This window comes from Scaptodrosophila lebanonensis, unplaced genomic scaffold (genome assembly GCF_003285725.1).
Source record: "Scaptodrosophila lebanonensis strain 11010-0011.00,11010-0021.00 unplaced genomic scaffold, SlebRS2 tig00001410-arrow-pilon, whole genome shotgun sequence".
Lineage (NCBI taxonomy): Eukaryota > Metazoa > Arthropoda > Insecta > Diptera > Drosophilidae > Scaptodrosophila > Scaptodrosophila lebanonensis.
In genome coordinates, this window is record NW_022060738.1 from 2,222,731 (window position 1) to 2,365,219 (window position 142,489).

General features: G+C 37.8%; 16 protein-coding genes across 18 annotated transcripts; 9 read left to right on the forward strand and 7 right to left on the reverse strand.

Annotated features, from left to right (window-relative positions):
• Positions 1-3,443: 3,443 nt before the first annotated feature.
• Positions 3,444-5,436, reverse strand: LOC115630632 (leucine-rich repeat protein 1). The gene is made up of 2 exons (XM_030527268.1): positions 4,823-5,436; positions 3,444-4,768 (listed from the first exon to the last, which is right to left on the reverse strand). Exons 1-2 carry the CDS (start codon positions 5,393-5,395, stop codon positions 4,055-4,057), a joined length of 1,287 nt encoding a protein of 428 aa, XP_030383128.1. The 5' UTR covers positions 5,396-5,436; the 3' UTR covers positions 3,444-4,054.
• A 365-nt stretch (positions 5,437-5,801) lies between these two features.
• LOC115630711 (peroxiredoxin 1-like) lies at positions 5,802-6,422 on the forward strand. Its single transcript, XM_030527363.1, has one exon. It carries the CDS (start codon positions 5,824-5,826, stop codon positions 6,367-6,369), a length of 546 nt encoding a protein of 181 aa, XP_030383223.1. The 5' UTR covers positions 5,802-5,823; the 3' UTR covers positions 6,370-6,422.
• A 1,305-nt stretch (positions 6,423-7,727) lies between these two features.
• Positions 7,728-14,760, forward strand: LOC115630624 (long-chain fatty acid transport protein 4). The gene is made up of 4 exons (XM_030527259.1): positions 7,728-7,986; positions 10,979-11,614; positions 11,677-11,878; positions 12,873-14,760. The coding sequence occupies exons 1-4, from the start codon at positions 7,766-7,768 to the stop codon at positions 13,812-13,814; spliced, it is 2,001 nt and encodes a 666-aa protein (XP_030383119.1). The 5' UTR covers positions 7,728-7,765; the 3' UTR covers positions 13,815-14,760.
• Positions 14,761-17,601: 2,841 nt separating this feature from the next.
• LOC115630745 lies at positions 17,602-18,918 on the forward strand. The gene has a single exon (XM_030527399.1). The coding sequence runs from the start codon at positions 17,602-17,604 to the stop codon at positions 18,916-18,918; it is 1,317 nt and encodes a 438-aa protein (XP_030383259.1).
• Positions 18,919-21,146: 2,228 nt separating this feature from the next.
• Positions 21,147-22,840, reverse strand: LOC115630486 (malectin-A). 2 transcript variants are annotated; one of them, XM_030527070.1, is made up of 2 exons: positions 21,505-22,840; positions 21,147-21,444 (listed from the first exon to the last, which is right to left on the reverse strand). In XM_030527070.1, exon 1 carries the CDS (start codon positions 22,642-22,644, stop codon positions 21,586-21,588), a length of 1,059 nt encoding a protein of 352 aa, XP_030382930.1. In that variant the 5' UTR covers positions 22,645-22,840; the 3' UTR covers positions 21,147-21,444; positions 21,505-21,585. The 2 variants fall into 2 exon arrangements, with proteins under 2 accessions (XP_030382930.1, XP_030382931.1); XM_030527071.1 differs by having other exon boundaries at positions 21,501-22,840.
• Positions 22,841-22,985: 145 nt separating this feature from the next.
• On the forward strand, positions 22,986-35,846 carry LOC115630652 (WD repeat-containing protein 75). Its single transcript, XM_030527294.1, has 7 exons — positions 22,986-23,209; positions 23,271-23,660; positions 23,723-24,377; positions 24,443-24,621; positions 24,757-25,904; positions 25,985-26,358; positions 35,203-35,846. Exons 1-7 carry the CDS (start codon positions 23,118-23,120, stop codon positions 35,572-35,574), a joined length of 3,210 nt encoding a protein of 1,069 aa, XP_030383154.1. The 5' UTR covers positions 22,986-23,117; the 3' UTR covers positions 35,575-35,846.
• Positions 27,443-31,591, reverse strand: LOC115630653. The gene is made up of 2 exons (XM_030527295.1): positions 31,206-31,591; positions 27,443-27,827 (listed from the first exon to the last, which is right to left on the reverse strand). Exons 1-2 carry the CDS (start codon positions 31,293-31,295, stop codon positions 27,684-27,686), a joined length of 234 nt encoding a protein of 77 aa, XP_030383155.1. The 5' UTR covers positions 31,296-31,591; the 3' UTR covers positions 27,443-27,683.
• A 955-nt stretch (positions 35,847-36,801) lies between the features above and the next one.
• Positions 36,802-45,111, reverse strand: LOC115630511. Its single transcript, XM_030527111.1, has 3 exons — positions 45,053-45,111; positions 36,999-37,233; positions 36,802-36,940 (listed from the first exon to the last, which is right to left on the reverse strand). Coding segments are annotated over exons 1-3 (330 nt in total). The 5' UTR covers positions 45,055-45,111; the 3' UTR covers positions 36,802-36,847.
• Positions 45,112-45,353: 242 nt separating this feature from the next.
• LOC115630512 lies at positions 45,354-46,689 on the reverse strand. The gene has a single exon (XM_030527113.1). The coding sequence runs from the start codon at positions 46,686-46,688 to the stop codon at positions 45,417-45,419; it is 1,272 nt and encodes a 423-aa protein (XP_030382973.1). The 5' UTR covers position 46,689; the 3' UTR covers positions 45,354-45,416.
• A 2,005-nt stretch (positions 46,690-48,694) lies between these two features.
• LOC115630746 (sodium channel protein Nach) lies at positions 48,695-51,000 on the forward strand. The gene is made up of 7 exons (XM_030527400.1): positions 48,695-48,857; positions 48,920-49,046; positions 49,099-49,383; positions 49,786-49,873; positions 50,061-50,146; positions 50,199-50,674; positions 50,739-51,000. Exons 1-7 carry the CDS (start codon positions 48,695-48,697, stop codon positions 50,894-50,896), a joined length of 1,383 nt encoding a protein of 460 aa, XP_030383260.1. The 3' UTR covers positions 50,897-51,000.
• Positions 51,001-51,060: 60 nt separating this feature from the next.
• LOC115630695 lies at positions 51,061-52,946 on the forward strand. The gene is made up of 3 exons (XM_030527347.1): positions 51,061-51,344; positions 51,763-51,901; positions 51,964-52,946. Exons 1-3 carry the CDS (start codon positions 51,192-51,194, stop codon positions 52,842-52,844), a joined length of 1,173 nt encoding a protein of 390 aa, XP_030383207.1. The 5' UTR covers positions 51,061-51,191; the 3' UTR covers positions 52,845-52,946.
• Positions 52,947-54,075: 1,129 nt separating this feature from the next.
• LOC115630747 lies at positions 54,076-55,498 on the forward strand. Its single transcript, XM_030527401.1, has 3 exons — positions 54,076-54,433; positions 54,489-54,763; positions 54,816-55,498. The coding sequence occupies exons 1-3, from the start codon at positions 54,076-54,078 to the stop codon at positions 55,470-55,472; spliced, it is 1,290 nt and encodes a 429-aa protein (XP_030383261.1). The 3' UTR covers positions 55,473-55,498.
• Positions 55,499-56,641: 1,143 nt separating this feature from the next.
• LOC115630503 lies at positions 56,642-58,916 on the forward strand. Its single transcript, XM_030527095.1, has 3 exons — positions 56,642-57,058; positions 57,837-58,105; positions 58,164-58,916. The coding sequence occupies exons 1-3, from the start codon at positions 56,722-56,724 to the stop codon at positions 58,824-58,826; spliced, it is 1,269 nt and encodes a 422-aa protein (XP_030382955.1). The 5' UTR covers positions 56,642-56,721; the 3' UTR covers positions 58,827-58,916.
• Positions 58,912-68,722, reverse strand: LOC115630502. Its single transcript, XM_030527094.1, has 9 exons — positions 68,290-68,722; positions 64,819-64,964; positions 62,831-63,025; positions 62,673-62,764; positions 62,471-62,605; positions 60,798-60,958; positions 60,069-60,729; positions 59,835-59,933; positions 58,912-59,775 (listed from the first exon to the last, which is right to left on the reverse strand). The coding sequence occupies exons 1-9, from the start codon at positions 68,301-68,303 to the stop codon at positions 59,248-59,250; spliced, it is 2,031 nt and encodes a 676-aa protein (XP_030382954.1). The 5' UTR covers positions 68,304-68,722; the 3' UTR covers positions 58,912-59,247.
• Positions 68,723-75,545: 6,823 nt separating this feature from the next.
• Positions 75,546-104,006, forward strand: LOC115630584 (estradiol 17-beta-dehydrogenase 11). 2 transcript variants are annotated; one of them, XM_030527202.1, is made up of 9 exons: positions 75,546-75,641; positions 78,640-79,481; positions 93,978-94,131; positions 94,195-94,319; positions 99,187-99,297; positions 99,368-99,493; positions 99,574-99,695; positions 99,760-99,876; positions 102,781-104,006. In XM_030527202.1, exons 2-9 carry the CDS (start codon positions 79,029-79,031, stop codon positions 103,118-103,120), a joined length of 1,548 nt encoding a protein of 515 aa, XP_030383062.1. In that variant the 5' UTR covers positions 75,546-75,641; positions 78,640-79,028; the 3' UTR covers positions 103,121-104,006. The 2 variants fall into 2 exon arrangements, with proteins under 2 accessions (XP_030383062.1, XP_030383063.1); XM_030527203.1 differs by having other exon boundaries at positions 75,572-75,641; positions 79,124-79,481.
• Positions 104,007-104,997: 991 nt separating this feature from the next.
• LOC115630583 (integrin beta-nu) lies at positions 104,998-113,930 on the reverse strand. Its single transcript, XM_030527201.1, has 6 exons — positions 113,808-113,930; positions 113,612-113,688; positions 113,239-113,428; positions 108,216-108,960; positions 106,220-106,415; positions 104,998-106,161 (listed from the first exon to the last, which is right to left on the reverse strand). Exons 1-6 carry the CDS (start codon positions 113,869-113,871, stop codon positions 105,040-105,042), a joined length of 2,394 nt encoding a protein of 797 aa, XP_030383061.1. The 5' UTR covers positions 113,872-113,930; the 3' UTR covers positions 104,998-105,039.
• Between the last annotated feature and the right edge of the window lie 28,559 nt (positions 113,931-142,489).

The following is a 142,489-nucleotide window of genomic DNA, read 5'->3' on the forward strand; positions in this document are numbered from 1 at the left end:
TATATATTATATATATAATATTACAAATATTCTACAAATTTCGTTTCAGTTACAGGCTGAAAATTTCTTTGCAAAGACGTTTTAAAATCCACACGTCTGCGAGTTTTTGGAATAGAAAGGCATTGAAAATTTTGTGTTGCATGCTTTCAGGCGCACATTTAAAAATCATCTGCAAATCAGTCCGGAATGCTTGGCGGCATGTAAAATCAAGTCAAATATTTGCCAACACGACAAAGTCACCAGGCATGACAAGCAAAAAGGACAACGCTTATGTAAACACACAAAGGCACACACACACACACGCGCGCACATCTTCATAGTAAACAAAAATGGAAGGAACTTTTGGCTCGGCCTCTCTTGTTGGCACAGGAAGCAACTCAGACACTTAAATGCTGCTCAAAATTGGATTTGAACAGCTTAGGCCGCATAGGCAAGCAAACACACTCACACAAATACATTTCTTTTTCAAGAATAGAGAGAGAGAGAGAGACACACACACACGCATGAACGTGCATGCTGATAAACATTTTTATAGTTAGGCAGCTACACTTGCCACAAGTCATGGCTCATCCTTTTTTTAGCGCTCTCTACGCCCTCAGAATTCCCCAGCTGCACATTAAACTTTTGCCAAATGTGTGTTTTTGTGTGTGAAGAGGGATGGGGGTGGCAGTGTCACTTTTATGCTTATTTAAAAAAGTGGCAGCGCTTCGAAGTTTTGATTTGATAAGGAAAGCAAAGCAAAAGAAATGCAAAAGAATATGATAGCAGAAAATGGTTTGCTACTCCATATCGGGTTGTGTGGCGCATAAGGGATGTCGGTTGGGGCTAACTGATAATATAGAAAGCGAACGAGCAAGCAAATACATACATTTATGCAAGTCACATACACACGAGCTTTTTTTTTTTTTTTTTTTTTTTTTTTTTTTTTTTTTTTTTTTTTACATATATACAATTTATTAAACTAGTTTTCTACTACCAATATGGCAGCTTAAGCTAGTTGAAAGTTAGGGAATACAAAAGTTGTCTATAGTAAGCATCTATAGGACGCACTTATATCTATGTACATATATACAATATTTACAATGTTTTACATGAAAAATGATTATATTTTATGATATATACTATGTATTTTATACAAGGGCTCTTGTGGGGAGATCCTTTGGATGGCACTTCTTCACACGAGCTTTTAATAATAAAAACAAGGAGCGTGTTTAATATGAAAACAAAGTAAACGCGAACGTCATCTGTGTGTGTTTCCCCATAAATGTGTGTGTGTGAGAGAGAGAGTGTTCTGAATGTCTTCATGCGTTCAAGGAAAGTAGAAAAAACCTGTTCCTGCAATGCAACAATCACAGCTGAAAAGTATGCTACTGTTTTGTTAACAGCTTCAGCATTGACTCCCCCTGTTTAATGCAAATAACAAGTCCAACAGAAAAGAATTCTCGTATTTGCTTTCAGTTCTTCACATAATGAAATGCAAACAAGGCATTAAAAATAATCATGCATTAGAGAAGCTTTTATAAAAACATGATTGTATTCCTTAATGGCTGCAACATGGCGTATGCGTAACCAGAAACTAATAGACCAATTATGCTTCGCACTTTGCAATTGCAAGGAAATTTTACTTTTAGCTCAAAGCACTAATATTTTCAAAAACCAACATAAATTTATTTATTTATTTGTATAGGCTAGGCTACTACAAAAGGTAAGTCCCTATACAATAATAGCGAATTTGTTGTTGCACCAGACAATGCCCCGCTTCTTAGAAATAACAGTAGAGGCGAGAATAGTTCAATAATAAATCGATCCATTGTTCTTTAAATGTGTATCATCGATTTTTCGGGCCTGGGAATCGATTTTTTGTAGGTCAAATTGAATCTTTTGAATGTTAAGAATAGGAATTCAGTATTGAGATTAGATTTCTTGTAGCTCAAATTAAAACCTTAAGATTCAAGGCTAGCATGATTTCTTAATGGAAGTAAAGTTGAATATCTGGGTATGGATAAGTAATATAAAAGCAATTAGAAAACCGTTTAAGAGAACGAAAAATTAATGTGGAAATACCATAAAACGGAAATTTACTGTCTGTCGAGTTTAGTTATTATGTGTCCGTATTCCAAGTTTCACTATGATAGATCGATTTAACAAAAAGTTATAGCCATAAATATATTTGGTGTTCAAGCGCTGCCCCCGGCTGTTCATGTTGCTGTTTGGTTGACTGCTAACATGTTTACACAGACACGAATAGATGCGCATAGGCATTCATACACTCACATAGACGCAATTGCTATGTATGAGTTCGAATACCGAGAGAGGTAAAATCGATCCAATTTTTTTTTTTTTAATTTTCTTAATTTTTTTTTTTTCTATAATTATTGTAAACATATGTACGGGGTATTTCACAGTCGGGACCCCCTACTTTAGCTTTTTTACTTGTTTTTAATAAAAAAGACATAAACTAAGCTTTAAATATCAGACTAATCGATTTGTTTTTGGTTCAAATATCGAAAAAAGGGCTTTAAAAAATAGAAACGAATCCAGCTCTAACTAATAATTTCTTGAAGCCGTTTGCGATGGCAAAAACGTTTCATTTAAAGAAAATGTAATTTTTTGTGGGCAATTTTCTTGTTGTCTCTGTATTTTACTTTTGCTTTTAAATTAATTAAAATATTTAATGCCTCATTATAAAGTGAAGTATGTATTACTAAAGTCGACTCGCAACAAAGTTCCTGTAGCGGGGAAAAGGATGGGCAGATTATTCAATAGTCATGTCTAATTTAAAAAGCATTTTGACACTTCTTGTTTATTTTACATTTTACAAGTGAATTTATTAAATGAAATGAAAAGTTTATATTGACTTACTTTCGTTAAGCAAAAACTATACCTCGCGCTTCTTACGAGATGAAGTAACATTTATTTTAAACTAATATTAAAAGTGATTTCGTAAACGAAATAGCTACTCGACTTTATTTTCTTTCTTTAAATATTCCAAGAGTTCTCTATTCTCTAGTTTATTTCATGTGACGTTTTCTTGAGGATTTTCTCAGCTGAATTGCTTACCGTAAAGATTAATAAATTAATTTTGTGTAAGTAGGTTTTTGCTTGGCAGTTCTTTTGTTGGAATAAAGTCTAACTATATTGGAAATTTTTTTCAGCAGTGTTTTTTTTAAAACTGTCCATCGTGGACAACCATTAAATTTGTTAATATATTGGAAATGAACTCAGTCCTTGTTATGGTGCTTACACATACTATATTAATGAATGCTTTAAATGCTGACAGATATCATTTAAAAATTAATCCTTTTTCACATGAAATAATACAAGAAACAAGAAAAATTAACGGTGGTGAAAACTAAAATAAAAGCCCCATACACAATGATTTATTTAAAAAAAAAAAAAATTTCTTCTTTCATAAATTCTAAGTTTTTATTTTCAGTATTTTGTTGATCAGTGCTTAACTTTGCGCCTATGACATATTAATTGTTTTTCAGATATTCACCTTCCTGTTCCTGAGACAAATCGGCAAAAATAAATATATTATTTATTTGTAAAGCCTTCTTCACTGTAAGATGAGAGTCTATATTGTTTTTGGCATGAAAGCGGTCTGTTTCAACCTTTTTGTAATTTACTGAGACGCAAAATCTGTGAGTAAAATATTGCTATTAATTGATTTGTGGTGGAAGATTGGGCGGTTGGGAAGGGTATATGGCTTCGGCACAGCCGAAAACAACGTAAAACAGTTGCGGCCCTTATCTTCACTAACATAAGAGTTCAAATTAAACACTTCATGTTCTTAAATTATCTAAAAGAAATACTTATTTTTACAAACTATAATCCAAAAATTTCATAAATTCAAAAATATAACTTAATAATAGAATGTTGCCTTCATAAAATAAATAAAAGAACAAAATTAAAAAAATAAAATAAAATCAAATAAAATAAAGACAAAATAAGACAAGAAATAAGAAAACCAATTAAATAAACCAATAAAAAATGAGTAATATAGTGTTGTCGAAAAAACGATGCCGGCCACTGTCTTGACGTGCTAACACCTTCAAGGAAACATGATATTAAATAAGGAGCGCAGCTGCTGATAGGCACAGCACTTGGGACCACATAGCACCACATCTGAATAGATTTGATGCTCTCGACTATAAGTAAGATTCTTGATATTGGTAAACTTCGGCTGAATGACGCGCTGCAGTAAATCCTCTGGACTGAGCGCATAGCACAGCTTGCCACACAGACATTTTGGGGATTCCGAGATGAGTTGAATGAGCACCGCTGGCAGTGTTGTGGCGGAGTAGGATATCTTATAGGAAGAAACGGCACGTGCAGCCTGCAGCCACAGGGGCGAGGGCATGTGGGCGGCAGGCACGCGTCGCACATGCGATTGCGCGGCCTCCGCATTGAAACCTTGAAAGCAATTGCCCCAAACATCTAGTACATCGATGTGCAAATCTTCAATGGCAGCCGGCAGTGATTCGAGCTTATTGCTAGAAACATGCAGCGATCGCAGCTTCTGCAATCGACGTATGCTAAAGGGTAGATGACGCAGCCTATTATGATTCAAATTGAGCGTAACCAGACGCTCGCATTTGACTAGCAGCGGCGGAAAATAACTCAGCCCATTGGCCGACAAGTCCAGATCACAGAGCGATGCATTTAACTTGCTGCCACTCATCCAACGCCAGTCCTTGTCTTCGCCAAGCGCGTTGCCGCTCAAAGTAAGTGATGTGAGAGAGAGGCGTCCCAGCTCCGGTGGAATCTAAAATGAATTGCTATAAGTTGTGCCCCAATTAAAATTCCAATAGCTACGTACCTTTGTTAACTTGTTTCCGCTCACATCGAGCACCGTGAGATTGCGCAGCGAGCAAACCTCAAAGCTCAGTTTCATTAGCTGTATGTTGGTAATGGTTAGGGATTTGAGGGTGCGCGGAAACCCCTTAATGGGATACTCGCTGCGCTTGGTAATAGTCATTCGTTGTTGGGGCTGCGCCTTTTGTGGGATGGCCGTAGCGGCCGCTATATTCAGTCTTAGATTAATGGCATCCTTGCCCTCCATGCCCAATTTGAGCGTTTGCAGAAAGCCCTTAAGCTGTATTGGATCACATTTGATGAGCAGATTCTCCGTCGGCTGTTTGAACCCAATGGTCGCCTTCCCGTCCAGCACAAACTTTGTGTGCACACAGTGTATATTGTCGTGCACTTTATAACGTGTGCCAGCCTTATTTTGTGGCGTAAAGAGTACCATTTCGAGTTCCTTTTTCGTGTTGCCATTCGCATCGCTAGCGCGCTGTTTGTAGCCAATGGCTAAGGTGGATTTGACGGCACGCGGTGTACGGTTGGCTTGGGTCACTCGGTTGACCAATTGCGTTTCACACAATATTTTCATTGTGCCGCATTTATCAATAAACAGCGGCAGTCAAACTAAGAAGTGCATTTGGTAGCGAATGGCACAGTTGGCCGCGGTGTTGCCACCTAATTGTAAAGAACTACAATCGGCGCGATTCACTGACGTGCTAAAGCATTAAGCTTTATGTTGCATGCAAAAACTTTTATTTCAAACACAATTTTTGCAATATGTGTATTACTACATAACGCCGAATATAGCTGAATGAGACTTGTAATTAGCCGTCAAACCTGTGCAGAATATAACAATAAACAGCTACAGAGTCAAACAAAAAACACAGTCTTGCCACTTTGATGAAAACAGCTAACACTTTTTATAACATTGAGCTTTAAGCAGGCCTGTTCGAGACGGCAATGAAAAAAATATCAAAATAAAACGTATATTTTCAACAATTTCTCAATTTACTCAATATGTGTGAAGTTCGCATACACTATCCAGCGCCAAATTTCAGCTCAATGGGGTTTGTAAATGGCCAATTTCAGAACTTGACTCTGCAAGACTATCGCGGCAAATATATTGCATTACTTTTCTACAACGGAGACTTTTTGAATGCATGTCCAGCTGAATTGATTGCTTTCAGCGATCGTGCAACGGAGTTTCGCGAGGTGGGCTGCCAAATTATTGCCTGCTCTACCGATTCTCACTTTGCACACGAAGCCTGGACACAATGGCAGCCGCGCTTTGGAGGATTGGGTGAAATAGACATTGCTTTGTTGGGTGATAAGTCCACCGAAATTGCCCGTCAATATGGAGTTCTATTAGAAACAGGCCATTCAGAACGTGCTTTATTTATCATCGATCGTAACGGCCTGGTGCGTCAGATTACAATAAACGATTCAAAAGTCCGACTCAGTGTTGATGAAGCATTGCGTTTGATACACGCTTTTCAATTCACTGATGAATTTGGCCTGAAGTGTCCTCCACAGACGAAATCGAACAAATCGTCATTCTCATAAGAAAAAGTGTAATTTTGTGCAAGGGGAGTGCGAGTGTAGCAATCTTTTTAACGAAATTCAAATAAAACTACCAACTGCAGTCGAGCTTTGCATGTTTCTTTTCCTCTGAATGACTAAAGCTCTAAGTTATCGTAAAAGCTCAGGACGGAACATAACTTAATGGTAGTAGTGCTGTGCATTGACAAAGCAGAGAAAATACGTAATAATTTGTTTTGGAATTTGTTCGAATACGGGAGCTCTTCATTTGAAATCACGGCATTGTCCACACAGCTAATTAAACGCAAAAAAATGCTTTTTCGTAAAGTTGTGCGCTTTCGCCGACAATTTCTTCCGTTTTATGTGTTTAATGGTTTTTTGTGACAACGCAACGAGTACCGTTATCAACGCCTGCGTTTTAACAATTACAACAATAACGCACACAGTCGTGAAGTAACGGTAAGTTAACAATATATAACAACTTGAAAGTATTATAGTATTGTATAAAATGCATAAAATAACATAACAAAAGAAAACTTGGGAAACGAAAGCTTCGAAACATGTGTTTAAGACGCAAAGATGTTGTCAGACACTATTGTGAATGGCACAGCGGCGTATGCATCAATAAACAAATGCTTTTAATTATGGTACAAAACTCCTATTTGCAGCATAACAACTGCTTACTGGACAACAATGCAAACAGCAACGTGATAATCAACATTGAAAACTGCGCGCTATTTAGCACCAATGTGAGTATTTAAACAATCTGTATATATACATATATTACATTTTATTTTGAATTAATACGGAACGACTACTTGTTTTTTGTACTTTTAATTCGCTTGAAACCTTTTTAATGTTTATTTCAACCAATTCTTTAATTTTGTGCATCTTTATATTTAAGTAATTAAGCAAGAACAAAATGGGAAAACGCATTAATGTTGGTTAAATGCAAGTGGTCGGATTATGTACTGCCAGCACATTACGCAGCTTTGTTTATTGCATTTCAAAATTTGTATTAAGCAGTTTGAACAGCTAGTCGACAAAATCAATCAAAAAACTGTTTTTAGAAACCGATTTTTATTCGTGGTAAATATTGTCGATCAGCTATTTAGCTGTATATTTATACAAAATAGGGATATATATTTCTTGGCAGAAAATAATCAAACCAACTTACTAATTTGTTTCCATATAAAAAATTAAACTGCCGTGTATTTAAGTTTTATCTTATCCTTTTTGTTATACATTAAAAACGGTCGTTTCGTCAACCTTTTTAGATTTGCTATAGATTAAACAGTTGTAGGAACAACCCGTCAATAATAGATGTTCCTTTTATTCCACATGCAACGATCTGGCATTTCAACAGCGCGCGGTAACAGCTGATCTACAGAGGCAGTCGATAACACAGAACAATCGATCAATGCAGCAGCGCCAAAGACAACGACGGAAACGTTTGTTAGTAATATTTCGTTGTTTTTGCGCGACGGTTGTATTTGGTTTGGCACTCGCCTGCGTCACTTATACGCTACACACAATGGGCTGGTTTATTGCCGTGCTCGTTGCGCTCATCGCCCTGCTGCTAACAAGGCCAGGCTGGCGCTGGTTTTACATTGCGGGAGCAACAGCCAAGCGAGACTTAACGTGAGTTTTATGTGAGACGCGGTCTCATGATGGGATTACAATGTACCGCAAAATGGTGTGCATTTCAATACAATTAGCTTTTCTTTTGTGCATCCATTGAGGCGATTTTGCTGCCGCTCGCGCGCTCAACCACAAAACCTCCAGTCTGCTCAGACTTAGACTTGGAGTACTTTGCTCGTTGAACCGCCGCCAGCCAGCCGACTAACGCTAAAGCGTAGAAAACTCGTTTTAGCTGAGACTTGTCTTATATTTTTCTTTATTTTTGGGTCACCAAAAAGTTGACTTTTATGAAAATTGAAAAGGTGCTCCTAATTTTTTATAAACAAACCCGTATTTGTCAACGGGTCTTTATTTATTACGCACGTTAACGCTAATATTTGGTTTTGCTCAGTCAATGACTGCTTCAGGTTCAAGGTCGATCCCCTTACCAAAAAATTGTGGCAGTGGGTCCGTTTCTTTTTATCGAAGCACCAACAAAATTCATTTCGCTTTCATTTAGCTAACATTTACAGCAAATGAAGACACTTAGAGGCCCTGCAGCGCATACTAATTTTATTGTATTTTTTTACATTTTCTTGTGGGTACCCAATTCGCTACGTCAGGCGGAAGACTCGGGGTCTGTTCTTGAAAACGTACGCCAGCAGCTCAGTTCAGCTAGCTTGGCAGTATTTTTTTTCATTTCGTTTTCATTTTCAGTTCAATTCGTTATTTCGTTGAATTTGAATTCAATTTAAATGGCGGAAGTGGCACTTTTTTCTCATATCAATGCTATTTATTGTTAGGGTGACCATAATGCCAAAAAGTTGCCGAAGATCATTGCCTTATTGAGCCTCACTAGAGTGTTGTTTCGAATTTCCATGGAAATTTCCGTTGCCCAATTTGTGTGGAAATCTGTGTGTGGAAAATGGGGGCTGGAGTTCATTGAACCAATTGATTGACTAAGGACTTGTCTGGCTGGCATTGACAGCAGAAACCAGTCACCATTTTTGAACACATGCAGCTAAATTTTGTTTTAATGATCGTTCAATTGGCAAACAAAACTTGAACACTCACGACTGCAATGGACCGGCTCTGCTCATTTCAAGGCTAGCAACAAAAATTCTTAAAAGCAGCAATTTAAAAATAAATACAAAATAAGAAAATGTTTATGGTAACGACCTTCTTAATAAAAAGCAACTTCAGCAACTTTAGAGAACATCGAATACCAAGTGCTTGGAAATATGTTTCGTTATACTTATTTGTTGTAATCTTTTCGGGCAAAGAGCAAAATGGCTGCGATTATCACTTTGCATAAATGTGGCACCAAATTTTACGGCTTATCAATGCCCCGAACCACTCGAAGCATAGCTGATAATAACGCTCTTTGCATGGGGGGAGAAATAATTATAGCTTTTAATACACTTATTGCGTATAATCTCTGGTTATTTGCAATACTCCTAAATTACTTAATCATGTCAATCTTATCAATGGAACTAGAAAAGTGCAAAGTACGGCAAAGAAAAGTGCAAAGCGAGTGCACATTGTAAGCTTCAATAGAAACAGATTCTATATAAATACTTGTACAAAGCAGCTGAAAACTGTTGTGCGGTTAAACCAAGTAATTGAATAGTGAATATCTATTATTTGTTATGACATTCATCAATAGCTTTGCTCGCCATTCTATAAGTGGTTATATATTTACAGTGAAATATATCGAGAGAAACAAGAATTTTTTACAGCATCACTGTTCACAAAATGTTAGATGTAATCGAACTTTCATAGCAGAAAAGTGAAAATAGTTCCACCAGACAACTTTGTTATGGTCAAAGATAGAGGATAAAGTCAGTCCCATATACATATATTTACTACATACTTACTAAGCATGGAAACCCTTAGACAAAGTTCGTATTTAACTTTTTAAAACGAAACCCATCTACTTATTCGTTTTTATGCAAAACGGTTTTACTTTTCAGTTCTAAGCAGCAAGATTTTAAATATCGTACAAAATACTTTTCCGACCGGCGGAATTATATGTAATTAAATCATAACATTCCAGACATCTGTTTTGAGCAATAAAGAGAACCCAAAATACATACGTACATACATACTTGTATATCAACTGCGTATGTTTTTGGTTCCTTGTGTCACCTTAGGTTCAAACAAGCTAACAATTAACTTGATTATCTCTCAGTATACAAGTACAAGACAAAGTTAATGTCTATGAGAAGAAAATGTTTATCCCATATAAGTTTAAAACCCCAATTTAACGCAAGTGCTAAAAGAATAGCGATACGTGTCTGACAAATAAATATTTAGATCTAAGAGGAAAATCTGTTAGTTTTTAGTTCAAACAAGTTCAATAATGAGATCACAGACGGACACAGACAAATTTTAGAGTCGAAGAAATGAAACATAAACTAAACTGCAATTTACCTCACTTGAGGGTCGAAACTTATTAAACGTATTTGGACTTAATCTTATGAAGAGTTGAAAATCTGATTAAGAGGTAAGGAAAGCATTCGGTAAATAGCAAATAAATGCTCTTCGTTTTTGTTCCGCAAATTTGCACACTTTCTTTGAAAATGTAAGCAACTTTTTAAATTGGGAACGCTGCGTTACCTTTTGACGAGAAAAATCCAACATCTTCTCTTATATAACGACGTCGTGTTGATGTTATGCTTCTCACTTTACGCTAAAATAATTTTAAGTTATTTTTTTTTTTTTTTGCCAGTCGTTAACTCGACTGACCTTTCATTAAAATGCAAACTTTGTTTTATTTGTAAACAAAAAACATAAACCTCCATATCTACAAATGTGGCTGCCTTGTTGTTTCAGTAAAAAAAATAAGTTCCCATAGCTTGATCTGATAGTTTATCACGACATGGCCATCTTATAGCCATTTGGCCATAAAGCGTACGGCTTTAAACGGCAGCTGGTCGATCGATTGTATTTAGCCATAAATAAAACGCCTTATCATTAAACAAACATTTGCTTTCTCGCTTCTCCTACACAGCGCGCTGCGTGCTTACATTAAATTGTTGCGCTACACGAAACGGCATGAGAAACTGAACCACACAGTGGCCGATGTCTTCGAATCAAATGTGGCGGCACATCCAGACAAGTTGGCCATTGTGAGCGAAACTCAGCAAGTCAGTTTCCGTCAGCTGGACGAGCATGCCAATCGTGTGGCGAATGTCCTGCAAGCGGAGGGCTATCAGAAAGGCGATGTGGTGGCGCTGCTGCTCGAGAATCGTGCCGAGTTTGTGGCCACCTGGCTGGGTCTATCCAAAATCGGCGTCATCACCCCACTGATCAACACAAATCTGCGTGGTCCCTCACTGCTGCACAGCATCACTGTCGCCCATTGCTCGGCCCTCATCTATGGCGAGGACTTTGTTGAGGCTGTGGGCGATGTGGCCAAGCAGTTGCCCTCAAACATCAAACTCTATCAGTTTAATAACGAGAACAACAACACCAAGACGCCAACGGACGACTTAAAGCATGCCAAGAATCTGAATACGTTGCTCGCTTCTGCCAGCCCCAAGAAGCCCACGAAATTATCGCAAGTTACGCATCACGACAAGCTCGTCTATATCTATACATCGGGCACGACGGGTCTGCCCAAGGCGGCAGTCATTTCCCACTCGCGGTAAATGGTCGAGAACTGTCATTCCTTTAAAATGTGTTTCTAAAATTTCTTACAACTTCCAGCTATCTGTTTATTGCCGCAGGCATTCACTACACGATGGGCTTCCAGGATGATGACATCTACTATACGCCTTTGCCGCTCTATCACACGGCTGGCGGCATTATGTGCATGGGCCAGGCTGTCCTCTTCGGATCCACCGTCTCCATACGCAAGAAGTTCTCCGCCTCCAACTATTTTGCTGACTGCGCTAAATACAAAGCAACGGTGAGTTCAAGGCTCCAAAAATGATAGAATTCTAACTTCTGGAGGGGATTGATCGCAAGAGTAAAGTTTGCAGCTCGCTTACTTAAAGTAGAGTGCTCATTTTTAGAAGAAGGTCCTGAGCAAACAAGGCATCTAAGGTTTTCTCGCTAAGTTCAATGAAGCAGATATTTAGTCTATCTAGTCTATCTTTCTGGGAGAGTACTATTTATGCTCTGCAATGTACAAGAGTATACAAGTATTAGGTTTGCGTGAGGTGAAAAATGCAACGAGCAGAAAGAGGCGTGGCGGACCCCACAAAGTACAAATATTCGTGATCAGCGTGACAGGACGAGTTGATCTAGCCCTACCTGTCCGCCCGTATGATCACATGGATCTCAGAGACTATAAGAGACACGGACACCAAATTTTGCACACCCCACTTTCCCCATATAGGGGATTTTTGGAAACGCCGCTCGTATAATAATCTATATCTCGAAAACAATAAGAGCTAGAGACACAAAATATATTTATTTCTAATATTACAATTTCGTTACTTTTTTCGATTCTAATAATTATTCTACACATACATATGTAAAAAGTATTACAAAGTCTGGACCTTAGCTTCTCCACTTGTTTTCTATAGTACTGAATTGTAAGGCATTTAACTAACTTAAGGTGAAGAATTTTAATAAAAGAGATCGATAATCAATGTTTGGGGACACAAAGTAGGGTCTACTTTTATGACATAGGCTTTTGAAACTAATGTAAAGCCCTTAATTAATATTTTTTAAAACACATTTAAAAAATAATACGTGCTCTAAATGAAATCTATTTGGGGCTTAACTGAGATTTCAGTTCGAATTTTGCATTCATATCCTGTCTGTTTTAAATCTGGGAAAATATTTGAAAGACCTTAAGGAATCTTAGGCACATTGGGAAATACCCAAATACTATTAATAACAAATTTCGAAGATTTAAATTCCATCACTCACTCACTCTTCTTTCAACTTTACAGATTGGTCAATATATTGGCGAAATGGCACGTTATATATTGGCCACCAAACCGTCTTCACATGATCGTGCGCATCGCGTGCGTCTGGTATTTGGCAATGGTCTGCGTCCACAGATCTGGCCGCAGTTTGTAGAACGTTTTAACATTGCCAAGGTGGGAGAATTCTATGGCGCCACTGAGGGAAATGCGAACATCATGAATCACGACAATACAGTGGGAGCCATTGGGTTCGTCTCGCGTATATTACCAAAAATCTATCCCATATCCATAATTCGCGCCGATCCGGACACGGGCGAGCCCATACGCAACAGCCAAGGACTCTGTGAGTTGTGCGCGCCCAACGAGCCGGGTGTGTTTATAGGAAAGATCGTCAAAGGCAATCCCTCTCGTGAATTTCTGGGCTATGTGGATGCCAAGGCATCGGCGAAGAAAATCGTCAAGGATGTGTTTAAGCATGGCGATATGGCCTTTCTGTCTGGTGATTTGCTCGTTGCCGACGAGAAGGGATATTTGTACTTCAAGGATCGCACTGGGGACACATTCCGCTGGAAGGGCGAGAACGTGTCGACCAGCGAGGTGGAGGCGCAGGTCAGCAACGTAGCCGGCTACAAGGACACTGTCGTCTACGGTGTGACCATACCACATACGGAAGGACGCGCCGGCATGGCTGCCATCTATGATCCACAAGGAGAACTGGACTTGGATGTGTTTGCCACAAATCTTGCCAAAGTGCTGCCCAGCTATGCACGCCCACAGTTTCTACGACTGCTTACCAAGGTGGATTTGACGGGCACCTTCAAGCTGCGCAAAGTGGATCTACAAAAGGAAGGCTACGATCCAGCCACAATCAAGGATGCGATCTATTATCAGACCTCAAAGGGTCGTTACGAACTGCTGACGCCCGAGGCCTACGCAGCAGTGCAGCGCAATGAGATACGTTTCTAGAACCGTTTGGCGAGCTAAAGACATTGGACTTTTTTTAAGAAAATAATGGTGTTGTGTTTAGGGGTTTGCCCCAATGTATGCTGTTAATTAATATGTAAGCAGGTCGAGTTTAGACTTAGAACGCAATTGATTTACCATTTCCAGACCAGAGTTGCACTTTTTTATATATATATTAACGATACCACTTGCTATACACATATGTATGTTTTCTCTATTAATAGGAAACGCACTCTGTGCCTTTTAAACATTTCTTTGCGTTTAGTGGTTATTGCATTTGAATATTTTAGAACAATTCTGCTAAAATGTTGTCTAAGTGCGTTTATTTTGTGTAAGGTCAGAACGGCAAATAGTTTGTACAACAATTTTTCGGCTTGAGAACAAATATAAAGCTAGAACTTAAAATTCTATAATTTTCTGCTAAGAAATGAAATTATTTTTGGTTCACTATGTATATCATCCCAACTTGTACGATAATACAAGTTTGTGTGCAAAATATTTCCTTGTCTGGCCGCGCCTTAACATATGGTCAGGCAGGCAAATAATTTGCACACAGACTTGAAATAACAAGATTCATGTCATCGACAAATTTGTGTGCAAATATTTGCATGTCTGACTGCAAATTTAAGATATGGTCACGCAGGCAAACATTTTGCTCACAAATGTGTCGATGTCATTTTAGAGCGTTAAGAATTCCATGCTAAAATGTAAAATTCTCCAACAAACAACTTCTTAAAACACCACAAACTTGTGTGCAATAATTTGCCTGTTTGGCCGTAGATTTAGTTTGTAGTAGCGTCGAGTCTTTTGTACACATATTGTGTTTGTAAAAAATAAAGTTATTTACTTTTATGTATGTAAATACTTATGTGTGCACGCGTAGCCGCAAGGCTCGTCAATAGCAAATTCTCTGATATCATAATAAAGTTTTTCAATCTCCACATAGAAATATTTAAACTATTTGTGCGTTATGTATAGTAAGTATGTTAAGTATTTGTGATTCACAATGTTTTGTGGTAGAATAATTGACGCTATTGCCGGCCGCACGTCGTCGATTAGCCGTGCCTTGCATGCAAATGAAGTGCTTTATAAGTCGCTTTATATACACGCTGGCGGCATAAGTCGTTACAAGTACATTGGCTTGGCAACAAAAACAACAACTGCTATAACCCTAGTCGACTAATTTATAACTGCAGTGAACTTGAACCCGTCGACATTGGTTAGCCAATGCAGGTGCACTCAACCGAAGCTTTTGGCTGCAATTTAATATAAAAGTTTTTCTTCCACTATAAATTTGTGGGCAGAATCATTCAGCGTGGGAGCTCATTTGGCTAATTATTATGTTATCGGGACAGATTTTGTAAATATTTCCATAATGATGCAACTAATTTCATTTTTGATTTTCATGTACATATGTCTCATAAATGAAATAAATTATTTAACCAATTTAATGATTGTTCACGATGGACAGTTTTAAATAAAAACACTCTGCTAATACAAAACAAGAGAGAACGCTACAGTCAAGCAAGCCCGACAGTAAAATAGCCTGACTTACCACAAAAAGGAAAATTAAATTATTAAACAAATTAAATTAGTTAATTAAATTAAATATATTTAATACATACAAAAGTGAGGATGTAGAGTTTCAACAGCATACATTTACATCATCGTGTCTATGCACATAATTATGTCAAAGCACCAACTATAACTTTCGTATTAATTAACCTATCGTAACTGGAGTAATCATTACTGGAGGTAATTGCCAAATCTGAGTTCAAAAGTCCAGAAATGACGGGAGTTATGGGAAAAATGGAATTGCGGGGGAGTGGGGGTGTATTAGAAAAAAAAACACAAACTCGATCTGCCTAGGGCTTAGAGGAACCTGAATGCCAAGTTTGGTTATCCTAGCTATTGTACTTAATGAGATCGTCGCGCTCATACAGACAGACGGACGGACAGACGGACATGGCTATATCGACTTGGCTTGTCATCCTGATCAAGAATATATATACTTTGTGCGGTCTGCCACGCCTCCTTCTGTATGTTCGATGTACACTCGCACAAAACTAATATACCCTTTTACCCTTTGGGTACAGGGTATAAAAAACATGTCAAATGTCACTTGTAGTGGCACGATCAGATGGGGGCTGAGAACGCCCTTAAATTTGACGACGTCAAGCTGACCGTAGAAGCTACAGCGCCTGGAAACTTATAAGAACTTTGTGCGGCGATGGTTCAAGTAAGTAGAGTAGAATTGCTCCTGATTTTTCCAGAAAAATAAAACCAGATTATTGGGCAGAGTTATATATTTTGGCGATTGGGTCATTTTTTAAAAGAGGGTAAAAATGGTAATTAGGTTTGTTCAAATTATGTAACAGGCAGAAGAAAGCATCTCCGACCCCACAAAGTATATATATTCTTGATCAGCGTGACAAGAGAAATCGATCTAGACATGTCCGCCCGTACGTCTGTCTGGATGAACGTCAGGATTTCTGAAACGGCTGAACTGAGCCAAGCTTGGCATGCAGATACTCCTAGTCCCCAAATAAACTGGTATTATTTTATTTTCTTGTCTCCCCCCAGTACTATGCACACAAACTGCGCCATCAAGTTCTCTCTTCTTAATTTTGCTCCTTCTTGAGGCGCATATTACTAACAGCCGGTAGTTTGTCTTGGTACTGGGTATTTCAGTGTCGAGCTTGCTTGACTGTAGCGTTCTCTCTTGTTTTAATATGTTTGACAAACACTTTTTAGTGGGTTTGTCAGAATAACGTTTGCAATATCTTTGCGAAAGGGCATCCACATCTAGAGTCATCAAAACGAAACGAAAACGGAAGTTGATGATTTCGCAACTGTGCGAAAGGGCATCCACATCTCATCCAAGAAACACCAACAGGGGGCCATGGGCATCCTTTGTACAGACGACGACCCAATCAAGGAGGTAATCGAAGACATAAAAAGCGAAGGACGTATTGAGAAAGATGTGACGTCGGAAAGATTAAAAAGCACTACAATTCAGTGGCGCAGCAACGCACGCCGGAAACGTTAGTACATACATACATATATAAAGTCAAGTGACTTGTTTTCATTTTTACATACATATATATGTATGTGTTAATATTTGAGAAACAAGTGCTTCAAAACTGATGACGTTTTTCAATATAGCAATAAACATTCCTTATTCATGAAACCTGTTCCAACTTTAACCACTCCATAACCGAAAAACTGAATTCTTATTCGAATATTACATATGTATATGGTCGAACTTCGACACGGTATTTATTTCAATATTAATAATAATTATAAACCCATTCCGTTGTGGCTCAGCACGTTATGGATGGTGTATGCTGATGTAGTTGGTTGCAAATGTTGAGCCAATATCTAGCAGAAATCGAAAATGCAACGCTCTGTCCAATTAATTTAATGACAAATCCCAAATGTATACATACTAAATCAAGTATTATGATAATTTTATCAAGCATTATAACTCGAAAGTAATATCAAATCATCATTAAATTGTGAAAACTTGCCAACACCAAAAATGGTGACTATCTCTGCCGGTTTTATTCAACCGTCGCTCTCAAAATGTGTCAGGGTGACCATCTTCGAGTTGCGTGTTGCGTATTTAAGATTTTTAAAAGCGTTTGCATTTTAGTGTGCAAAACGTCTTTCAGATAACGGTGCAGGCAGTAATACGTTGGTTTTTCTTCTCTTGCAGCTGCCAAGCGTCAGATTTATGTTGGACTCATTGTTGGATTGTTAAATTGAATTAAATGGTAAACAAAAAACAATGCCGCTGCTCAAATGTCTAATCGAACTGCGTCCAAATTTACGCACTGCAGTCGTTTTGCTCCATTTTGATGGATTGGTGACCGAAAACAATTCTCGCATCGAGATTGATGAGCAGGGCGTGAATGTTTGCGAAACACTGGAGAACGGCAGCGTGAAGACTCAGTTAATAATAGAGTACAACGCTTTCGGCATGGATATCCATAATATTACATCGTTTATAGTGGCTGACAACCATATTTATTTCCGCTTCAATTACAATCGCATCGACTTGGAAGCGTTGGAGCGACAGAGCGTGCTTGTGGCGATGAAGCCGATCGAGCTGCAGTTCAAGGAGAGGTCAGCGCCCTTCGCGCTGCACTGCATCAGCTGCTCGGCGAAGCTTGTCTCATCTTGCAGCTATGGGCGCTTGCGCGAGTTCCCACATGGTATTGTCGAGCCGGCCGATTTCTATTGTGACATGGCCAGGGGACCTGTGCCGAACGCATTGCTGGTGCCCGGTACTACAGATCTCTTCTATGGCCTTAACTACATTGTCCTCAAAACGGACGTCGTGTTGAGTCGTGTGGGGCTGCACGACAGTTTGATCTATTGCGGGAATTGTTTGCGGTTGCTGGGAAAACTGATTTTGCAGGGTTTAGCTGCCAGATTGTGGGCAGACACAGTGCATTGGAGTCTTGAGATTGAGGAGAATAAGGAAAGGACAGAAAAGGAAAGCAAGGTTCAGGCAGCAGTGCACCATTATGATCCGCATCCGATCTTCAAATACGACATGATCACTCAATTCATGCTACGCCTGCTGCACTGCCTCTGGCGTCCGGTGATGCCGCAGCTTTCTCCAATATCGAACAAGGTCCTGTTGTGGTGCACGCTGCCGAATCGTGAGCTGCGGAAGGTGCTGCTTCTTGTTCTGGATCCTGACTTGCGCGTGTTGCGTCGTTATCCTCCCGGCCATGAGAGCCTGTGTGGCTATCGTGCCTGCAAGCTGTATTTCAAAATTCTGGACATAGTGAACGTTAATCACACCTACCTGGATCAAATCCCATGGGAGGACCAAAGGGAAGTGCCTCTGTTAGAGGTGTCGCACGTCATGTTCTTGGCACTTGTGGCGCGTTTGGAGCTAAACATGGAAACTGTGCCGGAAGCTTGGCGTTACAACACATGTACGGAGAAAATGCTGCTCACCTATTTCTTTTATGAGGACGAACCGGAGGAGCAAATTATTGCCGAACAATTATGGGTCGCACAACAGCTTAAAAAGAACGTGATTGTTCCGGATAGCATCGATGCAAATGATGAGCATTCCGATGAGTCGTAGTTGTATAAGATTAGTCAATGAAGTTGATATTATAATTTGCCTGCTCTTAGGATATTATTGAAGTGCTTTCGTTAAGTTTTTCCTTATTATAAGCTAGAATAAGTTGTTATGCGTAAAGAAAGTTACACTAAAAATACCTAAAACCGTTTTGTTTTGAAAACATTAAAATTAATAGCCATATGCATACATTTATAATACAAACTCTAAGAAATTGCTTGTAAAGAACTAATTGTGTTGCTAAATATATTGCTTTCGGTTCAAGTGGTTGTAATGCCCAGAAAAAAACATGACAGGGTCACAGCTAAAGCTATTGGACTGGACCTGTTCAATCTTTTCAAGAAGAATATTTGTAAAACTATGAACAGACGTATCATATCATGGTCGTCATATAGCTTCTATAAGATTTTATACATTCTGTACCCGTAGGGTAAAAGGGTATATTAGGTTTGTGCAAAGTATGTAACAGGCAGAACGAAGCATCTCTGACCCCAAAAAGTACATTCTGAATCAGCATGCAGAGAGAAATCGATCTAGACATGTCCGTCCGTTTATTTCAATTTTTGGAGTTTCCTTTCCCTCTCCCGGCTACAGATTTTCGTGAATACTTTCCACATTTGAAAAGCTACATAAACCAAACCTTGCACAGGCAATTTATATACTTTGGTTTTAAATTTCATTTAAATCGGTTAATTCTAAGAAAAGTTATTAGCGAAACAGTTTCACTCCAGTACTACGCCCACAAACTTCAGCCTCAAGTTCGCTCTTCTTCTTTTTTGCTATGCTAGTGGCGCTTAGATCTCAGTGTCAGAAGTTTGTTTGGGTACAGGGTATCTCACTGTCGGGCTTGCTCGAATGTAGCCTCTATTGTTTAATTACATACCTTGGTTGGAAAGATCTCTGCAGAGCTTTTGTTAATGATTATTCATTATACTTGTAGTATACCTGACTTCTTGTGTTGAGTTGCTTTACAGATTTAAACATGTTATCAGTTTCCTTAAAACCTTGGCTTAATGTGATATTTAATTGATTGACAAAAGTATCAATACAAACTATATACATAATATAATATTACAGTACAACATACACACCAAATGTGATATCCGATGTCATACAATTATTTTCTCTTTTTATGTTAAAGTAGTCAGAATTATTTTTGTAATTTTTCAAATGCTTTTGAGATATTGAGAAAGTTTCAAGGTTAATTAATTATAGATATTGTTTGGACCAAACTATTAGGTTCAACATGGTTTGGATTTCGAATTTTGCCAAGTTTTAAGTCAAGATGTTCGAACATCTGGCGTTGTTATACAGGCGTCTCTGTAATATATTTGATTTATATACTTTGATTTTATATACTTATAATAAATAATTTTCTAATAAAACTTGAAATTTTAAGAATAAATATATTATTTGGTCTATCTCGTCGTTAAGGTAAGCAAACATTTTGAATTGATTAGATTTGCAAACTTGAAAATGTATTATCTCGCTTGTTCCAGTTTCAAAACCAATCAAATTTCTTGATTCTTTATACAAGTGGAAAACTATAATATCGAGCTTGTTTCAGCTTCGCAATTGATCAAACTTCTTGAAATTTATAACCGAATTTTCGGAACTGAATTGAAATTCTACAAAGCCCAAGGAAGAGATTTTAAACCACAATTATAACGAAAAGAAATTTGTTTTTATTGAGTCAAAAACAAATTGAGTTATTTTACGCTAACGTAAACTTTTTCGATTGAAAGTTCACCCTAAATGTGAAATAAAACATTTAAATTACTTACAAAATGGTGCTTGTAGATGCGATTTCTGGAATATCTATAATGATGATCGTATAGAAATGAGGCTATTATAGTCTTAACATTGAAACAATGTATGTATATTGATAATTTTTCAATTTAAAATGTTAATATTATTCTGTGTTAATTGCCATTTGTTTTTTTAGACATGTTAGACACGAGTATCAACATATCCATTCCGATCAGTGGCAGCACTATAAATAGAATTAAACTCGTTTCGCTGGGTAGATAGGACAGGTTATGAATGTGAAGCTCTGGCTTTCAAACTTTAAGCGATCCAAGAGTAATCAGCAATACTAGCGTCGGATGCCATTTAATAAAGACTGCAAACTAATTAATCCAATAACAAATTTTTATTTATTTCTCAAAAATCAACAGATATTCAAATTCTGGCGGGTAGAACGTAAAGGAAACACATTTGCTGAAGTTCCATACAATTTGAATGAATGTGAATGTTTCAATTGGTTTTATTTAATTTAGTTGAAGCAAATAAATTGCTAGAATGCAACCTGCATTATCAGTTTAAGTACCTTCGCCTGGAGGGGCGGCGTCAAAATAAAGGAACAAACATACATTGAGTGTGAGAAATTTTGTGCGTTGTTGTTATCATCAACGTGTTTTACATAGCGTGGCAATAAACAAATTAAAATAATTTTCATTTCAGCAGGAGTGCGGGGCGCTACGCAACGTCTCTTGAGGGCCATCTCATACATCTAATGTTTATGTACAACTAAACGATAAGTACACATAAGTCTTTTACAAAAATCACAAAAAATTAACACGAACCAACCAACTTAATCAAGCCCGGAGGAGGAGAAAGGAGCAGTGTGGGTGAGAGCCACAACTCATTTGTTGAATCCCATGGGGATCATCACAGCTTGCACAAGCAAAATAGCAGCGGTATGAATGCTCCGATGGCAATGAACACGGGCAGCAATATGGACGAGTCATCCATGGAATAAGGATTGGGCTGACGTGGTCCGCTCTGTACGCGCTTGGCCTTTGGCGCACCTTGCGGCAGCTGGTGTTGCTGTTGCTGTCGGTTTTGTTGCTCGGGCTCCTCATCATCCAGCAACTCGTCAGCGTCCTCACCATAATCAAAGTCATCGTAGCGGGCAGAGGGTTCCACATGCTGCTGCTGTGGGACTGGCTTGCGCACCTCCGGCTCATTGACTTGGCCAACGGCGTCTTTTTCATCGGCGACCTCTACATTTTGGAGACGTGGCAAGCTCTCAAAGTCACCTTTGAGCAGCGCAAATGCATTGATTTTCGGATTGTCCAGAGCACCCTTGATGAACTCTAGACGTAGACGTCCATTGCGCACATCTGACTCTTCATGCTTGTACTGCAGGCGACCATTGCTGATCTTGAAGTAGATGATCTCATCGTGCGCCGTGCCGCGGCCCACTTGGTTGTAAATGTCCAGTTGGCGCACCACCGTGTGCTTGCGGTTGAGTACCACATCAAAAACCTTACGGTTGGGAGCATCGAAGTATACCTCACAGAATTTCATGATTAGCGCATAGTCGCCATCGCCATCCGTTGGAAAATCATAGCCAAAGGTGGTGGTGTGGTACCGTTCTGTTCGATACAGTACCTCATCCTGCTCGTGCACGCGTCCAATCATCAGCAAATGCTTGCCATAATCCGAAGCAATGCCTATCCGCAAAGGATCCGCCTCATAATGTATGCCATTCCGATCCGTATGATCGTCCCCGCCAGCATTTACCGCGTAAACCACCTTGAGGTTCTCGGCGAGCGCCGCTGGCAGCAGGCACACGAAGAGCACCGTTAGCAACAGAATTGCAAATGTTGGACTACTTGCCCGCAAGTAGTTCCGGTTCAAGTGATAATCAGCGACATCGTTGCACTTGCCGTTGCTGCTGCTGCTTTTTGTTGTTGTTTTGATTGTCATTTTCGTTTTCTTCATTTCGTTCTTCGTGTGTTGTTGTTGCCGGTAAACGGTGCACGTGGCACTAGCACTGGAATGTGCCCAGTATTATTTTGGGCCCGCTACGAGCACTGCTGCTTAATGCCTTAATTTGAATTCGTTGCGACTAGAGCGCGTGGATATGCATTATAATTGAACAATTTTTATGTTTTTCCCAAAGCTGCGACTTGTGTTGTCGAACGTCAGAGCAAAAAAGAAATATATATCAGCGTACTACGATTAGTCGCAAAGCTATCGATTGTCGTTTATCGAATGAAGTAGCGCTAACATGCGCTTGCCAACACTGTAAAGTCGTCTACACGTGCAGTGTCTAATGGCAAATTTATATGAAAAGTAGCTGCATTTACCGTAAATTTTAGCAAGTAAGCAGCACAATCGCGAACAAAACACTGCACAGGTGTGCAGCACACCCCAAAAAAGGAAGCGAACACAAAAATTAAGAGGCCATAGTCATGAATTTCGAAGGGGAAGACAAACTAGAGCTGCAGCATTTGGCTGGCGGTAACATTGTAACACAAGAGCCCGTTTTTTCGGAACAGGGAAGGTTAGTTTTAAAACCTATTTAACGGTGTAAAACAAATTTATAATTTCTTTGCCTCCTGTAGATTTCTTTTTCTGCGCAGTGGCCTCAAAGTGTTAGTGTTTGTCTCTCGAACTGGCGAACTGACACGTGAGCTGACGGGCGCCACGGCGCCGATGATAAGCCTGGAATTGGAGCTAAATCAGCCGGAGGTGCTGGTGGGCTGCACAAGCACTGGCCAGTTGTTGCGTTGGCATTGGCGTACCGGCGTCCTTCAGAAAACCACACCCATGCGCTTGAAGGGCGGCAGTGAGCTACAAGTTGCAACATGCAATTTCCTCAATTTATACAAGGAAGGCGATACGGCATGCGCTTTTGTGACAGCGAAACGCAGGGCTGGCCAGAAGTTGTTATGGTTTGTGGTCAACACCAGCACGGGAGCCGTCATCAATATTGAATGTGGCCTGCAGCTAAAGTAAGTTATAAGACAAGCATTTTATTGTGCCTCTTTGAAAACCAACCTGTTGCTTCTTGCAGAGTACGCACACCACAAGTAGATGTAGGCAAAAAGGGCTATAAATACATAGTTATATCCCAGGGGTATTATGTATATTTTGTCAACTATGATAATTGGCAATTTATTCGTTATAAAAACGCCAATTGCACGCTCGTGACATGCATCCGTTTCAGTCCAGCAGAGGAAGCTGTGGCTACGGGCGATGAGCAGGGCCGTATATTAATTTGGCGTCAGTTTGGAAATCATAAGACCATGAAGAACGCGCTATATCACTGGCATCACACGGCAGTCACGAGCATAGCATTCACGCCAACAGGCGCCAACTTTTATAGCAGCGGTATGGAGGCCGTGCTCGTTAAATGGTCTATGGCACGACCCCAGCACCGGGAGTTTGTGCCACGCATGTCCAGCATCATTCGACATGTGATTGTGAGCGATGGTAATGAACACATTGCCGTATGCACCGACGATAATGCCGTACAGTTTGTGGGACCCACGGATCAAAGTTTAATATCCTCATTGCAACACTTTACTTATAGCGTGCCGGATAAAACTGGCAAGAGTCTCTTTCCACTCGGCCTTTGCCTGAACCCACGCACCAATACTCTGGTACTCAATGGCCGCGTGGGCCATTTGCAGTTCTATTCCGCATATACGAAAAGTTTGCTTTATAATGTGCGTCTGGTCTTGAATATGTTATTCCGTTTCCACTTAACTAAATTATTGATTTACTTTTGCAGTTACGCGTGGTAAAAGCCAACGTACTTAATTACGAAACGGATCGTATCATTTACAATACACGGGTTACCCGAGCCGCCTTTAACATTGATTGGATGGCCACGGGTGAGGTATACAATGATGAAAAAAATTTCACCGAAGTGCGTCTAAAATTCTGGCTATACAACGAGAAACTGCAGCGGTGAGGAAACACCTTTTTACTACATACATTTGTTTATTTAATTCTCTTTCGAACAGTCGAATTTTAGTAGAATTTTAGTGGATTGTTCGGCATTGTAGCATGAAATTAATATATCTTTATTGTTTTTATTTGCAGTTACATTCTGAACACTCATATTGAGATGCCGCATCAGTATGGCTTTAAGTCCATTACGTTTTCAAATCAGTTTCAAGTGGACCATTTGCGTTGTGCCACCATTGGCAAGGATCATGTTATAAAACTCTGGGGCATTGCGAAATCAGAGAACATTTATAAAGGAGGCACAATGTGGAATTGTTTAGCACAGACTTCGTACAAAAATTTTCCCATCGAATCCATATGCTTCTCGCAAGATGGCTCAGTGCTGGCTGCTGGCTATGGAAACACGTTGTGTATATATGACGCGAGAACTTTGGCGCTGGTGCATGCGCTTACCCCACCGGGCGGCTATGATGGTGTGGCGTCTAAGGTGCAGCTTCGTCTATCCAAAACGCCTTTGAATGGCGCACGCAAAGAGTTGACAGACCAACGTCAAAAACTCTGGACTATATTGAAAACATTGCTGATCAGTGATGATCAGAAACTGGTGCAGGAAGCTAATCAATTAATAGCAGCGGCACCCAGAACTATACTGAAGCCTGATGATGCGCCCCTAGATGACAAAGGGCCTTCTATCTTTAAGTACATTATGCAAATGCCCGAGCTGAGTTTGCATCAAAAGCTGCAGTTGTTTCGTAGCTTCGGCATTGAGTGCAGCATCCCAGAACAGTGCTGCAAACGTCTTGTGGCGCACTTGCAGAGCTGTGTTGTGCCGTCCAGTTCGCGTTTCAAATTTTTGGGAGGGCGGCTGCAGCGAATAAGTCTGCGACACCGCTTCAAAGCGAAACAGCGTCTAACAGAAGTGAAGACGCGCCAACAGCAATACGAGCAGATAGTCAATGAGGAGGTGTTGCCGCTGCTCAGTGTCCTCCAGCTGGACACACAGACTCAACCTGCTATCGCCCATAAACGTAAACGCACCCAGTCAACAGCGACACCAAAACCCCGACCGGTTCCCTGTCCAATGCAATCTTTGGCCGAGATTTCGCACGTGCAATTCGGAGCTGGCGGCCAGGCCCATTTAGTGACCGTTTGTACAGATTCACGAGTGCTCATCTGGAATCTGATGACATTGCGTCTGCAGGCGGGACTTAAGTTATCTGTAAAACATGTGGCCTTTGATCCACAAACAAATCTGCTGGCTGTGGTCACGCGCAACCAAGAACGTAAGTACTTAAGCTTTAGAGAATTATATTATTCCATTATTTGTTCGACATTTAATTTGAGTATCATTTTTTTTTCATAGTACACGTCTTCCAGCCAAATGTACCGCTGCCCGTTTATCAGCGCTTCAATATCCCGAAGCTGTACGGCCTGGTGTGGCTGCCGCGCCGTCAACCGAAACAGAGCTCCATAAACATTGATTGGCAGGCACAGTCCACGTTGCATATGCTCACTGAGACCCAGGAGATTGTCTATTTGGCGCCACCAGGCGTGGGACTATCAGATGGAGAGCCTGCGCCCGTTGCATTTACACAACCTGCGTCCGAAATGCTGCAATACGCTACATTTGGCAGCTATGCGCTGAAGCAGCAGCGTGCAAACGACACAAAGAATTCGAAAGGAGCGAATAGTGGACCGCTGATCGTGGGTCAGCGAAAGACCAACGTGCCAAATGCGGTAAGTCTTTAAGTTATGCAGGAACTGCTATCTTTTGATTTGTCAAAGCGCCTTTTTATTAATCTCTTGAGGAATTTTCATAACAAATGCATTGTCATAGGACCTTATATTAGCATGATAACCATTGGTCCGCCCTTTATGCCTATTTAGATTGATGTTGTACTTAAAAGTCTCGGTCACTCCAAGTTATACAATTTATTGAGTCTCGTACCTATAAGAATTATGCAGGAAGTTTGAGTTTTTATCCAATCGTAAAATAATTGTTCCGAAATTACGCCAAACAAGAGAGAACGCTACAGTCGAGCAAGGCCGGCAGTAAAATAGCCACAAAAAAAGAAAAACTAAAAAAAAAACAAACGACCTGCCTAGGGCTCAGGGGAACCTGCATACCAAGTTTGGTCATTCTAGCTCTTGTACCTTCTGAGATCCTTGCGCTCATACAGACGGACAGACGGACATGGCTATATAAACTCGGCTTGTCACCATGATCAATAATATATATACTTTGTGGGGTCTGCCACGCCTCCTTCTTCCTGTTACATAGATTCGCACAAAACTAGTATAGCCTTTCACCCTTTGGGTACAGGCTATAAAAAAAGAAATGGGTTTCAGTATAGCAGAATCGCAGGGGAAGGCTATGAGCTATGGTGCCTAAAGCTGTTTCGGTTAAGTGCCTTGTATGAGAAACGCGGAGGTGGGCGGTGGGGTATTTAATAATTATTTGTGTAATATAATAGACTTTAGAAGGGGGCAGTCTTTTTTCCAATCGTAAATACTTGTTCTGATATTGATGCCTTAGTGGCTAGTTGCTTCAATTGAAATGGACAGAGGAGGGCGCGGAATAAAACATAGTCCGAAAAAATAGTTTTTCTATTAATTTTAAATTTATGGCAATATATTACTTTTACTTCTGTTCCAATCGCAAAACATGAGTTTTTTAAATTAAATGAAGAAATCTCGGATATTTCATATAATTTAAAGACATTTATTCAATTCATTAAGGTTTGACATAAAGTATTCAGTTCGTTAGTAAGAAATTTGTAACTGAATTCAAACATGTTTCTAAATTTCCCTTCGTAAACTATTTAAATTTATTCCTCAAAGGGTTTCTTGTATTGCAACTTACAAACTATGAAGTACAAGTGGTTGCATCTTAAATTTAGTTTAGCATAGTTTTTTAATATTTGGTTTAGCTTTGGTCTTGTTGTATATCCTGTTATATAGTTCTTGTTGTTCAGTCATGTGCATTTTGCGTGGCTTGTGCGCTTGATTTGGACGTCGTATGACAATTTATGTTGCATAAATCGGTGAAACCATAAATCCAATTACTTCTTCTTTCTGAGCAGGACATCCCCCATTCTAGGCGCTGTGGGCACCCGCAAGTGCCGGCATCGTCGCATCATTAAGACGTCGTGTTTGAAATAGCGAAGGCAATGCCATTGGGGCACCTTGGGCATGAGTTGTTGGTGCTGTGGAGAAATAGGGGAATAGAGGGAATCAATAAGACTAAGTATTTAAGTAGTGCTTTTGAAATTTTAAATCTGCAACTATATATTAGCAAGCAGCCCAGCCTACTAACTAACACCTGGCCAACGTGTATGTCTACGTTGCCATTCTCAGAAAGTGTTTCCAGGCGTTGTTGTCAACTCAATTTGAATAATTTCAATTTACTTTAATAATGCAATTCTCTTAGGGCTGGCTCGGTTTATTTTTGGATATGGTTGCCATTCAATTGTGCGGTGGTTGCGCATTTCTTTTGAGCTGCTGTATCAGTATAGGAGCAGACAGGTCACATACAGAAAGGTTAAGTGCTGTCTGTGACTTCGAATAGGTCGAACAGGTAGATTTTTTGTAGATTACAACTGAATAGTTTCTAAATTTTAGGTTCTTTATTCTTTTAGGTCAGGGAGATCGCCTCTTCTAGTCCAGGATAGATTATTCCTATACATGTCAGTCTAGTTGTATTTAAAGTATATATAAAATATGATTTTTTAAGTTGTTAATGACACATCTTAGACACATCCCATTCCCTTGTTTACAGAAGTACATATTATCACAATGGCAATTCTACACCATAATCAACACTATTATCATTCGTGACAACTCGATTCGAATTTTTATACTCTGTACATGAAATGTACAGAAGTATATTAGGTTTGCGGGAGCTGAAAAATGTAACAGGCAGAAGGAGGCGTGGCAGACCCCACAAAGTATATATATTCTTGATCAGCATGACGAGACGAGTCGATCTAGCCCTGTCTGTCCGTCTGTCCGTCCGTATGAACACCTGGATCTCAGAGACTATAAGAGATAGAGACATCAAATTTTGCACAAAGATGCGTTATGTGTGTATTCTATACGAGTTTGTTTTATTTTTTTTGATTTTCACCCCCACTTCCCCCCTATGGGGGTTTTCCCGATTTTCCATTCGTATAATCGCCTATATCTCGGAGACTATAAGACCTAGGAACACCAAATTTTAGTCCCAGATGCCTTATGTGAATACGCAGAAAATGTATATTTTGGAATTTCCCTCTCTCCCCCCTCTACCCCGCAAATCGTAACTCCCGTAATTCTTGGAATTTCGAACTAAAATTTTGCAAATACCCCCAGTTAGTTATTATGTGTCCGTATGCCAAGTTTCACTATGATAGACCGATTTAACAAGAAGTTATAGCCATAAATATATTTGCAGCTGCAGCGCTGCTCAAGCGCTGCCCGCGGCTGTTGTTGATGTTGCTGTTTGGTTGACTGCGAAAATGCTTACACAGACACGAATAGATGCGCATAGGCATACATACACTCACACAGACGTAATTGCTATGTAAATGTGCAATTATAAACCCTTTACGTGAGTTCGAATACCGAGAGAGGTAAAATCGATCAATTTTTTTTTTTATTTTCTTAATTTTTTTTATTTTGTATAATTATTGTAAACATATGTACAGAGTATTTCAAAGTCGGGACACCCGACTTTAGCTTTTTTACTTGTTTTATATTAGAGATGCTGCTTTCTTAAACATTTTGGTAGTTCTTATACCCAGTAGCCGTAGGGTAAAACGGGTAATTAGGTTTGTGCAATGTATGTAACAGGCAGGCGACCCATAAGCGCACATTAACTAAACGGTATATAGATGCTCCTAGTCCAAACAAACTTTGCACACACAATTAATACAAAAAATTATACTTTTTTGTTCAAATTTCATCCAAATCGGTTAATTCTAAGAAAAGTTAGCGAAACAATTTCACTCTGGTACTACGCCCACAAGGTGCAGCTTCAAGTTCTCGTTTCTTCTTCCTTTTGCTTCTGCTAGAGCATCTAATACCTTAGCGTTTACCTGGGTATAGGGTATTTCACTGTCGGGCTTGATCGACTGTAGCGTTCTATCTTGTTTAATATTAATCTCTAAGCACTTATAGAAAGCAATATTCCAAAATTTCGATTACTTGCGCCAAAGGTTACTTCCCTCCGAAAATTGTATAGTAATATTTTTTATAAAACACTAAACTAATCTAAGTATAAACAGGATAAAAAATGTACTTGTGTATTGGTTATTTGTTATTTAGACTTGGGGGTAACCGTTGTGAGACACAAATGAGATCTGCTTGATATTTTACGAATATTTTAAGCTCTATAGTAAGACTTGTATGTATTTTCATTTTTGTAATTCAAGACCTTAGGCACATTAACTGACAACAGAAATGGTATCCCATTATAAAATTTAAATCAATTTATTTTATTCAAACCAATGGGCCTACAGCATTGACGAAGAATTTTTTATTAAGTACACGGTATGACTGACTACGGTATTATTATGAATAAGCATATTCTCTCTCTGGTAGAAACCAGCAACAACTAGTTCTGAGCCACACTTTATCTCTTGTTTGTCGATTGACGGTCTTTTTTAAAATTATTTTTCTTCAGTGTAGGAGTTTTCTTCGTTTATTTGTCATTTCATAAATATAGAAATAATCAGCTTCTTAATATTATTTTGCAAAAACCAACAGGGAGTCCAAACAGACTTTGATAAGCCATGTCCGACCAGCTATATGATTGTGTATGCTATGTGGCTTATTATATAAGTTGTATTTTTTTTTCCAATTTTTCTATTTTATTTTCAACTATTTGTGGACTGTGTAAAATTCCATTGCTGATTAATTAACACCCACGTACCTGAGTCAAATTCATTTATTTATTAAGGTGGGTTACGTAATGAATAGAATGTTTTCAAACGGTTTTAGAAAATATTTGTAATATTCTGAAAAGCTAATATAAAACATTCTGCAGACGAATTTAGAATTCCGTTTCTGGTTAGTTTTTAATTCTACATTTTGCTTGGCAGAAACCAGCCGCAACTAGTTCTGAGCCAGGCTTTATCTCTTTTTGGTGAATTTATTCGAACTTTCCAGAAATTTGTTCTTAACTGTGAACGTTTTCATATCAAAACGTCTGTTTAAATAAAAGTTAGAAGCAAAGGTTTGAACGATTTAATGTGTGGTCAGACTAGCAAATAATTTTCGGACAAAGCTGTTACATTTTTTAGATATATCTATCTACGTACAAAAACAATAACAATATATACTATACAAGAATAAATTTTCTTTTATATTTACTTTTAAGTTTTGAATTAACAAATTGTACGTTTTTTTGTGCAAACTTTTCGCCGTCTGAACATAATCCCTTTCAGATAATATCTTTAAATATAGTGTATTTCGAAACTAATATCACACAAGACTTTGTGTGCATCCCTCTCCAACCCTTTTCTTTTGAGTTCACTGTAACTCCCCACTTGCTTCACACCATCATTACTCGGAATCTAACTCGAACTAAAACTCCGCCCACTCACCTCATTCACAATTGGCACAGGTCCAGCTTGGGCCCAGGCAAGTAATGCAATGCACAGTAAGGAAATGACAGCAAAAAAGTTTGGCCACATTTTTTTTGTTTTGTTTGAAATTTAAAATTAAATTTCTTTGTACTGCGCTTTTAAATGGCACTTCAGCGCACTGAAATGCTCTCCAAATTTTTGGCAATTTGTTTTTTATTTGCGTACGTTGCGCGTAATAAATTAATAAGAATTTTACACTTTATTGCCACAGTACAATAATATTTCTTTTGTTATTGTGCCCTGAACTTTACTTTTTTGTGCTTGCGATTTCCGTAAACTTTTTGCGGCTCGTGCTTCCGTCTTCTCCGTTATTATTTTTATTTACAGTAAGTAGTGTTGTTTGTGCAAAGTACAACGGGAAAATGTTGCCTGTCGTTGGCGCTCGTTGCATTTTATACGCCACATCGCTGGGGCTCGTCTTCCAGCACTTCGGCTTATTGGGGCTTGAGTGTGTGCGTCTGTGTGGCGCTCTCATAATTCTAATTAGTGAACGACCGACGAGTTGTTCGTAAATTTGGTTTGTTATTGTAGCGGCATTTGGCTGGCGGTCTTGCTCTGTGTTTAAGTCATGGTAAGTTAAGATAAGCCATACCTTATCTTAACTTACCATTAAAGACTGCAACGAATTGCACAGCTACTTCATAATATACGCTTACGTTTTCTGTTCTAAGGAAAATTAATATTGCTCGATCGGCTGCTTAACTTGATAACTCCAATTTGTAAACACTTTGGAACTTTGATTGCGGCTGTCTTCTGTTAAATAAAATAATGTTGAACGATTGCAAAGTCTGCCTACACCAAATAGAAACATTATTAAGTTTAACTGCACTAAAAACTCACAATGCAATATTTATGAAATGCTACAAAACATATTATGACGTCACACACCGCATAACGGACCTGTGCAATGCCATACCTTCGTGCTTCTTTGCACCATGTGCCTCAGTCGTTGTCGTCTATTGTGAATGCATTTCTGCTCTGCAGCGTGCAAGTCAGCTTGCACTGCAAACGCCCACTCGCGGGTGTGCTGTCCTCTCTTTCTCTCTGTAATGTTCAGCTGTGCTCTCTCTGTTTAGCTTTTGTTGTTCAATTATTGTTTATGCGTGTCGCGCTCCCTTGTTATTGTTGTTGCGTGCCTTCTGCTTCTTTCATTTTGGCATATTTACGACGATTATGCTGGTCAACGTTTGTTATGCCATTTTATGATCTGCCGTTCCGTTGTTGTTGTTGTGTAATTTGCTAAAGCGGGTCAGTGGGCATACATATGTATGTATATATGTATGTACATAAGTATTATTTTTATACAAATGTAATTTTCCCGCCAACGTTCAATTACTCTAATAACACTAGCCACACAAACTTAAAAACAATAAAACATACATACATACATAGTAAGTAACCAGTGATTAAAACGCAGGATGTTTCCTGTTGAGATTCAAAAGTTTTTTAATTTTATGAACAATTTTTCATTTAATTATTTAAAATATTGCTAGCGCATGTTTGAAATCTCTCGAAATGAGCCGAAAGTATTTTTTATTTTACTCTTTTTATGATTTCTCATAAGTTTCGTGGATAATGTTTCTGGTACTTTGGATTTTGATTTTTCTGCTGTTTAGTGTAATTCGACTATATTATTTTTTACCGCTGTTTTTCCATTTGCTTTTTTCATTCGTCGCTGCTAATTTTCCTTAGTTCGTCAGCAGTTTTTTGCGAGTTCAAAGCTGTTTTAGTTGGTTTCGACAAGTTGTTGTTTTGTGCACTCTCTGCCCAAATGTTAGCCGATGATTCATTCCTCATGTTGCGAATGGGATTGAAATGCAGTTCGTGGGAAAAAACAAAGGCACGCATCCGTAAATCAATATTTGTTTTGGCAAGTGAGCAATCAACACAATTGTCTTGTCTCGCATTGTAATTGTTTGCTAATCCGAGCAATTGAAATCGAACTTCAAAATGCCAACAATCCAGTAAACGGCGCACGTTCCATTCACCACGAAGGTTAGCATTAACTTGACTTTTAAAAGTTTATTAATTCGCACCGAAAAAGCAACGCAATGACAAACACAAAATCCAAAAACTGACAAAAATAAAGCAATCACATGATTAACAATGTCACGTCGCGTGTCACACACAAAATTGCTGAACTTGAACCGCAATCTGAGGCGCCCAAACAATAAACAACTGACCAGCAAAGACTGTTGCGAAGGTGTCTGTTTGCTGGGGATTGGGATCGTAGTTAGGATTTCATAATAGCGAACATTCAGTTTTGATTATTTGTAACAAAATTAACCTACATTCGAAATTTACAGCGACGAATACTTTTAGTATTAGTGATAATTTTGTGTAACTCACATTTTTTAGAGTTCTGTTCTACAATTTCTTTGAATATATATATATATATATATATATATATATATATATATATATATATATATATATATATATATATATATATATATATTCAATTGATTGACCGTTCCGCCGTTCACGAATGTCGCAGGTCATTTCGAGGCTTCGATGTTGACAGCTAACTATGAGGAGTCCTGCTCCAGGTGCGCTCCCAAAATGTATAGGAATGGAATGCTGAGTGCTTGCACCTGAAAAAAAGAATGTTTGCTCCTGCAAGTCCAAAATATAAAGTACTCGTGGTGCACCTGTACGAGTAATTGCATTGAATCTATCAATAACTACTCGCTTCTGCACTTTTGAGGTACTTCTTAAATAAGTTTGCTGGTACGGGCTTAGGTCAGAAGTTCATTAGAAAATATTACCTCTGAAAGTATAACTATAGCTTCCCCATCTGGTGACGTAAATATAAATGGGATTAGCTTTAAATATATATATATATATATATATATATATATATATATATTTTTCTACCATTAGCTAATACATGATAGCTATTTCTGAAGCCTGATCATCGTGCTTTACTTATCAGTTTTATAATCCCTTAGAATAACATACATATGTAGTCCTCCAGTATTCCCTCATCACCATCTAAAGCACACACGAATCAATTGTGAATTATAAAGCTGATTAGTGTAGATACTAGCCTTATACTAAATATAGTCGATTAGGTGTTTTTGTTTTCGAAAATTAAGGTCACGCGTTCAACTTAGAATTGTTATTGTTTTGTCTAATTTCTGTGAGCTTAAAGGTCGTTTTTATACTTTGAACTCGAAGGCTAAAAAGGGGATACATATTGGGTTCGTATAAATGTATGCAACAGGCAGAGTAGAGCATCTACGATCCCCGTCCGTCCGTCTGAATGAACGCTTGGATTTCGGAAACAGGTAATGTCGCATTGACCAAACTTGGTATGCGGTCTGTTCTAGTATCTAGGCAACACGAGTTTATTAAAGTTGTTCTATTTTCTGTACCATTCATTATCTTATCTTATATTTCCTTTATATACTTGTATATACAATTTAAAAGTAGCTTGCTTCAATTGAACACTTTATGGCTTAGTTTGTTAAATATATATTGTTTCTTTACTGCGATGGCTCTACGAAACACGCCTATCCTAAAGTATACCATATATGTAAATATCTCCGGCGACTATAATCCAGCGCAGCTTGGACCCATTAACTTAAACTTTACATAAATGTGAAAGGTTGCTAGGACCACTAAATCTACTTCAGATTTATTTGTAATCAGCAATCTGGAAAGCTTAGATTTCAAGCAGTTCAATCACTTTAAGCAGTTAACGTTCTATTTAAAAGAAATATAAAAGTCAACTAAATGCATGAATTTAAATCCGTTTCTAGAAAACAGATAAAACGCATCTTAAGATTGCATTGAGGAGCATTCTTATGAGAACCTTCAAATAAAATTGGTAGAAAAGTATTTCAATTTAAATAACTTTAAGATTTGATTTCAGATAAGAAAAACCTTTCTTTTTCTCAAAGTCACATTTGCTAAACCAAGTATTTAATGTGACACTTATGTTTCGTTTCAGTTAATCAATTTGTCCGCCCACACGATGCCCGCCATGAGTCTTATCTGCGGCCAGTTCATCAAATCGCTGCTGACACCTGCGGAAACGACGTCGCGGCACAACAGCCTCATGGGACAGGGGCAGGGGCAGCGGGGGCAGTATCTGAGCAATGGCACTGTAAACGGCAATGGATTGCCACACGAGGGCAGCGATGTGGATGACGACTTGGAGGCCGATGATGAGGTGAAGGCCATGGCAAAGAGTTTGAAGGCGCGAAAAACTTTGCTGGCGCAGAACTCGACACCAGTTGGCCTCAGCAGTCAGGAAGCAGAACTCGCATTGGAGGCAAAGCTTCAGCGCATAAGATCGTTGGATATAAGCCTGGAACTATAAACCTGGACAGAAGAAATAAGTCGTTTGAAGATTCAAAGAACACACCCCTACCTAGACATACATACATACTTGTAGATACTAATTTTATACAAAGCCCTTGAAATCGAAGAGTTTTTGAGCCCATCATAAAACATTACGACGATTTTCCGCATTGTATAAACGTTGTAATAATTGTTGTTGTAGCTTATAACAAATTGTATGTTTTTCTAAGGACAAAGACAGCAATAACGTTTGGGACTTTCACAAAATACAGAATATAATAATATTTTAAAGCCCTATATTGAACTTTATGTAAAATATACATGCAGTTATTTTTATACAAACATATGCAATGAACACAAAAGTATCTATAAATGTATAGCGGACTTATTAACACAAATCCCTCGCAGCATTATTTCTATAAGGGGCCATAATTTGATTGTCTTCCCTTATACCGAGTTCCATATACTTGTATGTGAACAGTATAGAGATATAGAGTTATTATTCTTTAGATTGATCCCTTGTTCGACATAGCAGATATACAATCTGGAGGAAAAGTGTGCTATGCTGCCGGCTTTGGACTGCAGTGAGGACTGCGCAGTTCTTACCAACTAAACATTCTTGGATGCCCAAAGATAAAGAAAACAAAAATTTAATTAATGTAAAGCTATTCTTTTTTCTCTTGGGTGAAGTTTTATTCATTGAAAGGATTTATTATTATAGTTTTAAACTATAAAGGATACAAATTCGGCAATCCTGCACTTCTCGCCAGACAATCGTATAAGAATCGTTGCTTCGAAAAGCGCTGAGAAGCTATGGCATATACATAAGTAACAGATTTCGGCATGTGCTTAAGATTCGAGACACAGATAAGATCTTTAGCTTATAATGATCGGAAGCGTTGTAGTCTCTTCGGAAATACATATGAGAACCCAGAGCGAAACGCTCTTGAAACATCATTGAGAGTCACTGATCATTTAACTGTAATCAGTTGCAGATTTTATTTTTTTGAATCGGTGCTATTAGTGCCTACTAGGGAATTATCTGCTGTTTACCATTTATGGACATTGCATGATCTTAACACGGACTTGCAAAACTAAGTTTGTTGGCCTTAGCTTGCATACATTCGCAGATTCTTACGTTCATACAGTCAAACACAGATAGGCAGGCTATAAAGTTAACTCCACTTTCTTTATCCTAATGCTAATGACTGCAATTTTATTCACACAGAAATTTTAAAAATACATCTATACATGTTTTTAAGAAGAATATGGTTAACATTTAGGCGAATCGGCTAAAAGAAACGTCGGCGCGGTATGAGGCCCGCATGCGAGAGTACATTATAGATCTCCATGCGTGGTATTTTCTCGGCCTGACGATCGTAGACCTACGAGAGAAGAGACAACATAAAAAGCTAGCAACAACGTGGAAGCCAAACAACTCACCACCTCCTCGCCGGGACCAAACCAACTAGACTTGGCCAACAGCTCACGCACGCGTGGTGTCTTGTAGAAGGGGTTTTGGAAGTGTTGGGGCAACGATTGCTCCCAGGCATCGTTCTCTATGACGGCGATGTGCTGAAGATTGCGTTGCGGCTGCGGTCGAGCGCTGACCAATGTGCCGGCCATGAAGAGCAGCAGCAGAGCAAGACATGGTTGTGCAAAGCGTTGGGGCTGGCACCTTAAAGAGATTAGGGTTTTTTTTTAGCGATTTATTAGATTCGGAATACAAGTAGATAAGAAAAGACTCCCGAAAACTTACGCATCGGTGCGTGCACGGGTGTCTTAAAATATTGTTATGATTAACATTACATAATTGCTGTGCCGGCGTCGATGTGTGGTGCATATGGTATTACAAGTTTCCGCCTGTCACGCGCAGATACACTCTCTCCCCCTCCCCCTCGTCCACTATCTTTCTCCATCTCTTTCCCTCAGACATGCGTGTACATATACATATACGCAAGTGGCCCCCTTTAATGCCCCACTTGCAGCCGACGCCTAAATGACCGCTTTTCACTGTCTGCAACGCAACCACCAACTGCCTAACTAGTTAACCAAGTCAGCTGACTGCAACTGCCACAGCAACCACATACTATAAGTGCGTAGCAATAGTTGTTATTGTTGCCAAGTAGCCAGCGCCAATCATTTCCTATATGTCGCGTGCGCCTCCACTGTACTGCTCTCAACCTAGAGGTGGGAGTCTTCAACACGACAAACATTTAGGATTTGGGGCTCCCATGCTTGTTAAACGGCATTATGCATTTTAATTAAAATAATAAGGAATGGAAGTAAGCCAGGGATACAAAATTGTTACGTTCCTAACATCTATAATAATTTATCATTTATAATTACTATTGTTTAGTTTTTCATCATATTAAAAAAAATTTGCGCTGTTACAAGACTGCTGGATTTCAATAAATTGAAATGTTTCTGAAAAATTATGTATTAAGACATGGCACAATACAACACAATATATTGTAGGATATTCAAGCAGCGCTTCAGGCTCTTGAATCTAAGAAATATCTGAATATCAACTCTGGTTGCCGTAAATGTCTGCTATGGGTACCGGGGTATAAGCTGGTCAGGGAGGATACTTCCTCACACATCACCCCTGACAAGGACTAATTTGAGTGTTCGAGCAAGGGTGTTGGTAGCTGGACTTAACATTTCCTTCAATGATTTATGCAAAAGCTGTAAAGACCACGAGGAGAGGGAAAGCGTTGAGCGCCTTCTCTGTTATTCTTCACCACTCATTTGTCTAGGACAACATGTTCTAGATGATGTCACAGATTGCGTAACTAGCTTAATTCATAAGTGCCAATCGAACCTAATCTATTTCACTATATTTTTTAATGCAAAATAGCGTAACAAATAAAAAAAAAAGCAATTAAGGGATATTACTTATAATTTAATACTGTCTTTTAATTGAAAATATTTTTTAAATCGATCAAACCTTCGCTGAATTTAATTGAATGGATGTTGTGGAAATGTGACTGTTGTTTTATGGCAAACAGGATAGTTGCAAATTTCGACTTTTAATGAAAATTCTACTAAATGTACAAATAATATTCCAGACAAATGTATATTGTGCCACTTTTTATTGCGTTTCTACCATATAAGTATATAAAACAAGAAAATAATGCTAAAGTCGAGCAAGCTCAACTCTTAAATATCCTGTACCTCCAACAAAAAAGGGGGAAAAAAAATTTAAATAATTAAAAAAAAGAATATTAATTAAATTATTTAATTAAATTAAAGACATGTTCATGTACAGTTTCAACAGCATACATTTACATCAGAATCGTGTCTCTGCGTATTTATATGCGTGTATGTATGCAGCACAAAGTTGAACCCAAGCAGCAGCAACAACAACAGCTGCGGGCAGCGGTACAAGCAGAGCATGGGCAGCGATTTTATTTATGGCTATAACTTTCTTTAGAATTGACCTATCATGATGAAACTTGGTATACAGACACATAATCACTAACGGGATGTAGGTACCTAATTTTAGTTCGAAATTCCAAGAACTACGGGTTATGGAAAAAAACATGAATTGCGGGGGAGTGGGGGGTGTATCAGAATAAAAAAATAAACTTGACATGCCTAGGGCTTATGGGAATTTGGATACCGAGTTTGGTAATTCTAGCTCTAGTACCTTCTGAGATCCTTGCGCTCATACAGACGGACGCACGGACAGACGGACATGGTTATATCGACTCGGCTTGTCATGCTGATCAATAATATATATACTTTGTGGGGTCTGCCACGCCTCCTTCTCCCTGTAACATACATTCGCACAAAACTAGTATAGCCTTTCACCCTTTGGGTCAGGCTATAAATATATAAGTTATAATTACGTGACTATTATTTTATGGCAAAAAGTACAATTGAAAATATATTACAAATTTCAGACAATGTTCTACTAAATATACAAAAATGTACATTGTGCCACTTTTTATTGCATTTCTACCATATACATAAGTATACAAAAATGTATAAGTTATAATTGTGTGACTACTATTGAACATTTATTGAAAATTGCAGACAAATTACTCGTAGATTGGGCCACTTTTTATGGTAGTTCTATATACATATATATATATATACTACTGTTTTCTTTTCGATTTAAAAAGCATTCATTATCACTGTAAGCCATATCTAGACATTTCAGGTTAATGTTCGTGCGTGTTGTGCCGTAAAAGCCCATCTCTATGCTGCACTCCACGCACCACATTCGCTTTCAACGAACGCTGCATGAGAAATGCTAAGATCCCTGATCTTTGCTTTTAATTGGAAAAGCAACCGCAGACAGAGATATCGCGACTGCAGCAGCGCCAGAAAGACTACTGATGAAGTGGCTGGCTTGGTGTGATGTAAGCTTTGGACTTGATATTGCCACTTGTCGAGCTTGCGGCATTTGCCCCTTTTTGCCAAATCATGCAACCTGCATTGCTGATGTACTACATACAAACATATATGTAAGTGTGTCTCTCGGCAAGATATGGATCGCCATCGCACATACTCGACTGATTTTAGATAAGATGACGAAGTGAAATAAGCGGATGGTATACTAATTAGATAAACTCGTTAGTAGTAAGTATGTGAGCTGCATTTCAAATTAAATGCTGCAGATAGCTTTGCAGGAAATCACAACAAGTGTTATTTGGGAAAATCCTTTGTAAAGGAGGCAAAAGCAGCAGCCGTCTCTAATCTATTTAGCCTTCATTGCATGTTCTCTAGACTTTCTTAGATGTGATCTTTTATTTGATAATTCTCTGGGAGGTAGGTCAGAGCTACTGGATCTAATTGCAGCTTCATAGTTTATTATTCCCTAGATATTCTCCAGAAAGCACTTCTTTCCTCTTTCTTACTTGTATTTCAATAAAGCGATTACTTCTTAAACTCTGGATTCAAGAAATTCCCATTGCTATAAAAAGCCATCAGCTGACTTAAGTTGTTGCTATTGCAGTTGCTGTCGCTAATATGCCATCCCATGGACGTCTCGATGTCTGCGTTGCATTTTTCACTTTCGAGCGACCGTCTTATGCAATTCTTCTGCCTTTTTGCGCATGCGCTCGACTCCCGACGCGTTGCTGTCCGGCGAGGTGCGGTGCGGCACCCCCAACGAGCCGGTTTTCAAGCTTATTTGTATGCCAAGCAATTGTTGCTGTCGTGGTACTTGCTGTTGTTGTTGTTGTTGTTATAGTGCGAGTAGCTGCTACTTACAACAGCGCTGGGCTTGTTGTTGTTTTTGATTGGGTCAATGGAATCCAATTGGCTGCAGTTTCGCTTTCCTTGCAAAGTCGCCAGCATTCCAGATTTGGGTCACGATGGTTAATTGAAGAAGATTGAAGTATTGTTGTTAATGTGATACAATTGTAATTCAATAATAAATTACATTTGCCCAATGCCCAATTTCCATGCAACAAGGAAATGTACAGCTGATCTCCGGGTGAAAGGCTGTGCGGGGAGTTCCCCAAGTTCCGCCGAACCTTGATCGCAAAGATGAGACAAATGTGGGCACTTAGCCCTGGTAATGATGCGCATTTAAGCGAACCAACCCAACAACTGACACACTTGTACGAGTATATGCCACTTGTGTCGGATATACATATATACTTGTATATGTACATTTATATGAGAGTGAAGTGATCGTAAAATTGTGTGCAAGTGTTAAGCCTTTTTCTTTCACGATTTCAAGGTTGTTCGGCGTATTTGCAAGCAATCATAAACATCGTGTAATTTGTCTTAATTTGTTGTGCATTTTTTTTTAAATTAGCCCAACTACTTAGTAGGCGTTTCCTCTTTATAAGTACGTGTTTACAGGGAAGCTGCACGATTAAACTAAAATTGCAGATAGCTTGAAAAAAGGGGATCAATTCTGTGCCAAATGCTGTGCCTACTCTGAAGTTTAAATTTCTATTGTTCTGGTACTTGTTGCGAGTAAATGGAAGAAAATAAAAAACAGGAAAAACATACTTTGGATTTTTTTAAAAAATATTTTCATATAAATAGGTGTATATGTTTAAAGACGCTTTTTGTAAAAGTGACTTGAATTGCGCTTCAGATCTTAAACGTAAAAGCCAAAAATTATAATAATAATAAAGTGAGAATAAATAATTAGCGAACAGATTTTTGTGTTTTCAACATTTATGTACATATATCGCCAAAGTATTTGGAGCCTGGAGTGAACTCTTAAGCTGATTAACTGATGGATTGTTTTTGTAATCAGATGTATCTAAGATGTAGAACGTGCCATTGCGACTGGTTCATCTAATCAGCTCGTTTCGTATCACAACACTCAGCTAGGGTTTGCGAGAAGGCCTATATATCTTTTGATAAAGCATTAAGTCCTCGAATTAAAAATGTGCAATAAGTTTAGTTCGAACTTGTGGTGTTTCTGGCAGTCAAATAAAAACTGCTGGCAGGCTATGCTACAAGTCTGTCTTAAGGGCTTGTGAGAAAAAATGGAAAATGGGAAGGCCCTCAGATCGCAATACAGTACCATACTTTTGTTGAAGTAAGTCTTAAATAATAATAACAAAAGCTTGATAAAAGAACTGACTGTTGGGTAGAAAACTAATTAACTAAAAAACAAGCTTTTAATATACGAGTGTACCCTCAAACCAGTCTGGCCATCTGACATCTACATACCTTTGGGGCAAAGATTCTGCAAAGACCAAACACCATCTTCAAAGCTCTTCCGTTTATCACGAATGAGAACATAGATCAGGAAATTGGTGTTCCTAACATCATGGAGGATATAGTAAGACTCAGCACCGGTTACAAGTGGATCTCTGACCACCCTTGGCCATTATATCTTCTAGATAACAGTACCACCATTAGAAGACTATTATGTATCTATAATTCTATATATTTATTAACAAAAAATCCATCATTGTATTGAGATAAATTTCTGGAAATAACACATAATTTCTAAATTTAGTAGACAATGAAAAGCTAAAAACTTCTCAAATTTCACATAAAAAATAAATCGTCAAGGTATTGTTATAAGGGGCAGATTTTAAATAAATAAAATAATTTTATAAATTACATAAATTTATATATGAATAATTTTTTTATAAACAGTTGCCATCATATTTTTGTTGGAGAAAATGTTTAAAGACAATCGACATGATTTCTTGAATTTTAATGATGTGTGAGTTGCTTTTCAAATCCTCGAAACCACGTCGTTTTTAATTTAAATCTGCATATTAATCAATTGTTGATCGGGGGGATTTTCAGGTGTTAGCCAAAGGCAAAACTCAGCACTTCACTGCCGTATTCGTGAATGGGTACTGAGCCATGATTTGGTCGCCGATTCGCAAAAATATCTTACACCCTCGAAGTCACGCAATCGCTACTGCCGCTGATAGTGATGATCAATATTTGTGGTAGTTGTTATGCGTTTTATGAGTCAGGCTATATCTTTTTATATTTTATATTTTGTATGACACTTGCCACCGGTATTTGTTTATGTTAATTACTTTCAGCTCATGCCTGCATTTGGCTTTTTGTGCAATTGTTCGTGTCTTCAACGACAACGACAACGACTCTTAATTGAAAAAGTGTTCGCGCGACAACAAAACCGCATAATAGACATACATACATATGTATATTGCATTATTATTTTCCCTAATTTATTGTTGTTGTTGCCTATGTATATTACAAGTATTTCTATTTTCCTTCTTTTTTCGTTGCTGTTGATTTTTTGGGCATTTTTGCGCATTTGTTAACAAAACGTGACCGTTAAATTGAATTACCTATGCTGTGTGCCTTGCATTTGTCTATGTTTATGGTTTGGGTTTTGTTGGCCCCCTTTGTTGTTGTTGTTGTTGTTATTGTTATTGCTGTGATAGGTCAAATAGTTTATGGGCTTTTGAGTTACTGTCAACGCTTGACGCGTTTGTTGGTGTTGCTTGGGCGGCATTTGGAATTTTTATTAAACGTTGCCAATATTTTGACACACATACTTTGTGGCTTTGTGGATCGCATAAAAATGGGGAGTATTATGCAAGTATTATAACGACTAATTAGCGGAAGGTTAGCAAGAAACAGAGTTTAACAAAGGTGAGATTGGACCTTAACGAGGGATCGGTTAAGGTATTTCTTTTTGCTTAAAAAAGTCGTAGAGAACTTTTCTTTATGGCTTCTGCACCTATCTTTCATATGGCAGCTATTTGATATCGTGCACCGATTTTGTGGAAATCATGAGGCACTATGAAGCCTACGCAATTTTCTCAAGATATGTTTATGAACAAAAATGTAATTCTATTAAGATTTGCAGCTATATAAAATGAAGGCGCTATACTTGTATGTATATGGTTTGTAAAAAAACTTGTTATGCGTCATTATCATATAGTTTAAACTGACTGTAAGAAATAGGACTTTTCAATGTTTGCCACTGGTATGAAAAACAACTTTCTCAAATATCATAACAAATTGTATTATATTCAGTATTATTTTTGAACCTTTCAATGTCTTTAAGTATTTAATTTTACATGATTGTTGGATACATTTAATGTTTAGAGAATTTGTCAATTGTTTGCAATCAAAGAAGTTCAAAAAGTGTAAATGTGATTTGTAAGTTTCTTAGAAAATTTAAAAGCATTGAACAATTTTGCTATTTTCGTTTCTTTTCATGCCGAAAAATTAAATTTGAAAACTTCAATTCAAGAAATTCCAAAAAATAAAATAAACTCGGACATAGGAGAAAGTTGGTATCCAAACTTTGGTTATTATAGTTTTAATAGTTTCTGAGATCCTTGCGTTCATCCAGATAGACAGATAGACGGACGGACATGTCTAGATCGATTTCTCGTCATGCTGATTCAGAATATACTATATATACTTTATGGGGTCGGAGATGCTTTCTTCTGCATGTTACATACTTTGCACAAACCTAATATGCCCTTTTTACCCTACGGGTACAGGGCATAAAAAGTAATTAATAATAAGCAAATTAATTGAAAACTGTTGAAAGCCACGTAAATGTACGTGTACGTTTAAAAAAGTTTTCTCAATCGCAGTAGAGATTGAGGAAAGCTTCGGAAAGCTATAAAATAATATGCATGCATCGAGGCATAATAAAAGGAATTTTATCACTTAATGGTTTCATATCAATATATAAAATATGAATGAGAATACATCAGGAGAACATTTGATTTTCTTTAAATAGGTGCTTTGTTAAGTTAAAACTTTGTTTAAATATTTAAATTAAATAAAACAGTTTTGGGAAAGTTAATAAATGTTTTCTTCATTTTATTTCTATTTGATTTTGATAAACAGGATGGTTTGATTGCATTTGTTTTGCAAGCAATATTTTACTAATGGTCCCCAAATATGATGTGTTGGTTTCATCAACTTTATATTTTAATCACTTTTGTGTTTGCACAGCACGAGTCACACGACCAGCAAACCCATCTAACAAGCATTTATAAGTAATGCATAATATTTTGCATAAAAATTTGTACAACTATTGATTGAAGCGCGAAACTCACATTTTATTTGTTTGCAAAATATATATTGTTTTAATAATTATTTGTTACACTTTTCAAATTTTCGCATCCGTTTCGATTGAAAAGCAGTTAAGAGCTCTGTTTCAATGCCGCATTGCCAACTTGGGCTTGTTGTGTGTGCGAACGCGGCCAATTGGCAACTGAAATGCTGACAGTCGGCCAACAGCTAACAGACCTGGACATGGGAGCAGCTTGAAAGTTTTTGGACAGCGCTTGAAACTCAACGAAGCGCAAAAGCTAAGCCGAGCTTAGCTCAAGAGCGCAGCAAGTGAAAGAGCAGCGATTCGATAATATATAATTGCTTAAGTTTATTAACAAATAACAAATAGTTTGGACACAGTTCAGTTCATATCGCATTGTTGTCGAGCACAAAGTTATCCACAAGGTCCTCGAGCATGTCCTGCATGCGCGATCTGTATAATTCGTCGGTGTTGTATGCCTCCATGCATATCTCGATGCGTTTGCGGCTGAAGAAATCGCTGAAACCGTCGGCATTGCTCGTCAATTTTTGGGTACAGCTTGGCGGCAAAATCACCAGATGGCAGAAGAGGCAGCTCTCAATGAGGCCAGTAATGCGATAGTGCTCGATGGAGGCATAATATTGCTGCTCGGAGATATAGTCAGCGAGTTGGAGTCCAGCTCGCCTCATAAACTCGGACATGAAGCGATAATATTCGGCCAAGAGTTCCTTCATATGCTGCTCCCGGAACTCCCGACTTGTGGGTATGGTCAGTATGGTTAGAACGTCCATCGCTGGCGGTGCATAGCGCGCCAACTGAAAGTCCACAAGGACGCATTGCAATGGCGTTTCGCCATATTTTCCATATTGGAACATTACGTTATTCGCCCAAAGGTCGCCATGCAGCAATGTGTTCTGAAACTGTTTGGAGGGCTTGACGAGCTCGAAAATACGCGACATGCGTTCTGTGAAGTTCAGCAAAATATAATCCAGCTTAGCCGCATATTTGGGCATCGTTTTGATAATCTCCTTCAGCACCAGGCAAGCATTTTGAAAGTTGACCAAACGCAAATGTTCGGGGGGCACATCACTCGGATAGGCGTTCTCCACCACACAGCTGGGTTGGCTTACATTAATGGGCTGCTGGGTGCGTACTTCGTGTATAATGGAGCCCGCATGCATGGCCGCCAATGTTTTGAGACAACAATGCAGTTGTTCGTAGTTCAGCAGACCATCTCGAGTGGCGCCCATGCGGTATCCCTGATCCGCGAGGTTCTCAAAGACCAGCAGATTGTTGTTTGCGTAAAAGGATTTGGGTGCCACGGGTGCGCAGGCAGCTTGTATCGCAGGCAGCAAATGTTTATATACAGAGATTTCCTTTTCGAAAACCCCAAAATCCTCAAGATAGTCCATGTGTGAGGGATTCCCCTGGGGTGCTGCCTTGCTGAAGAAACGCAAGTGTTTCAGTTCTTTGCCATCGTGCAAACGCAACGTCACATTCAGAAACGAGTGACTGCCCAAATATCCTGCGGGCGCATCCGATGTCGGTTTTAGCTTATAGCTGACTATTTCAAATGCCGAGCTCGGCTCCTGCTCATACAGATATCGCTGGCACAGACTCTGCACCACGCTATTGCTCAGTTCTACTACCGCTGCCATCTCGAATGCAACTGGTTCGCTGCCTCCGGATCCGGCTTGCCTTTTATAGGCCCAACCCAATATTTACTTGGGGACTACAGACGAGTATACTTTGCTAAATTGTTGCAGATAAGCGCTACTGACGCGCACCGACCTCAACTCCTAAGCCGTGGGTCATAACAGTGAAGCGGTCTTATATTCCGGCAGGTTATTACTTAGGATTTGCTTTGAATTATTCCCAGAGTTTAACGACCTATTATTAGCTTTAGAAAGGGCTAGACGATTGTAATCTAATTCTACAATGCAGCGAAACTTAAATGCTCTTAATTATTGTGAATATTATCGCAACTTGCTGACTTTATCTCCGAGCAGCAAGATAAATAATATTTAAAGATATTTGAACATGATTTCCAATACACAACATATTTTCGATATCGATAGAGCTGTTAGTCATTAGTTGCTGATATCGATATTTATCAAAATCAACCTATAGAGCATGTTGCCATTAAAATTCCATGCTAATAGGTTATACTATATGATGTTAGTTGAATAATAATAATTCGAAAGTTGATGAATTTTTAATTGGGGGTCGACTATGTTTTAATGGCCTTACTTTTAGTGAGTTTAGGGCAGGTATATTTAAAAGTAATATTTATTAATTATATCGTAGGTTCAGCTATTAAGCCATAATATTGTTATTATTATATTAATCATATACAATAGCTCGATGTTCACAGTCGAAATAGTAAAAACGATGATCAGCCACATATATTTTAGGGTGGCATTGGTAGTAGATCGATAAAAATGTACTGCATTTATAATCCATATACTGTACAACTATTAATCAGTGGTTGATTAGGTATACTTGTAGGTAATATTATTGAGATTTAATAACATCAGAAGTCGATATTATCTTTTCAAGCAGCCATTATAGTTGATAAATACGTACAAGCTTCTATTTGAAATAAGCAGACGATATAAAGCAATCGATATATAATATCTAATAGTATTAATACTGGAAAATTTCTTCAGTTAAAGGTTTCTTTATATAGTCGTATCTATCTAAGCTTAGAGACATGTTTCATGGATGATAAATATAGAGCTCCAATACAATACCTCAATAGAGAAACTAATAGTATTAAAGATTCTTAAACTTATTCAAGTGAGTTCTTTGCCGGTTCTCTTAAATCTTTCTCAAAAATTCAGCATTCATTATCCGATAGTTTTGAATGGTCTGCTTTCAGATCTTTTAAACAAAAACGAGTTCTTTTTTCCAAACGTAGAAGCTATGTTTGATTATTAGGTTTTCACAAATCCTTCTTAACTTACTTGAAGGGTATATTTTCAATAGACATTCGTAATGAAAATTGAAATAAAACTCTTTTTCGTATTAGGCATAAAGTAGATAAAAAAATATATATAAATAATATAATTGACATGGCGGATAGCACGCATTCAATATTTAAATCTATATTTATTGCAATATAACACTGGATTAACCCAATAGTAGTTACCAGAGCTTTGGATGCATTATTTGGTCAGATATGCATCTGAAATGCTTCCTACTTATAGGAATATGCGCATCAAAAGTGTAATAGAAAGTATTACGCCGGGGCTTGCGCGTTGCCATGCATCCATTCATGTACAATAGAAAGATTAAATTTTTACTCAGGCACTTACGTAGATAAATATTGCTTTTGTATATATATGCTGAAGGATTTACGTTGCCTAATAAAGCGTTGAGACGCGTGGTTATCATATGAGAAAAAAATTAACAATGGAGTTATAAATTTTGGCGCCGCGCAAATACCATATAACCGAATCCCCCAAGCATGATGTCAAAACATTATTGTGCTGCTCGGCTATTGCATGATATTAAGGTATGGGTTAACAAATCAAGCTTGGGAAACTCAACAGCTGCAATGCTGTAATGAGATGCAATTGCCAGATATGGGCAATAGGATTCGATTGCTCATTAGTTGAACCTGATTCAGTATTAGGTTGTAGTTCGAGTCCGAAACAGCGCTATGGGTTTCCGGCACAGCATTGAGGAGTATTTGAAAAACTCAACGCTACATGGAGCGCGCTTCATAGTAGACAAGGATGCCAGCTGGATAGAGCGCATATTTTGGCTGCTTTGCCTAACTGCGTCCTGGTATGCCTCCTGGCTCTTGATAAAGGCATCGCTGGGTAAGAAAAAAGACAATCAATCTTAAGAGAGAAAGTATAGCAAAATAATGCGCATTTTCCAGCGGCCTTTGAGAACAATGCCATTAGCTTTGTGGTAGAGAGCTCCTATCGTGATTGGGACACAAATTTTCCAGCCATTATAGTGTGTGAATCAAAGAATATGGATCGGATACAGGAGGTGGCCGAACAGTGAGTTCGACCCAATTCAGTTTGCTGAGAATTGAAGGGTCCATTTTTTCAGGCTTTGGGGCTCCGACCATGACTTCACGTTGGAGGAAGTGCTCAGCGAGATTGCCTTCTTTCGCGGCGAGTCCTATCATACAGTGCACGAATGTGGTGGCGAGGAGCCCACAGGCGCTTGTTTCTACTCAAACTTCTCGTTCTATGCGCAGTTGGTGCGCAGCAGCTGCAAGGACTCTGTTCAGAACTGCATGTGGAATAATAAGCCCTTCGAGTGCTGCAAATATTTTCATCGCATGGAAACGGAACTGGGCATCTGCTATGCCATTAATTCGTTGCAAGCGGGGTGAGTCCTTTTCCATCAAATACTGTTCAGTTTGTTTTCAAGCCGATTTTGGCCATGAAAGCTGATCAGTAAATATTCCAAAAATTCCAAAGCTCCAAAGTTCTAATATTATATAGGAATTATTTACTAATGAATAGAGTTTCTTTAAATTATTATATTAAATATTTTATTTATTATATTAAATAGAACTAATATTTATTATTAATCATCCACTATTCATTTATTATATAAAGCCAAGAATGGCAACTGAAATCGCAATTAGAGTCGGAATCCCAACCAGCATAGTTTAAAGTCAAATTAAGGATCTAAGTATATGAAAACGAGCCAATCGTTTAGTTCATTATAATTATAATTCATTCAATTATGGATTCGTAGTATAATGAAATATTTATGCGTTCACAGTAAAAATAAGGGAGCCAAATTGGACATGACTTCGAATCGTTATACCGGTCCAGGTACGTTGAAAATGGAGCTGCACACAGAGGCTACGGTGAGTAGAATCCTTTGTTAAGACTAACCATAAAGAAGGCACATTCAGGTCCTAGGTGGTGCCGTATCAGGCATAGCAGAGTGTCGTCATCCTGATCATATACTTGTAGACTTTATAGAATTTTTCATCGTTTTTCCACTGAGCTGCTTCGTCGATATTAAAGTCATTCCTGTGTCTGCTCTTACAGGTGTTCATACTCGGTGTTGAGGAGGTTCCCACTTTAGTGACGCCTAAAACGGACTTCCTAGTGGTCGGCCCATACATATCCTTTGTGTAAGTTCTTTAGCATAAGCACAGTCACACGCATAGTATAATGCCATTGCAGTCGCTATATTGCCAAACGCGATATCGAGAACGACGAGGAGATCCGCCAGACAAGTGTACACCAACGTAATTGTCGTTTTGCGGATGAGAACATATTGGATGTGCACAACTATTATAGTTATAGCGCCTGCACGGTGCAGTGCCGCAAGGATCGGCAAATGACATTATGCAATTGCTCCAGCCATTTGTCGCCCAATACACCCAATTGGCAGATGTGCGATATGGATGGCCTGGAGTGCTTGAATCGCAATTATGAGGACTTGTCGGTGATTATCGCGAAGTGGTCGAGGGGCCGCAAGGGTCTGGTCTGCGATTGCTTGCCCTCCTGCACCGAAGTGGACATAACAACTGTGCATGACAGCAAGGATAACATTAACGGCCATCAGAACCCCGTATCAAAGATTGAGATCGGGCTCATTGATTTACCCACAGAGCGTTATAAGAGAAATTTGGTGCGCGGCAAATTGGATCTAGTGGGTGAGTTTGCTGTCTGCGAAGCTAATCCGTTTTATTCGATAGTCTAACCGATTCTGCCTAGCAGTATCTATTGGTGGTACTACTGGGCTATTTGTAGGTGCCAGTCTGCTGAGCTTTGTGGAGATTATTTACTACATGACCATCCGACCCTATACGACCTTCATACATGACAAGCATCAAATTCGACCACAGAGTGCGGAACCCGGCTATAATCCAATTTAAGATATATGTATATGCAGTTATCTGAGTTACATCCACAAACAATATTATCACACCTATATAAGCATAAAATTTGTCATCAGAAAACAGCTGTTGCGAATTGTTATTCACCTACAGAAAGAGCACTTTGAGCGTAAAATAAATAAAGTAAAATAGTTTCTCGAGAATCTGTACCCGGTCGACACACGACGCGCTGAGAAAATTCACTGAAAATTGAAAAGTACATGGCAAGCGGCCAACTAAAGAGCGCCACTAAATTATTACGTATACGTTACGAATTTCGGAAACAGAACAGAAAATGCTGCTATCACGTACGGAATGTATACGAATATTGGACAATTTATTGGGGCCCAGCAACGAAGAGAAACCAACACTCTTGGGCTACGAAGTGGTTGCCGAAACCAATGCCATTGGCTATCTAGGGGACTACTATCTGCTTTTACTGAGCTATGTAAGTGCAAGAGTAAATGGTCGTGTTTTTGGTTGATAACGGACGTCAATATTGATCCTAAACTCGTGTATAGCATTTTAAATGTAGAAATATTGCTTCGAGCAAAGATTAAACTTACTTAGTGTTGATGTTGCAATAACCAGAACCAATATTCTGAGACTAAACAGATTATCGATGAAGTGGAAAGCAGCGGCTTCCGGTTATTAAATACCAATATTTCTATTATTTAGTGTTCACTTTATTTACTATTTATATTTTAGAGAACATATTATTTTATATATATGTATATTTTTATTTTATTTTATATGTTATATATTTATAATGTTTATGCGGGGTTCTAAAGAGCAATTTAATGGCGAGCTGGACTTCAGCTTTCATCTTGGTTTCGATTCTTCCTAAACGTATGGCATACTTTTAGGCTGTTGGCGAAACTTCTTTCCAGCGACAAGTCTTTGTCAAAGCGCTGCCCCAGAAGAGCGCCGAACCACAAAAAGAGGCGATTTTTCGCAAAGAGGCATGGCTGTATGAGACTTTGTTGGCTGATATGCAGGCATATTGTGGGTATAATGTGAATATTAGCATAAAATATAAATTAATTGTTGGGAATTTATTCACACAGCCACCGTCAAATGGTTGGCCAACTGCTACTACACGCGTCCCGATCTTTGCGTGTTAGAGGACATCAAGCTGAATGGTTATGTTCTTGGCGATATGGAGGAACTGGACGAGACACAGATGTTGCAAACGCTGCATGCTTTGGCTGCCTTGCATGCCGGAAGTTTGATTTATGAGCACAAAAGCCATCTGAATATAGGAGATGTCTTTGGCAACCACCTGCAGGAAGTTACGGTATCTCCGGATATAGCTTGGTTTACCACAGGACTGGCTGCTGTTCTAGCCGTGCTGAAGACCCTGCCACAATATGCGACTCCTGAATATGCCAGCTTCATGGATCTTAAACTGCCTGGCATTCTCGATACGATATATGAGCAAGTCTCGACCTCAACAATGTATCGCAATGTGCTCTGCCATCGCGATGGTTGGGCGGGCAACATTTTCTTCCCATCCAAACCGAATGCACCTGCAATTCTAGTGGACTTTCAGACCTGCCGATACTGTCCCCCTGCCATCGACCTGAGCTTCAGCCTGTATATGAATCTGACGAGTTCTGAGCGCAGGCATCTCGAAAGTAGTTGCATCGATTTCTATTACGATTGCTTGACCGCCGATTTGAATCATTATGGTTTGGATGCGACGATGATGCTACCAAAGGCGGAGCTCTTGCAATCCTATGAAGAGTTCCGTCTATTTGCCGCTGTCTACCGTGCCGTGGCAGCTACCATCATTAAGGTGCCTTTGGCATATATAACTAATGAGTATAAGTATGTGGACCGCAGCTCGGCGATTCTAAGCTATATGCAGGATAACGAGCAGTTTGGCGCTTGTATGCGCGAATATTGTGGCGATATTATGGAAATTGCAATAGAAATGAAAAAGTAATATTATTTTTTACAATCCCGAAGAGACAACCACTGATTAGGCACTTCTTTGTATAAACGATAAGAAAAACGGATAAAAATAAAATTGTCTTTAGAGTAGTAATTATTAGTATATTTGCAATCTTTATTCATAATTGGTTGAGTACTATTGTTGTTCAAAGCTGTTTAAAACTGCCAACCATGCGGCGTATTCAAGAAAGTTTTTGAATCAAAAAGAATTTGCTCAGAAATTAAAAAATGTTTGTAACTTTCATGGTAGGTTCTACCTTTTAATACAATAACTACTATATTCCCACTCTGTGATATTTAACTATCACACATTATTTACCTCAATTGCGTATAGAAATTCTCAGTGCTACATATTATCCTTAAAGGAGACAAGAAAATAAGCCCTAATTTACACTTCCTGCCATTCACTCTCGGGCTAATGATTACCTATCACAAAACATCAAACATTAGTCACATAAACTGTTTATGACATAAATACTATGAGAAAGATTAGACAGTTCCTTTGGTTTACAATTGAATACATTTTAAAAAATTGTTTTTTTTTTATTATTATTATGATTCGAATATGTTGTGTATTCGAACCGAGCTATGCTTAGGAACGAACTCACATTTTGGGATTCCTGTTAACTGATTTGTTTCTTAATAAGTATAGTACTTCTATAATCCGTTCATAGCATTTGTCAATGTTTTAATCCCATCTCAGCGATGCAGATATTTTACCCATAAGTATGGCAGTAATGCTTTTATAAGCTATAGAAGTAAAATATAGTTCCAACTATTTCCATTAATGTTGGAATTTCTTGTGACATTATGAAGTTCGAGTTCATACCGACCTTTACTACAAGTTCACGTAACTCTTTATCATTATATGATCACGCACATTCACATTCATAGTAGCTCTATAGCTCTAAAGTATGTTATTTCTTAGCTGATACTGAAGAGAGCTATTCAACTTTGTCAGGCAATAGAAAACAAATGGTGATTAATTCTTAAAGCATCTGAATATATTTTATTTAAAAATCGTTTTTGTATGCATAAACGAGGCACTATATTTTGCTGCACAGTGTAATAAGCTGACAATTGATAAGAAAGCACAAAACGGCTTCTTATCATTAATAATGTGAAAGCAATTCAAGCGATAATCAATTTGTAGAAAAGCTTTTCGACAATTTATAGAGCAAGTAGTATTGTACGGAAAGCGAAACGGGGCGTTTAGTATAAAAATGAGTGCTGAAGAAGAATACAAGCCCGTGTTAACGCGAAAAAATCGCCTGGAATTGTTTGAGTTTCAAGAATGTGAAGAAATATTGAAAAGCCTGCTGGCAGACACCCAGACAGAGGGCATCCTAAAGAGTTTTGAAATTGTGCCAGCGACGGAGAATACTGGGTTTTTAGGTGAATACTTTCATCTGAAAGTTACATATCAACTAGAAAATGTGGAGGAGGAGCGAACAGCACGACTCTTTGTCAAATCGGTTATATATCAAAATGCGAACATGGCCTTCTACATGGAGAAGATGCAATTTCTCAAGAAAGAGGCCATGCTGTATAATAAACTGTTGAACGAGTTGAAGACATTGTGTAAGTAGAGAAGATGAGGAATCGAGAAACTAAGTGCATCTGTTTATTTGTTTAGCGCCCCATGTTTGGTGTGCGAAATGCTATTACACTCGCGATGATCTGTTTGTGATGCAGAATATTGAGGACTTGGGATATGTAGCCGTGCCAGAAGAGACACGCTTTCTCAACGAATCTCAGCTGCGCCCGATTCTTAAGGCTCTGGCCACACTGCATGCCAGTAGCATGGCCTATGAGCGCAAGCACAAGCTCACCATTGGAGTAGAGCTGGGGGAGTGTCTGAAGGAAATGACTGTAGACCCCGACGTTACTTGGTGGACCATAGGCATAAAGGTGAGAAACGAATTAAATACTATCGAATAGATCTTCAATTATCTTGCTCTAGACTGTGCTCGCAGTAGCTGCAATGCATCCGATGGTCCTTGAAGATCCTCAGGCCCAGTCATATATAGCCAACGAACTACCTCGTCTTCTTGACAACGTCTATTATATGGTCAATTCTTCTCCCTTGCATCGTAATGTCTTCTGTCATCGGGACGTCTGGAGCGGCAATGTTTTCTATCACAAGCTACGCCCGGAAACGGAGGGCTGTGTTCTTGTGGACTTCCAGCTTTGTCGTTACTCTCCTCCAGCCATCGACTTTCTCATGGCCTGTTTTTTGAATGTGGAACCGAAAGAACGCCAAGAAATGCAGCAACGCTGCATTCTACACTATCATGACAGCCTGAGAGCAGAATTGTTAGCCATGGGCATCGATATAGAGCTTGAACTTAATCGCAAGGATTTCGAGCAGTCCCTGAAGGATTTTGCGCTCTTTGGTGCTACCTATAATTGTGCTGCAGCGACTATCCTACGTCTACCCAATAACTATCTTAAGAAACTGAAGGAGACACAGCCTGCGGACTTTCATCGCTTCTGCAATGTTGATCGGCGGCCAGAGGTGCTGAGACTAATAAGCGAACACGATGAGTTTCGACGCTATATGTATGACTGTGTGGCAGATCTCTTGCAATTAACATATTATAATAAAGATATTTTATGATGACCAACAACCGACCATTACCAAAAGCAGTGCTGTTTTGCTTTGCCATTATAGCTACATTATAGCATTATAGCTTGTCTTATCGGCCCACACATTGTAGATTATCTTATCGTGGGGTCGCTGTAAATTTTGTGGCTTCATACTTGGATTATTGTTTGCTGTAGGTCTATCGTAAATATCTATATCATAGATAGGTATCTATCTGAGCTTTCAAATTGCTAAAAGTAGTACAGGTACTTGAACTCAAAATAACGGTTTTTTTTGTTTTATTACAATAAATGAACAGATGTTGATTAATGGCTTTGGATTCTCTGAAATTTTACTTCAAGCCCTGCAGAACTCATTTATTTTCGATTCGCACAAAAACTTTTGGAAACTAAATTGGTGAACATGGATTAGGCTTTATGTATGTTTCATTACAAATGATTATTTTTTCTCATAAAGTCATAACGTCAAAAAGCTTGTAAAAAAGAAAAACTTTGGAAACATTAATCAAAATGTGTTGCTCAATAGTTTTATAATTAATAGTCACCAGTGAAAGCTTAAAATACATTTTGAAGAGCTAAAATGGTTAATTAATAGGTGAGGGATTGTAATCGTTATAAGTGTTATTATAAAAATTACAAAATAATGATTATTTTTTCATTTTATTCATTCTCTGACAATGTAATGATTAATTTTTAGATTTACTTTACAATTTAACGAATTACCATTATTTTTGAGCAATAAAATAAAACGTATAAAGTAATGATTATTCCTTAAGTTTTATTTTTTTTAATCAAAAATATGCCTTTTTCTTAGAGAATAAGGAACAAATTTATATATGTATAAGTATCCTTAGACTATAAGCCAAGACGAGCCCCTATAGTACAGATTTGGACTAAGAAAATACATTCTTTAAAAAATATGTTCAGGAAAAATTACAGCTTTAGTTTTTTTTTCTGCTAAGAGTTTCATTTTAGCAGACGTTTTGTGGTTCTACTGAGCTATGTCGGGCATTTCACCCCGAGATGATGAAGAGATTGTTCTCATACTATTTCAGAAAAAATTATAAAGACAAATAATAAAGACAATTTAGGTGAAAAAGATTTCCGAAGCATAGGAAATAATAAATGCATCGTTTAGCTCGGTGGAAAGACTGAATGATAAACAATAATCTCATTTATTAAGTTAAGATGCGTAAACAAAGTCCAAATATAGATAACATGTGTGACATCCAACTGCTGTCTATTTCAGACTTCAGTTAGATATGGAGAAGCTGACAGACAAGTTATCGCACACGAATCTCCTGAGCCCGAAGGAGTGCGCCTTAATAGTGCGGCGGACGCTGCAATTGCCGGAGGATGAAAATCTGCAGTTGTTGGAGTATTGGATAGAGCCGGGTTCCAGTGAACTCATTGGCTTTATGGGTGACTATTACAAGCTGTATGTCAGGGTTAAGCAGAAGCAAGAACATAATCTGCAATACTTTATTAAGAGCTTGCCGCTAAACAATGCGCCGCATAGAGACGAATGTGAGCGTAAAGGATTTTTCCGCAAAGAGAGGGCTATCTATGGAGAGATATTGCCCAAGATTCAAAAATATGGTGAGTAAACAAAGAAAATGTGGCTAACTTTTAGAAGAAGTTGCTAAAAGGATAATTCTAAAATATAAAAGCGAGTAGGGAAAGAGAGGGGAGAAGAGCTTCATCATTATAACTAAGAAATATGTTTTATGTTTATCACTAGGCCGGAGAAGATAACAAAAGACGCCTAAATTGTTGTTACCCGGTAAAAAGTATTTTATTGTTTTATTGTCTTACAATAAAGAGATAAGTAAAGACATAATAAACTTTTTACTTTTGAAAAGTTTCTTAATAAAGATAGACCAGCTCAAGAACTACCCTACAACAAGCCAATGAGGAGAAATTAGCAACTTTAAGTTTCAGATTGGGTTGATAGTTTAATGAAAAGAAGAAATTACTTTCGTAAAGACTTTTAATAACACGAATATTAAGCATACTCTTCTGCTGTCATACACAAGTTCTTTGCATTATCATGAATAAGTTAATTCGACTTAGGTTGAGGACATCAATCACGGGTAGCGGCATTGGAATTTCATTTAAGTTATTTTAGAGAGTCTTTTCTTTTCTTCATTTCTTCTTTTCAATATTTAACCGCAACATTCTTTAAATTGCGCAGCAAACTTGGACTCCAAAGAACAATTATGTGCATGATTGCTGATCCTGTACTGATCCGGGGTAGATAATTTCATTCACTTTGATATTTGGCGCATAAATTCTTTCTTTTGCGAGCTGAGTTTTCACCATATTTCTGAACTTAAAGGCAATTTAGACAATCTTTAAACAATCCGACTATAAACAGCAAGTGGAAAACTTTGTGCCAAATCTTACTATACTCGTTCGGATCTCATGGTATTGGAAGATCTTTCGTATACTTATCGTCAAATAAGGGCTGATGAGAGCTACACCTTGCAACATTTGAAAGTGGTATTGGCCCAACAAGCGGAGTTACATGCGGCGAGCATAGCTTGGGAACAAGCCGAAGGGTTCAGCATAGGTGAGCGTTACAAGGATGTGCTGTTCGAGCTTCACATAACCACCAGCAATGAATGGTATATGGCCGGAGTTAAGGTGGGTTTGTCAGAGAGTGAAGCTAGAAAAACGAATCTTAAAACAAGTCTATTAACAGGGTATTATCTATTTGGCTAAGCGACATGAGAAATTTCAAACATCGCTGGCTCAGGATTTCATAAGCAATAAGCTCTATGGATTACTCTGCAAGGCCGAAGAGATAGCGGGACCATCAAAGACCTTACGAAACGTGCTCTGCCATAGAGATACGTGGGATCGCAATATTTTCTTCAAGTTTGCGAAGGATTCCAGCATACCCGACACCTGCTGCTTTGTGGACTTTCAGCTAACCACGTACTCCCCACCCACACTTGATGTCCTATTTATGCTTTACATTATTCCCACTGCAGGCATGAGGCGCCAGATATACGATGCGTGTTTGGAGCACTATTTCCAGTGCTTGCAATCACAATTCGCTAGGCTTCAAATAGCAGCCGACACTATGAGTCGTCAAGACTTTCTGGAGCATTGCAAGATTGCCCGAGTTGCTGCCTTAATCCTGTGGGCGCTTTGCGAGCCGCTCTTGAAAATGCCGGAGGGTTTGAGCAAAAAGTTTCGCACTGAGGAGCCAGATAGGTTTGATTTTTATTTGAACAGTGATCGCAGTGGATTGCTCGAACGCGTCATGGAATTACATCCGGAATATAAGTCAGCAGTTATGGCGCCCATAGGTGAATTGTTGGAATACCTAATGGAGACTGAGGATCTCTTTAAGTTGTAAATTTCCAAGCAAATTTGAATGCGACTCTACAATTTATTTTAATCTATTACATTTGTATTAGCCAAGAATAAAAACCAAAGTTATATTCAATTTATTGCCAACAGATACGCATTTATTGTTCTTCGAATTTAATATTGTTAGCACGGGCTAGCTTTGTCTAAATGGTATAATAAAACTAACTAGAATTAGTTGCTTTTCAGTAAGTAATTGCAAAGCAAAGAGCAGCAATTTTGTATGTTTGCTTGTTAAAAGCCTAGCTACGTTTAAAAGATGGCACTCCTTACATTCATTCCCCAGCCATATACACAATATAGTTCTGCTTTTATTCAGTCCAACATTCATCTTCATTGTCTTCCTCGTCGAAATCGCGCACATTGAAATCCTCATGAAACAAGTCCTCGCCTTCCGAGGACTCCGATTGTCATCTGTTTCCATTCACACGTTGTGGTAGACCGACCACACCCTTGGGCGGGCGTGGCATCCGTATGCTGGTGGACGATCCAGCAGTTGCCGCCGGCGTTGCCTTGGCCGAGACGCTGGGTATGAGCTGTTCGTTGTAGGTCGTCGTGTGCTCAAAGCAATTGCAGCAATATCTATCACAACGTATTAGCATAATGAGACCCGCCAGCAGCCAAAACAACACACCCGGCCAGGAGTGGACGGCGCAGGCGGAGAAGAGCACTACGCCCAGTAACAGGCACATGCTGCACAGCACGGGACTCACATTGATGACGCTGCTGCCCGTGTATTTGGGTATGAAGCCCATCATAATGGCAACGACGAGGACGCCGATGGCGCCAGTAAGCGCAGCAGGCGCCCAGCGCAGCACAAGGCCAGCAACGGAAAGTGCAATGCCCAGACCCATTACGATGATGGCAAACATGGTGACGCGCCAGGAGCTGATAGTTGGTACCCGCAGGCTGCGTTCCATGGGACCAGCTGTGGTGACCTAAGCAGCGCAATAAATAAGTTGAAAAGAAATTGAAAGGGTGTGTCAAATGCACATACCTTAATTTTCTGACGATACTCATCGACTATCGCATCAATATCCGTCGAGGTATCCGAGTCAGATTTGTCAAATTTATCGGGGTACTCAAAATCCGAGGGCTGCAAATATAGAATTCCTTAGTCAATGGTCGGGCTTTCGAATAAAACTGCATCATAATGATGTCGGGGTCACCAAACATAATTTCTACTAACTGCGGATATAGTGGCCGTAGAGCTTATGCATGTTTAACTTACCGGTGGTTCCCCATCGGACAATATGGTGGACTCCACATCCCTTGTCTCACGCTGCGGACATGGCGACGTGGGCTCTCCAAGTAGGAGCCACTCCTTCTCCACTTCCTGCTTGTTCTTAGTCTTGCTCTTTGGCTTCTTGAGCGCACCCTGCTTTGGCAAACTAATGTTCCACAAGCTACGCTTTAGGCGACTGGAACTGGACATATTCGAGCTGCTGCTCTTGGTAATAGGGGCTGTTGAAAGCCGACTATAGGAGAGCGATGAATCGCTGCTGCTCGGTTGTATGTACTTTGGCCGATAGGGCGTATAGAGTAAATAGAAGGCGCGCAGAAATACGGATGTCATATGACTGGCAGCCAATGTATAGCTTAGATGTTGCAGTGGACAGGCGAAGGCCAACATGGCGCAAAGACTGCCGCCAATGAAGACGGCCAGAACGGGATTGCCACTGTCCGAGCTCTCGTAACTGATCTGTTTGGACAAAATGCGCCACTCGGAGGTGGCAAAACGCACCACAATTCCATACAACCCGGGAAAGAGCTCTAGAAACGCGGCGGAACTTGTGAGAAGCAGCATGCAAGCTGAAGCGGGCACCAGTTTGTGAAAGCCGCTCTCATCGAGTATGTTGAAGAGCGGCACAGCTACATAGTCTTCGTTGGTTCTAGCAATTACAAGTAAGAGGGGAAATTTTGTAAAGTTATAAGATAAAGTTTTAGTCAAGCCACTTACTTGTAATGCACCACCGTCGAGAGACAGATCGCTGTCAGTAGCAGGGATGTGCTCACCAGGCCGATGGTAATGGTGCCTGTGAATCGAAGGAGTCCACTACGTTGCTGCGTCGGAAAGTCGCTGGGGAAGGCATAAGTGAGCAAAGCGGTGGCTAGAAAGAACTGAGTGGTAATAGGAAATAAATATGTATACATGTACAAGTACAAGTATATCTAGTCTTCGAGAATATTCAACAAAAACCAGACACATAACTGTGGGACAGGAAATATATTTAAAAATTGCTTTTGTTCCCGAAATGAATAAAATTTGAAAAATGTTCGCAAATAAGTTCTTTCGTTTGTATGTACTTAAATTTTATAAATAAATCAATACAATAAAGATTTTATAATAACTGGCGATCTGGATCGATCGTTTTTTATATTTGTAACCCAAATTTCCACAATTACACATTGGACGACTGTAGTTGTATTGTTTAATTCTTAGTCGTCTTAATTTCTCTGTATTCTGCAGTACAGCGAGAAATCATCTTCCCCTTACTATTATTAGATGTACAACTTATGTATTATGCATTGCACAATGCTTTATGATTTATGCCTAAATTATATCCATCTGCTCCAAACTGAAATCTCTCTTTTCTTAACAAAAGCCTCTCCTTTTAGCCATCCCCGGACTTTTCTCTCTTTTCTATCTCTCTGACCACACCAGCTATAAGATGGGACATAACCACAGGGTCAGAAATTCCTTCATATATATTTGTTTAAATTGTTTTTGCTTTCTAATTTAATGAATTAGTTTTTAATTATTTCTAAGTTTCTTTTCTCTGATAGGGTTTTCTTTTTAATTGGAAATTGTATTTTTTTATATTTGTTTGCAGCTGTATTAACGCCTCTGTCTACACTTGCCTGGGATTGGAGGCACACCTAGCCAACTGGCAATTAAAATCATTCCAAATATGCTTTCCTAGCTGCTCAGGCATTTTTATAACTTTTATATTTATTTACCTATGTTCCTATTCTTGTTCGTCAGAATAATTATTTCTGACTTTTCTAATTTTACTTTTATTTATTTTCTTGGAGTGCAGTAGAGCTTGAATTGTTTCAAAAGCTGCCTTTCCTGCTTTCGTGGATTAAACATTAGTATTTTATATACAAGAATTCGGACTTTTCTAATGTTAATTTTATTTATAAGAAAGAGTATAAAAAGACCAAACCTTTTGTCACTTGCTGAGAGTGCAGCAGAGCATGAGTTGTATGAAAAGCTGCCCGTCCTGCCTCTGTTATTAAGCATTAGTATTTCATTTATTCTATCCTCTTAGCAGACACCACCCTTGCTTTCAAATATTTTCCACATTGCATGTGAAACTAACCCGAAGTGGACCTTTTCCGACTAAAACGCTTGCTCAGCTCTACGTGTCATAATCAAAAGCCTATATCCTGTGCCGCCGAATGTCGCATACACACACACACATACACACACACTATGTGTGCAAAAAACACGCAATTCGTGCTTGTCACGAGATCCGACCGACCAGATGGCATTAGCATGCAAAACTAAACCAGCGACAAAATCGATAAAAAAAATGAAGAAAAAAAAAGAAAGGAAAGCAAAGCGACAGTGCACTGACCTAATAAAACGTCAAATGCTGGTTTGAGTGTGGTTCTCTGAATACTTACGCTATTAATGCCATTGGGCTGGAAGTATTGCTGAGTCCAGGTCAGAAAATCGCCACGCCACCAGCCAACGGCACTCAGAATTGCATTCAGTCCGAACATACCGAGCGTCATGATGAGACTGAATGCCTTCGAGTGCTGGAAAAAATGTTGAAAATGTCTATAAGGACTGCGAGGGGAGACAGTATTTGGTGAGCATTGTTACCTCCAGACCCAGCATGAACATGCCAGTTACCAGAAAAACGACCGCCACACCGAGCACATCCGGCCAGGGTTCGTTGACGGGCGAATTGCGGCCTAAAAGTATGCAGCATGCATTTTTAAAGCAGCGACAGTGAGTGCCAAAAAAAATGTACCACCTACCCAGTATTAGAATTCGTGCCAAGCCACCCGTCATGGCATCCAGACAGGCACTCAGGGTACGGGCCAAGGCCGCACAGGCACACATGCCGGCCAACGCATCCAGCCACATGGCCATGAAGAGGCAGCCAAAGTCGAATTTGTTTGTGGCCCGCACATAGGGTATTTGCAGGCTGCGGAGACTCGACTTGCAGCGAGCTGTTGGGCAGAAAATAAGTTTTCTTTAATATATGGAATATGTATATAATGGAATATTTTAATAAGCTTTATCATACTAAAAGGGGAAAGGAATTGTTGCTTCTCTAAATATTCTACTTTATTCAACACAAAAAAAAGTAAATCGGAAAACCAAATTTGTTATACTCTGTACATGAAATGTACAAGAGTATATTAGGTTTGCGGGAGCTGAAAAATGTAACAGGCAGAAGGAGGCGTGGCAGACCCCACAAAATATATATATTCTTGATCAGCATGACGAGACGAGTCGATCTAGCCCTGTCTGTCTGTCTGTCCGTCTGTCCGTCCGTATGAACACCTGGATCTCAGAGACTATAAGAGATAGAGACACCAAATTTTGCACAAAGATGCGTTATGTGTGTATTCTATACGAGTTTGTTTTATTTTTTTGATTTCCCCCCCCCCCCCCCCCCCACTTCTCCCCTAAGGGGGTTTTCCCGATTTTGCATTCGTATAATCGCCTATATCTCGGAGACTATAAGACCTAGGAACACCAAATTTTAGTCCCAGATGCCTTATGTGAATACGCAGAAAATGTATATTTTGGAATTCCCCTCCCTCCCCCCTCTACCCCGCAAATCGTAACTCCCGTAATTCTTGGAATTTCGAACTAAAATTTTGGAAATACCCCCAGTTGGTTATTATGTGTCCGTATGCCATTCATTATGATAGACCGATTTAACAAGAAGTTATAGCCATAAATATATTTGCTGATGCAGCGCTGCTGCAGCGCTGCTCAAGCGCTGCCCGCGGCTGTTGTTGATGTTGCTGTTTGGTTGACTGCGAAAATGCTTACACAGACACGAATAGATGCGCATAGGCATACATACACTCACACAGACGCAATTGCTATGTAAATGTTCAATTATACACCCTTTACGTGAGTTCGAATACCGAGAGAGGTAAAATCGATCAAATTTTTTTTGTTTATTTTCTTAATTTTTTTTAATTTCTATATTTATTCTAAACATATGTACAGAGTATTTCAAAGTCGGGACACCCGACTTTAGCTTTTTAACTTGTTTTTGATTAAAGTAGCATTTAATAGCATTTCTAGTCGAGCTGTTAGCTATAAAGACAGTAGTTAGAGTAAGTTTGTAGAAATATCTAAATTCCTGAAAGACTAAATTGAAGAACTTTAAAATTTCAGTTTCTTTTATTTGTTGTTAAGACATCAGAAATAGGTTGAGGAGTTGAGAAAATAAGCATTGAACATTAGGTGTTATTATAAAAATTACAATATAATGATTATTTTTTAATTTTATTCATTCGCTCATAATATAATGATTAATTTTGACTTTTACATCATTACAAATTAACTAATAATCATTATTTTTTTTAGCAAAAAAATAAAACGTATAAAGTAATGATTAATCCTTAAGTTTCATTTTTTTGATCAAACATAAACGTTAAGTTCTAATTGTACCAGCTTTTTTCAAATGGAATAAAAAATAAAAATGAGTTTTAAAAAATATTTAATGAGTTTTATTTGTTCGCTTTAAAGTAAAACTCAACATTAATCCTTAAATTTTGAAAGAATGAATAAACATTAAAATTTGTAAATCATGGTGAAAATGCGTAGATATTGGTAAATTTTTCGCTTTCTCAAAGTTTCTAAAGGTGAACGATTTTTTCGCTTAAATAAAATCATTTTTTGCAATACACGTGAATATCTTTGTTTGTTCAGTTAAATTTTTATTCACAGTGTAAAATCATGGGACGAACTACTTATTCCTATGTCCTTGTTAGCTTACCTGCCATGGCGCCATAGACGGTGGCCAAGAGTGTGGCGAACAGCAAAGTGGGTGCCGACGCCTCATTGTAAACAATCAAATAGGCAATGACTGAGGAGCCTAGAGCCAGGCGGGCGCCACTGCCATTACATAGAGCGTCCAGTAGACTGCAAGGAAAAAGCAGGAAAAACGTACAATATCAAACCAAAAAAAAAAAGCAAATGCAATTAAAATACGATTAAGTGCGACAGACTCATACGCCATGTGGCCCCAAAGTTACTGAAAAGCCAGACACTGTGGCTTGTCACCTCAGCTAAGAGAGCTTTTGCGGTTAGCGCCCAACCAGATTCAGTCCACGTAAGCCACAAAGACACACATGCACACTCACTTCCATATGCACATACAATATATATTGTTGATATATGCTCGTACATATATTCGTACATATATGTGGAAAAAGAAACATGTCAATGCAAAACATTGTGATGATGCTGTTAAGCCCAGGACTTTGTTGGCTGGACTTGGCCTGGGTTGGCTTCATGCTGCGCTTCGTCCTGGACTCATTTTACAGTTGGAGGACTGTGGTTGCCTCCGGCTATTGACTCGACACTTGGCCAACACCCCATGGGCATTGTAAATCATTGCCACATTTTTCTCTCCCAGAGTCCGGTCAGAGGACCGACCAGCTTGCCAATTGATGTAAATTATAATTGTATGTTTGCCGCACGATTATCTTAATTACATGAGCTGTGCATATAGCCATTGGGCAGCACAGTCAGCCGTGTCCATTATCCTTGCCTCCTACGGGGAGTACTTTGTAATGTAGAGTGGGTGCCGACCGTGTTTGTCCACTGGGTGCCGGAAAAATTGTGCAAGCGACTGTATCTTGATTGCACATCAAAATGATGATTATAATGAGATGTTCAGAACACAAAAGGGGCGCTATATAATTAAATTAAAGAGTTTATGTTACGCTCTCCTCACTCACTAGAGCATTTCTTATTAGGTGTTTGTTATTTAGTTTATAATTATTTTGTAGGCACTTAATGTTATTTCAAGTAATTCAAAAAAATTGGTTTTGAAGTTAACTGAAAGCATAATTTTCAATAAAGTGTGATCTGGCGATTATTAAATTGATTAAATTGAGTTAAATTAAAGTAAATTAGCACGGCAAATAAAATACTGCTTAGGAACACATTAGAATAGCTCCCATTTCTTTGTTATTTGAAAATATACGAACATAAATTAAAAGTCAAGCGAGTCTAACTCTTGAATGCCTTCTACTCATCCAAAATAAACTTTGTTATACGAATCATTCCTAAGAAAAGAGATACGATATGGTGGACCGATTTTGATAAAACTTAATCTTATATAGTAATGATAAAGTTCTTCAGTTCTATAGGAACATACTAAATATCAATTTTGGTTACGATATCGTAATATACTATACAAAGAGTTTTTAGTACAAAGATTACTTTCAGCAAAGGTCGCCCCTGTGACAGCTTTAAAATGCGGGGCAGAAACTATATAAAACACCATAAATATAACAGATTTGGTTACGATATCTTAATAAATAACAAAGTTTTCGGTACTAAGATTGGTTTTCATATTGATAGTTCCTATGGCAGCTGTAAGAAATGATGAGACTATATATGCTTATTAATAAACTTGAGCTGCGTATGGATAGAACAAATATGCAAACCATGTTTTAAGTCCTTAACTACTAGGTTCAAAAGTTCTCGGTACTTATACGGACGGATAGAAAAACAAACAATTTTCAGGAATTGAATTGCTTGAATTATTGGTAATTTATATGCAATTTATTTGAGGCAATGTAAGAAAGAAGTAAACTATAAATACAAGTATTGTACACATAAACAAAACAAACACATAGTGTTTCAAAATATAAAAAGAACATATGCATTTGTATTTCATAAATACGAGTATTTTATTAATATTAATTGCCTTTCTATTTGCCTTTTAAACATGTGCTCAGTTAAATTATTTTTAGACCGCAAAAGCACGCCAGTTCTAGTCGAAGCTAATAAAAGCAATTAGCAAATATGCAAATAAATATTCATACCATACTCGTATATATACTTGTAGTATTGTTTATAATACATAGGATACTCTGTTGCCAATAGACCAATAGTTGTCAAGTCTGTCGGGCCGGCGGTCTGCCAGTCTCTGGCCAAGTACGTGCGTGTGTATTTGGTTGTGGGCTGTACTCTTATAAGTGCGTGACTGCCAAAAATAAATACAATTTGAGGGCTGGCGTAAATAACGCAGTCGCACGAAATAATGCCCAGGTAGAGAAATTCCAATTAAAAACAATGGCTTACGGGCAGTTGGAAAACATAAGTTAGAAGGCACTTTTAATTTTCAATTCAAAATGCTGTAATTTCTAAATAAAGTAAATCTATAAACGTGTTTGAAATCAGATCTGAGAACTCAAATTCATCTGCAAATATATTCGCTTAAAAGGCAGTGCATTTAATGGTACTGTTTTTACTGACAAACAGAATGGAATTCTATTGAATTATCGCCTAGGGTCCAAACAAATTCTTTACTCATTTTTTCTTTACTATTTTGAAATGTGTTTACATTTTATTCTATATATTTCTTGAAAGCTTTGCAATAATATTAGTTTTACAGCGCGAAATCATACAATTGATTGATTCTGTTGGTTCTTCTTCTCAATCTATTCAGTTATAGCCCAGTTATGGTGGGTGTTGAGGCAAATGGGTTAAGTTTCCTGTGCAGAGCTGCAGCATCAACTGATGAATCAAAGATAATACAAATTCACTTTATTATAGAATAAACGTCATTTAGAACAAACAATATTAATCTGTGTTTATAAAGCTCCTCTTGGTAATAGGCCGTGCCTTCGAACTGACAATAAAGCTCCACATCAAATATTCTGTTACTGATATAACCGATGCTAAGCAGTAATCTACTAATATTCTTTTACATCCAAATACCATCCAAATAAATGCTAAACAACTTCATACGCTGGTCACCACTTCCCCAAAAAAAACCCGATGTTTCTCTCTTTTAATCAAACATATAGTGTGAATGTCCCATAGACCGTCTATGTTCAATCAAAGCTTGAAAGTATTTTACGACTCCCATGGGAAGGTCGTAGCAGCCCTGGTATTATCGTGCGAGTGTACTTGGCCAACAAAGCCATAGACAAACAGCGCCAGTCGGTGCGACGCCGACCCAAACATGGCAACAAAGCTGTTCAGCAGTTGAGGGGCAGGCAACAGAAAGCAGAAAGCAAAAAAAGCAAAAACAAAACAAAAAACAAAAACTGAAAGCAGAGCAGGGAAACCCACACAAAAATCAAAAATCAATTTATTGATTAGATGACAAATAAGTATTATCATGTGGCGTATGGCAGGCTATTTAGTTACGAGTTTAATGCAAATAGTGGGATGCAAATGCTTTGCTAATGCATAGAGGGCTAAGAGCCCTCTCGGTTTTTCCTACCTGGCGCTCGACATTTTCACGGACTTGTTGTTGCACTCGCTTTGATTACTGGCGCAATGCCAGGCTAATGCTCAAGTGTATTATTTTTTGTTTTATTTATAATTTGCATTTATTTCTGCATTTTCATTTGTGGTGCCTGGGGCTCTCGGAAAGCTTCAATCGGATTGAATAATTTTAGGTAATTTCTGGTGATGGACACGAGCACGTTCACAGAGAGACGCAATAATTATATTTGTTATACTATTTCCTGGAATTTGTTTAATGCCCAGCTCTGAGCATTATTAGTTTATGACAGTTTGTCAGCATTTTGGACTTTAATTAGCCACGCTGTCGAACAACGCGTTGCCTTGACGTGCCTCGACGACGACGAAAAAATTTGATATTGTTTTGTTAGTCGAGAAGGGGGGGAAAAGAATTAGCGCGCACTGCTGGCTCTTGGATTGGCCTTAATTGACTGAAGCAGCAGGCGGCTGGTAATGTTATTTTCGAGCTTCGGCGGTGAAAGCTTTCTCCGCCACACTCTCAACAGCTGATTGGTTCTCAGAGTCCTGCGCACTGACAATTGTTTACAGTTGGTTTGGCGGTTTGGCATTTGCTCTTTGCTCGCTTGATGTCACTTTTGGCTTTTGGCTCTCAAAAGCTACTCAAGTGCAAGTCTAGTGCTTGATAAACAAATGTAGGAGCTGCCCAAGAAATTATCAACCAAGTGAGAAGATCTTGAACATCTTGAGTAGAAGGAATAAGCCGGCGACCTTGGCATAGTCACAAGGCGTTAAATTCAACTGTTAAAAGCAAAGTCAAATATGCGTGGAATGCTCAAATGAACTCATGAGTTCATCATTGAAAATAACAATAATAATAACAATACGCAAATGGACAATTGTGTGCCAGCCACAAATTCTTGATTTATGTTTGCTAACACGAATCTAAAACAAGTGACGCAACTATTCTTATAGGTATATTTGGCAATGAAACAAGTTTCAAGTGAGAGCTAAAAAAAAACAAATAAAATGGTCAGACAATGAGAAATGTTCAAAGTTTTGTGATAAAAAAAACTTCTAAGAGTCTAGACTTTGATAATAAATAAACTATTTAAATAATTGGCTACAGTTGAAATTGCTTAAGACGAACAACATTTCTGATCTCCTGATCGTACCCTGTTGGTCTTAATGGTTGTTCAAAAAATTTATAAAAATTGAAAATGTATACAAAAAATTGGAAAAAAGTTGCATTACGAACAATTAAATTTTAATATTAATTAATAAGTGCTTAAGATTATGATGTTACGGAAGGAAAAGCAAAAAAAGTGTTGAAACAAACATTAGTGACAGAAATGGAATCGAAAATTTATCAGTTCTTAGAATAGTTTTCAATGTTTTGGGGGTAATAATGCAATGGGGTATCAAAGCACTTAGAAAAGGTGATCAATAACAATATCTTAAGCATCGAAATGATAACACAGTTTTGCATACTTATACACGAAAACATATATCAGTGACGGAAATGAATCCGAAAAAAGGGTAGTTCTTAGAATCGTTTTTAAAATTGTGCATAAGGTAGCATGGTCCGAGGCATCGAAAAGATATCACAAAATATCTGTACTTGATGCAGGTAGAAAATGTAGAAAAGCGCAACAATTGCTTTTGTTTTGGTTGTGGAAACAGATAGCAGTGTCATGCCTAAGTCGCTATAAATAATAAGAAACCGTTCTTTTATTGACTTAAACCGCAAAGCAACCACATCCAGCGAGTAACTGCTGTATGTAAATGAATAGTCTGCTATAACAATGAGCCAGACATGTCCATCATTGGACGGAGTCTAGTAACAGGCCACCTGATCAAGCTCGAGTATCTTTGTATCTACATCTGTCACTGTCGACTGGGCTGGCTGGTTTGTTTTAGAGGTTGATCATGCATTGACCATTGGCACGGCATTTAGCACTCACTCATTAAACCTACGACTCGCACTTGCCACTTGGCACTCCACACTGCGACTGTCGACCTTCTGACCAACTTTAAAGTCATTTTTATTTTATAAAATTAACGAAAATTGTGTGTGCTTATGTGTTGAGATGTCGGCACCATTTGGATATTCTGTTTATGTGTTTGTTTATGTGGTTTTTGTTTTGGTACGGCATTATATGATATAAGTCGTGCTATATCTTTAGCTGTCTGGCATTTTTACTTATGAGTGGCTCACTAATTAAATTAAAATAGCTTAACATATATATCTATAATTTCGTGGACTTTGGATTAAAATTAAAAGTGGTCGAAATGTTTTACATATTTTTTTAAACATAAAATTAGGAAATGAACATAGAACTTCTGGTACTTCTTTTCTGTTTGACATATACAATATTGACATTTATAATTCAGTCAAAATTGTTTTTATCCAACAAATAGCCTTGAACTTGAACTTGAACTATTTTCGGACGCTTTATAATTAAACAGCATCACAGTTTCTCTTATTTATGTTGAGCTTTACATATGTATTTAGTTTTGCATTCATATGTAAATTTTAATGCGAACATGAACTTGAAAACAAACTTGCTTGAAATCCACTCAAAAATTTCATATTTTTCTTTTAAATCGAATGCCTTTGTTCGTTGAATGATAGACATCAACGTAAAAACTTGTATCTCAAAGAAATCAACAGTGTTTTCAGCCTCAGAAGTACTATTACAAAAATGCGAACTCATTTGGTATGCACAAGTCTTCAGTTTATGGAAAATTAAAGCATTTCTGTAAATGTAAATTTGTGTACCAACTCTAGCAACTTTATGAAGCTAGACGGACAAAACCAATTAACATGCAAAGCAACGAAAAAAAAACTCATCGAGTAAACAACGAAAAAGTTTTCGCAGCTTCTATTTTTTGGTTATGTTCGTTTGTTTGCTGCTGGAAGTTAAATTAAATATTGTTTCCTCAATCTCTCGTTATCTAAAAGTTACAATTGTGGCAGCGCCAAGTTGATAAATTAACAGTTATTCATTAAAGACCTGGCAGGTCGCTGGTAATTGCGGCCAGTTAGTTTGATAAAAGGTAATTTTGTGAACAAACTTTAAATAATATTAAATGGACAATTGTGCACGGCTGTACCAGCTATCTAGAAACTGCGCAATCTAAGTTTAAAACAAGTAAAAAAGCTAAAGTCGGGTGTCCCGACTTTGAAATACTCTGTACATATGTTTACAATAATTATAGAAAATAAAAAAATTAAGAAAATAAAAAAAAATTGGATCGATTTTACCTCTCTCGGTATTCGAACTCACGTAAAGGGTGTATAATTGCACATTTACATAGCAATTGCGTCTGTGTGAGTGTATGTATGCCTATGCGCATCTATTCGTGTCTGTGTAAGCATTTTCGCAGTCAACCAAACAGCAACATCAACAACAGCCGCGGGCAGCGCTTGAGCAGCGCTGCAGCAGCTCTGCATCAGCAAATATATTTATGGCTATAACTTCTTGTTAAATCGGTCTATCATAATGAAATTTGGCATACGGACACATAATAACCAACTGGGGGTATTTCCAAAATTTTAGTTCAAAATTCCAAGAATTACGGGAGTTACGATTTGCGTGGTAGAGGGGGGAGGGAGGGGAATTCCAAAATATACATTTTCTGCGTATTCACATAAGGCATCTGGGACTAAAATTTGGTGTTCCTAGGTCTTATAGTCTCCGAGATATAGGCGATTATACGAATGGAAAATCGGGAAAACCCCCATAGGGGGGAAGTGGGGGGGAAAATCAAAAAAATAAAACAAACTCGTATAGAATACACACATAACGCATCTTTGTGCAAAATTTGGTGTCTCTATCTCTTATAGTCTCTGAGATCCAGGTGTTCATACGGACGGACAGACGGACAGACAGACAGACAGGGCTAGATCGACTCGTCTCGTCATGCTGATCAAGAATATATATACTTTGTGGGGTCTGCCACGCCTCCTTCTGCCTGTTACATTTTTCAGCTCCCGCAAACCTAATATACTCTTGTACATTTCATGTACAGAGTATAATCAACTAACTGGAAACTAAGCAACTAGAATCCATAATCGTGTTTGAACACAAACTAAACTTGTTGAGAAAACAGGCTTAGTAAGACTAATTTATTTTGTTTAGCCCAATATTTTGTCAATTTATATGTCTAATCGAAAATGTCTGTAGTTTGATACTCAATGTATTCCATATATATTTTAAATAGGTAAAGTCTTTGTCTATCTTCAAGCCGGTTGCAGGTCTGGACTTCATATTGCATATTTGAAACATTGATTAAGAGTTTCTTTATTTAAAACAGAAACTAGTTTTAGTTGAATAGATGGCAGCAGTTTCGTATAATTTGTTTCTTTCTATATCTATTATTTGTTTTTATTTTTATTTTGATTGGAAAGTATATTAATTATCTATTCCTGTGGGGCATTATTTGATGGGATTTTACGATCACGCTGGTGTAAAAATATATAGGGTATTTTAGAAAATCTCTAAATAAAAAATAAAACAGTTTACCCTGACTGACTTTTGGGTAGGAAGCTAGGAAGTTTCAGTGAAAGTAAGCAATAAGAAGCGGCGTTGGGAAATTATAACTCCAAAAGAAGAAAAACGGGCTCCAACATTTGCATAAAAAATCTGTCATCTTCATCTGATTAACTTCAAACTTAGCTTGTATACTCTTGAATGAATACAAAAAAAAAACTGAATATTTGTATGTCAGACAATAGTTTTTAATATTTAAGATGGTCTGAAAGGTTTTTAATTTCAACAGAGCAAGTATTGAATTACTTCAATGGCATCATTATGTACGGAAATTGATGATAATTGGCCAACAAGTGTGGTTAATTGTTTGTTAAGACTGTATTTTATCTCAATTTGATTTAACAAGCTCTTCAAGAATACCCTTTACTGCAATTAAATTTGAATTGAAGCAACTGCCAAGTGTGTGTGATATCAGGAATAATTAATGGAAATCTCAATAGGCTTCAGTCAAGAGCAAGTTGCTTCACAAAAGCTATTTATAGTTATCTCACAATCGCAATCGGTGGCACAATTCTAATTCAATGTCAGGGACGGCTAGACAAAGATTATAAGTAACAAGTATATGCTCTGTGGAAGACTGAGTATTGTTGCCCCATAATCCGTATTTATTTTCTTTATGATGTGTACTTATAAATTTAATTGCATGACTGCCTATTTTTTTTACTAACTCCATCTATGTACGTTTGTGTATGCTGCGATCTTAAAAACGCCAGCAAAACACGTTCTGAGATTTAAAAAAAAACTCCCCCCTCATATACAGTAGCCTACACGTGTTACTAATTTTTTGGCAAAATATGACGTTGTGTCGTAATTGAAATCAAATTAACACATCAGCAGTTCGTAGGTATTATCTAGTATTCGCCAAGTCCGGCATTAGCTTGTGGGTTCTATGTGACCTTCAATTTGTGTTGGTAAGTTTCAAAGAAGCCGATCAGTTGTGTTTGTTTATTTCTTTATTTCACAATTAGCATGCAATTTATTATTGGCCTTTTCTCTTCTTCTTGCAACTAATAATACCCACCATGCGTTCTAATCAAATGGGCCATCAAAAAGAAAAAGAAAAACAAAAAATGCAAAATCCGAGCCAATACATATATACATACACACAAACATACATACATACATACACATATACTGTGTGTATAATTTTAGCGCATGCTTGGAAACACGTTCGCGAAAACGGCACAAACGCAAACGCAGGCGGAAGTTATGTGTTTCAAAACGAAACGAAACAAAACGAATCGAATCGAATAAAATTCTAAAGATTTGGCCACATGAAGGTGCTTGGTTAGAAATCACATTAGGCTTGGCTTCAGATCGCTTTGGTTTTGTGGTTTCTTAGCTTATTGCATTGGTGTGTGTCCGTGTGAGGAAGTAAAATAGGTTAAAGTTCGCATCATCAGTTCGATAGATAAATGGCCAAGTCCGGCAAATTGCTATAATTTGGCAAGTTTGTTCTAACGGGTTTTTTGCCACTCAAGGCTGTAAGCATACGCTCTTGACGCGTTAGTTTTTGGTTTTACGACTTGTTTCTACATATGGATTGAAAACATTTTTGGTGCGCGGTCAACAGGGCACGAGGTTAAATTTTTTACTGCAGTTTTTTTAAAAAAGGAAATAAAACTTCATAACGTGTCAGTCAGGTGATATTTTAAATAGAATGTATCATTTTGTTTGTGCCTGATATGCGGAAATGTCTCTTAATTAGAAGGAGCCAACGAGGTGCTCAACTTTTCTCACATTCTGCCAATAGCGCATTGATTATTGATATTGGACTGGACTTCGAGTAGGCAGTGAACCATCTAATAAACTATTTCCGAACTCAATTAAAAAACCTTTTTTTATAAAGATATTAAAAATAAAAACATATTCTCATGGCTATTTCAAAATAATGGTCTGACCAATCGATCACCTTTCAAGGAATTTATATTTTATCAGCATACATACTTGTACATATGTGTGATATATACAGATGTTAAAATGATAAGTGAGGCCATGATCGCACAAGTTCTAATACAATTTGTATTTTGTAAGCCAAACTAACATGAAAAGTCCATCTAAAGAAATAAATAACTTGTTGAAAAATTGATACAAATTTGTTTTAGCTTTGAAAAGTAATTCACAAAGAAATTTGTTTTAGTAGAAAATTAAACTTTTGTGTAGAATTCGTACTACTTTTATTGAAATAACACTACATACATGACGTACTTGTAGATTGCCTGCCAACTTGAAAGAATGACGGAATAAGTAAAGTTTAAGAGCACACAAATAATTAATAATAAACTTCACAAAAATTATACCAACAATTCTATATAAAACGTGTGCCATACCAAATTTAACATTTATTTGACTAAACTGCCGAAATAGCAATAAATAATTAATATTATTTTTTCCTTTCGTACTTAAACTTTTAAAACTTGGAAATAACAATTAAATTTAAGTAAATTCTTAGACACACATGATAGATTGAAATCCATTTCTTGAATAACAATGTGATACAAATAAATGGCAACTCCGACAACAGCTGTTAACCACAGTTTTAGTCTACTGTTCTGTCATTTGCCGCTCTCTCCTTTTTGTAATTTCTCTTGCCTTTATGTTGTTTTGAGTTTCACAGCTCTCTCCAGCAGGCACCGTATGGACATTGGAACCACATTAGTTTACAGTTAAGCCTCACCCACCACTTAAGGTGCGCTCTCTTCGTTCTTTTCCGTTCACCGTTGTGCGCATGCGTCGCAAATGTCAGACGGTTCAGAGAACAGAAGCCAAACCGAAAAAACATAAATATTAAAGCTAGAAATCGAGCAGACAATAAGTATGCACAAATATTTAAGAACTAAACTAAGCAATTAGCATAATTTATAAATTAATAGCGCTGACGCAGGCGTGTTATTTAATCAATGGTAGCCGGCAAAGAAACGTATAGTTAATGTATTGTTGTTGGTGGTTGTGTTAGTGTTTCAGTGCCGTGAGCACTAAAGTTGCAGTCGATTGGCGTGTCAATAAGAGAATTAAATTAAATGTGTGCCGCAAACCAAACAAGACACTTGACTGTTCTGACTGCGATAAACATCAAATTAAACTATTAAAGTAAATTGTTTGACACAAGCCAAAGCATATAAAATTAAGTGGATAACCTTCAAAGTGCGAGAAGCCAGTTTAAAAGACATGCAATTGGCCCCCACTACGTGCTACATGGGCGGGCAGCTCCCCCTTCTGCATTATGGCTCGGAATACTCCATTCCGGCGGAGCTACAAACGTTATCTTGAACACCGATTGGCCTTAGACATGTTTTACAGTTTCTTGACCCAAAGCTATGACTGCGTATTTCTTAAAAAATGTATTTTGCATAAAGCAAAAAAATGAGAAAAACGCACGCAAACATAAATATTATTATGCAAGCAGTGACGAAATCTTAAAGAATTGCCAAAAAGTGATAAAAATGTGTTTTTTAGGGTTATTTGCATACTTGTTTCGTTTGGCAAGAACATAAAAATTCACGAATAAAAATATATACTTGATTCTTGTCGCCACTTCACCCAAAGAAAAAACATCAGGATCAAAGTACAATTTTTTTTTTTTAAATAACATTCTAAATTTATATAACTTTCATTTTTTGTGCGTTAAATAACCAATGAGCTTAGCATATACATACATTTATCAGACTTTAATGGAAAGTTTCCTGTATGGGCATTACGTATAATCCACATCAATTAACACAATTTTGTGTTGGAAGAAATTCTCGCGTATTTCGTTTTATTTATGTGTACATATTACATATTAATTACTTACTAAGCTTCAAAGAAGTTGGCTGTGTGTTACTAGAAAATACCCTTTAAATGAGTTGATTTGGAAATTTAAGAGTTAAACGAGTAAAGAGTAGATTATACTTGTATAGTATATTTTTAGTTTCTGTATCGTGAAAGACTGAAAGTGTTTTCATTAAAATCTCCTTCCACTGAAATCAGAAAACACGCTAGCTGACAAGACAAACATATGTACATGTATGTACATACGATACTTACCGATTTAGTTTGAAAGAAGTTATTTTACTATAGAATATTGAAAAGTGGTTAGAACAAGTTGACCATATATATGAAATTAGTTAATTAAATGCATTGTCATTTTTAAAATGGTAAAAAATAGGAATTGAACATATTACATAGAAACATCCCGAAAAAATATGGTTAAATTATAGTAAATAAACTAAGTAATTGGAGAACATTTTGTTTATGTTTTAATAAACAAAAGTTATCATCATATCTGGTGAAATTTAAAAAAAAACTACAACTGGCGGATTTATAAAGAATATAATTAACATTACATAATATTAAAAAGTGGGCACTATGGTTTGAAATTAATTTGTGATGCAATTTCAATTTATTTACAATGTTTATGAAAACTGTAAGAATTATAAATTACGGGGACCGTTGACAGCCTTAACAGCAAGCAGGCGTTTTTTATATATTAGATATTTATTGATATAATTTTTCCAATAGGTTGTAATAACAAGGCCTTAAAGTATAGGTTTTTAGGAAGCTTTTGGTGCTACTCATACGCTGGGTGTGTATATTTAGATCTATAATATTTATTTTTTAATATCCCTTTTTAGAACTAATGAAAAAAGATAATAAAGATAAAGTATTTGTGCAGCTTAATTAAGATAACCCAAAAAATCAGCGTTTGTTGTCTTAAGACTAAATAGTAAATAGATTTTTTCATTAGACGAAACACATTTCCTGTACATTTATTGACATTTTATGTTAGACATCTCTCTCAGTCACACGAGTATTCAACTTCTGAACCCATCATAAAAACAACGGAAAAATAAATATCCGAATTAAATATTGAGAGGTTTTCATGTAGGATCGTTGGTTCGAGATTGGGCGTGTGGTGACAAGCTGGAAGACATTTAAAACAATGCGGACAAAGAGCGGACAATTTCATTAGATCCCGTCCTGTATTAGTAAAAAAATTTAAACTCTGATGTCAGATCAGACAACAAAGTAACAAAATTGAAAACAAAATATATGCTAAGCAGTATTTCAACTACAAGCTGAAACAAGGCGCATTAAAAGCTATCAGTTTGTAATCATTTTACTTAACAGCTTATTGAGAGTTGACGACTTACCATGAGTTGACCCTCGGTTCTAACCTTGGTTGGCCTTGGCCAAAGATACGCCCTTTAAATCAAATCATTAGCACAGCCAGAGTTTCAAAGAGAATGTCTGATGGTGTTAAGCTTTGGGTTTACGCATTAGGTTGAAACCTTCAGCTTACAAATCAATTTTATGGCTTACCTGTTGTACATTACAATTCAGTACGCATTCAATTACGAGACTATTGAGATTAATTTAGCCTCCTCAGTTGCCCAGCCACTTGGTCAGGCTTTATGCAACTTTTCACAGCGCATTTGCCACACCGTTTACAGCTGCGCTTGGCTGATGTTTGACCCCAACTATTAGTTGGCCATTACACATGCCCAGCAGCCATAAAAAAGCTTTGGTCGGCCTTCCCCACAAGCAGCAGTTGCAATAAAATTTACAACGCCGCCAACCAACCAACCACATAAATCTGAATTAATTTGCAATGCTTAGAGGAACTGCAAAAAGTGCTAACAAATTAATAACACAAAAGCAAATTAAATATAAAATAAATAAGTGAATAAGAAAACATAGAACGGGCATCATACATACAAGTACGTATGTATGTATATATGTAGGTATAAGAGAATAATAAGCTAAAAGGTCTGCTTGAGATAAAGCCTGGCCTGCGGCTAAGCTTTTGCTTTTGCTTTTTCATTTTTGTTTAGCTTTGTGATCAAAACAAAAACAAAAACTACGCCTGACGTCACAGAGCTTGGCGAGATCAACAACAGCAGCAACAACAAAAACAATACAACCAATTCGCAACTGCGCCGCACAGCCGCACTGCCGCTGCCTGTGTCGCTGTCGCTGCCAACGCCGGCAGCGCTGATATCCAATAGCGCGCCAAAATAAGAAGTCGAAATCATTCCTTTCGAGCGCACAACGTTCAAATTCGTTTGCTACGCTCACGAGAGCGGACGTGGACGACGAGCAGCGCGGAAAATCACAAAAGACGAAAAACGACAACAACAGAAATAAACAACGATCAACAACGAAAAAGAAATATAATAATATAAATAAAAGCAAAACGCAAACCGTAAAACAGTTAAATCATATGTTGGCTTTGGCTCTGCCAGTTTGTTTGTTTGTTTGTCTTGTCGCCGTAACTCGTTTTCATTTAATTCAATTACGCAAATATCCTTCCCCAAGTGTTTTACAACATAAATGTGGCAAGACCCAGAAACGTGCTAAACAAGTGAAGTGCAACCAGAAAAGTCAAGCAAAAGATATCGAATACAAACGGTGCGAAATGGTGAAGAACAATAACAACTTGCTGGCCGATATGAAGACGCCGGCCAATGGACAAGCGCATGCGCTCTCAAATGGCAATGGTGTGGTGCCAACAACAACAACAACCACAACAACAATAACAGCTGCACCTACAGCAGCAGCCGCAGCAACAACAACGATGGCAGCCAACAGCTGGCGCCAAACATTGTGGAACTGGTGGGACACATTCGCAGATGTGGCTTGGTTTATAATCTGTTGCATCGGCTATATATTGCAGGTGAGTTCACAGTCACAGCATGACCTCAAAAAATTTGCATATGTATGAGTATTACGTTGTGTGGGAAAATGTGAAAAGATTAACAAAAGACCACAAATTATAATGACCATAAATATTCGTACAATAATAAATAAAATATTGAATGAAATTCCCAAACAATTGTATCCTGATTCAGAATACTTAAAACTTTACAACCATTAGACTTAAAAAAATGTAGCGACCATTACGAAATATTTTTAATTCAAAACAAAAAAAATATTTAATTAAATGTTCACTTAATTATATATATCCTAAACATACTAAGTATAATTTATCAGAAATAACTAGTAATTCCTCAAAATACTACACTTAATTAGTTATTTTATAATAATTTTCCAAGAACATTTGACAAAAAATCTCGAATTGTTTTAAGTAATTAACTTAGAACTGAATGCACCAGTAAAGCTAACATTTCCATACATTTCGAAAGTCTCATTTAATCTTTAAAGATTGTAAGGAAATTTGTGTGCTCAATAAGGTTAAACTTTAAATAGCTAGTTGAACTGCCATTCAATGAAAATGTCCTTTCTGACCATCACAATATCAGAGAAAAGTTCTGCAAGTTTTTAGTTGTTTAATTGGAAACATTTGTTTAAAATCTATATTTTGTTTAATTAGGGATTTAATTTTTAAAGAAGGCTTTTGTTTAACTAACGAACTGAACTGAACGACTTTTATGATACTAAAATCAGATATGAACTTGTGGTGGGGATGCAGCTAGCGAGATTAAACTGTTTTTAAAATTTATTTGTTTTAGTATGCATCTGATTTTGTCTAAAAGGGCTAATATACAATACAAGTTTACTATATTTAATAGCAACTTATTTCCAACAGTTAACTAAATTATTCAAATAGAAATATTTAAAAAAGCAGGCTCAATCGATTTAAATTATCACGCACAAATAAGAGTTGGTTTTATTTCTTAAAAATATTTTAAATTTGGCGTAAATCAACGTCTTTGGAAGTGGTATAAACATTCAGGGTTTCCAATGCCAATGCCAAAGAGCAAGAGCCGCAGCCTCTTCTTTACAACTTGTTGTGCAAATACTAATTAATGTGTGTATTCTGTTGATTGCTTCCGTATTATTGAACGCCATATTGTCTTATATGGCTACTTTGCATGAGCCTAGCAGAATTGTTTGCCAAATACTGAATACAAATTCTCGTAACATAGGCTTTAGCCCTGGCTGATTAACAGCATTGTGTGACTTATCTTCGAGCTGCGATAAATGTGCAACTCGACAGCCTTCATCTTATCGCTGCCCAGCAATGTGGTTCATCAAGTGTCTGGGGCTTTGCAACTGGAATCAGCTGCGAGCAGCGAGCGTGTTACGAATCGGAAAAAGTATTAATAAACTCCAACAATTAAGTTATTTAATTACCAGCGATTTGCGATTTAATGCACAGGATGGTCGTGTTAAGAGCGAATAAAAACCGCAGGCGCTGATAAATGAGTTATAGTTCGCGTGCTCCGCTTAATTAAAGTCGATATACGAGTATGTACTTATGTGTGTAACTCAAAAGGCAGATGAGAACTGTAATATCTAGATAAGGCGGCCAAGCTCTCAATTGTGACGACCCACACATAAAACTGTCAACTTTAGATCCATTTTGCTTATTCAAGTTAATGAATGGAATTTAAAAGTGTTTGCTTTACTTACGTCTTGTCTCTAAATAGAACGGCTTCCCTGTCTAGTCATTTTGCATGCCATTCCTTTTCGCATTTCATTCATATGCTTTGTCTGTGCTTTTATTTTCCATACCTGTTTGGTTATCACTTATTAACAATCTTGATTTAATTTATTATTATTGATTTATTTGCTGACCATCCCCTTTTGGTTCCAACACTCCATAAATCTGTTCAGATAATGTATAAATTAACGTTGCCAAGTAATTTACATTTACAAATTATCTGTTTTCTATACTAAGTTTTAGAATAGTTGAGAAATGCCTTCAAAATAAAGATAAATCAATAAACTTACACAATACGAGTAGTTGTTGCATTTAAATCTTTGGATTATTGATTTTCACAGTGATTCTAAAAAGCTCCTCAGAAAAACAACTAAATGGCTAAAACTCATTGTCAATTAAATGTTCTCAAATAAGAATACAGCATTTTTGAAATTCTTTGAAAGAAGAAAACCTTATAATGCACAGCGCCATCAAGATACGGCTTACTGCTTACATCTCGTTGCATTCCAACTACAACACAGTGTTCTTATTAAGCTCGAAATATTGGCTTATTAGATGCAAAAATGTAAAGCAATGTGGAATTTCAAATTTGTAAAATTCTTCTAACTTCGCAGTCTTTGGCCGCCAACTGTAATTTGTTTTTTTTTTTTGAAATTGTGTATGTATTTTATTTATAATTGTCTTTTGATTATTATGTTTACTTAAATATACAATTATTCATCTGCTGCAACTATCTTTTCAAATAGTATTTTAGAACTTTTTGCCTACAAAATGGAACACGAAAAGGCGATTGGCTTACTGAGGCATGTGCTCGGAGTGGCTTTCTAGTCAAGTGCCACAAAAACGTTATAATTCTTTATGGCAATTGTGTAGAACTATTGTTGATGTAGACTTTATTTCTACTTTCCTTGAATTTATTTATATAATTTATGAGAGTTTTAAATAAAGGTGGCGCCTGTCAGCTTCCCTCATGGAAAGTCCACTTTTAGAGTCATTGTTTTTTATTATCAGACTAAACTCTTCGGACTCGCACACATTAATGGGATTGAGATCCGGAAGGCATGCTTGTTTATTAAGAACTATTTATTATAAATGTTTATCCAATTTTAATGATGTTAACGATTTTATTTATTTATTTATATGAAGGATGCTTGATCTGTATATATAGCTATGTGTGAGCTTTTTACTTTTGCACGAAACTGAATGAAAGCTATGGGAATCTTAATACGATATTTGTCAATAGATTTCCTTCCATATGACTAACATTCCAAAGAATAGTTTGCCATACTAAATTGAATACATTTTTCATTGAAAAATATCTCGGCTTTTCTAACAAATTTTATAATAGGAATTAAATTTTGGGACGAACAACAAGAAACGCAAAAGCTTATACTCCACTGAATAAGTATGCTGATAATAAAATTAATAATTTAATACTCTTAGGTGTTGTATTCGTCACGTACTTTGAATTTAATTTCGAGTCGAGTTCCACATTTCTTATGTGTTATTAAAATGAACTTTTAATTACTTTCAAGTGCAAGCTATTAAGCTGAGGTCTAGTTAGTTGCGACAGAACTAGGCCTTTAGATCTTTTTATAAAGCGTAGCTAACAACAGCTATTTTATTTGATTAACATTTCAAATGAAAAAATGCAGGCATATGGACCGGAATTTTGGCTCACCCTAGCTTTGAGGTATTATTATTATAAGTTGTTGCTGTGTTTTTTTTTTCTTAAACAATTTTGAAGGCTTACATAAGCGGCGGCATTTTGTAATTATATTTTCTCTTTCTCTTACCGCAAAACTGAAAAGTAAACCTTTTTGTTATTGTAATTCTGCGGCCCATTACTTTGGGTTGACTTTGTTGTGTGTTGCCAAAGATACAATCATTAAATGTGTGGCACGTCATGTGTGTCTGCCTCATTGTACAATGCAGACGGGTACTTATATATAAATATATGTATATGCATATATGGCCTATTATACATAAGTGCCATTAAATTGCCGAAGCATCTCTTTGCCCGACTACTTAACAAACCGATGACAGACAGCTACATATACGAGTACTCGTACATACAGCTATATAGTATAGTCAACTGCATAAACTGGCATTAATACTATATGTTGACATTTGCATGCAAAATGCAAAACCAACGAGTCATGAACGCAGCTGCGGCGTCAGTCAACAAACCTACAAAGAAGAGAAAAAAACTGAACAGCGTGTAAATTTTACAAATTTTAAATGTCACAACTAAGAGGCTAGGGCTCTTAATGTCTTGAACAGCATTATACCCGACAATGGGAAGTGGCAAGAATTGTTGTGAACAGAGCGAAAAAGACAAAAATTATATTAACAAGGCAGCTAATGCAATGACTTGCTTAGCATTGCAGCATTGAATGATCAATTGATTGATTGAGTTAATAATGTTATGTTTCAATGCACATTTGAAGTATTGTGTGTGTGTGTGAGTGTGTGTTTAATGGCTATGCATATGATTTGTCAAAACGAATGACTTAGGCAACAAACTTGGCTGGCCTCCAACCCTAGCGCAGCCACAAAAATCAACATAACTGGCCGATCAGTTGCAGTTGTTTAGCATGAATCTCATATAAAGCAACGACTTGTAAGCTGCTGCGTAACTGAGCTTACGTCGCAGTCGCAGCTGCAGTCGCTGCTGCCGTCGCTGGCGCTGGCGCTGATGCTGCTGCTGCTGTTGCTGCTGCTGCGCCTCTGCGTTTGGCTTGTTGACCCAGTTCAACTTTTGCATTTTGCCGGCTATGTGCCGCTTAAAGCCTGTTTTTATTAGCTTGGCCAGCCCGCACAATTCGTTGGTGTGGCAAGCCACCACAAATTTTTTCGCGGGCAACATGTTTACTTTTTGTAGGCGACTCAGTACGAGTGTTTGGGTGTTTGAGTGTTTGCTTGCCTGGTTGTGTGGTTGGTTGTTTGAGTGGCGGCGGTAGCTTTATAATGGCACACGCAAATGCTAACACTTGAAAACGCAAAAAGTAAACGCATTTGAAATTGAAAGTGTCGATTGGAACCACAAAACCCATATAACTGCATGAGTAATGCGAATCGTGAAGACCGACGAAGCTCGGACTGGTCAGCAGGTGGCGACTGTGGGTGCAAAAACCTTCTTCGGCCTTGAATCTCAATGACTGCATTAATGTTAATCGCCAGCTAGAGATAAATGTAATAGTTCACAAGCAGCTACGTAAACTTAGTTATAAAATAAATAGTTATGCTATTACCTATTTTGTTTTGCATAAATCTTCGTTATGTTAGCTTTACATTCCTCTTGACATCTTTAACTCGAGCATCAGCGATCTTTATTAATTCGGTTTGCTACATACTTTACTTAACAATTACTTGCACAAAGTATTATCGAAGAGAATTAATATAATGAGCCATACGTCAGCTGATTGTTACCTAGAATGTGGGTTTAAATACTATATTCCAATCTGAAATAAACAAATAAAATTGCACTTAAAGAAACCCAAAAACTATGAGTTCTAAGAGTTAACTGACCTCTTAGCAAATCCCTCACGACCTAGAAAGACCAATTCGCTTGCCATTCGTTTACCTGTTTATGATAACTTTCTTTTCGGCTATTCATCCCACTTGTGTTAGCTCAACACACGTGTATAAAACAAGAGGAATTTGCAAATTTGAAAATGAAATAAATTAACTTTCTGTTCTATTAAGGGAGAAGAGGACAGAAACTTGCTTAAGCAGTCCCAGTACAGTGAAGTTTGATGAAAGTATTTCTAAGTTTCAATTGATCGCCTATTTATTCAACAAACATGTAAAGTGCTCACGAAATATAGACAACTTTACAACAGGAATTGTTTATGTAATACCCCGAAGTTCCCTTAACGTCAAACCAACAAAAATATTCAATTTATATAGTAACAGCTTGGAAGCATTAGCCCCAATCATATGAGTATTGAAAACTATCTATGTTATGTGGCACTAGACTTTTTAAAGTATTAACGAAAAAACAACCGCATAAGGTCTCTACATCTATTTCATTTCTTCATTCAAACCTTTTAAGTCGATGCTCAAAAAGGATATTTACTGTTTTAGTTTGGAATGCGAACGAACAAATAAGTTTATAAATTAATTAGGCAGTGCTGTTGTTAGTCGCCTGTTTGTGCGTCTTATGTAAGTGAAATTTCTTGAAAAACCTTCCATTTAGTTTAGATCAAATGAAAAATGGCAGGTTAGAATTCCAAATGATATAGTCTTATTACTTATTTCTAGAAGAGACAATATACCTGATATATATTTATGAATAAATTGCAATGCTAAATAGAAGATTCTTACGAGTTTATTCTAGAGTTTCAACCATGAGACAGTTTGTTCTTAATTGAACTTGTTGCAAAGTACGTAAGTCGCACCTTAATGGCAGCCTCGTGTTCTTAATAACAACAGAACCCATTAAAGGTTATTTTCATTTCGATTTACAGTTATGTATATATAATCCGGAAAGTGGATATTCGAGTTAGCGAAAGTCGTAAAACGACAATTACGCTGTAGACTCATTTGAATGTTAACAGCAAACAGCATTACCTTAATGTAAATTCATTGGTGGCGTTATTAAAAAACAAGCGATAAATATAAGAGGCAGAATAACTTATAAGCATTGTAGACCGATTATTTCAAATATAAGTGCAAGCATTGTTGTTTTTATGAATTGAATCAATAAATTTATTGGTCGCCTGACTTCTTTATTTCAGAATTATTTTCAGGCATTCCCTGCTCTGCCTGTCTTCCCTCTCTCGCTTATTACTAGCTATTAACATCTACTATTTGATGTTTGACTACATTTTCTGTCAATACATTCTGAACCCATTCTGCTCTTAGTTGCTACTGAATTTGAATTCGACATATCGACAAATTTGATTAGGCCAGCACTTAATCAAGCAACTTGTTGCTGGCTCCACAATCTGTTGTGGCTGCCACCAACTCGTGATTGCAACATAGCTGAGGAAAGAACTTGATTGTTGAAATTTATGCGTTGCTTGCTATTCATAAACAACACACACTGCCAACACAAAGTACACTGTACAAAATGCCAATTTTCACATGGCTATAAAATGGCATTTGAAGGACGCCTAAAGATGACAATCGCCCGCTGCGGGAGGCATAAATCATAAAACTCAATTACTACAAAGCGCCAATCGTTGGCCAATTGTAAGCGCAGCAGACGTAACAAAACTTTCAAGTGTAGAGCTGCCTACTGTCTGATTGTCAGCGTTTCAAATGCAATAGACGAATGTATGCACACTCAAAGAAATATTGTCGCCAATGACCCAATATAATAACTATTGGGAAGAGATGAAATGTTGAAATATTTTCACTAATACTTAACGTATTGCCAACAATTATTTTTTTAAATTTTTACCTATACATAAATTTAAATGTTCTTTTAAAAGGGTCTGAAATATATTTGTGATTTATATTTTTAATTTTTTACTTTTTAAACAGTTTATATCGATATAATAAAAGCACTGTTTTTAACCCAACTACTTGGCAAAAAGTGTGAAAAAATTGTAGAACTTTGTTTTTAAAGTCAACTAGATAAATGAAAGGTGTTAAGTATGGCTTTGGCAAAGTCAAGCGATATTTTACTACCAGATCAGGGTAGCATAATTCTGCCAAATATCACAACATTTGTCGCACAAAACGTGTTTGATTGAATGACAATCTGCGTCATTAGCAGCTCGTTGGGAATAAAATTCAACTATTTCAAATTTTCACATTATTGACTTGCTGCATTATTGGAAAGTAGGGAAGAAAATGCCATGCAGGATAAATCTTGCTTGGCTTAAGTGCGGTTGATAGTTCTTTGATGTTTGGGAACTTTAACAGAACACAGATCCATCTTACAGACCCATTTGTTCCTGATTCAAGTTGAAAACTATTTAATTATAAGACTTGAAATATATTTTGCAAAACGTAACTATTGGCAATTAATTCCTTGTTGAGTTAGAAATGCTTTCATTTCATATGCATTGACTTCGAAGTCTTCTAGTCTCAGCCCATCGGGAGGTTAGTCCCAAATCAATTACACAATTCCAATTGATAAAAATATCAAGATCTTCCTCATAGAGAACTCTCTCTAAGACCAATAAGGAAAGTGAGTTGTAAAATGCAAGGCTCCACTTTTCCGGCAACAAATCAATTTTATAAAGGAAAGGACTCGTATTTTCTCGCACTGTTCAATGTGCAGCAAGTGAGATATAAAATAATATCGGCAAGTTTATTGTTGTTGTGTGTGGGGTTCAATTTCAGGTTTATTATTTTTGCTGCAATTGCCACACTTGCCGGCGTGCCAGTGAGCCGACAGCGATGTTATTGTTGTTGTGTGTGTCTGATTTTTGTTTTTATTTTGATTTAGCTTTTGCTTTTTTTATATTTTTATAATTTTTTTGAATTTTTATTTTCAAGCATTTGGCAAAGAAGGTCAGACGGTATGTGAGTGGCAGCGGATTTTTGGTTTTTCTTTTTGTTTTGCTTTTTTGTTGTGGTTGCCGCTCTCAGTTGTTGTTGTTATTGTTGTTGACAGCTGTTACATTGTGGCTGTTAATGTTGTTGTTGTTGTTGCTGCTGTGCTTTTAACAGGCCCGCACATTGGTAGTAGCAATGAATACTATGTCCACATTGAATTGCATAATTTGAATGGTTTTGTGTTTGCGGCAAGTTCGTGTCTTAAGTCTTTTGTATTTGTGTTCAAGAAATAAACAAAAATTGCGCTCAACACGCGCTCAATTGCTTAGTTTAGCACTCTAAGCACCTGAACGGGCTTCTAAAGCCACTTGAGGCAGCAGCGCCACGTCTCAGCCGCGGCTGCTACTGCTAGTTGGGCAAGACACTTGATGGGGCAGCCACAGGCACCAGCACCGTCAGAGCCCGCTGCTGCAGTTTCACTTTCAGCTCTCAAGTACAACAAACACAGCCAATAAACTTAATATATGGCATAGCTTGCTGCATGCGCTCTTTGGGGCTTTTAGAATATTTTGCCGGTTGCCAACTGACTAGTTGGCTTGGCTTGGTGCAGAGGCCGCCTCCTCGGCCACTCGCTGTAGCGCATTTAGACTTTCGCAATTCTTACCAGACGAAGTAAACAAGTTTCTGTTGCAGTTTCTGTTGCTATTCTAGTTGTTATTATTGGCGGTGGTAAGCACAACACAAACAATTTTGATTACACGACGGCGGCGGCGACTACGATGACGTCGACGTCGACGACGATTGCCTGCAATTGCCACCGATGTGAGAGCGAAAAATATGCATGCTGGCGCTTTAGAAGTTTTCCATTGAGATGGAGATAAAGATAAACGTGCGAGTTGGCAGACTCACCTGCATGCCCCATAGATGCCATGTACGAGTATGTTGCTGTGGCTTTGTGGCATTTTGTTTGGCTTGCACTTCCACAATTTGCATAATTGTGCAAGGCTTTGGCATGCATGCATTGTAGGTTTTTGTTTTTCTTCGACTTCAGTCCAGAGTGTATGAAAGATCTGATGAAGATGAAGTGGATAATTGACTCAGGAATGGGAATACTTAGTGGGTAATTGCAGGAATTTGCTGTTTCGCTTGGGGTAGCCAGGCAGGCACAGATAATGAATTAATGCCATGCCAAGCGCTCATGATAATAAACGCTTGGCTAATAACTTAAACATTGCTGAACTTTGGGGTAATGGTCCCTAAACGTTGGTTGTCCCTTTCAAGTGTTTGCCTTGAAGCTAGAAATTTTATTCAGTTGCCTTTCAATGTGCTTCCATGAATCTATGACTACGCAAATGAATTTTAGTATTTTAGATTTTAGTATTCAAAATTGTTTCTATTTCCTTGTGTTTTGTTTAAAATCTGCTCAATAATTGCATCTCATCCTATCAAAACAGTTCAACAAGATTTAGTTGAAAATAATCAAATTGCATTTCATTAGATAATAATATTTGCTTTATGATACCATTTAAAGAAAGTAGATTGATTAAAGAATGCTTAACATTATTGAAGAAAGAATAATTGAATGAATAATTGGAAGCATAATTTTTGTTTAAAATCTCTTAAATTGTCATCTGATGACAATTGGCCGATTTATGTGTTGTCGCTATAATAAAGAACCCAGAATGCTGTCAGCTCTTTAATTGAAGTTGAGTGAGAGTATTGAGAGCTAGCATAAGCATAGAGGATCCCTGTAGCAAGCATTGGCGATGGATTGTTATCTCCAAGCACCAGCTCTGATATTGCCGGGTGTAGTTGACAATCAACTGATTTCAGTAATAGCTGCGTTCAAATGTCGAGCCAGCCTGTGTTAGAAAATCCTGTCAGTTCCTACATAAGTATATAATATTTGTGTCCAGTGGGCTTAGTAAAAACTTCTAGACCCATATGATGATGATGCTTCAAAAATGTCGTCAATTTATCGCAAGCCGCTGTCTAATTGAAATTCTCTAGAGTCAGGCAACAGAGGTGATTTCAGAAATTACCAATCAATTGTTGTTTATAAATGCGAACTAACCAATGCAGCTTAATTTAAATATATATAACATTATAATTTTTTCATTTTTTATTCGACAAGTTTTTTTTTAGCCTTTTCCTGCCAGCGCGTCTAAAAATTAATTGATTTGTGTCCATTGTGTTAACAGGACTTGAAAAATAATTGTTTTTTGTTTCAATTGTATGATTTAAACAATGAACTAACCCAAGCCCAGTTCGGGCAATAAAAGGCTTTATTTAATAATATACTATTTGCAAAATATCTTCCTTTGAGCACTAAATTAACTGCGAATATTTTATTTTATTTATTTTATCGAATAGTGTCCAATAATGCAACGTTTGGTAGTTTTCCGCTATTTACAAAGGTCAATATATTTACCTTGGCATTCACACAAAAACACTCAGAAATCGAAGGCAAATGTCAATAAGAGCCTAAACTATGATTATGCTGACTAAGCAGGTTTCGGTTAATGACAAAAATTATTGGATAGTCAATCGATTTTGTAGTGAAAAATTTTATTTTCAAATGAGGCATTTTTTTTTTTTCGTCTGGCGACTTTATTGTCAAGTCATAGCTTATTGGAAACTGAAAGGCAACCTGGCGGGCAGACAGAGGCGGACAGACGAGTTTCGTAGGTTTTGGAGCAGGCAATAGAAAGATTCTAAGCCAATTACTTCCGCGCCTGCGAATATAAAATAAAATTAATGAATTAAACTTTTGTGTTTGTGACGCATCTGATTTTGGGGTTTTTCCATTATTGTGTCGTCCGCATTTTTGAAAGGCATTTTAGAATAGTATTTTCTTGTTTTTGGACATTTACATGTGGAGTTCACGTGGGTTCTTCAAAATAGCAAAGTATTAGCATAATTGCTATCAGCATGATAAGTCGATTCTATTCTATGTAGCTTGTTTAATAAAAACAAACACATATCTTACTCGCACCTATCTAAAATATTAATTCCATTTTAAATACGGATTTTTAGTTCCTACTTGCAGGCGAGAATAATACAAATAGAACAGGTAATACCAATAATTTGCAATGACAAAGTTCAGCCTTCATTCAGAGTGTATCTTTATTTATTAAGTTCATGGTCTCACAGCTATGATTGTAATATTTGAATGGCCAGTCTTTGTATTTTATTATGTTTGTTAATGAGCGCAGTACAAGACTAGTTTCGTTCCAAATTAAATGGGGTTAGTATTTATTGGAATTCTTTGACTATTCAGATTATTTAATAAATATAAAAATTAGACTTAGCCAGAGAACGATCATTATTGCAACTTCCACATAGACCCATAGTGTGTCCGTATATGGAAGATAAGTTAGAAGACGCCGTATTGGATCCGCCAGCATCCTGTACTTCAAAAAAGATTAGTTGTTCGTTTTAACATTTTGTGGGTCTTTGCATTTCCCTGTCTGCAGTTTTTATAGCCAGCTTCTTGGCCTTTAAGGTCACATGTAAGTCTGTGTTCCTTTCTGTGGTGTTGCAGTTGGAATTGAGTGGATCTTTTCTGTTGCAGTTGGTAGAGCCGTGATTGTTTGGACTATATCTGCTATATCTGCTGCTTATTCTTTTGCCAGAGTATCTGCCAACTCAATAATTCCCTTAATGCCTTGATGGCTGGGAGTCCAATAGATATTTAATAGATATGAATAATCTAATTGCTCGCCAGTTCATTTTAAGAGCAGATTTTAGCGTCTGCAAAGTTGTTATTGCGTTCTGGCTGTCCACACATATATCTTGAGTGGCCTGTACTTCCGCCTCGAAGAAATTGGCGTAGTAGACAATTTATTTCTATCCCAGTTCCTGTTTCTATCTTTAAGACGGTTGCTTATCAACATATTATAATATTGAGAACCTGTTTCAACATTTTATTCAATCACAGTTAATTAGAATTTAAAAAAATCGTTAAAGCAATAATGGAAGGCATAGACGCAAGCTTTAGATAAGAATATACACATTTTTATTTTGAATTAATCATATATTGAAAGCATTACTAGCTTGGATGTTTCTGATTTCTCCTGCTTTGATAAAGCATAGTTTCATGTTTCCAACTAATCAACTATTATTACAGTGTTGTTATCAATCAGTGTACATTTAATTACCAACAGCATATTTGCCCATTTACTGAACCAAGTCGCCTGTAGTTGGGATACAAAAAATTACTACAAAAGTAGTTTGATGCTCCAAATATTGCGTTTTAAGTTTCTTCTTTTGAATTGAATGCTCCCTTATTATGTTGTTGTGCATAAATTATAATTGAGTACTTCCTTCTCTTGCCTTATTATTATTATTATTGTTAACGAGACATGAGAAGGAAAACGCAACGCATGTTAAATGATGTGACAAAATGTCTGTCAGCATAATGGCGAGAGAAATGGAAGGTAAGACAAGATCAACATCTCTGTCTGAGTGTTGGAACACCTTTGCCGCCTGCTCGCAGCAAATTTTTTGATTAATTTTTTTAATATTATTTATGCGTTTTTTTCTGTACAAGCCGTTTCTTTTTTTGGGGGAAAAACTTAGCAAAAACAGCAGCGCGCTGTCTTCGCATTGCGACACATTCATTGTTAATGTCAAAATAATTGGACACGCTTGCCAGTCCGGCCCCTACTAAGTTGCTTTTGCTCTTTGCCTTTCTGCCTTTCAGCATTTCTGGGTCTCTCGATGGGCGATGGTCGATGGTCGGTGGTTGTTGGTTGGTTGGTTGGTTGGTTGGTTGGTTGGCGGCGGGTGTTGACGAGCGTCGCGTGTGGCACGAAAATTTATGTGTTGTGGCTACCGCAGTTGATGCCACCGGCACAACAGAAAGTGCTACTGAAAAAGAAAAAAGAAACGACAACAAAAGGCTAACAAAATGTTATGTTAATTTTTTGCGTTTTGCGCCCTGTCGAGTTCGTTACTTAAGTCTTTTGTATCTGACATTGCACTGACCATAAATTTTGACAGCCTATATTGACAAAGATATGACTATAGAGCCGACAAATAAAATACGATTTTCTCGAGCTTCTCAGCCACTACTGGCGACAAATCGTCGCCTATTAACATGCACGTGTGAAGTGCATAACAATTCGTTTATTTTGTTGCTGGCATGCATCGTTGTTGTTGTCATTGTTGTTGCTGCTGCTGCTGCTGCTTTATGTAAAAACAAATTTGCATTGCACATATAGGCACGCGTGCCCATTTTGACATTAAGAATTGCTGGCAGGCGGGCAGGCAGTCAGAAAATTTATCGGATTGCTGTGTGTGAGTAAATAAAATGAAATAAGGTTCACTTAATATTGAACTTTGCGCAGCGATGTCTGATGTACAGGCATTTTAAAAGAGTGGTGTTTGCAACTTAAATGATTATTGGTATTTGTGCAAGCGTGGATTGATAAATCTTTAAATTCAATTGCTACTCTCTAATGCATAAATATTTGCTAACATTTAATGGAAACACTTATCATAGGACGTGCTCGACGAAGCACTTTGTTCTCTAAATAGTATTTAATGAAGCAAAGAACGCAACTGCCGCTGGCTAAACAAACTGATCAGAGATCGTAAGATCGCAAACCTCATTAATCATCTTAATTAAAAACGTATTATAGATGTGGCACGATCGATCACGACTCAAAAACCCGTTAAAGCGCCTAACAGTAAAAATAAATAGATATATAATAGATGATCTTTATCATGAATTCAGAGTCACGATTCGTGATTGCAAATATTTATTAATTAAATGAAAATGTCCTTTGAATTCGTTTGTTTTTGTGCGATTATGCGAATTAGCGAATTAATGCTATTACTTGACTTAATTGTAGTAATGATTAATGAACAAACTAAATTGATGGGATCGGTCGGTTTTAAACATAGAAAAAAAGATTATTTATTTCACTTACTATAACCAAACAATTTTATGAAGAGATGAATATGAGTTTTTTGATCCATTTCCAAACTTCAAGAACTGCCTACTCAGTTTAGTTTTTAGCTCGGAAGGGTTCAGCTTTGGTAGTGAGCTGGTTTTTATGTTAAATGTCTTACTAATTACCATTCTATTGGCCGCTCTGTTTTTTTATGTACTCGTACAACATCGATGTAGCAACTATCGTCTTTCTGTACAAGTTTTTTCGATATCTCGTTACTGAATATTTTATTTCATGCGTAATTGAATTCCCTTGAAATAAATGCATTCATCCATTTGTTAAATAACTTACTTGCGTTCTTAATTAAAATGATATCTAGTAATGATCTCTCTGTTCTTCACACTTTCAGGACCTGTATTATATAGCCTTTGGCTATCCCGAAAAGGAGCTCGGCACAGACATAGCGCTAATTACTGGCGGTGGTAATGGACTGGGACGCTTGCTGGCCGAAAGACTGGGAAAAATGGGCACAAAAGTTGTCATATGGGACATCAATAAGAAGGGTGAGTTGGTCTGCCATTTCCACGTCTAAAACAAATGCCTATTTGGAACGTTTCAACCAACAGGCATAGCTGAAACTGTTGAAATAGTGCAAGAGGCAGGTGGCTACTGCAAGGGCTATGTGGTGGACATATCGAGGAAGGAAGAGGTGTACAAAGCAGCCGATGTCATCAGAGCTGAAGTTGGTGATGTAAGTACAAAACAATGACAAAACGAGGGTGGAGCGATGGATGTGCGAGTATGTGTGTAGAAAGTGCGACAGTGCGTGTAGCAATTGAGGCATGCAACGAAAATTGTTGCTGCTCTTTACAGTTGAGCGCTCAATGTGGACGAGGAACTGATGTCGTGTAATTGCTTGTAAAGGGGCGTTTAATTATTTGTTATTGCCACACACTGGCGACTGTGCAACCCTTGCCCAAGCGGCAAGAAAAACTAAGTCTGAGCTAGGACGGGGGCCAAGGCCACGCCCCAGCAACACATTTATGCATATTTATGTCATAAATTTACCACGACAGGGCGTCAGAAAAGAAATTGGTATGCATGGTTGGCCGGCAAGCAGGCAGGCAGGCAGACAGACAACCAGGCAGGCAGGCAGGCACGCTGGCAGATAGCCTTGAAAAATGGTTGCACATTACAAAGCTGAAGCCCCAAGAAGTCAACAGAGCCGGTCCGACCGAAAACTGGTTGCCAACACAAACTCTCAGCCCCGGCCATTTATCAAAATGTGGAGCAGTTGCGCATGCGCGTTGCTTTTACCTCCTCGGCTACTGTTGTGCGCGCGCCCTACGGTGTGGCATGCATTTAAATTAATTACACGGCCAACGCATTTGCATTTGTGCTGATCTCTGGACACAAACAGACCGCTCAGACCACTCAGACCATGCCGCGCCTCATCACTCCCTTTGTGCTCGGCTCATTAAAATGGCATAAAAATCACAGCTACAAATTGTAGACTCGTATAAAGCCATAAATTCCCCAGCGCGTCGTTTTAATGATGATGCCACTTTTCGGTTGCATCAGCAAAGCATTTGGGGTTCGTGCCACGGCATTTTGTTTAAGCATTTATCACTACTCTGACTGCACAAGCAAATCACTGGATGGTGACTGCAACTGCTAATTCCATTAACAGGTCTTTGCCAAAGTGACGAAAGTTCCCAAACCGCACCAGACCCCACTGCATTTGGGACACACTTGAAGTGATTTAGCATTCATCTTATTTTTTTGTTGGTTGATGTTGTGAATCATTCAGCGTTGGATTTCATTCAAGCGGCAAGTGACGAACTTTGTTTGGGCCCCAGGTGCTAATTAGTCTATTGTTCGGAAACAAACTCCATTATTATTTGAGTTTACATTTCAGTTTAGAACTGCCTGTAGCCGTTTGACAATTTGTTTGAAATATTTCTTGATATTGAATTTAATTGCCAAAATTAGACAAAAAGTGTGGAAAATTTTAGGTTAACATTTATTTTATAAATTTCTTGAATTGTTTGTAATTAATGTTTAAAAATAAAATACAAATTTATTTCTTGTATAGCCAGTTTTTTTCTCGGACAATATTTTGTTATTTTATTCCAAAATAGAAGTCCCACAAAGCACATTAATAATACAAGTACTTGCCAAATCAATTATTTTGTTGAAATACATATGTATACTTGGTCGAGCCTGTTTTTTTACCTATTAATATGTCCCAGACAGTCTTTTTTCCAAATTAGCTCTACAAAATTCAAAACAAAATGTCAATAATTTGCAAAATAAATTGTTTTCTTCAGTTTTGTATAAATACATCGTAATTTGATTTGAGAATATAAATGTAATTCCGAGTCAGTTTTTTAAAACTCGTTTTCGTTGTTTTTACTGAGATTAAATTTTATATACATATTATAGATTATTTTTATTATCATTTCGTATATCATTACAGCGGCTCTATAATTAGTCGAAGAATTATTCAAATATTCCTTCATCCAAAGCGCACATAGACATATCAAGAACTGTCTTATTGCTTTCTTCTAAACCCCTTGCTCTAATGCTCCTTTAATAGGCAGGATCGGCAACCGAATACAACACAAGAGCCCTTACCAATCCTTAAAGTGCTTGCAACATGACATACGTAGGTTTTAGGATAGCACAAGAAAGTATGTATTGAAAATTATTCAACATTTAAGGAATATTAATAAGAGATTTGTTGCCTGGTTTAAATAGTTTTGAACTTTAAAGCACACGAATGACTACTTAGTGTCTTAATTTCGATCGAACTAAACTGAAACTGCAATGTAAAAATTGTACAATTCCTGTCTGGCTCTGCCATTTGATTCGTTTTATTATGTTCTTTAAATCATTTAACCAAATATTTCCTCTTTCAAATGAATCAATGAAATTCCAGCCTTTTAATAAAAATATCTTAACCAATGAAGCGTTTCCTGCAACTATGATTGAAAAGTAATGTTAAGTCAATAGAACCAATCCTGAGACCAATCAATTAAGATGCTGCTTTTCTACCAGATTTATCATTAGAAGTCTTCTAAGAATTCTAAGAAAACCAACCGGAAGTGCAAAACAGAGCAATCAGTTTCTTTTGCATTTCAAAATCTACAGTCAGGTCTACAGAAGATGTAGAAATACCAAAATGTTGTATTCCTAGCTCCCAATTTATTTGATTTATTTAAGGCGTCAACAATACGAGCTGTTAAAGCAAACTTAATAATTCTAATACTTGTATTTATAAACGCGAATAGACTGGAAACAGAAACTAGATATAGCTTCGAATTAATGGGGTATTTTATGTCCCGTCTAATTATAGCACTTGGGTAGTTCGCAATTGCGAAAGAAGAGCAACAAATCGGCTGAGTAAATAATTGTGCAAGAACTAGCAACATCTAATTGCGGGCAATAGAATCATGGCCGCTAGTCAGAGGATCGAGACAGAGCTGGATGAACAATCAGTACTATAGTTAGCTAGACAGGCAATGGTCGGCGAGAAATTGTGGAATATGATTTCATCACAGCTTTTGAATGGAGCTACAATGGAAATTAATGATTCGCTGAATTAAATTTAAAATAAAACCATAATCTCACCATTCATGTCAAGCTGATTTCTATCACACACTACTTATATCTAGATGCTCTTAATGGGTTTCCGTACATGTGCGTAGAGAGATGTTATTCAACTTTTGTTTGACAGGCTGCGGCTTCTGTTTAATTGCTTGAACATTAACTGAAATGCTTTTTAATTTGCCACAATTAAGACAGACAAAGCACACTGGCACACACGGGGCAACCTTTTCACGCTTGGCTAAGAACAGAATACATTTTTAAAAACTGAATCCTAACACACTCACGCCAGCTATGGCTATGAAATGGCTAAAATTAAATTCGAAGCTCAACAATAATATGAATATGCAAAATATAGCAAATGGAAAAAAGGTCTCCAAGTGCTGGCTAGAACGCAATGGAGCTGTCAAAATGTTGGCAAACAAAAAACTCTTGACTGCTTGAATGAACTGCCGCTTGAACGAATTATTTAATAATAGCCAAAGCGGATTGAACGCGACACTAGCTAAAAAATATAAATAAATAAACAAAAAGAGTACAACAACAATTAACTCTTTAGTAAGTCATGCGTTATGCAGATGACGCGTTGCTTTTGCTGACTTTTTGCTTGCTTTTATTATTGTTGCTGAAATGAAATATTACATTTAATATTTTTAATGGCTTGCTGTTGTTGCTTTTGGTATTTTAATGCACGCCTCGTTAAATGTTTTTCTTTATTTCAATGTAGTTGCTTTTTATTTCTGCTGTGTTTGTGTTTGTGTTCAAATCCGTCGCGTATACGCAATGTGTGCCGCTTGGCCTAGGTTAGTTGCACTTGAACCTTGTTGTCATGCCTGCTGCTGTTGTTGTTGTTGTGTCGGTCTTAACGACATGTTGCACTTGTTGTTAAGTTAAGAAAGCATTTAACTAGCAACAGCGGCACAACAACATTTTTTTTAATTGCTCAAAATTATTTAAATCTTTTAGTTTTGTTTTCCTTTTTGAAGCCTTTGCAAGTATTTTACATTTAAAAGTATTTGCAATTGGACCTTGACATGCTCCAGTTGCTAGCGCGCATATATCATGTAAGATATCTTGTATATATACAAGTAAAATGTGTAATTTATATTGCTCGTGTGTCAGTGGCAATAGACCAGGTTTCACTTTTTTGTAGGCATTTGCCATTTGGCAATGAATGCCAAAATTTTTAAGCAACCAAGCATTAAAAGCATTTCAATATACAATCTATGTCAGTAATCACAATAGTACGAGCAGTATTGATTAACATCGATGATTATATACGCTTTAAACTTGATGGTTGTATTACCTATAAAGTCGCCGCCATTTGAGCAATTAGTTGCACACTCGCCCCTCAAATTAAGAGAAATCAATTAAACTATGGGCATACAAGTATAATATTGTTTGTCTTCTAATGCCAATTTAGAACAACAACATAGCTTAGCTAAACAGTCTTTGGCTATGCTTAAGAAGAACATTCAAAAGTTAGTCGGTCACGGCGAATACACGAAGATCGGAAATCTTACTTTAAAGTCAAAGAAGTTATTAAGGCCGGGCGAACGGACTCTTAGTTTAGAGTCCAGTTTGGAAGTGCCGCATATTTGGATCAATTTTTTCAAGTTTTTTCAGGAACAATGTCGAAGATGAACTGTTAAAATAACAGAGACAATTATTATTATTATTCTTTCAATATTTGGCTAAGACTAAGCCAACCAAGAATTCCTGCAAGCGCAAAGAACAACTTAGATATACATATTTCCAGTATACACTTTGGACGTCTTAGCCTACCTATGCTAGTGTTACAAACATCAGCCTCAAATTGTAATGCTCAGCATCGGTCTAACAAGCTAAGAATGTGTGGTGCTAGACGCACACATTTTTAGTTTCGCAACAAACAAAATTTATGAGAGACTTTATATTGATTGCCGAAAGTGTCGGCACAGTTGGTTGATTGCCAAAAAAGATTACCAAAAATGTCAATTACATTAAATTAAACTTGTTTGTTTTTGCAGGTAACGCTGCTTATAAACAACGCTGGCGTCGTCTCTGGCCTGCATCTGTTGGATACGCCGGACCATCTGATCGAGCGCTCGTTCAATGTGAATGTAATGGCACACTTTTGGGTTAGTTATCGAGTGCGCCCATATGCTAAAGCGATCGTATTTAATGGACCTCCTTGACTTGTTATTTCAGACCACAAAGGCCTTCCTGCCCAAAATGATCGAGAAGGAACGAGGACACATTGCCACAATTGCCTCGTTGGCCGGCCATGTGGGAATTAGCAAATTGGTCGATTACTGTGCCAGCAAGTTTGCAGCGGTCAGTTGAGAATTGCAAATAACAGTGTCAGCCATAAGTATTTCTCTATCTACATATATATGCTCTGCGAATAATTACAGGTTGGCTTTGACGAGGCATTGCGCTTGGAGCTCGACGTCCTTGGCCATACCAACATACAAACCACCTGCATTTGTCCGTTCTTCATCCAAGCGACAGGCATGTTTGACGATGTGAATGCCAGGTGAGTGTCCGGATTGGTGGGCTCTCCGCACAATTGACTGACATTGCAAATTGTATTCATTTAGATGGGTGCCCACGTTGAATCCCAATGAGGTGGCCGATCGTGTCATCGTTGCCATCAAGAAGAACGAGAAACTTGCCATCATACCCGGTTTCCTCAAATTCATGTTGTCCCTCAAATGGTATGTAAAGTCATAATTAAGACAAATTACACTGATGTGAATGCCTGAATGAATGACTGACTGATTGCTTGAAATAAATGTTCATAGTTTTTCCTAAATCTATTACAAACTTTAATGTATTGTTATCATTGAAAAGTCACTTGAAAATGAATATTGAAGGGAATCTTTTAATTGTCACTTTCACATTGAATGCAAAATTTAATTCAAATTTTCATTTAATAGAATTGCAAAGGATTCCTAAATGAATGAATATGAATAATAATGAGAACGGTTACTATTAAGACAAATTATTCGTTAACATGGAAAATATGAGTGCCTTTTTGAATGCACTCGATTAACTCAAATTGAAGAATTTTAATAAAAATGTCAAATAAGCCCATTCACAAATACATTCGTTTAGTTTACTAGTAGTACATTCGCTTTAAAAAAAATAATTTAAATAAATCAGAATAAATTTCTCTTAAAGATTATTTTCTGCTGGCGAACAGTTGAATATTGAAATCGTTTTGAATGAAATGTATCTGTAAATCTCTGAAAGAATGCGAACTAGAGCTTCAAAACATCCCCCTTATCCCAAGAGACAAGAAGTTTATGTTGTTTTTGCGATATAAAATGTTATATTTACAATTTTTCCATAATGATTCTGTTGACGAGCTAAAATAGACTCAAATTGCTATAAACACTTAGCTCATGGAAAAAACAGGAATGCCACTTTGCTTTTATAAGCAAATTGTGCGAAAACAGATTGCCTCAGTGAATGAATGCTCATATCGCGGAAAGAATAAGAGTTAGAGTAAGCAGACATGGCGTGTAGATTCCCTTTCCCCCAAGAGAGATATAGTTTATGTTCTTTTTGTTATGAAACTGAACTGTATATTTCCAACTTTTCCATAACGATTCTGTTGACGAGCTAAACAGACCTAATTGGCAAATGATTTAGTAAAGAATCTTAAGTACTGTCTATAAGTAAATTGCGCAATTACTGATTGGTCCAATTAAGATATGTGTTGTTCCATACCTTGTTGGAGAATGATAAAGTAATTATATAGCTACTTCTCCACCGAATGCGAGACAGACTTTGAAACGCATTCGAGCCGCAGCCCATTAATATGCATACTTATGAATACATATATGCATTAGCTTCCTTTGTGTTGCATCAAAAGTAGACTACAAAGCTTTAGATGTTAGTATTTATACATATGTATTTTTATATAATCACTAACACAATGATTTGGCTGACCTTATGAATTATATATACATATATGCACGTGAAGTGCTTATATTTAACGTGTTATGCAATCCGTGAAAGAGTGAGGGCCTTGAAAATAAAACACGTTTTTATTTCATTCAACACAACAAAAGAAGGGAATTCACCTGTTCATTAATCAAAAATCAATAAATTAATTGAAAGTTGGAAGTGAAAAGGGGGAGTCTATGCTGAGAATTATTTATATAATATCAGAGATTTTTGCCAGGCAAAAGCAAAAATATAACAATGTTGAGCTCGACTTGAAATAAAACTTGTACAAGTATGAATACAATGCTATAGATTCTTGAAACCAATTTTAGTCTCTAGAATATTGTGAATAATGTTAGTTTTACGACTAATGCTCAACAAATGTGTGCTTGACCCTGAGCTTATCATGAATTTGCGAATTTGCATCCAAATGGTTCAATGTATACCTATAAATCCATTCATATACTATATACAATCAAATAGAGTTTTTTGTTGGCAACATTCTGTAAAATTATTCTCATTTAAAAATACAATCAAGGAACATTCAAATGGACGAACAAATATAATTAATCTCTTCTAACACTAAACTCTACCGATTCAAGCAATTAATATTTTAAGCCAATTCAGACTTATTGCAAAGAAAATTCACAAATCTATATAAATGTATTTGTAATCTATATAAATGTATTTGTAACATTTAAAATGTTTGCCCGAAGCTTGGTGAGGCAGTTCTGCGACAAAAAACTCAATTAATTCAATGTGCACTTATAAATCCGCTAATATCAAGTGAAAAACTTTAGTGAGTGAGGAAGTCATTCAGTTTTAATTCATAAATGCCTGCCCCCAGTACTCAATTCTTCATAGAAGTAAATCCTTAAAAGGTTTTCAAAGCGATTTAAGAAACGCAAGCTATTCGACCTTTTTTAAAGCTTTAATATGCTTAATAAATGTTTAAATAGTAATGCAAGGAAGGAGCCCATTCAAAGAGTTATTCAAATAAATAAATAAACTCATAGTTGAGCAACTCGCGTAAAATGTGTGTGAAGAAGTGTTAGCAGTGTTTAAATATTATATAGTACATATATAGCTAGTGTGTATTGTTTCTTAAGAGCTATATAAATATTCAACTAGTGTGTGAGTGACCCATGATTTCTAGCACTCTTTTAGATATGTTTAACATCTGTAAATCGGTTAGCATAATGCCTATAATATTACGCTTATATAGTATATACTTAAATGATTCAATGTGGATTCATGAATTTTTGTTATATTATAATTAAGCAAGTGTGTATTGTTTCTTAAAAGCTCTTAAGATTTACTTAAGAGTGTTACATTCTGCTGCTAATTGATTAATAATCGAATGATTCGTTAGTACTGCACTTATGATAAAGATGACTATTCAAATGCTCTCAAATAGATGCATAAAGTTTAGGTATTCATCTGGCGTGTATATATTTGACCCTTGATTTTGTGCACACTATTAGAACCGTTTCAAATCTGGAACATGCTTAACAATAATGTTTATAATGTCAGGCCAATGGCCGCTAATGCTGATGAACAAGTAATGAATGGGATTTAATGCCTATTAACGGTCCGACTGTCGTGCCTAATGACTCGCTTTAATGTGTTTCACTTTAATAATGTTCACCTTTTTATCTCTTTTGCAGGACCTTCCCCTGGGGTTGTGTTGGCGGTCTGTTGCGTCGTTTGGTGCCCGACGCTGCGCCTCACGGTGTGGCTACAACATCGCCGCTGCCTGCCAAGGCTGCAAACGGCAGCATTCTAGCCGGCGCCAACATTGTCAACTCCAGCAGCCCTCAGCTTGCCACAGACACCGCCACCGCCACCACCACCACGATTGCAACCCCCACTGCCGCCGCCATTACGGCAGACACTCAGGCGGACATTGCCGCACTCGATGCAGAACTGAGCAGCGTAACGCTGCCCGCAAAGTCACCCTCTCTGCTTATACAACGTACCCCATCCCTGGGCGAGCGTGTGCTCTGAGGCAACATTTTTGCATTTTATGTTTAATTTATTTTGTGTTTTTGGCATTTTTAATGGCCCCCACAAGGCACAATGGGCGCACAGTGAAGCCCAATAAGAAACCATTAACTACAAAAACAAAAATCATGAAGACGAGGTAAACCTAATCTAAGCTACAAATCTAGTGATATTACATTTAGTTAGTGTGAATACGATTAGTTGTTGTTTCCCAATAATCCTGATTTGTATGTTTGTATAGAAATGTCAGTCAAATGTCAGTCAAGTATACAGTAAGTGCAGGCTATAAAGCATTTCTCTCTTAAGCGTTCTTCGAGGGTGTAACCTAATTCTACTATTAACTTTAATTTCGTTGTTCTGTTTTTTTATCGCCAGGGGCAGTCGTTTCGGGATTATACTTACATGTATTCGTATTTCGGTTATTTTTTCTAGCTTAGGCCGCGTGATTTATTTTTGACTTTTGTCAAACGATAAAATACATACAAATATAGTTCAAATCAAAATCCAACTTAAATACAATAGCAAAAAAATTCATTTCCATTTATATATTTATGCAAAAAGAAAAGCAAATCGAACATTAATACTCGTACAAGGAAACTTATTTAGTTAGAAGACTTTGTCTTTTTTCGTACAAGGAATTGTTAAAATTTACAATGTTTACATTTTTCTTAGCTAATAACTACTTTGTGAAACAAATAATTAGTTAATTTATATATAATAATTACGAATTAATTACAGATAACCCATCAATGAAAAATCAAAAACTGTATACAATAAACAGCTAAATATTATGATCGAAAATCTCGAAAATTAAAATTAAAAGCGTACCAAAAATCTAGGTGTGGTTTCTTATAATTTGGATGGGAAAGGTGGTTCATCAAATTTCTTAACTGTTGATGAAATTTTTTTTAGCGAAACGAAATGTATTTAATTCAAACTGAATAAAAAAGTAATTTGTTTTTAGCTTCTAGCATTAGGAGCAAATGTTTCCAGATTTCAGGTATTTTAAAAATAAAAAATATGCACAAAGTGACTAAGGCATAGTTTTTTAAAATAAATAATTCCATTTGATTAAATTTTAGCCGGACTGGACGATACATTTTCTCTAGGCCTTGGCTAGTTCCGCCATTATTTTATTCTGTGACCTCTCCGGAGCGGATATTTGAACGGAATCTGGCGAATACTTTTGTTTCGTGTTTGCAGTCACAATCAGTTTGGAATTCAGAGAGGCTATAGCGTTGTAAATAAATCCACGAATTGGATTGCCATTGTGTTCCAATACATCAACCAATATGTTTTGGAGATGATCCATAAACGATGTTGAGAGCATCTGCTATATCTGTAACAACAAAGTGAATGAACGTCTACTCGTTCCCAAAACACTGCTACAACTCTTTCAATAATTCCGTAATTCCATTGGAAAGACGAAATTTTAAGAAAGGTAGTAAGACATAGGAAATTGTACCGATTCGGCTTAACTGGACCTGTCCGATTCAAATTCGACTATCTGATCAATTTGTACACCTAAAATGGCATAACATTATATTTCTGTGGTGAAAATATGAAGGAATGTTCTGAAATATATTGCGACTGTTTTCTAATTTATAAAATAAAGCAATAAATGGGATTGGGAAATTCGGAGAACAGACTAGTTTAGGAAGAGGGTCATGTTGAGTCCTCAATTGAAGAACAGACAAAAAAGAGATGTTACTTAAATACCAATAATTATTAAATCTCTATGGAACTTATAGTCCGTAAACAACCCAATTGTCCGGCATCACAAGATTACAACGTAATATTAAAATGTAAGCCCTAAACCACGTCGAGTGCTATTAAATGCGATTAAGCTTAAAGTTACAATATATACACAAGTATAAGAGTGGTTTGGCTGAACTCTAATTATTTGAACTATTTGCACACTTTTAGTTGGCGAATGGATTTTCATCGTATTTAACACTCAATTTCTCAGGTACTTCGTAGCGTCCTACGGGATCTCTATAAATGGGGTTCTCCATGACGACTCGTTTGTCCATTTCTTTCTTAAAGAGTTCATATTCGCGGGCATCCTTTAAACGGACACAGCAGCGACATATGCAGATAATCAAGAGACCCAGAAGCAGTGTGAGGAAACCAATTACACCGGCTGCTGCATAGTAATAGATGGGGTCACAGTCATTGGCCTCTATGATCAAGTAGTTGCCCTGATCGATAAACTGATAGGTAAAGTAACTATCGCAGTATTCGTCGGGATTGTATTTGTTCGCAGTCCGCACCAGACAGTGCACCGGCACCTCATCAATGTTCAGTTTTTCGACAAAGACGTGCGTGAAGTGCTGGTTGTATTCGGCATCGGCACAAACATCGGTCAGATTCGAACAGGTGCCCAGCTCGAGCTTCTGCTCGATGAGGCAGGTGACACATGGCTCATAGAACTGGCACAATTTGTTGTCCTTCTTGGTATCGATTTCGCAGAACATGCCGAAGAACTCGTCATCACACTGACAAGTGCCGCACTCGCAACTGCCACGACCCGAGCATATCTCTCCTGTGGGTCCGATGCAGCCATCTGTGGATTCCTTGCAATTGCAGCGCGTTCCCGACCACCCGTACTTACACACGCACCGTCCACAATAGCAATCGGCGCGCTCCTCATCGCAGTCCTCACACTCAAGACACTCACAGTACTTCCCCGTATAGCCCGGATCGCATATGCAGCTGCCACAGTCGCAGTCCCCACGATTTGAGCAGACTTGCGAGAGTGTCGGCTTATTATTCGAGGGGCTGACGGGCTGACGACACATCGTCAGAAATGCCTCATTGGTTGTCATATTTGTGGAGTCGGTGGGGCAAGTGCAGAAGCTGCCCGTCCAGCCCACATCACAGTTGCACATGCCACAATACATATAGCCCTGGTTTGCACACTGAGCGCGTCCATCCACATCATTCGGCTGCGGCTCCTCCTGACACGGACACGGTCGCTGCAATTCCACTTCTATTTCCATGAACTCCTCCAATGCAGCCTCCTCGACCCGAATTTTGTATGTCTGTAAAGAGTCTGCAATTATTAAATAGCCTCCAACTTGAGTTTCTTGCTCTACGCACATAATTCTCCAATTCTGGATAATCGTTTAGTGTTACATCCACAAAGAATTCCATTTCCTTGCCCAGGCCCACGTTTTTGCAAAAGTTTTGCTTACGTAGATTGAGAAACTGACCACCACAGTCGGTGTAATAGTCCAGTTGAATGAAGTTAGGACTGTTGTCCGTGAACTGGGTGCGATTGATCAATCGCTGGTAACTGTAAAAATATAAAAACGCTTAGGTCCTTGATATCTTTGTCAGAACTATAATAAAATAGTTATCTAGGTCTTATATGTTATTATGTTGTTACTGTATGGATGGGGGGATGGGGAGATTGGGCCTGGCATAGCTCAACGAGCTAGCAGAAGTCCCACAATGTGATTTCGTTCCTTGAGTAGGCCCTCGGTTTGAATCACGCCGCAACCATCATGACAGAAGCATGGTTGCAAATTGTCAAAGTTATCAAAAAATTAATAATGGGCCAACCTAACACACAGCTTAAATAAATATTAAAGATTTATAAAAATCAAGTCCCGACTTTGAAATACTCTGTACATACATACAAAATTAAGAAAATAAAAAAAAATGTTTCGATCGATTTTACCTTCCTTGGTATTGGAGTGTATGCATGTCTATTCGTGTCTGTGTAAGCATGTATGCAGCACAAAGTTTAACCGAAGCAGTGACAACAACAACAGCTGCGGGCAGCGTTTGAGCAGAGAGAACCTATATATGGCTAATACTTCCTTTAAAATCGGCCCATCAAGTTAAAGCTTGGCATACGGACTCATAATCAGTACCTGGAGGGTCTTGCCGACGTACCAAATTCAAAACATTACGGGAGTTATGGGTGTGGGGGGTGCATCAGAAAAAAAACACACACACTCGTCTTTCCTCTTAGGACAATCTGCATACCAAATTTGGTTATTCTTGCTCTTGTACCTGCTGAGATCCTTGCGTTCATACAGACAGACGGACATGGCTATATCGACTCGAGTTGTAATCCTGATCAATAATATATATTCTTTGGGGGGACTGCCACGCTTCCTTCTTTTAGGAGAGTCTATAATGCAAGTTTGGTAAATGTGGGCTTAACCGCCTCTGAAATCCAGGCGTTCATCCAGACAGACGGTCATGCTGAATAAGAATATATACTTGTATTATTGATGGGGTCAGAGACATAAAAAGATTGCCATAGCAATCCATATTAAAGTCTAGCTAGGTTTTAGAATAAGTGCCCGTTTTACTTCACTACCTCATCGCATAAACAAGAGAGAACGCTCCAGTCGAGCAAGCCCGACAGTGTAATACCCTGTACCCAGGTAAACTTCCGTCACTGAGTTATTTGCGCCCATAGCCGCAGCAAAAAGAGGAAGAAGAAGAGCGAACTTGTTGCTGCAGTTTGTGGGGGTTGTACTGGCGAGAATTTGTTTCGCTAATAACTTTTCTTAGAATTGACCGAATTGAATAAAATTTGTAACAACAGTAGACAATTATATATAAATGATGTGTGCAAATTTGGTTTAGGTAGCTTTTGAAATGTGGACGCTATTGACGAAATTCTGCAGCGGGGGAAGGGGGGGAAATTAAAAAATTAAAATAAACTCGTCCTTACTCGGACCTAGGAGAATCTGGATGCCAACTTTGGTTATTCTAGCTTTTATAGTTTCTGAGATCCTCGCGTTCATCCAGACGGACGGACAGACGGACGGACATGTCTAGATCGATTTCTCTCGTCATGCTGATCAAGAATATATATACTTTATGGGGTCGGAGATGCTTCCTTCTGTATGTTACATACTTTGCACAAACCTAATATAGCCTTTTTACCCTACGGGTACAGGGTATAAAAAGAATGGAACTGAAACTTATCTAAGAGTCGAAGGCTCCCCAGGACATTGGAAAATGCAGAAGCTTCTATCTTAAATAAGGATCGTAGCTAATTCGTTCCATTGCATTGATCGACTAGGAATTGTTCAAATGCTCTGCACTCGCCTCCTCACTTCATCTCACTCACCTCTTCTTCAGCAACTCCAATATATTGGATGAATCTGTGCTGAGTATATTGACATTGCTGATCTCTTTCATTAGCTCGCTCAGCTGGCGATATGTGCCGACCACATTCTTAGTTACAGCAAATATAACGCTAATCTTGCGTCGCAACAACTCCCTGTAGATCTCCTCCAGCGATGGGTAGTCATAGATGAGAGAGCCCGTATACTCGCCCGCCCCATCTAAGTGACACTGCTTGTCATTTCGCTGTGATATGCCCGCCAAGAGACCATCGCCAGCGAAATGCATGAAGCCATCGGTAACCAGTAGAACCACCTTCCTGGCCTTATGCTTCCAGCCGATCTCCGAAGTGCAAACAATAACCTGCATCAGAGCATCGAGTCCACCTTCTAAGTTGTCCAGATTTCCCGTCACCTGGCTGCCAGCCACAGCCTCAGTGAACTCGGCTATGTTCTCCGTCAGCTGCAATTTATGACGGAACCCGTAAGTGGGCTCACAATGATCCGGAGCGCAGGGATTTTCACGCAGCTGGGGCATAATCATCGGCATGGCTGGCTTGTCTGCAAAAGTACCGAACCCCAGCCGATAATTGTCCGTCAGATTGCGCAATGTTTGCGCCAATTCGGAGCCCAGTTTCACCAGCGTGTCCTTGTCATCGCGCATCGTCCAGGTTAAGTCCATCAGCATATATAGATCGAGTGGATTGTTGCGTGCTGGCCGATAGTTCAGCTTAATTCGTTGCGTGTGTCCTAAATGGGGGATAGTGTGTGGAAGAGAGCAGTTATGTTTGTTTGTTTTTTAAGATATAGTACATGCTAGATTATGGTGACTTTTTATGGACTCTTTTATCTGTCGTAAAATAAAAGCTGTTATTCACTCTTATTCCACACCATGTAACCCTTTATTAGCACTTCACACAGTGGCTAGAATTGCAGGAATGATGGGAAGAATGGGGAAATATTTTTGGTACTTGAAACTAAAAGACCACTGACTGAGGATTATATTTAGAATCCCGATATTTAGTTTTGCTTTGGAATTAAGAGCAACTGAATACAAATGGACCGAAGATTAAATGTAGGAGTTCGCCTCAAATTGGCATCCCAAGAATCCCAATATTTAGCTTCCCTTGAGCACGAGAAAGCATTAGTTTAGGGTTTCCCCGTTTTATTGTAGATGCTTCCATAATATTAGTGATACGTGACATATTTGATTTACATTTTACAATCGTCTTTAAAGATATAGTTCACAAACAAATACGGTTATAAAAATGTAGAAACTATTGAATCTCATTTGAAGATTTGGGCTACCTATAACTAGCTGAATCGACACAAATCAGTGCCAAGTAAATACCGAGATTGTGGAAATTCCAGTACTGCTTTACGGCTTTGAGGGCACTCTACTCCTCTCAAACAACCAAAAACTGGGGAACTCTTTTTTCTGAGCACTGAGCGATATATAACACATATTCTAAGCAGACCACATTGTATATGAAGGAAAGTGATTTTAAAATCTCACTTCTATTATATTTAATTTTCTCAACTGTATATTATACCCAAGCCGGGATAGGTTTTATCAATTTAACCATCTCGTTTTAATTAAACCATGTACTCTTTGGGCTAAAAGGCTTCGTAGTAATCAGAAAAAGGCATGGTCGAAAGTGTATATATTCCTGATTAGCCCAAGAAGATGCTACTTTATTGATGCGACCGTTCGTCCGTCTGTCTGTATGAATGCAAGAATTTTCCAAATTAGAAGAGCTAGAGCCACCAAAATTGGCATTCTGGTGCTCCAAAGTCCAACAAAGGCCAAGTTTATCTTTTTTTAATATTTTATTACTTCTCCCCCACCCCCTCTTCGCTTCAATTAGCATACCGAAAAGTATGTAGAGTATGGTTTTTGTTTTTTTTTTGTGTTTAGTAATGTATATATATTTGTAAGTTTTCGCTAAGCTTTTGGCCCCACTGTGCAACGACGTGTTCACACCCATGTCGGTGGTAAGTGGGCCTTTGCTTATTACGTGCCACATATTAAAGGTCCATCAATTTGTTGTTAATCCTTAAGCATGCAATTTACTGATTGTTTCATCGCATAATTGCTGGGTTGTTACTCGGTTTCAGCTGTTGTTGTTGTTGTTGTTATTGTTGTTACCAACATCTGCGATTGTTGTTGTTGTTCTTGTCGCTGTTGGTGTTTCTGTTGTTTTTATTGTTGCACAAAGTACAAAGTAAGTAATGGCAGCCAATTGGACAATTTAGCATGCTCGTCACTCAATGATTCAAGCCGGAGGAGAAAAAACAAAAGAAGCAAGAAAAAGAGTTACAGTTGGGTGAGACAGCAAACGAGTTGAACTGACCTGCCCCAAGATATTAATCTCAGCAGGTTTCACTCTTTTGTTATCTGTTGAAATCTTGACAACAGACAAGGGAAGGCGCACAAAACCGCTTCCTGCTAGAAAGCTGCATATCAGTGGCGCTCGTTTAACACCTGTTTCGGGTTCAACGAACGCATAAATAAAAGTTCACACGAGATATGACAAGAAAACGAAAAACAACAACAACAACAACAACGAACAAAATTCTCCCTCCTTTCTACTTGTAGATAAGCGCGAAATGTAAAAAAATAAGTGGAACAAATAGACAAGCCAAATAAATATAAACTGATGACACAATTTCTTCCCGCTTAATGAAGCCAAGGGTAGTTCGTTCTGACCGACTAGGCCAACCCAACAACAACAACAACAACTACACTAACCATAAATTGTAGACAAGCTACAACAACAACAACAAGAACAAGAGCAACAGAAACACATGTAGCAGCAAAACAAACACAGACATGGGGCACTTCTGTTTTTTTTTTCTTCTTCTTGTAACCCACACGACAAACCGATTGATAAAAGGCAAGGGCCAAGATAAGATAAGCCGAAATGTGTCTAATAATTAGAGTGACCAAAGCAACACAATTGTGGGTGCCGAGCGAGCGTGTGAGGCATAATTATGCAGATATACAAGTATAAGTATGTAACGCCCCCCAGTAGTTGTGGCTGACACCTCAATATCTGTAAACATACTTGTATGTATGCTTAATTGCCACGGTAAGACAATTATTAAACTATCCATTGGTCTAACGCGCTTGTTTGTCTGTCTGAACGCCTGTATAACGAAAATTATCAGAGCTATAGTTGGTCTAAAAATTTCGTGTGTTAAGAGTAGATCTTTCAAGTTTCGGTTAAACTTTTCGATTCCAAACTATGCGGCATCAACTCCATTATAATTCTTACAAATTTTGTGAAAATCTGATTTCTATAATTTGAATTAAAATTTGGAAACGCAACCAGACCCTATAAAACAAAGCTTAAGCATATAATATGATTCTGAAAATCTGCAGCTTATAGAAGCAATGTCATAATTAAATTCAACAAGAACAGCACAACAGAAACCAACTCTTAAATATTCAATATTCCAAAATAACATAAATAATTTCAGATGATTTCAAAGAACCTCTAACGTGAGGGTAAGTCCAAAAAACAAATGTGTCCTTTGTTTTCTTTGGCCTGCCAATGTGGAGCCATTTTATTTTACTTTTATAACTCCTTCAGATAAGCAGCCAGGGGAGTAAGGAATATAGAAGTGCATAAGAACATTTCTTATGAGTTTCTGTTTAGATTCGTTTTGTGAGCTATTTGAGCTTTACATAAGTTCTATTTAAATCAGACTTCAAAGCAAATGATATATGACCCTTAAAATGAAACAAACACACAACAAATGAATGGACTTTAAATTATACTCTACTGTACCAATATCGTTTAAAAGGGCAAATTTTCGTTCAACCTTATACGTAGAATATCAAGTTTAATAACGAAATAAACAAAGGCCTTACTAGACACTGCTACAACAACATTGAGTCATAATGTACTGCCCCACTTTTGTTTCAAAATCCTTTTATATATGACATTAGCTTGTTATAGTTATTAACTGGCTCTTTCAGGGATTTTCTTTCAGAATAACTTCTAACCATATACATCTAATTCTGTTTTTACACGGTAGATTGATTCCAGAAACAACCGTGTAAAAAAAGACATTGATCATATGTAACAAGAGAGAACGCTACAGTCGAGCAAGCCCGACAGTGTAATACCCTGTACCCAGGTAAACTTCCGTCACTGAGTTATATGCGCCCATAGCAGCGGCAAAAAGAGGAAGAAGAAGAGCGAACTTGTTGCTGCAGTTTGTGGGGGTTGTACTGTAGAGAATTTGTTTCGCTAATAACTTTTCTCAGAATTGACCGAATTGGATACAATTTTAAACAACAGTAGACAATTATATATAAATTATGTGTGCAAAGTTTGGTTGAGGTAGCATTTGAAATGTGGACGCTATTGACGAAATTCTGTAGCGGGGGAAGGGGGGGAAAATTAAAAAAAAAAAAAAAAAACTCGTCCTTACTCGGATCTAGGAGAATCTGGATGCCAACTTTGGTTATTCTAGCTTTTATAGTTTCTGAGATCCTCGCGTTCATCCAGACGGACAGACGGACGGACAGACGGACGGACATGTCTAGATCGATTTCTCTCGTCATGCTGATTCAGAATATATATACTTTATGGGGTCGGAGATGCTTCCTTCTGCATGTTACATACTTTGCACAAACCTAATATACCCTTTTTACCCTACGGGTACAGGGTATAAAAATAGGTGATTGGTTCCTTATCTCTGAAGAAATATATATGGATTTTTAAATTTTGAAACCGTGTTATATCAAAATCGAGTAAAAAAGACAGTGTACAAACCGAATTAGGTGTATACTATATGTTCCCTTTTCCGAATACGAACAAATGATGTGGAATTGAAGTTGAGAAATGTATTCGACTGAAATGATTTATCTTGGATCTAATGTTTGAGTAGTGTTCTATTTTCATTTCCAGCGCTACCTCAATAGTTTTCTGCGATGATTTTAAACCACCCGAATATTCGATGCAAAATGCTTTTGTGTCCATGTCTGGTCACCTTAACGGTAAAACGTGCTCGTACCTTTAACCAACTTGAGGTAGACGCGTTGGGGAGAGACCTGCACGGCCTGATCGTCGCCCGGCACATAATCCTTCAACGGCGCCTGCTGCAACACATCCATCGCCGGCTCGTTCTCATAGATTTGGGTCTCGTTGCAGAGAGCGGCGCGGAGAGAGTCGCGCGTTAGGCAGCGGGTATGTCCATCATAGCTCTGTAACGGATTGTCAAGGTGTGAGTCAGACAGGTGTGGTTGGGCATGTTTGTGTGTGTGTGTGTGTGTGTGTGTATACTAAATATGCATGTGTGTTTGTGTTTGTATTTGTGGTTGTGGTTATTGCTGTGGTTCTGGTATTGGTATTGGTACTGGTTGCTGTTGTTGTTGTTGTTGACTTACCCTGTCCGTGCACCAAGCGCAGTTTAAATGCGCATTCAGGCAGCGCTGGCAGCTATCCGCGTGCTTGCATTTCTCCTCTGAAGCGGCAAAGCATGAAAGGGTTCACATTATTAATTAGCTATGGCTCATTATTATATAACAAAAAACACACAAACAGACGCACACACAAACTATATATGTATGTACATATGTATACCTATTGAATTGGCCGCAATTGTTAGGGCAGCTAAAAACAATGGAGCAAGCACTTTTGGTATCATTTTAACGACTTTTGTTTATGATTTTCAATAATATTGTGCAACGTTCCGTTTCTGACCGCATGTGTGACACATTTCGGAACCAAGCGCGGGCTATCTGGGCACTTGCCAGCGCAAAAACCAAACCGCAACTAATAATTTTCTATATACGAATGGCTGGCTGGGCTTGCCTCGTTCTGTTATCTTATCAAAAGCGATAAAAAATATACAAAATACATAATAAAAAAAGAGGAAATATGGTTAGAAATTAGCACAGAGCGTTCAAATTGTTTGAGCGTGACGAGCAGAACAACAATAACAACAATTTCGCAATCGGTTTGTTTTGTTTAATAATTCACGTTACTTTTACTCTTTTGTTGCTCAGGAAAATTACTAAGCGTTATTCAGTAGCTATTTTGTTACATTTATATTAATGGGAAATTTTTAAAAAAGCCCGATTTAGTGCTAGAAAGGTAAAAAGAAACACATAGATATAAACTACATATTTAAAGAACTACATATTTTAATGGAGCTTTTTTTTTAAATTCTGCACTATATCTATTAATATTGAGTTGAGTTGTTTATTTTTATTTAAAATTCGTTTGCTTTTTCTTTCTAATTTATGATAAAATACAGTTTTATTCATTATTTTTACTAAATTTTTTCTTATAAATACAGAAAACCATCTTTTAAAGTCATTTATAATTAAAAAAATATCCTTAAAATCATTTTTCGGATTAAATGTAATTTGTTCTTTAAAGTCTATACAAGTTCCTTAAAAATAAAATGAAATGTATTCAACAATCATTTGTTTATTACAAATCAAATTTTATTTTCATAAGATATGTTTGAAAAACGACATTTAATACTTTTTCTGTACTGTTTCAAATGAGCGCGCGTAGTTTTATACCGAGCAGCTTTTGTAAGGCCGTAAAAATACCAGTAACTACAAAACAGCAATTAAACAAACTAAACAGCAAGCAGCGAAGCGCTGGAAGAATAAAATCCCCATCAATACAAATAATCCATCCTAAATTATAAACATTAAGGAATAAATCAATATATATTTACTGCTATTTCAAATTGATTTTGTGCGCAATAAATACCGCTGCAGCAGCCAGTTGGCAGCTCTGTGTACGCAACGATGCGCATGCGGTATTTGTCAGCTGCTATCGCGCCGCGGCTGTTGAACAACACACATCTCTAGCGCTCGGCAGTATCTTAGTATCTTTTACTTCGTACGGTCGCGTCGCGGAAGAAGCTGGCGCGCTCGTTTGCCAGAATTTTGCTGTGTTTTGCGGAAAATTCAATGAAAATTCCAAATGTTTAACAAATAAAGCGTATTGTTTGCAACAATAAACGCAGCTGTTTCCAGTGAAACCAAAATATACGGTGAGTGGGTGTCAAAAGTGTCTTCGGAATAAAAATTAATTTAAAGCAAAGCGCCGTGTTCAACAAAATAACGCGCAGCGTCGACGGCGACGGCAAAACGGTATTGCGGCAAAGGTGAAAAAGTCATTAATAAAAGAAAAATAGAATAGAAGTGGAATACATAACACAACAGCAACAACAACAACAACCTAAAATACCAATAAAAGAAGGCAAAAATGCGCAGCTCTCAGCGAAAAGGAATTTTTTTGTGTACTACGATGAAGTTGCTGCCTATTGTACTTATTGTTGTTGTACCTTGCTAGCCTAGCTGACTTGTTGTTGCTATTCTAGCGGCAGAATCGGCGGCGGCTGCGGCAGCGGCGTGCGCGTTGGCGTCCAATGCATTGGTTTGTTTATTGTTTGCATGCTTGTATGCATGTATGTGTGTGTGTGTGTGCGCTTGTGAGTTCGCGAGAGTGAGAGTGCGTCTGTTATTGTTGTTGCTGTGATTGGAAAAACCGAAAACGTAAAATGAAAAAAATAGCAACAAACACAACCACTGCGATGGCAAATTAGCGTCACATTTATTTTCTGCAGGAAATTTAACCAATTTAACTTTTTTTGTTTTCACTTTTGCTTTGCATAAGAAAATTGCTATAAAGTGAAAAGCTTAATTTATTAAAAAAAAAAGCGTGAACCCGACTCTTGCATGCCCTTTACCCGGCTCTCTGGCAATTGTTTGTAAATATCATTTCTACTGTGACGTGATTTAGATAAAATGTCAGATTATAGCCAGGCCTTAGAAAAGATATGTATATGAATACTGCTCTGCCAATTGGTTCTTTAATTCTTGTAAATACTTGCCATTCTTATTAATAAACACAATAGTTATACTACTAGATGTGTTGACCCGGCTATATCATATATCAATAAATGAAGCTATACATGCAAATACAAATTGTAATAATCAAGAACTGTGGTTAAGACAAGTCTAAATGGCTTGCTTGGGGTCTCCAGCTGTTCTCCTTCAATTGAAATTGGCGTTAATACAGACGAACAGTAACACAGACGGATGTGTATAGGTCTCTATCCAATTGTGTCGTCATACCGATCCTTACATGGCGTTTGCCACGCCTCCTCCTATCCCACACTTCAGCCATTTAGACTTTCTGGCATAACCTTTCACTCTCTCTGGGCTCAGGGTGTAAAAAAAGCAACCAAATGCAATGACAACGGCAAATTGTCATTAACATTTATTTTGTGCAGGAAAATTAACCATTTTCATTTTGTTTGCGTTTGCTTTGCATAAGAAAATTGGCAAAAGTGAAAAGTTTAATTTAGTAAAAAAAAAATGAAGAAACGCGGCGCATGAGCCGCCAACGCTAACGGTGCGCCGCTGCCGTCGTGCACGTCTCTAATTTGGATCTGCCGAATTACCCACGCACACCAATACACACACACACACACAGCCATCAACACACAAACACACACACAGCAGTCCGTCGAGGGAGCAACGCACGTAGGAAACAAAACACAAAGTGTTTTGTTGTGCCTCCTCCGTCGTCCTCATCGTCGCCGTCGTCATCGTCGTCGTCCGTCTGTCTCTATTTTTTGCAATTTCCATTGCACACGCTCGTTCGTGTTGGATTATTGGATTATACCGCTAGCGTCGGCGTCGACGCTTCGCCAATAACGATACACACACACACTCACCCACACCCGCAGAAAGAGGGTATTAGACGCAGACGTAGACGCCGAGGCGGCAACGCACCGTTGGATTAACATCCTTCAGAGGAACGTGCCTTTAAACTCAGTCAACAGTCATCACCTGCGACCTCCTGCAGCCTGCTGCCTGCCGCCTGCACCTCCCCCTTGCCCGCAACTGCAACTCCCACGCATTTCATCAATAAAAAAGGTGAGTAAAAGTTAATGTGCTTCATAATTATGTATTACATTTGGGTGGGGCGATGTCCCCCCCACCTGTTTTTATGACATCGAAATCTACTGATACCCCATAAATATTTTTTATGTTCAACCATTGAATGGCATGTCAGTAAATGATTTCATCCAGAGATTTAGCAGAGATGACAGCAAAGTAATTTAATTACCTACATTTCGAGGGTCAGCTCTGGTCCATTAATGAGGTACATAAATAATGCCAACTGCCGTTAAGGTCGCCCACGGTTTTTATACGCAATACGTACTTGTCCGTGATTTTTGAAGCGAAGGTCTAGTTCATGATTAGATTAGATTGTAAAACATTATTGGCAGCAAACTCTTGCTTGCCTTAGAAAAACTTGATGTTGTTTGCAAAATAGGTTTTGAAATAGGTTTCGCAAAACCGGAGTCTCGTTCCATTAACAAAGTCGATTTTGTTTATTTCAGTGTACGGTTTTTCATAAGGTGTTACATTTTCGAACAATATAAGTAGTCTCATTTATTAACATGCTAGTAAATGGTTTCATCAAGAGGTTTAGCAGAAGATGACAGCAAAATAATTATAAACATTTCGAGGGTCAACTCCCTTGTGCCACAAAATGGGGCACATAAATAAAGCCTTAATGATAAGAGCGGGATTTCTGTTCTGAAATTGAATTGATCACGTAGTTTACGTTTCAAAAACCTATGCACTTAGTTTGTACAACACTAGTGATGCTAACATGATTTGCATCCTTCAATTCCTTAAGTTGATTGCAATTTAATATTTATTCAATGATTTCCCCTAAAAAGTCTGAAATTTAAATGATAGTCTTAGTTAACTGATTCGCATCCTATCAAATAAGTTTGTAAAACTCTATCGATGGCTAGCTTTGCTTCTTTGAGAAACTATTATTAGATTGCTTTTCGGTGGTTTTGATTCCAAATTTTCCATATAACCGGATTTCCAATCACATGTTAGCTTAAACAAGTCGATAATCTTTAAGCTAAGCTCTTTTGAGCTAATTTGAATTGACAAGCATTATAAAACTGTTTAAATATAGAAAAGCTTCCATAATTATTTGTAATACAATACAAATAGAGAGATAGAACCTAATTTTAAAATAAATTTGAATTTATCTGAGATAAATACATATGTACTTGTAAAGTTCTTATAAAAATTTTTGATAATACCAATAGAGAGAGGTCTTTCAAACAGCTTATAAATTTGATTGGACTAACCTTGACTTCACCTGAATATAGTGCAATAGAAGCTCCAACAATAATTACTCTTTACTATAGTGCCATAGAAACTCCTCCAATAATTATTAATAATATTCATAGAGGGAGAGATAGCGAGCTCTTTAGAACAATCATTACATTTTGTTTGAACAAATTTGACTTTGTGTGGCATGCCTTCATTCTGGAGGCATGTGTATTATGCAGTATGACAGGATATAGATACATTTATGTACGCATTGCACTCTAACCGCCTGACAATTTATTCTAATGCCGATTTTTATCGGGCACATAAATTTCTGGGCTTGCTTTTCGTACGCCGTAAAATTTTTGTGGCAACTTTGGTGATTTATTGCCTGTCGATTGTCGCCGCAACGATGTCGGCGACGTCGACGACAACGACGACCACGACGACCACTTGGAGTCCAGACGGACCTGACTGGACGACTCGCCTGACTATGGTTGGCTAGCTGGCTGCATGGCTGACTGGCCGGCTAGCCCATGGCGGCCAATGTGGCCCAACTAATGTACGCGTCGCGCAGATGCCGCGGATTAGATAAAAATGTTCAATTTATGCGTTGCGCCAGCGCACAAGTTGCCAATTGCTTTAAATTTGCGTGCCCCGCCCCCTCTTCTAGTCGCGCCCACTAAATCTCCGGCATGAGCTGCGTCTATCATTCGAAATCATGTTGGCCGATAAGAAATTATAGTGTCGGGCCATAATTTACGTGATTTGTTTGTGAAGCAAAAAAGAGTGCCAGCTAATAGAGACTGCTGGACTCGGTTTTCTTCAGTTTTCTTCAGTTTTCCTTGCCCGTCTACTATCTCGCTGTGGTTACAAGAAAATCCTGCTTTTCCTGCCCGCCATGATTTGTTGTTATTGTTGTTGCTGTTGCTCGTGTTGTTGCAACCTCGCCTCATGCCGGAGACATTTTTGACATTTATTGTTTTTAATAGTGCAAGAGCTCCTTTTTTCCTGCCTTTGTTCGCCGCTGAAATTTTATGACACATCCTAGGCGATAAAAATCTTTACGGCTGTACGTTTTCTTGTTGTTGCTGCTGTTGTCGTGTTGCCCCTATGCCTAGGGTCAAAAGCGCTGCCAAAGGTAAATAAATAAAATAACATAAAAAAGGCGGAGAAGGGGGAAATCGTCAAAATTAGCTGAGCCTCTCATAAAGTGAAAAGTGTCATAAAAATTAGTCAAGAAATCACGCTGCTGCCTCTTTTTATTTGTTCCTTTCCTCAATTCTTTTTTATTTTTCATTTTTCGGTCATTTGTTCCAACACATTTGTATGCTAATGTTGTGGCATAGGTGAGCGCTTCCGGTGGGGGTTATTGACAGTGACGGGGCTGTTTGACATTAGCGGCTAAGCTCTCACAACTTTAGTGGAGTTTTTGATTTTGATAAGTGGCTTTTGACTGACAGAGTCTTTGCTGGTGTATCATTTCCTCCAGACAGTTTTGGCATTTCAAGTATTTATAGTTGATACGGGGCTCACGGAATATGTTTAGAAACACTTAAGGTCTTAGGTGTGCTGTGAGCTTGTTTTATGTTGTTTTTTCTGCTTTGTTGTAGGAGTTCTGTGATTAAAGTATTAACAAGGCGAAAGAAATGGGCACGGGCTTTTAACATTAGTTGGTGGAAAGACGTTAAATAAAGCACAGACCATAAAAATATGATGGCTATATAGATTTTCTTTTTATTATATGAATTTAGAAGGTCCGATAATAAATACAACTCCCTGCGCTGGAAATTTAGCTCAAAAGAATTTGATGTTTCACCGGGAAAATAAAAACCAAAGCATACTTCAACATTAAACTTATGCCTATATAAATTTTGTATTACAAGTATTTGAATCACGAATAGCTAAGTTTTACCTTGAAATTTGTTGAACAATCGTCAAAATTGGTATTGAACAGGACATGTACACACGTTTCCATAATTTATGCATCTTTCGTAGTATCGAGAAGTTGAAAAGAATTCCTGTGCTTGTAGTATAGTTTGAAGTAGTGGTTTCTAGCGATTGCCGACTTTACTCTCCCTTCTTTCTTTTTGTCCAACACATTAGATTTACGGAGAAGTGTAAGTCAGGTAAGAGCTATTGAATAGTTAAACTTTAAAAAACAAGACCGATAGCCAATGTAATTTGGTTACCCACTCGGCTCTATATAGTATTTTCTTAGAGAGTATGCTTTCTTTGGAGTGCAAGAGAATTGGGGACAAATCGCTTTGTACTACCATTAGTTCTTATTACTTTAAAAACCATTTCTGCAATTGTTTATTTTAGTAGGCTTATCAATTCATTTTGGGTTTCTTAGATGTTCCGAAAACTAATTACTAGCACTTGAGATAAAATTCAAAAAATAATTACAATATACTGCTCCAACAAATTCCATCACTTAGCTCAGTAGTTTCCAAACTTAAGGTACAGATAACTGAGGCATGCAGCTGAATTTTCCAAACTACCTGCTCAGGAGCCCCACTCCGTGCATTTTCATGACCCATCTGAGAGTATAAGCCGCTTAACAGATAAAAATGCCCGCTAGTAAATAACAGAGATATCAATAAGTGACACACAACCTTGAACCTTGCTCGGCACGGCTCATTTCCGTTCAGATGAGCAAACAAAAGCCGCAAATACCAACACACTCACACACATACACTGTACATATATAGATAGCTATATACATACATATGTACATATGCCACAAAGTCAATAAAGAGTACGGCTAAAAATTATCACTTGCTCGTTAACAGTCATAGTGCGGGCGAGCGAGAAAATAAAAACGAAATGGAAGCGAAACCGAAAAGTCAGTGTAGAAAGAAAGTTAAACACAATTTCATTTCATTCATAGTCATCAGTCTCAGCGGTAAACATTCGTCCCCTGCCTGACCAACCTGACCTGCCTGACCCTCACACAGTGGTCCCGAACCGTTATCTTGTCGAAATGTGTCCCAAAATCGGTTTACGGGGCCTACAGATGTTTTCAAGTTGAGAAAGAAAACGCACTCGACACCACAATGTGGTTGTTATTAAAGAAAACTACATATGTATGCGATTAGGGAGTTAGTTCAGTTACGACAGGAGAGAAAAAATACACCCCAATAATGCATTATTAATTATTAACAAATTGTGCAATTTATTTGTCACTTGTAGGAACTAGAACTGAAAGATTGGAAGAGTATGTGATATGGCAAAGATATTGCTTCCTTAATTGCGAACAAAATAGTTTATTTATTTGTTTATTATTGTTCAAATAATTTTTAATGTAGTGTGAAAAGGAACGGTAATGCATAGAAGACACGTTTTTGAATTAAGAGCGGGAGATTTTAAATTGATGGACAGTACCTTTATGTACATTCGAAAAATTTAAATTATTGGCAAGGAAGAAAAGGGATAACCCCGAAATTTCACATTTTTACGAACTCATAACAGCGCATAATTGTTACGCTTGCATTTCAGAAATTGTCGGAAGATGTAACTATAGTTGTTCAAATTCTATTCTAAAAAAAGTAATTTACCTTTTTGACTAAAAGGTTTACATTTTAACTCAAGTAAACCAGTTTATTCCACTTTCTGATCACAATTTCTGAGTATTATAATAAAAGAGGGGAACAACTAACGAAATGAAGATTGTTTTCGTTTGATGTTTATAACAATTGTAGTCTAATGGTAATAAATCTGTTCAGAAATCATTTTTGGCTCTGCAATCCCGCAAGACACTCTAATAAGCCCAATAAAAAGATTGTTAACACTAATCCTATTCTTCTGCTTGAAAGTTTTCTAATTTTTCGGGCACTTCTGCTCATGCTACGGTGCAGAATGTTCTTTTATAAAGTTGTTTAAATCATGAAATTAAATACGCAATATTAAAAATTCTTATCATATTATTTGGCATGCCACAAAACATTTTTGCAGCTAAATAGCTTGCCTATGGCCTGTGGAAACTGTTGACCACTGTGCGTGGTCAGTGCGTTTCGACCGCCTACCTAACCTACCCAAATACGCGACTACCCAACAACCCGACTGGCCGCCTACCCTTCCTACCTGCTTTGCTATGCACATTCATTCCCAACAATTATGCGCTGCTGCCAACACAAACAAAAGCCATTAAATTGCGGAAATCGGGTCACCAAACCGACCAGCAAATACAATTTCACATTTCACAAACAAATGCCGGGAGGGAAAAAGCAAACCAAGCAAACAGCTCTCTGTAATAAACAAAAAAACCAAAAATGGGGAAAAAAGTCTGAAAATTAAGCAGTAAAAATTACAACTAAATTGTGAATTTATTTACATTTAATTGCGTCTAAATTACTAAACAAAAAGGAGAACCTTTGCCGCATGGAGACAGAAATTATTTTTTAATGTTTGTCGTCGTCGTTGGTTGTTGGCTGTTGTTGTTGTTGTTGGTTTTGGTCTTGGTGTCGGGATCGGCGTCAGAGTCGTCGACTCTCATTTTGATGATGTTGCCCCAAGGCCGAGAGACGGGCGTTGATAATGATAATGATGATGATGATATGACTCATTAACCTCAATGCATGACCCAAGTCGACGCACAGTCAAAATTAGAGCCTCAAGATAATGAGACACACACACAAACACACACACTTACGTGTATTTGAAGAGCTTTGGCTATGTGCTGCATTATAATATCTTGGAACCACACATACTGTATGTTTAAGCATGTGTGTGTGTGTGTATGTGTGTAAGTGTGTATATGAAAAAGATATTTATGTTTCTTTTAACGTGTTGTGTTTTATTGTTGGTCGTGCTGTTCTACTGCTCTGCTATTTGTTTGCTCGACTGGCTTGTTGACTTTTGCTGAGTCAGGAGCTATGGCGGCGGCCGTTAGATGTGACGCAGCAAACGGGCACATCAAGCACTTAAATGGCATATTTGCTGCACATAAAAATTTCTTTCTTTATATGTATGTACAAAATAGGAAAAAATAAAGTTACAAAGCTCAAATGGTCTAGATAAAGTTTTGATGTTGATGTTGCCTTTGCCAGTGCCTGTGCCCCTGTCTGTACCTCTGCCTGTGCCTTTGCCATCTGCCTCGCACCGACGCTTTAAGTTCTTGCTGCTCGGAACAGGCACTTGGAATTTAAATGAGTAGAAGAAACTTTGCAACAACATCGTATAACAATAACAACAACAATAACAACAGCAGCTTACATTTTTATTTACGTATGCACACGGGTAGGCTGATAAGTAAGCAATTTTGCCAAAATACGAGTAACTTCCAAAGCTTCCAAATATTTTGTTGCCCGCACAATTTTTCTTAGCATATTTTTTGGCAGTTTTTTGATGCCTTCTGATTAAAAATAAGCTGATATCAGGTTTCAAATAAAACGTATATACCAATAGTGAAAATAAAATGTATTTGATAAATGTTAAATGTGTGTAGGAAGTTGTATGCAACGAGCATGACAAGCATAATTGATATAGCCACCCCTTCGTCCATCTGAGGTGGGTCCCTGTTTGTCTGTATGAACATCGATTACGATTATGCTATAACAGCTAGGGACACCAAACTAGCCATGTAAGCTTGTCTTAACCATGTACAGAACATGTTTATCACAAACCTTTTATAGCTTTATTATTTTATTTAACTGCCAAAGGAACCATCAGTGACTTTATCATGCTTAGCTTGAGATATATTTTGCTTTATAAACAAAATCTGGTATGAGAACGATAGGTTGCGTTTTGTACAGAGAATAGCATTCCTCTCTTGTTGATTAGTTATACTAATGAAATAAACTATAGTTTCGACACTTGGACAAAATGTAACCATACTTTTAGTAGCTTTTTTCATAGTCTTGGCTACAAATGTCATTATCCAATATGTGGTGTAGAGATTAATCTTTCATGACAGCATTACAACCCAATTAGTTAAACAAAATTCCCATAAAATATTTCCGAGTTTCCACAAACTTTGTTATCTCTTGCAGCTTTAATTCGTTTCAAAATTGAACACCAATTGAAATACCAAAACTTTTTATCGTGCAACCCACCTGAAAGCTGAACTATTTATGCATGTACATATTTTTTTATTTTGTTCATGATGATGATTCAATTGCCTGGCCAAAGGTTTTTACTTTCCGTATTTTGTCGCATCTGCCGGTGTAGTTGTTGCAAACTTTTCTGTGCAATTTGAACTAAGAAGACAGTGTTGGGCTCAGTCGTGGCAGACATTCCGACAGAGAGACAGACCAGCAGACAGGCAGACACACCTTGGAAGTTGGTACGTGATGTACGCTTTAAGTATCGTTTTTGTTGTTGTCTTTGGTTGGTTTTGGTTTTCGGATTTGGGTTTGGGCTTGAGCAGGGGCGGGGGCAGGGGCTCGAGTTCGGGCTTGGGTTTGGGTTTGTCATGTCTCATTTGGCTCTACTTCGTCGCCGAAGTAGTCTGTAATCTGAGGCGTCTTCATTTCCCACGTTGTTTTGCTGCATTGCATTATTCCTGTTTATCAATTACGCTTTGCAATTAGTTTAAATTTGAGTGATTACTGTTGCTATTGCTTTTGTAGTAGTTGTTGTTGTTGTTGTTGTTGGTGTCTCTGTGCCCAATTAAGGGTTTCATTTTGTCGGTTTCAAGTGCACTAAGCAACGTAATGAGCTATGGCAATGCGGTAATGGGGCAATGGGGCGTGGCATTTGAAGCCTGCAGAGCCGTAAATGAAGCGTAGGCATTCAAATTGTGCATGCAGCTGAGTTCTGGCCATATTGCCGGAGTTATAGCGAAGTAATAAATATGCATGAATAAACTTCAAATGGCAGTGTAAAACCATAATTCAACAGTCTGGCGTGCACAACATTTACAGAGAATTTCATCTCTGTTACCAAATATATGGATTTTTATAGCAATTTCTATTCAATTTCTATTCAATTTCATTCAACTTTTTTACGAACGATACAATAAACCACGAATTGGTTCAGAAATAGTTTTCATTTGTAAAACCAAATGCCAACATTCATTTTAGTTACTTCAATTGCACTTATTAATTGAAATGAATGTGCCTTTAGATTCATTTATGCAGACACTCATTCTATTGCTGGCGCAGAAAGCTGGAAAAATAACTAAATAAATTGATTAAAACTGCTTAGAGCAAATTTTATTTATTGGTATTTAATTTCAGTTACTACTTTCCTAAATCTTTGATGGCAGTTGTTCTTCGTCATCACAATTATTATAAAAGCCATCAGGGTAATTACACAGTTCAAACATAAGTTTTTCAATTTGTTTTCAAACACAAATTCCTACAAAACACACAGAACGGCAGCAACATCTGCGATTAAATCGACGTGAGTTTTCAAAACTCAAACGCCTTCCCTTTGTTCGCACTAAGCCAACCCACAAGCACCTTTTTGATCCTGTCACAAGCACAGACATCTGCCAGTTCTGGTGGCAACTGGTGGCCTATCCAGCACTCCTTTTAGTCCCACTAAAGACACATGAATTATTGACTCCCATACAGCTCCTCCATACAAATTACTCATTTGATATAAATATCTACATGTTTATAAATAAATAATATGTGAAATAAAAGCAATCAAAATATTTTAAAAAAAAACTGAACATTAATTTGTGAATACCTTCACTTAAATGCTTCGGGATTATTCTTTGAACTTAAACTATTTGGATCGAAACTTTGTAAAAATTTAACAGAAATTGCTTAAAACTTAATTAAACATCAAACATTATTTCAAGAATTTGCTTCTAAAATTAATTTTGGTAAGTCAGTTAACAAGTTATTCAATCTTTCATGGTATATTTATAATTGTATAAATATATTTTTACACTTGAATTATAGGTTTCTGAACTTCGTTGCTTTCTCAAAAACCCTTCGTTTCAAAATCTTTAATAGAAATGTCACTAAAAAAGCATTTCTTCATACTGCTGCCAAGTAATAAAAACGAATTGTCGCTTTTTCGACTTGGGAACAATATTGAAAATGTTATCAGTTGCTCTACTAATTACTTTCTTAAACACGCTTCTATTCATGGGAACTCCAAGCCATTCGTTTTGTGTTTCCTCGCCCCAAACACACATCATGAAGAAGAACAATCAATTCTCACTCTCGAACGCCATCTTAATGTGTTTTGTACACATTTTATAACACAAGTTTAGAAAATTATTGACATTGAATGCATTCAAGATTTGCCTTGTGGCCGCCCTCCCACAATTGTCAAATGATAATGATGTTTACTTTTGGAAACATGTTTATTTGTTTACATCGAAAACATAGAGCAAACAAACGCCGCTGGTGGTAAAATCAACATCTAGCACTAGTATTTGGGTTTTAGAACTAATGTGTTGAAAGGTTTAGTACACATTTACAAATATCTGTCATGTATTTGCAGCTACTCTACATTTTTTTTCTCTCTCGCCCATTTGTTTATGCCATCAATGGCCAACTGATTGCTCTTGGCTGTCGATTCTCTGAATGGCATCAATTGCTGGCGTTGGCCAACGCTTAAAACCTCATCGCCAGCTCTGTTCTGTTTCTCTTTGGTTGGATTTTTCTTTTTTTTGCTCTTCCTCCTGCTTCTCCTTCTCATAAATAATGCGCTTTAATTACTGTGGCTTCAGATGAGTGAGTGACCGACGACGAACTGCAGAAACCTCAACCCAATCACAGAACCATGGGGTAACAGACATTACCGACATTACCAACTTATGGGTAGATGGCCAAATGAGCGCATTAATCGTAAATTTGCAAGTAAATCGGTTTAAAAAGAACTTATAATTTGCATTATGCTCGTTACTTACATATGCGTATGAATGTATGAGTTAATGTATTACTGAATATGTTTATGGCATATTCCATACATTAATAATGCGATAAAAAATGTTCGCCTCTTTTGCATGGCGATTATTATATGCCCTTGATAATGACAGATTTGTCATGCAGCCTGCCAGTGCTGTAGTTTGTCGGTTGCAGAACAAGTTAAGCATGTATTATGCGATTTAGTGGACATACATATAAAGAGCTTATAATACTTAGCTGTAGAAAATGTGAGCGGCCTTTTCGACTTAATGATTTGTTTACCATTTTGTTAGCCAGGACTATAAAGGAGTGAAAATGTTGACTGCATAGTTATTTTGGAATGCTGCAGAGCATTTTAAAGTGATACGAGGATCATACAATACTTGGAGAGAAAGGATTTCATTTCGTAAATCAGGTATTGTTTGAAATCATCTATCGACACTTTCGAAATTTATAAATAAATACGCCGTTGAGAAGGAGCGAAGGAATTTAATTACATATTCTAACAGGTTCAGAGATTAAAGTATTATAGTTTCATAGTTCATATTGTTCACCCTTTAAAGGAGATATCAAAACGTGTACTATTTTTACTATTTACTACTTTAATAGTAACTATATAATTATGTATACATTAGTTAAAATTCCAAAATATTATGAATGGAATTTATTCCTATTTTATAACTAATCCTTGCATCGTCTTTATTTTAGTTTTTTTAAGTTGCGGCGAAACATATCTTTTAATAAGCAGCCTAGCTTTAAACAGTTCTGTAGCCAGGCCGCCAATTAGGTGTATGTATCATCTGGTATCCTGTGGTAGACAGGCGAGTTTCAAGCATTTCTATATGATACTCGTAGGGGATCTGATAACTCTCAGACTTGGCGTTAAAATAATCAACAATGTCGTTTCTTTACTTTGCATAATTATAAAAAAAGTACATACATATATTCAGTTAGCTAAAATATGATTACTTAATATAAGTACGATTATTAAAATATGATTACTACAAATATAAGACTAAAAGAAAACATCCATATTGGTTATGTTAATAACTTATAAAGCGAAATAAAATCAATTTCCTTTTGCTGCTGTAATGCCCCAACAAACAGTAGAGTGTATTTATAATGCCCTTTGAAAGGGAATCAAAAATTATGCAGCTCACAATAATTAATGGTGAACGGTAATTATTGAGCAATTGAATATGTCAAATGAGTCGACAAAAAACAGTAAACGAGCACACGAAGTTGTTCTGGAAATAAAACCAATTCCCGCAGAAGACAGCAAATTACATGCCAAAAACACTCAGACAGAGTAGGGGCTGCAAAAAATCCAAGCTATAAACTAAATTAAGCGCCTTTGACACAGAAAATTCACTTTATATTTTGTCAGCAAAAACAGAAAAAAAAACACACCATTAAATGCATGTGAAGAAGCATTTAAGAAAAATAAAAAACAAACAACAACAACAACAAGAAGACGAAAGACATGCAGGAAAAGTGAAATGCATTGGACGGCAAGAGAAGGCAGAAAAATTACGAGCAGTTTTATTTTAGTTTATCGCACGAATCAAGTTTGAAAATGCTGCGTTGGAAAGGAAAATGCGTAGCTAGTGCTGGCAACATGCCAGGCGGGGCATTAAGCAAAGGAAGAAGATGCGGAATGGGACGAGCATTTGGAGCAAAGGGAAGCTAGATAGATAGATAGATGGATGCATCAATTGAAAAGGAGAAATGGCACAAAAATCGACGATGGCGACAACGTTGACAACGGCAGCTAAAAGACACAAGATACAAGGCTACGCAAGGACATGACAGGCACAAGCACACGCATGTAGGTTTGCACACACCCATCTGTGTGTATGGGTGTGTGTGTGTGTATTTGTGTGTATTTGTGTGTAAAAATCCTTTAAAAAGGCAATTTTGGTAGCACTTAAATGCAGGCAGACAGAGACAGACTGTGCAGACACGCGCCTGCTTATACCACAGTGGAATGTTTTGGAAAAGTGAGTGCTCAAAAAATTTGAATTGTATAGAGAACAACCAAGTTTTTTTTGGGTATTCCAAATCATTTTTATATGGTGATGGAATGCTATCTCTTTAGGGGATATACTTTGTAGCTTTAAATATGAGTGACTAGATAAAGCAGATCTAGTCCATTACACCATGTCCATCGATCTATGCCGTTCTATAAGCGACTGCGAAATGGATTAATCCACATTGTCATAATCGTCCTTGTAAAACCATATTTTCGTTTTCAGATTAAAGTATATTCAATTCAATCAAGTTTTGAAAGTATCGAAACTGCTTGAACTAAATTTAAAATTGATTTAAAAAAATGGAGAATTGATTTGAATGATTGTGAATAGAAAAGTCATTAAAATCTATTTTTAAAAGGTTAATCCTTACGTTGTTATTTTAAGCCCCAAAGAACCATTTTTGTTCGAATTTTCTTTGAGAATTAAAAAAAAAAAACAAATACAGGGTACGCCATCTTTTATGTCGGTATGTAAGCATTCGGTTCACTAATGACAAAGTTATTCAATATTTACATACCGACATAAATATTTAGCTTTTAGGTATATTCAGGGCTCTCAGAGTATGGGTTTCGGAAATATTCTAAACAGGAAATATTTTTAACATCGCATTTAAAAATGTAAATTATATGATAATATTTGGATTTTAATAAACACTCTACTCGCAGGGTCGTTTTCTTTTCTCTTCCTTGTGACTCCTCCTCTAGGCATTATAATAATAAATAAGTCGATACTGAGACATATTTTAAAACAATTCAATGAAGTGTACCTGAGAATGTCTGCAAGCATTATTGACAGCATAAATAGCTCGACGTTAACTCAAGTAGGATAATTTTAATGAATTAATTCCCAATTAAAGCTCTAGAGTGGCGTTTCACATGTAATGTAAGCTATTTTGGCAAATAATTGCCCACAGTCCTTTGGCTGGCTGCCGTCGGTGAAAGGAAATGACAGGAACTGCTTGACAGTGGGGGTGTTGGGAACTGATAGATATGTATATGCTTGGCATAACTGTTTGGTTGACAGTGGAAACGTGTGGTTCGGCTTCTGCAGTTGATGCCTCTTCTGTTCTCTCTCTCTACTGCTTCTGCTTCATATCCTGCTCCGACTCCTGCTCCTGTCGATGCCGATGCTGAAGCTGATGCTGATGGTGCTGCTCCTGTTGGCGGCATGTGGCGGCTGTCGCTGCTGGCTTTGGCATAACTTGTAATACATTGAAATGTGCGACAGGCAGACGATGCCAGCGATGTCGACGAGCAGGCGGATGTGCTGCGATATATGTATGGGTGTGTGTGTGTGTATGTGTGTGTTGAATGCGTGGGGGTGCGCACTTCCTGTGAGCGAGTTAAACCAGCAAGTGAAACGTATAAAATTGTGTCACAATAATTTTGCACACTTGATGGCGCAGTTGCCAGCTTCAGAATTCAGCATCCAGTATCAATGCCGAGCAACTGCCGCAACTGCAGGATGCAATCAAAAGCATGCATCTCAGTCTGTCACTTTCCACACACACACACACACATGCACATACAGTACATGCATACATTCGTATATTTCTATGCGTTTGTGTATGGATGTCGCTGGCTGTCTGCAATGCATTGCATAATTGCAATTAACACAGCCACTTGCTGGGAAACAGGCAATAACTAACAGTTACTTAGTGTAAAGACAACTTCCTTTTTGCATCAACGCGTCTGTATTTGTGTTTCTTCCTCTATATACATATGTAGTTCAAACAAAGTGGTTGTGCGTGTGTGAATGCTGCGTGTGTGTGTGTGTGTGTTTATGAAAAGGTTTCTCCATTGTGCACTCAAGTGTCCCTACAATGCCAATACAAAGGTATACAAATTTTCACACGCATTTCCAACACACAAGATGGCAGACACGCAGACACGCAGGCAGGCGGCCAGGCGGGCAGACAAAAAAAATCTGCCACACCAACAAAGCATAATCGACAAAATCTCACAAAAAATGTAGCTATATACATACATACATACATATGTATACGGAGTATATAGTATAATAAAAAAGTGAGTGCAAAGCAACAAAATCAACGCTAGCAGACAAAGGACATCGCTGCAATGCCTGAAAAGTTATTGTCCTTTTTTGTTTCGCTGCCTGCCATGACAGACTGAACTTTGCTCGCAGCGCAGTATGCAAATGATCTGACAAATTGGTGCGTCAAAAAAAGAAAAACAAAAAATTGGTAACTCATTGTTCAAGAGCAGATAAAAACATCAGACTCAAAAATTTGGTGACGCTGGAAAAATGATTAAGTTATTTGGCAGTATGTTTATAAGCTGCCAGGCGATTATGATCTTTGACAGCTATTTGGCAAATCGGTTAAGTATTATGAACGATAACTTAACGACAGATTTGTAATATAAAATACATTTTATTTAATTTTTCTCTCTAATAATAGATAGATCTAACAAGAGGTGCATTTGTTTTAGGTATTCTTATACTCTGCTTTCGATAGATAAAAAGGATTATTATAAGGATTATGTATATTTTAAAGCAGGCGGGACAATTCAATCTATAACATGTTGGGCTCATTTAATTTGACCTTGCTCCTTCCGTACTTAACATGTATTTCTGCACCTCATTTCATGTTTCATCCAAATTGGACTTATTATAGAATCACTACTCCTTAATCCCCTGTTATCAAGGTTTGTAAGAAAAATAAATTTTTTATTGCATTTTTCGATAAAGAAACTTTTACTTATTTATTTTGTTTACTATATTGCTTTAATGATGCTTTAATTTCAAAATGAAAGTGGGATAAAATATCGCTTTCAATCGGAAACTTTATATACATTCGCATTTTATGTACTGTTACCCATTTTAAAAGAGAAACATAAACTTGTGTACAGAAAAACGTATACACAGAAATACAGGTAGATGACTCAAGGGAAAAACAGAGCTACATCGGCTGATAAAGGTTGTACATATGTAAGTATATTGTAGGCGGCCCTAAAACGTTCGGTCGGCCCCTATTCCAATATGTACTTTCCAAGGTTCTTGCGTTCATACAGACAGTCAGGCGATTGAAAGGAAGGACCATGCTACATCGACTGATAAATATTGTATATAGCAGTATGTACTATATATTGAGGGATTTGCCAAGTCACTATTTAAGCATTATATTAAACTGAACAGAACCCTTAATAGCCTGCCTGCAGTGAAGCTGAAGGCTAATAATTCTTTTGCAATTTCTCGTTGACACCCTGTATAGATTATCTCCAACAATTCGTCTCCTAGTAAAAGTATTTCACAAAACGGGCTGACCTAGCCAATTTGCTGGAATTCGCTAAACTTTTTGTTGTAATTTTCTTTGGCAAGTTTTGTCGGGCTTGGCTGGGCTGTGTACGAAGCATTTACCCAAAGCAACAATTGTCATAAATCTCCGAAAATAAATCGAACATTTTACCCCCACTCCAGATGCATACAATACTGAAACTCACCAACTCGTGCATGCAATCTCCCATGATGCCTGCCTTCCTTCCTGCCTGCCTGCCTGCCTGCTTGCCCGCCTTGCTGTACCGAATCGTTGAACTCAACGCGCCTCTATACATTTTGTACAATTTACCCAATAACCCGACAAGCAACGAACCCAACCAACCTACGAGCAACCATCTAACCAACCAACCAACCAACCAACCAGTCAGCCATTCAACGAAGCCATCGAAAACCAGCTAGGGTGAAGGGTGTCCAACCCCTGCGCGTGCGTGTGAACGTGTCGGCTTGTAGTTACTTTGGTGGCAAAAACACAAAACTGAAAACAGCAGCAGCAACAACAACAACAACAACAACAGGACGACCAACAAAAAAAAAGTACAAAAACGTAGGAAGAATATTATTTTTGTATAATGGCACATGAACACGAAATGAGCAACAACGAACCAAAGCTGGGGCTTGAATAGGGCCAGCACGGTTTGGGGGGAGTAGCGGAGGGGGAAGGCAATGGGTAAGGGTAGGGAATGGGGGATTCAAGCAACGGAAGGCAACCAACCAAGTGAGCAAAAGCTGAACGGGTGGGATGTGTGATATATTTTATTTTTATTGATTATTCGCCGCTCTACATACAAAAATTTGCCATCACAATAATTTTAGTTCAGTTGCAAGCCCATTGTTGTTGTTGTTGTTGTTGTTAGCAAGTGGCAGAAGGCGCGCGTACAAGGATAACATGCTATGGACACTTTAATCATGCTCATATTTTATGCATATGTATGAGTGTGTGTATGTGTGTGTATGTGTGTATGTCTCTGTGTGTGTGTGTCAATTTGTATGTGCCATGCATAAATATGAACTGCATGCGATGCAGCCATCGCCACTTGCCACCTTCCTCCTCGTTCATTTTTAATGACAAACAGCGGCAACAACAGCCAGCAAATGGAAAGAAAAACAAGCTGCAAGCTGTTGCAATTTTCATAATAAAGAAAACTAACAGCAACAGCAACAATAATTATAACCAACACCTTGACCCAAATGCTTGTCGCACACGCAGTCACCCACGCAATTTTTGTATTCATTCAACCCAGCTCTGCTCCCCTGCCCCTTTGTTTTCATCTTTTGGTTACTCTTATTTTTAATTTGTCTAAACATTTTTTAGGGCTTTGGCAGAACGTGTTTTTTTCAGCAGCGCAGCAGCAGCGGCATCATCTCATCATCAGCATCAGCATCAGGGGCAGTAGATGAAGGCAACATATTGTTGAACATGAAACAAAAACAACAGAAACATGTGATGAAAAAAACAAACCCTTTTGTTTAACTTCTTTTTTTTTTTGCATGTTCTCCCACACACACACTCTCCTTCTACCTCTACCTCTCCCTTTCCGTCTCTCCCTCTCTATTTCTGTCTTTGGATAAACAATAAAGCCCAGGACTCGCCAGCAGTAGGAAAACCAGCAAAGAAATGGAAAAAAATATCAAATGCATACGCAAATTTATACACACAACTCTCGGCATATGTAAACTTTGAAAAACCATATATTTTATGCACTGTCGTTTCGGTTTTCCATATGCAAAAATTATACTTGTGCTGCATGCTGGGATTCTCCCTTTTATCCTTCCATATGTGCGCCTCACATACCCTTGCCAAAACTTTGAGTTTTGGTATTTGCAGGACTCATAAATCCAATTAAGCATAAACGGTTTCTCTGTTGTGGGTCCAATTCTATCAGATAGATATATTTTAATTCATATTTATTTTTATAACCTTAGATAAATGTATATACGAACGAAATCTACTTGTATTTTGAAAATCAGACTAGAATATTTTGGTTTAATGCAAGTTTTGGGTGGGTTTCATAATAACTGGCAGTAGAATGGGTTATGTTTCAAAGAGATCTAATAACGAGTTCATTGTTGGTCCTTGAATAGTCATCTTAATATAGAAGATAATTCTGTTGTGGAAATGAGGAAATGTGGTTTCAGGAACTATCTAATTATTTTCATAAGTCACAAACTAATCGGCTAGGATGATTTAGGGCTGTATTTAGAATGAATGGTTTTCAACATCTCGTCTGAGACAATTTAACAAATGAATCAAAAGAGTCGATTATCATTGGCAAACATCTTGGTACGCTTGCGTTGTTGGTCCTTGAATAGTCGAATCCATATAGAAGATAATACTGTTGTCGAAATGAGTTGTTTCCAACACTATGCGTTGAAAGCAGAGGTCAGTTTCTTTTTCAGATGTTCGAACTTATTCGTACTAGTGAGTCAAAAAAAAAGTTTACAAAACCAAACAGTATTCTTGATTTTAGCACATATTGAAATTAAAACGACCGGTTCTTCGGGCAGTTCTCATAAAAGCAATCACATCAATGGAAATTCGGTAGTGTATAAAAACTTCGACACGTCCCTGCTAAAGTTCTGGCTCATGTATTTGTTTTTTGGGCAGCTTAACTAGATTTGCTTAGCTGCATTTTATGGGATTTCCGTTTTTCCATATTTTTTGTATTTTTTTGTTGTATATTTTTTGGAGCTCGTTTGAGTTGCTTGGCATATTTTATGCATATTTTTGCAAGTTTTTAATTAAAGCGAAAGTGTTGAAAAGCTCGGACAGAGACTGGAAATTTGGCACTGGACAGGGTCCGTGGGCCAGCAGTGCTTACTCACAATATGTTGTAAGTTTTTTTTCAGAGTTTTTTTATCGATAAACTTGGCAATTTTGTTGCCTGGTTACAAGGTTGATATTAGTTGGCTGGATGCTGGCCTTTTTTAACTAGAAAACTTTGTTAGCTGGGCCAAAAAAACTGCATAGTTGCCCGGCTGGCTGGTCTGGGCATTAATCAACTTATCAATATGTAGCCGGGATGATGATGGCATAAAAATTGTTTCGAAGTTTTCACACAAAATTGACTGAGGCATAAATTTGTTGCGCCATATGCAAAAATAATCTTATTAAATAGATATGGGGCAATAGCTTTTAAAGTAAGATTGATATCAGAATAAAGATATTATTAGAGACATAAAAACAATGCCTTTCAAGAATGTTTAAACGCATAAAAATTCGCAGATTTATTGCAATACCAATTTATAGTCGAGTTTTTTATGTTTATAAGTTTTGGGAACACCAATTCTTCAAAGAATTAACATACAAAACTTCAGATATGAGATGAGCTTCTAAATTAATGATCTGTCAAGTTAATTTTCGAGTCAAAACTAAATATTACAAAAACATTTCAGAGAATGAAAATTTAATAACAAGTGCAGGATGCGTCAAAGCTTCGCAACTTCATAAGCGCGTTTGACTCTTGAGTGTAGAGAACATCCAACTTCTCAACTGATTTGCTTCCTTCCTAAAAACCATATGTTTTGATAAATATTTGTAGAATTTATAGTTCACACCTTCCGTATAAAGAAATTGAATTCAGAAATCAGCATACATTATGGGAAATAACAAATATTCATGATTCATTATACACTCAAGATTGTCTCACAGCTTTATAATGAGATTCAAGAGCTAGCATATATTCGGAATAATGAACTGTAATAGAGTCTGCTGGCTCTACATGCATACATGTTTGTATGTACATACTTGTATATGTGTATGTATGTATATGAGGGGACTTGTGTAAACATTATTAAGTATTCGTGTCCTTAATCTGTCATTACCATTAAAATGCTTTCGCTGAATCGCTTATCAAAATATGCCAGGGTTTATCTTGCGCTTAAGCAGAACCATCAACAATCCAACAATCCACTCGTTACATTCAACCAGCTGAGCTCAGAAGCATAATCCTATCTCATATGCTTAAATGTGTTTGCTAGACATTTGCCATAAGTGACTCCAAAGATATGTACAATAAAGGAGCCAGAGCCGGAGCCGCAGCCGGAGCAGCAGCCTGAGCAGCAGCAGAAGCGCAACTTATGCGAAGACGCGGAACGCTGCGTTACGTTGGTTGTCTGGTTGGTTGGCTGGTTACGTTGTTAACTTTTATTGGCGAGCTTTAAAACAAATTTGTCTTGGCATTGCCTTTACTGTAAAGCGTTTGCCGCTTTTGCAAGCTGGCAGGTTGGCAAGCTGGGCAGGCTGGCTGGCTGGCAGTCAAGATTTATGGCCAAGGGTATGGCACATTCAAAAATTGTTGAAAACAATTAGAATATTTTAGCGAGGAGCGACTATAAAAGTTATGCGAACGCAAACGTGTCTCTCTCTCTCTCTCTCTCTATCTCTTGCTCTCTCTCTGTCTGTGTGTGTGTGTGTGCGTGTGTGTGTGTTTGTAGACTGCAGCCGTAAAAATTATGCGCCAAATGACTTTGACAGCAGTCGCTGCTGCGACTTCTTCTCGCCGTAGCCATAGCCATGGCCGTGAGTAGGTTGGCTGGCTTGGCTTGTTTTATGGTCATAACTACAATAAGTAGCCGTCATTGTTTCATATGTCTTATAATTTAAGATGCCAACGGTCCTAGGTACACACTCACATATAACTTTACGAGTTTGCAGCGCATAAGCCGTTAGGTTGGCCATTGTGCAAATGAAATAAGCAACAGGCCTCGGGTCTTGACTTTCTGGTTAGCAATCTTCTTGGAATCAATGCTACTGCATAATAAAATGCCTCCCATATGCGTGCTTCACTCTTCAAGTATATATACAAGTATGTAGTATATATGTATATACGAGTACTCGTACATATGTATGTAAGTGTTGATGTTCAAGATCCGCCGCCAGCAACTTGAGTCGAACGCTTTACGCTCTACGCTTTTCTTGTTTTTCCTTCAAACATATTCTTTTTGCTCATTTTTATTTTTGTTTTTCATTTGCTGCGCATTTTCCATTTCATAAGGCAGCCAGCGAGCAGTTTATAATTTAAGCTTGTCTTAACTGTCCTGTTTTGTTTTGGTTTTTTTTTTTATTTTTGTTCAGGGAACGAGCGGGTCGCGAGTCTCCAAACTGTTCAGACCGCCAGAAACATTTCAACAACTCACAAAATCGATTTGAGAAATCACTTGGATGGCATTGTTAAGAGAGCTTAATGAGCTATCAATTCATTAATTCATTAATGTTTATTTTTAACGTTATATTAAGTTTCAAAATATCATATTTCATTTTGAGCTTGAATGCCTTTATTATTGATTATTTTTGACTTAGCAGGCAATGCAATAGATAAAAAATTATCTTGGAAAGTATTTATTTCTATATGCAACTCTTTAGAAGCTCTGTCATAGCCAAATACTATAGTATACTATAGTTCCAAAACCAAAATATTGATATAAAAAGTTATTCTTATCTCCAGGAATAAATCGACTTTAACGGGTTTTAGATTTATGCATAAATAATTCGAAAATTCTTATGAGTTTCTTTTTTTTAATCAGGTGGTTTCTTGAAATTTATACAAGTATCCATGATATGTGTTTTCATATGCATGGGAAAATATGAAAGCTTTTATTTATATTTCAAGTCAATGATTTCTACAGTTGTATTAAACAGACTGCAAGAGTGCTCGACTTCTGGGAAAGCACGGACCAACAGCAGCCAATCAGATATTTCTGTATTTCTGTAGTCTAAACAGTGCCTAGCTCTTCGCCATAGAGCTGCTCTCTAACTGCCTGCTTATTAGCAGGAGGCCGCAACTTCCTTTGGTGCGCCAAACTTCTAAGAGCGTTTGACGGGCCGCCTTAGACATCGCTGGTGCTGAGGAGGCTGTTGCTGTGCTGCTGCTGTTTCTGTTGCTGTTGAATCTGAAGATGAAGCTGAAGCTGACGATGAACGAAGACGATGGCCACGACGCATTAATGATTGTTAGTGAGTTGTGAAATTGCTCTAACTGCACTTGGAAAACGCAAGTCGCATGGACCGTTGAATGGCGGCAGCTTCCACCTCATTTGCCACTGCCGTTGCCGTTGCTCCCGCCTCCATGGAAGTGACCGGGTGCTCGTTGTCGTCGTCATCAACTTAGTCTTTCCGGCAGCCACTGGCTTCGCACTAACCCGTTCGCATATTAAAGACTAAATTTTTCAATTTCACAGACATTAAACGCGACGGCTGCTGCTTTTCTGTTGATCTGCTCGCATGGCACGGTCCCAGACCCAGTCCCAGTTTCAGCTCCAGCACCAGCTTCTTCATCTCCCGCATACCCCGCATACCCCGCATTCCCCGCATACCCCGCATAACGCCTTTGCCGTCATTCGACTCAAATCGACGCTTCAACTTAAACTAAACGTTTTGCCTATGGCTATTTTTAGACTTGTCTGACTGTAGCTTGGCGGCTGCCATTTCGCCCATTAAATAGTTTGTTAAAATTTGCCTTATTAGATTATTAAATTGTGCAATTTAAGCAAAATTCGTTTTGGCATTTTGGCAGGCGTGAGGCGGCTGAAATTGGTTTTAGATCTAGGTTTCTGGTTTGCTTGACAGCGTCCGCTTCTGGCTGCCTGTGGGGGCAGCCTACACTCTAAAAAACAGATGAGTAATGAGCGCTGGAGAGCACCAAACGCAAATTTGATTATAGTTGGCCAAGGGCAATGCAAATTAATTACAACTGGAGGGCGGGGGGAGATATGCAAATTATTTAGAGCTCTTTAAAAACAAATTGAAAAAGTTCATCCCCTCAAGCAGCAAAACGTTCTACATTTTAAATGGAAAATAGGTTCGCAAAAATTGAATACATTTAAAAAAAAAAATATAAAACAAATCAAAAGACGAAAAAAAAGAAAAGAAAACGTACATATGCAACATGTACAAGTAATTGGCACTTGTCATATTAAAATTAACTCCTTAAGTATCATTAATGCATATTAAAAGATGAAAAGAGGGTGCATCGAAAAGAAACATAAATGCGCCTTTCTTTGGTTGTATAAAATGACAATTTCTTCAAAACTATGTTGTCATATCTGTGGTTGTGGTGGACCCAGCTGGGAAAAGGTAAAAAATTATTTTTTTTATTTTAGTTATACTATATTATCGTACTGTCACAATTTTTTAGTAACAATACGAAGAACAGATTGAAAGACTTGCATATCTGGCTTGCGATCCTGTAAGTGCTTTGTAGAATACAAAGTGCTTGTATAATCTTTTATAATGACACCTTATCTGCATTTCAAATATGTATTTGAAGAGCAGAAATTAACTTTCTGTGTATGAAGCATTGCTGTCTTTGTGAATCAAAACTCTATTAATTTCCCACCAACGCAGTTTTGCTCATAGATTAATTAAAACTTCAAAGCTGTGCCTAAAACTCTGCCTAAACTAAAATCCATGCACTCAATGGCGTCACATGAAAACTTTTTAATGTTCTAGAATTACTTAAGGATTGTGGCGACACGCAAAACTTTCATAGACCATGGCAATTGCGGAACATATGTATTACATGCCCAATTCTTGCCCCGTTCTTGTTTTACAATTGTTGCCCTTTTTTCTAGCCAACTTTCAATCAATAGTTTGCGATGACAAATGTATATTCAAGTTACGTAACATCGCTTTTTTTTCGCAACGTGTATGCCACATGGCGCCCATTTGTTCGACCCCCGCTCCCTCCATTCGCCTGCATGTCAGTCTCCGTGTCAGTCTCTCCGTTATGTGTAACTATCGATGCATGTTGGTTAGTACATACACACGCCTATGTGCATACACGTATGTACATGTACATATTAGGGGCTGCCACATAAGTGTATGTGGGTGTGTGGGTGTGTGGGTGATGTGCAGGCAAGTGCAGTATGCGCTGCTTTTGTTGCTACTGGCCATATGCCAATTTTCGGTAAACTAACTTGCCTAAACTCGACAAGCAAATTGCCTTCATTAAGATACATGCTTGCTACCTACAATTTAGAAACATATACACACACACATACGCACACTCCCTCACTAACATGCCAGGCCATACAGTATTTTGGTCTAGGCCAACTGAAGAAGAGGAAGGAGCGAGGAGCATCTTCCATCCATGTGCATTTTAGTGGGCTGCATTTCTTTTCTAGGCAGTCGGGCCAACGCTGATGATTGCCACGTCGACGACGGGCACGACGACATCAATTGGGTCAAACCCCAACAAGCACAATAACAAAAAAAATAGCAAAAATGAAAGAAAATAAGCTAAAGAGTTATGTGCGACTACAACGAATCAATTATACTCTCTCCAAAAAGCCACAATCTAAAAGGTTTTATATATATCTGAGAAACTATCGGTCCTATGGTTGATTTATATTATGCTGCTAGCTATTCCCTTTTTTCGCCAAAGTTGAATTAGACACAAGACTAACTGTCTAGCTGTGAAACAGTCTCCTTATACGAAAAATATTAGCAAAACTTTATGAACAGCTTTTAAAAGTTCACTACTGGGTAATTGAGTAAACCCCCCTTTTTTGGGTTGAATTAGCAACTTAATAGTAATTTTTAAGCGCTTGCTCAGTATGCCATTTGAATAAGCGAAAGTCTTTAAATGACAATCAGTCAACCCAACGAATCTTATGTAGAAACATTAACAAACGCACTTATTTGTAAAATATGCATAGTGTCTTTATAAGCACTACTTTTTCATATGACAAACAAATTTCTTAAAATAGTAATTACTTTTCAAATAAATTAGATCTGATTGGCATCGACATGAGTATTAACAGCTGCCAACAACAAATACTGTAGGCTGAATAGTTTTAAAAATTTGCTAAGAAGATTGCAAGGTTATTGTATAAAGGCGAGAGACTAAGACTAATGACCTGTTCTGTGTTCTCAAATGATATTTTGCACAAATGTAGTGTTTATCTAAGAACACGAGAGGCAGTCAAGACGATTTCGAAAAGCGTTGTCATGGTCTTACCAACAGCATTAAATCAAAGATGCTTGCTTCAATGTGTAACATAGTCTTCGGGAAAATGCAGAACACTCTTTTTTTTAAGCAAAGCATAGAGCATCGAAAGGTGGAATAGAGGTAACCACAACTATTTCAGTAGATACACACACATACTCGTATACTATTTGCGTTTGACAATGGAGCGTGCGGTAACGGAAGCTATTTGAAGACACGTTACACCCACGCCGTAGAGCCGGTCAGAGTGTTAGAAAATGTGGAGAACGTCTAAGTCTCGAGCCCTTTGTCTTCGTCGTCGAATGGAGTTGAATGTTGTCTTTGGCTGTATCGTTGCTTGGTTAGCACACATTAAAGTTAATTTCAAATCGTTTTTAAATTAGCTTAATTCGCATTAAGTGAGTTGAAATAAAACTCACGCCTACTCACGACAACGTTGACAAAACCAACAACAGCAACATCAGCAACAATAACAACAATAGCCCCCAGTAGCAGCAGCAGCAGCAGCAGCGAAGACGAAGCGGAGATGTGGAAAGCGAGTGGAAGACGCCAAACGGCAGCTAAACATTTAAATGTTGTACAAAGCAATAACAACAAGCAGTCGCGTCGCATCGCATTGAGCTGGAACGTTAATAAGCAGTAGGAAGCAGCAGCGGCAGCAGCCAAAAAACACCAACACACACACACACAAACATACGTGTAAGATACAGTCAGATACATTAGCGAGCGAGTGTGGGGCGTTTGTACAAAATGCCTTTTAGACAGCTTTGCGTAAAGGCAGCCAGCCTCAAGAAAACGAGGAGAAAAAAAAAATAAAAACAGAGGCAAAAAGAAAACAAAACGGCCCGAAGCCAAACACCGAACAGCCACAACAATAACAATACCAACCCAGTTACAGCCACAACAACAACAACAACAACAGCAGTAATAGCGGCAAGCAACTTTAAGATACATTTCGGCAACTGTCGATTGGCTCTTGAAAGGCAAACGGCACCACACAAAATTTGAAACGCTAGAACGCCTCTTCACAACACTTTCGACCGAGTCGTATAAGAAAAAATT

Bases quoted from the DNA above. Each gene is read 5' to 3' on its own strand.
- LOC115630711 (XM_030527363.1), top strand. From the start codon at position 5,824: ATGTGTGAAGTTCGCATACACTATCCAGCGCCAAATTTCAGCTCAATG.
- LOC115630624 (XM_030527259.1), top strand. From the start codon at position 7,766: ATGCAGCAGCGCCAAAGACAACGACGGAAACGTTTGTTAGTAATATTT. The intron at 7,987-10,978 runs GTGAGTTTTATG...TCTCCTACACAG, and splicing joins ACAGCCAAGCGAGACTTAAC to CGCGCTGCGTGCTTACATTA. The intron at 11,615-11,676 runs GTAAATGGTCGA...TACAACTTCCAG, and splicing joins GCAGTCATTTCCCACTCGCG to CTATCTGTTTATTGCCGCAG.
- LOC115630746 (XM_030527400.1), top strand. From the start codon at position 48,695: ATGGGTTTCCGGCACAGCATTGAGGAGTATTTGAAAAACTCAACGCTA. The intron at 48,858-48,919 runs GTAAGAAAAAAG...CGCATTTTCCAG, and splicing joins CTTGATAAAGGCATCGCTGG to CGGCCTTTGAGAACAATGCC. The intron at 50,147-50,198 runs GTAAGTTCTTTA...ATGCCATTGCAG, and splicing joins GGCCCATACATATCCTTTGT to TCGCTATATTGCCAAACGCG.
- LOC115630583 (XM_030527201.1), bottom strand. From the start codon at position 113,871: ATGATACCAAAAGTGCTTGCTCCATTGTTTTTAGCTGCCCTAACAATT. The intron at 113,429-113,611 runs GTAAGTCAACAA...AATCCGTTACAG, and splicing joins GCGCTTGGTGCACGGACAGG to AGCTATGATGGACATACCCG. The intron at 106,416-108,215 runs GTGAGTGAGATG...ATATTTTTACAG, and splicing joins TTGGAGTTGCTGAAGAAGAG to TTACCAGCGATTGATCAATC.
- LOC115630502 (XM_030527094.1), bottom strand. The intron at 62,606-62,672 runs GTAACAATGCTC...CATTTTTTCCAG, and splicing joins TGTTCATGCTGGGTCTGGAG to CACTCGAAGGCATTCAGTCT. The intron at 59,934-60,068 runs GTAAGTTAAACA...CTATATTTGCAG, and splicing joins TGTCCGATGGGGAACCACCG to CCCTCGGATTTTGAGTACCC.
- LOC115630584 (XM_030527202.1), top strand. From the start codon at position 79,029: ATGTTGGCTTTGGCTCTGCCAGTTTGTTTGTTTGTTTGTCTTGTCGCC. The intron at 94,132-94,194 runs GTGAGTTGGTCT...TTCAACCAACAG, and splicing joins ATGGGACATCAATAAGAAGG to GCATAGCTGAAACTGTTGAA. The intron at 99,494-99,573 runs GTCAGTTGAGAA...GAATAATTACAG, and splicing joins GTGCCAGCAAGTTTGCAGCG to GTTGGCTTTGACGAGGCATT.
- LOC115630652 (XM_030527294.1), top strand. From the start codon at position 23,118: ATGAATTTCGAAGGGGAAGACAAACTAGAGCTGCAGCATTTGGCTGGC. The intron at 23,661-23,722 runs GTAAGTTATAAG...TGCTTCTTGCAG, and splicing joins GAATGTGGCCTGCAGCTAAA to AGTACGCACACCACAAGTAG. The intron at 24,622-24,756 runs GTGAGGAAACAC...TTTTATTTGCAG, and splicing joins TACAACGAGAAACTGCAGCG to TTACATTCTGAACACTCATA.
- LOC115630653 (XM_030527295.1), bottom strand. From the start codon at position 31,295: ATGTGGCCAAACTTTTTTGCTGTCATTTCCTTACTGTGCATTGCATTA. The intron at 27,828-31,205 runs GTGAGTGGGCGG...ATTTCTCCACAG, and splicing joins CTGTGCCAATTGTGAATGAG to CACCAACAACTCATGCCCAA.
- LOC115630632 (XM_030527268.1), bottom strand. From the start codon at position 5,395: ATGAAAATATTGTGTGAAACGCAATTGGTCAACCGAGTGACCCAAGCC. The intron at 4,769-4,822 runs GTACGTAGCTAT...AATTCATTTTAG, and splicing joins GCGGAAACAAGTTAACAAAG to ATTCCACCGGAGCTGGGACG.
- LOC115630745 (XM_030527399.1), top strand. From the start codon at position 17,602: ATGCCGCTGCTCAAATGTCTAATCGAACTGCGTCCAAATTTACGCACT.
- LOC115630511 (XM_030527111.1), bottom strand. The intron at 36,941-36,998 runs GTGAGTTGTTTG...CTTCTCTCGTAG, and splicing joins TTGGTCCCGGCGAGGAGGTG to GTCTACGATCGTCAGGCCGA.
- LOC115630512 (XM_030527113.1), bottom strand. From the start codon at position 46,688: ATGGCAGCGGTAGTAGAACTGAGCAATAGCGTGGTGCAGAGTCTGTGC.
- LOC115630695 (XM_030527347.1), top strand. From the start codon at position 51,192: ATGCTGCTATCACGTACGGAATGTATACGAATATTGGACAATTTATTG. The intron at 51,345-51,762 runs GTAAGTGCAAGA...GCATACTTTTAG, and splicing joins ATCTGCTTTTACTGAGCTAT to GCTGTTGGCGAAACTTCTTT. The intron at 51,902-51,963 runs GTGGGTATAATG...TTATTCACACAG, and splicing joins GGCTGATATGCAGGCATATT to CCACCGTCAAATGGTTGGCC.
- LOC115630503 (XM_030527095.1), top strand. From the start codon at position 56,722: ATGGAGAAGCTGACAGACAAGTTATCGCACACGAATCTCCTGAGCCCG. The intron at 57,059-57,836 runs GTGAGTAAACAA...GACTATAAACAG, and splicing joins GCCCAAGATTCAAAAATATG to CAAGTGGAAAACTTTGTGCC. The intron at 58,106-58,163 runs GTGGGTTTGTCA...GTCTATTAACAG, and splicing joins GGTATATGGCCGGAGTTAAG to GGTATTATCTATTTGGCTAA.
- LOC115630486 (XM_030527070.1), bottom strand. From the start codon at position 22,644: ATGAAGAAAACGAAAATGACAATCAAAACAACAACAAAAAGCAGCAGC.
- LOC115630747 (XM_030527401.1), top strand. From the start codon at position 54,076: ATGAGTGCTGAAGAAGAATACAAGCCCGTGTTAACGCGAAAAAATCGC. The intron at 54,434-54,488 runs GTAAGTAGAGAA...TTATTTGTTTAG, and splicing joins GAACGAGTTGAAGACATTGT to CGCCCCATGTTTGGTGTGCG. The intron at 54,764-54,815 runs GTGAGAAACGAA...ATCTTGCTCTAG, and splicing joins GGTGGACCATAGGCATAAAG to ACTGTGCTCGCAGTAGCTGC.